Source organism: Polistes fuscatus, unplaced genomic scaffold (genome assembly GCF_010416935.1).
Source record: "Polistes fuscatus isolate 324 unplaced genomic scaffold, CU_Pfus_HIC Scaffold9, whole genome shotgun sequence".
In the NCBI taxonomy this organism is placed as follows: domain Eukaryota; kingdom Metazoa; phylum Arthropoda; class Insecta; order Hymenoptera; family Vespidae; genus Polistes; species Polistes fuscatus.
Window position 1 is genome coordinate 314,018 of NW_025113173.1, and position 144,179 is coordinate 458,196.

Consider the following 144,179-nt stretch of genomic DNA (forward strand, 5'->3'; position numbering starts at 1 on the left):
AGATGATATGGTATTACGCAATACAAAGAATTCTCCTTGAAGTAGTTCTCGCAAGTCTCAGCTAGATGAATCTCGAGCGATGAATCCAGAGTGACAACCGGCGCAAAAACGCGCTGGCTTTTATACCAAAAGGCGATGCAATGCTGCACCAATCACCGAAAAGTCCGAGCATAACGCGGCTGTCGATACATATGATTGGCGTGATAAATGTAGTGGGAGAACGCGAGCTAGAATAAAGAAAGAGCCCTTGCAGGCATCTTAGCGCTACCGTGGTTACCACTAAAAACAACGATATTGCTTTGTCGCACGCGTCTAACGTTTGGGCAGGGCCGTACGCGCCTAGGTGCTTCGCCCTACTCACTCGTTGCGTGGGATACGCAACAACGCCAATGACACACTACAAATTTGTCAAAACACTAATTGACCAATTGAAAGGCGATTTTCATATGTCAAGAACGCGCCCATCCACATCTTCTGCGGACAACAGATTAGATAATAAATTACATCTTCCAGATGTGGGACGAAGAAAACGAGACTGTATAGTATGTTCTAACAGGAAAACACCTGGTGGCAGGCGACAAACAAATTATTATTGTCAAACATGCACCAACCAGCCCGCAATGCATATTGGGGAGTGTTTTAAGATGTATCATACTCTGCAAAATTATAAACAATAAAATATTGATTTTTTTAAAAATAAACATTCCTCGATCTCAGCAAATTGATATCAGTCCAATATCATTATAATACGTTACTTAGTTCTAATATTATAATAAGTTATACGAGGGTTTGTAAATGTTTGTTTCTCCTGTAAAGTGGCGCTGAGTAGCTGATAGCCAACGTCCAAAATCGGGCGGAGTGCAAAGGGTTAACTCTAGAACTGGAATAGCGGAATACCATTCCTCGGCTATCGGTGGACACAAGGGGGTAATAAAAACTTATAACAGAATTAGGCAGAGTTATCATTAGCCAAATATGAAAAGGGATATACAGGAATTTATTAGAAATTGCGAAAGTTGTCAATTAAAGAAATTAGTCAGAATTAAGTCCAAGGAGCCAATGATACTAATCGATACGCCAGGGGCAGCATTTGACAAAATAGCCATGGATATTGTTGGACCACTTCCGGAAACAAAAATAGGTAGTAAATATATTCTTACAACACACACAAGATTCTTTAACCAAATTTTTCGTTGCAGTAGCTCTAAAGACAGCTGCAACGGATGATATTGCGGAAGGCATGGTCCATAATTTTTGTAATATATTCGGAGATCCACGCTCAATTCTGACTGATCAGGGAACAAATTTCACAGGCTCCCTACTAAGGATAATTGCGAAACAATACCATTGTAAGCAAATAAAAACAACTCCATTTCATCCGCAATCCAATGGATCGGTTGAACGTTCGCATATTGTCTTAATCGAATATCTGAAACACTTTATTAGTAAAAAGAGCGAGTGAGATAAATGGCTCACCCATGCTATGTTCGCATATAACACTAGCACACATGAGGGAACGAGGTTAGCACCTCATGAATTGGTATTTGGAAGACAAGCGAATGCTCCTTCGGGAGAAGTGCTTACTAACGTTGCTCTGTAAAACACCTATTTAGAATAATATTTAGACATAGTTCATAAAATTAGATCAGCCCAAGGAATAGCAAGACGGAACCTGGTGGGCGCGAAAATAAAATCAAAACTTTATTACGATCGAAATGCTCGCGGCCAAAAACTTGAGGTTGGAAATAAAGTTTATCTTTTGAAGCAACCGACGTCTAAGTTCGGAAAACAATACACTGGCCCCCACCAGATTCTAGAGATTCTGCCTAAAAATAACATCAAAATCAGTTATAAAAATAGAAGTAGGATTGTCCATCGAGACAAAGAGTAAAATTAGCTAAACATAAAAATTAGGACATTCTTTGCAAAACTATCATAAAAAGTTTCTATAAAAATCAGAAGAACCTCAAGCGGAACTAAATACGCCAGAAATAATAACTAAAAGCGACATACAAATTGAGTCCAGTGATGTAGAAACAGCTATTCGAAAATTAAAGAATAGGAAGAGCTCAGGGCAAGATGGCATCCCAAACGAATTACTAAAATATGGTGGCCAACGTCTCACACAACAATTAATATTCCTAATCCAAAAAATACTATGCCAACACAAAATACCTGATGAATGGCGAACTAGCACAACTATAGTTATGTTTAAAAAAGGAGACAAAAAACTACCTACAAATTACAGGGGAATAAATCTTTTAAACACTTCATTAAAACTAACAACAAAGATTATAACGAATAAAATTAGCAGCTTAACGAATCTAGAAGACGAACAACAGGGATTCAGATCAGGCAGATCGTGCACAGACGCGGTTTTCATCATAAGACAGATAACAGAAAAATCAATTGAATACAACAGACCAGCATATATGTGTTTCATTGATCTGGAAAAGGCATTCGACCGAGTGCAGTTAAAGGATGTTATACACCTCCTCTATAACCGGCAAATTCCGAATAATCTTATCAAGACCATAGAGGACATCTATAGAAACAATAAGATCCAAGCAAAGATAAATGGCGCCTTGACTGAACCGATTGATGCAGGTCGTGGTATCCGACAAGGGGATTCCCTAAGTCCCCTGCTTTTTAACATCATTATAGACGAAATAATAAGAAACGTAATAGTGCTAAAAGGATATAAAATGGGCAGCGAAGAAATAACCATCCTATGCTACGCTGATGACGTTGTATTAGTGGCCGAAAATGAGGATGATCTACAACGTCTACTACACCGATTTAACTGCATAGCCAAATCATTCAATATGAAGATATCGGCCCAGAAAACTAAATGCATGACAACGTCAAAGACACCGTTAAGGTGCAAACTGGAAATTGAAGGGAAGGTTATTCAGCAGGAAATGAGATTTAAGTACCTAGGAATAGAAATCTCAGGGTATGGTGATGTTGAAGCAGAGGTAAGAGAACAGACAATGAAGGCATTCAGAATAGCGGGCTGTTTGAATGACACAATATGGCGAAACAAAAACATGGACATAGAGACCAAAGCAAGAATCTACAAGGCAATGGTAAGACCTATTATGTCACATACCGCAGAAACTCGACCAGACACGGCGAAAACGAAACAGTTACTAGAGACAACCGAAATGAGAGTGCTTCGCAGAATAGTTGGAAAAACACTACTGGATCGAGAGAGAAGCGAAGATATAAGAAGAACATGCAAAGTGGAAAACATCAACGAGTGGATACTAAAAAGGAAAAAAGAATGGAACGAACACATCAATAGAATGGACAACAGAAGAATTGTCATAATTGCACGGGATAAGTCACCGGCAGGCCGCAGAAGCACGAGGCGCCCACGAAAACGATGGTGCGACAATTTAGCAGTGCAATAGGCAGAAAAACGTCGTTAAGGAACAGGCAATTTGCCTAAACTAAAGAAAGAAGAAGAAGAAGAAGTCTTTCGATCTTAATGTACATACTAAAGCACATCTACTATAATCATCTATAAACGTTAGAAAATATTTTGATCCGTCATACCCTATATTCTTATGAGGCCCATTTAAATCTGTGTGTACTAATTCTAATATTGCTTTGGCATGACTACTACGGTTATTTTGAAAAGGCACATTATGCATTTTACTTTGTATACACGTTCCACATTTTAAAGAAATATTCTCCAAATCTTCCGGCATTCCCTCTACTAATTTTTCCTTACACATTTTATTGCGACAATTTAACAGTGCAATAGGCAGAAAAACGTCGTTACAAAACAGGCAATTTGCCTAAACTAAAGAATGAAGAAGAAGAAGACATTTTATTGAAATAGTTAAAATTCACATGTCCTAAAATCCTATGAAATTTTTCTTTTTTTGTCATTTTCTCTACATTATTTGCACAACTTTCTAACTTTTCAATATAACTGTTCATTTTATATAACCCATTTTCTTTATACGCAATACCAATTAAATTATTATTTTTGTTATAAATTCTTGATACGTTTCTAATAGATACAATTTTATTTTCGTTTGTTACTTTTGCAAAACTAATAAAATTCTTATCCATCTCTTTTACATAAAACACATTATTCATTGTTATTTCTATTTTCTTATTGTTTACAAAAAAATCAGTTATAATTTTTCCAACTTTAGTGCATTTTAACTCCCTACCATCACCTACTTTAACATTGATTGGCTTATTTAGAATAATACTGTCTGAAAAATATGATTCGTCATTTACGATGTGGTCTGAACGTCCACTATCTAGAATCCACTCTATTTTACCTCTATCACACTTATATACTATGGTTTCTCTTACATCTTTATTATTTTTATTTATTATTTATTTATTCTTTACTCCGCCCCTTTCGGGTTTGGAGGGCTTCCCTTACAATCTCCCTTTTACAATATCTTACAATACTTTACCATTTAACCATAAACATATATATGTTGTAGGATTCCTTTCTCTTCTCATCAGTCTTTCTACGAATATCTGAATATTGAAGATCAGGAATACTGGTGTTAATAATAAATTGTTCTTAAAGATGAATAGACCGTTTCAATGTAAATGCAATTTAATCTGATACAATTCAATACAGTAATAGATGTTCGCTGCTTAAAGGCTAAACGATGACTAACTTAGATCTTTGTGCTTTTGTCCACTGTTTACCTGCATAGCAACGTACCGCTGCACGTCGCTACATCCCAACGGTCCTACCAACCATATCGTATTTTGTTTCGTAGTCCCTTTGCCTAATTTCCCTTTCCACATATATATATATATCATCCTAAATAAACTATATTACAAACATAACAACTTAATACTAACAAATTCAACTTAATAACTGACTTAATATAAAAACAAATAAAAATTATCTTAACACTCTTCTCTAAAACCCTCTCCGCTTCCCTTCTCTTTCCTATCACCCGTTTTAATATTTCTGCCCCCTTCGCATCCTGACTTAGTATCTCTTCTATTCCAACCTCACTCCTCGTTACTTTACATGTTCCCAGTATGTGCATGTAATATTCCTCTACTTCATTGCACAATCTACACCTCTTCTCCTTAACCCCTTTCCAAAACTCTCTGCTTTTGCATTATTTCCGCATCTGAATCTTGCTATTCTTTTCCTATACCTCGTTGACATATCCTTTTTCAAATATTCTGGTTCTTCCTCTACCCTTATATACATGTATGACTTCCGGTAGGAGCGCGAGAAAGAGTGGTCGTGTGTGGAAGAAATTTAGAGGATCTTCATAACAGATATCATACAGTAGGATCTATAATTGACGAAAAGAGAACATCCGCGGCTAACATCACGAACGATAGCAGCATAACTTCAAACCAGATTAGTACGACCGAACGGCAAATTAAATTAAAACAAATCGAGATACCTAGATTCGGTGGAAAATTAAAAGAATGGTTGGAATTTAAGAAAGGTTTTTTAACTCTGATAGACGCGCGGACCAACATATCCGATTTAGAAAAACACGCGTATCTTCGAGATTCATTGCATGGCCGCGCACTCGAAGTGATTAAACTATATTCAGCGGACGGGTTGAATTACAATATCGCGTGGGAGACATTATTAGAAATTATGATAGAAAACGCGTACTTCTGGCAAGACTTCTCGACGCGATTCTACATTTAACATATTCCGCGGACAATTCGGCAAGAGAGATTCAGAAACTTATAATAGATACGGAGACATATCTCAATATGATTGACTCATTTAACGCGCCTCATGCCCTACACGTGCGCATCGTCGAGCGCCGTTTACCTCCTAGCGTTCGAGAAGAATTGGATCGACAACTTAATTCGGACGATTACCCTACCCGTAAGGAACTTTACAAATTTTAAAAAGAGGTAGAACACCGTTACAGCGCATCAGAGAAGCTTTCAACGGCTATTAAGGACGAACCCCGCGAAAAACATAACGTACCGCGCTGGCAGTGTTACGACCGCGAAAACAACAAATTACTAGACCCACACGTACATTCCTAACAGATATAACACGGAAATGCACCCTTTGTAAAAGAACTTCTCACCCATTATTTCGTTGTAATCAATACGGACGCATGAAAACAATCTCAGAGCGATGAATTACATATATTGTAGTATCACAAACGAACAATCAGAATTTGTTAAAGGAGCAGATACAGCGTTAAAAATTATGAAAAAATTTGACGAGATGTATGTGAAAGAATCGACGGCGTTACAAATATGTATACGTAGTAAGATAGGCAGAATGAGATTGAAAGACTTTGATGAAGCAACGACATTCTTTTCGGAATTCGAAAAAGCCATTAATGAATTAAAAAGTGCCGGGGCAAAAGTAACTGAAAGAGAAAAATTAGACTACATGCTGAAAACGCTACCTGAATCATTAAGTTATGTCGGAGACTTAATAGATTCATTACAAGAAGAGGATCGCACATGTGAATTTCTAAAAAATAAAATTAAAATGTAGGAAACGAGAAGCCTAAATGAAAGCAGCAGAAAGATCCCAGGAAAAGAGTGATAAGTGGAAGATTAAAGGGTAAAGTAAAGGAAGAAGTTTAAGGGGTCTGTAAGGATTAAGAGAGTGTAGAGTGGAGGTAAAAGTGTAAAAGAGGGAGGACGCCTGATAGAGTGAGGTTAGGATAGAGGATAAAGCGTTGGTGGAAGAGTCGGTGAGGAAGATTTTTGACAGGTCAAGGAGAAATATTAAAATGAATGGTAAAGCGAGCGGAAATATGAAAACAAGGAGCAATGCAGACAAAAAGGAGATGGAACAGTCGAGGTTATGCTTCGAGAAGGAGAACCAGGACAGTAGAGAGATGAATGAGAAGTTGGGCAGAATGGAAAAGAAAATAGAAAGTTTAATTAGCATTTTAGAAAAAAGGGAAGAGGAATGGAAAGAGGAGAAGAAATTGTGGATGAGAGAAAGGCAACAATGGATGGAGGAAAAGAAATCACTGGAACAGAGAATATACAGGCTGGAATGGGATAAGGAAAGAGGTGAGAGAGAGAAGAGAAGGAATAATATTGTGATAAGGGGTACAAACATGGAGAAGGAAAATTTGGAAAAAAAGGTGGAGGAGTTTATCGAAAAGAATATTAAAGTAAAGGTTAAAGTGGAGAAAGCTACAGAAGTAAGAGTGAGTAAGGGGCAGAGGGAGAAAAAATTAGTGGTAGTAAAGCTGGAGAATAAGGAAATGAGGGATCAGGTAATGAGTAATAAGAAGTACTTAGAAAGAGGAGTGTATATAGATAGGGACATGACGATAAAGGAAAGGGAGATCCAGAGGATGATTTTAGCTAAGGCAAGAGAACAGAGGTATAAAGGAAAAAGAGCTAAAGTAGGTTATATGAAGATCTTAATAGAAGATAGATGGATGAGGTATGACGAGTGGAGGGGGGAGTTTGTGGAAGAGGGAAAGGAGAGAAGGAAGGATTGAGATGAACAGGAAGATAGAGAGGAGGGGGAGGAGAGTAAAAAAAGAATGAGTATGTATGTGTGGAATATAGCGGGGGTGTTAAGTAAGGACAGGGAAGTGTGGAAGAAGTATCTGAGTGATTTTGAGGTGATAATATTAGTAGAGACATGGTTGGAGAAAGATAAATGGACAGGGTTAAAAGGGAAGTTGCCAAGAAAGTTTGAGTGGAAATGTGTAGCAGCATCAAGAAATTATAGTAAAGGTAGAGCAAAAGGAGGAATAATAGTAGGAATTAGTAAAAGGGTGATGGGTAGGAAATTTGAGGTTTGGAGTGAGAATATAGTTATGCAGGAGATAAGGCAGGGAGGACAGATTTGGAAAATAGTAGGGGTGTACAGCCAAGATATAGTAAGGACAATGGAAATTATAAGAGAAAAGTAAAGTCAAAGGAAAAAGGATGTGTTTTGTTAGTGGGAGATTGGAATGCAAGAACCGGTAATGAGGGAGGATGGGTAGAAGAAACGGGTAGGGAAAGTAAGAGAGTTAAAGTAAGACAGTCAAAAGATGAGACAATAAATGAGGAAGGAAGAAGACTTGTAAAGGAAATAGCAGAGGAAGGATGGTGCATAGTAAATGGGCAGAAAGGAGAAGAAGGAGAGTTCACATATATTGGAAGCAGAGGGGAATCGGTGATAGATTATGCAATTGGGAATCAGGAGGCTTATGACCAGATAAAGGAAATGAGAATAGGGCATAGAACGGAGGCAGATCATATGCCATTAGAAGTATATTTAGAGGAAGAAGTAAAATTAAAGATAGAGGAAGAGAAGGTAGAAAAGGAGATAGAAAGAAGAATTTGGTCCAGGGAGGTGATTGAGCAGTATCATGAAAGGTGTAAAGGATGGTTGGGAAAAGAAGAGGAGATAGAGGGAAGGTGGGAAGAGATAAAGGAGGTAATAGAAAGCGCAGTACCTAAAATGAATAAGCGAGTCAAGGCATGGAAGTTGGGAGATAGAAAATGGTATGATAAGGAATGGAAAGGAAAAAAGAGGGAATTAAGGAAAATTCTGAAGTCATGGAGGAAAAAGGAAGTACAAAGGAATTTTTATTTAAGCAAAAAAGAGAGTACAGGAATTGGTGTGAGGCAAAAAGGAAAAGGTTTGAAAGTTTAGAGGAGGAGAAGTTAAAAAATGCAACAGGTGAAGGAGAGGTATGGAGGTATATTAATAGGTTCAGAAAGAAGCGGAAAGAAGAGATAAGCCAAAAGATCAAGATAGAACATTGGAGAAAACATTTCATGGAAAAGTTAGGAGGAAAGGAAAGAAGGGGAAGAGAACAGAGGGAATGGAGGAGGGAAGAGGTAGGGCAGCATATAGAGGAGCAAGAAGAATTGGACAAGGAAGAATTTTTGAGACAGGTCAATAAACTTAAGTTAGGAAAGGCACCGGGTGAGGATAAGTTAGAGAATGAACATTCTTCATTACAATTATTGCTTTCCTCTTCCTCTCCTCCATGTGCCTCTCATTCCTTCCATTCTTCTGTAATATATAACCTAGGTATCTTATTTCCTCCACTTCCTCTAATTCTCTATCACTCCACTTCCACAATCTATCCTTTCCTTTTCTTTTTTCAAATACCAGAATTTTTGTTTTTGCTTCGCTTAATATCATCTTCTTCCTTTCCAGATACTTCTTAAACCTTCCTAGCATACCTTTCAATTCTTCTTCTCTATCTGCTATCAATACAATATCGTCCGCATATGATACGCTCCACACCTTCTTGTTCCCAACTCTACATCCTCCTTCTTGCCCTTTTCTCATCTCCTCTTCTAAGTCCGCCATATACACATTAAACAGAGTTGGACTTAACGGGCATCCTTGCCTTACCCCCTTTTCTGTCAAGAATTCCTCCGCTTCTTCCTCTCCTACTTTGATTACATTTATTGTTTCTCTGTAAATGTCCATAATCCTCCTACTTAGCTTAAACCCCACCCCCATCTCCCTCAACCTCTCTTTTAATACTTCTCTGTCCACCCTGCCAAACGCTTCTTTTAAGGTCAACAAAACATGCAAAAACTTTTCCTTTCGGTTTACTTAGCTTATCATCTACTATATGTTTAATTGTATATATCGCTTCTACTACTCCTCTCTTCTCTCTAAAACCAAACTGGCTCTCCGCTAATTTACCCTCTATCTTCTTCTTCAACATTTCATTCAACATACTAGCATATATTTTATATGCTGTGCAAGTTAATGTTACTCCTTTGTAATTTACTATATCTTTATCCCCTTTTTTATAAATCATGCACATTGTCCCTCTTCTCCACTGTTCCGGTATTTCCCCCTCTTTCCCTATTTTCCTCAACAACTCCCACAGCGCTGTCTCCACCTCTTTTGGCATATATTTCCACACTTCATTCTAACTTATTCTCACCCGGTGCCTTTCCTAACTTAAGTTTATTGACCTGTCTCAAAAATTCTTCCTTGTCCAATTCTTCTTGCTCCTCTATATGCTGCCCTACCTCTTCCCTCCTCCATTCCCTCTGTTCTCTTCCCCTTCTTTCCTTTCCTCCTAACTTTTCCATGAAATGTTTTCTCCAATGTTCTATCTTGATCTTTTGGCTTATCTCTTCTTTCCGCTTCTTTCTGAACCTATTAATATACCTCCATACCTCTCCTTCACCTGTTGCATTTTTTAACTTCTCCTCCTCTAAACTTTCAAACCTTTTCCTTTTTGCCTCACACCAATTCCTGTACTCTCTTTTTTGCTTAAATAAAAATTCCTTTGTACTTCCTTTTTCCTCCATGACTTCAGAATTTTCCTTAATTCCCTCTTTTTTCCTTTCCATTCCTTATCATACCATTTTCTATCTCCCAACTTCCATGCCTTGACTCGCTTATTCATTTTAGGTACTGCGCTTTCTATTACCTCCTTTATCTCTTCCCACCTTCCCTCTATCTCCTCTTCTTTTCCCAACCATCCTTTACACCTTTCATGATACTGCTCAATCACCTCCCTGGACCAAATTCTTCTTTCTATCTCCTTTTCTACCTTCTCTTCCTCTATCTTTAATTTTACTTCTTCCTCTAAATATACTTCTAATGGCATATGATCTGCCTCCGTTCTATGCCCTATTCTCATTTCCTTTATCTGGTCATAAGCCTCCTGATTCCCAATTGCATAATCTATCACCGATTCCCCTCTGCTTCCAATATATGTGAACTCTCCTTCTTCTCCTTTCTGCCCATTTACTATGCACCATCCTTCCTCTGCTATTTCCTTTACAAGTCTTCTTCCTTCCTCATTTATTGTCTCATCTTTTGACTGTCTTACTTTAACTCTCTTACTTTCCCTACCCGTTTCTTCTACCCATCCTCCCTCATTACCGGTTCTTGCATTCCAATCTCCCACTAACAAAACACATCTTTTTTCCTTTGACTTTACTTTTCTCTTATAATTTCCATTGTCCTTACTATATCTTGGCTGTACACCCCTACTATTTTCCAAATCTGTCCTCCCTGCCTTATCTCCTGCATAACTATATTCTCACTCCAAACCTCAAATTTCCTACCCATCACCCTTTTACTAATTCCTACTATTATTCCTCCTTTTGCTCTACCTTTACTATAATTTCTTGATGCTGCTACACATTTCCACTCAAACTTTCTTGGCAACTTCCCTTTTAACCCTGTCCATTTGTCTTTCTCCAACCATGTCTCTACTAATATTATCACCTCAAAATCACTCAGATACTTCTTCCACACTTCCCTGTCCTTACTTAACACCCCCGCTATATTCCACACATACATACTCATTCTTTTTTTACTCTCCTCCCCCTCCTCTCTATCTTCCTGTTCATCTCAATCCTTCCTTCTCTCCTTTCCCTCTTCCACAAACTCCCCCCTCCACTCGTCATACCTCATCCATCTATCTTCTATTAAGATCTTCATATAACCTACTTTAGCTCTTTTTCCTTTATACCTCTGTTCTCTTGCCTTAGCTAAAATCATCCTCTGGATCTCCCTTTCCTTTATCGTCATGTCCCTATCTATATACACTCCTCTTTCTAAGTACTTCTTATTACTCATTACCTGATCCCTCATTTCCTTATTCTCCAGCTTTACTACCACTAATTTTTTCTCCCTCTGCCCCTTACTCACTCTTACTTCTGTAGCTTTCTCCACTTTAACCTTTACTTTAATATTCTTTTCGATAAACTCCTCCACCTTTTTTCCAAATTTTCCTTCTCCATGTTTGTACCCCTTATCACAATATTATTCCTTCTCTTCTCTCTCTCACCTCTTTCCTTATCCTATTCCAGCCTGTATATTCTCTGTTCCAGTGATTTCTTTTCCTCCATCCATTGTTGCCTTTCTCTCATCCACAATTTCTTCTCCTCTTTCCATTCCTCTTCCCTTTTTTCTAAAATGCTAATTAAACTTTCTATTTTCTTTTCCATTCTGCCCAACTTCTCATTCATCTCTCTACTGTCCTGGTTCTCCTTCTCGAAGCATAACCTCGACTGTTCCATCTCCTTTTTGTCTGCATTGCTCCTTGTTTTCATATTTCCGCTCGCTTTACCATTCATTTTAATATTTCTCCTTGACCTGTCAAAAATCTTCCTTACCGACTCTTCCACCAACGCTTTATCCTCTATCCTAACCTCACTCTATCAGGCGTCCTCCCTCTTTTACACTTTTACCTCCACTCTACACTCTCTTAATCCTTACAGACCCCTTAAACTTCTTCCTTTACTTTACCCTTCCTTCTCTATTCCAGTTGCTCTTCCTTTTACCCTTTAATCTTCCACTTATCACTCTTTTTCTGGGATCTTTCTGTTGCTTTCATTTAGGCTTCTCGTTTCCCACATTTTAATTTTATTTTTTAGAAATTCACATGTGCGATCCTCTTCTTGTAATGAATCTATTAAGTCTCCGACATAACTTAATGATTCAGGTAGCGTTTTCAGCATGTAGTCTAATTTTTCTCTTTCAGTTACTTTTGCCCCGGCACTTTTTAATTCATTAATGGCTTTTTCGAATTCCGAAAAGAATGTCGTTGCTTCATCAAAGTCTTTCAATCTCATTCTGCCTATCTTACTACGTATACATATTTGTAACGCCGTCGATTCTTTCACATACATCTCGTCAAATTTTTTTATAATTTTTAACGCTGTATCTTCTCCTTTAACAAATTCTAATTGTTCGTTTGTGATGCTACAATATATGTAATTCATCGCTCTGAGATTGTTTTCATGCGTCCGTATTGATTACAACGAAATAATGGGTGAGAAGTTCTTTTACAAAGGGTGCATTTCCGTGTTATATCTGTGAGGAATGTACGTGTGGGTCTAGTAATTTGTTGTTTTCGCGGTCGTAACACTGCCAGCGCGGTACGTTATGTTTTTCGCGGGGTTCGTCCTTAATAGCCGTTGAAAGCTTCTCTGATGCGCTGTAACGGTGTTCTACCTCTTTTTAAAATTTGTAAAGTTCCTTACGGGTAGGGTAATCGTCCGAATTAAGTTATCGATCCAATTCTTCTCGAACGCTAGGAGGTAAACGGCGCTCGACGATGCGCACGTGTAGGGCATGAGGCGCGTTAAATGAGTCAATCATATTGAGATATGTCTCCGTATCTATTATAAGTTTCTGAATCTCTCTTGCCGAATTGTCCGTGGAATATGTTAAATCTAGAATCGCGTCGAGAAGTCTTGCCAGAAGTACGCGTTTTCTATCATATTTTTCTAATAATGTCTCCCACGCGATATTGTAATTCAACCCGTCCGCTGAATATAGTTTAATCACTTCGAGTGCGCGGCCATGCAATGAATCTCGAAGATACGCGTGTTTTTCTAAATCGGATATGTTGGTCCGCGCGTCTATCAGAGTTAAAAAACCTTTCTTAAATTCCAACCATTCTTTTAATTTTCCACCGAATCTAGGTATCTCGATTTGTTTTAATTTAATTTGCCGTTCGGTCGTACTAATCTGGTTTGAAGTTATGCTGCTATCGTTCGTGATGTTAGCCGCGGATGTTCTCTTTTCGTCAATTATAGATCCTACTGTATGATATCTGTTATGAAGATCCTCTAAATTTCTTCCACACACGACCACTCTTTCTCGCGCTCCTACCGGAAGTCATACATGTATATAAGGGTAGAGGAAGAACCAGAATATTTGAAAAAGGATATGTCAACGAGGTATAGGAAAAGAATAGCAAGATTCAGATGCGGAAATAATGCAAAAGCAGAGAGTTTTGGAAAGGGGTTAAGGAGAAGAGGTGTAGATTGTGCAATGAAGTAGAGGAATATTACATGCACATACTGGGAACATGTAAAGTAACGAGGAGTGAGGTTGGAATAGAAGAGATACTAAGTCAGGATGCGAAGGGGGCAGAAATATTAAAACGGGTGATAGGAAAGAGAAGGGAAGCGGAGAGGGTTTTAGAGAAGAGTGTTAAGATAATTTTTATTTGTTTTTATATTAAGTCAGTTATTAAGTTGAATTTGTTAGTATTAAGTTGTTAACTCCGCCTGCATGATCGATGGGAGCATCGAAATCAGCGATCATGTTGCCGGTCCTAAGCCCGGGAAAAGGAGGAAGGTTGTTGGGTCAGGCTAGCTCCCTACCCAACGTAAAAAAAAGAAATTTGTTTAAAGTAAAAAATTTTTGCCTCGGAATAGGACGGATTCAAGGATGACGACCCATGCAAGAAAAAGGACAAAGAGATGGAAGAAAAAACATATAATGCGTCTGGCTACGTGGAACATAAAATCATTTAATAATAAAGACCAAGAAACCCTGAAGGAAATAAAGGACAACAACATCGATATTTGCGCCTTACAAGAAACCAAAAAGAAAGGCAAAGGGCAAATACAATACGACGACTACCTGGTGATCTATAGTGGAGTCGAAAAACAAATCAGGGCAAAAGAAGGGGTAGCCATCGCAGTATCGAAAAAATACCAGAATAACATAAGAGAATGCAACTACATATCTTCGCGTATCTTGCTTATAAAAATGGAAGCGGAAGACCAAAGATTAAATATAGTATCAATCTATGCACCCGAGGATAATAAACCGAAAGAAGAAAGAGAAGCCTTCTACGACCAACTACAAAATTTAGTCGGATCATTACCAAGTAACCAACAAATGATAATCCTTGGAGATTTCAACGCTTGCATCGGAAATGAAATAATACCTGGAATAAAACAAAGGTTCAACGAAAACGTGTTAAATGACAATGGAGAACTAATGACACAGCTATGCACATTTAATGAGCTAAGGATTAATAATACATTTTACAATCATAAGGAACAATATAAATTTACATACAGCAACACCAGAGGCTTCAGGTCTACAATTGATTACATTGTTACCAACAGATACGTCCAACCAAACCAAATATTAGATATTAGGACGTTAAACTCCGCGAATGTAGGAAGCGATCATAGCCTGCTATTAGCAAAAAAAAGAATGAAGTTTAAACCCCAAAGAAATCTTGCACGAGCAACTCAAGAATTGAAAATAAACATCGAGTCACTATGGAACTTATCAACCAAACAACTATACGAGAACAGGTTGAAAGAAAAAATCGAAAAGAACCCAATAAAAGAAGAAGATAACATAAACATAGCCAGGAAGAAACTAAGAACCAACATTTTAGAAGCTGCATATGAAGCCCTGGGAACACGAACTGTAAAAAACCGGGCTAGAATGATCAAAACTCCTTGGTTCCGCCCAGAGATTAAGGAAATATGCAAAAAAAGAAATTAGCATACCTTAACTATAGGACATTAAGAACGCCTGAGTCATACGAAATGTATAGACGAATCCGGAATCAAACAGGGACATTAGTAAGGCAAACAAAGCAAAATTATTGGGAGATTTTTTCGAAAAAATGGAGAGTGACTTCTATGGACTCCAAAAACAAATCTGGCGATTTATTAGAAACCAAAGAAAGGAGGTCAATGAAATGATAGAAACAAACCAGATCACAAAAGAAAATTGGATTAACTATCAAACAGAGCTCTATAAATCAAAAGAACCTCAAACGGAACTAAATACGCCAGAAATAATAACCAGAAGCGACATACAAATTGAGCCCAGTGATGTAGAAACAGCTATCCAAAGACTAAAGAATAGGAAGAGCTCAGGGCAAGATGGCATCCAAAACGAGTTAATAAAATATGGTGGCCAACGTCTCACATAACAACTAACATTCCTAATCCAAAAAATACTATGCCAACACAAAATACCTGATGAATGGCGAACTAGCACAACTATAGTTATGTTTAAAAAAGGAGACAAGCAGCTGCCTACAAACTACAGGGGAATAAACCTTTTAAACACTTCATTAAAACTAACAACAAAGATTATAACGAATAAAATTAACAGCTTAACAAATCTAGAAGACGAACAGCAAGGATTCAGATCAGGCAGATCGTGCACAGACGCGGTTTTCATCATAAGACAAATAACAGAAAAATCAATTGAATACAACAGGCCAGCATATATGTGTTTCATTGATTTGGAAAAGGCATTCGACCGAGTGCAGTTAAAGGATGTTATACACCTCCTTTATAACCGGCAAATTCCGAACAATATTATCAAGACCATAGAGGACATCTATAGAAACAATAAGATCCAAGCAAAGATAAATGGCGCCTTGACTGAACCGATTGATGCAGATCGTGGTATCCGACAAGGGGCTTCCCTAAGTCCCCTGCTTTTTAACATCATTGTGGACGAAATAATAAGAAACGTAAGACTGCTAAAAGGATATAAAATGGGCAACGAAGAAATAACCATCCTATGCTACGCTGATGACGCTGTATTAGTGGCCGAAAATGAGGATGATCTACAACGTCTACTACACCGATTTAACTGCATAGCCAAATCATTCAACATGAAAATATCGGCCCAGAAAACAAAATGCATGACAACATCAAAGACACCGTTAAGATGCAAACTGGAAATTGAAGGGAAGGTTATTCAGCAGGAAATGAGATTTAAGTACCTAGGAATAGAAATCTCAGGATATGGTGATGTTGAAGCAGAGGTAAGAGAACAGACGTTGAAGGCATCCAGAATAGCGGGATGTTTGAATGACACAATATGGCGAAACAAAAACATTGACATAGAGACCAAAGCAAGAATTTACAAGGCAATGGTAAGACCTATTATGTCACATACCGCAGAAACTCGACCAGACACGGCGAAAACGAAACAGTTACTAGAGACAACCGAAATGAGAGTGCTTCGCAGAATAGTTGGAAAAACACTACTGGATCGAGAGAGAAGCGAAGATATAAGAAGAACATGCAAAGTGGAAAACATCAACGAGTGGATACTAAAAAGGAAAAAAGAATGGAACGAACACATCAATAGAATGGACAACAGAAGAATTGCCAGAATTGCACGGGATAAGTCACCGGCAGGCCGCAGAAGCACGGGGCGCCCACGAAAACGATGGTGCGACAATTTAGCAGTGCAATAGGCAGAAAAACGTCGTTAAGGAACAGGCAATTTGCCTAAACTAAAGAAAGAAGAAGAAGAAGAAGAAGTTGTTATGTTTGTAATATAGTTTATTTAGGATGATATATATATGTGGAAAGGGAAATTAGGCAAAGGGACTACGAAACAAAATACGATATGGTTGGTAGGACCGTTGGGATGTAGCGACGTGCAGCGGTACGTTGCTATGCAGGTAAACAGTGGACAAAAGCACAAAGATCTAAGTTAGTCATCGTTTAGCCTTTAAGCAGCGAACATCTATTACTGTATTGAATTGTATCAGATTAAATTGCATTTACATTGAAACGGTCTATTCATCTTTAAGAACAATTTATTATTAACACCAGTATTCCTGATCTTCAATATTCAGATATTCGTAGAAAGACTGATGAGAAGAGAAAGGAATCCTACAACATATATATGTTTATGGTTAAATGGTAAAGTATTGTAAGATATTGTAAAAGGGAGATTGTAAGGGAAGCCCTCCAAACCCGAAAGGGGCGGAGTAAAGAATAAATAAATAATAAATAAAAATAATAAAGATGTAAGAGAAACCATAGTATATAAGTGTGATAGAGGTAAAATAGAGTGGATTCTAGATAGTGGACGTTCAGACCACATCGTAAATGACGAATCATATTTTTCAGACAGTATTATTCTAAATAAGCCAATCAATGTTAAAGTAGGTGATGGTAGGGAGTTAAAATGCACTAAAGTTGGAAAAATTATAACTGATTTTTTGTAAACAATAAGAAAATAGAAATAACAATGAATAATGTGTTTTATGTAAAAGAGATGGATAAGAATTTTATTAGTTTTGCAAAAGTAACAAACGAAAATAAAATTGTATCTATTAGAAACGTATCAAGAATTTATAACAAAAATAATAATTTAATTGGTATTGCGTATAAAGAAAATGGGTTATATAAAATGAACAGTTATATTGAAAAGTTAGAAAGTTGTGCAAATAATGTAGAGAAAATGACAAAAAAAGAAAAATTTCATAGGATTTTAGGACATGTGAATTTTAACTATTTCAATAAAATGTCTTCTTCTTCTTCATTCTTTAGTTTAGGCAAATTGCCTGTTTTGTAACGACGTTTTTCTGCCTATTGCACTGTTAAATTGTCGCACCATCGTTTTCGTGGGCGCCCCGTGCTTCTGCGGCCAACCGGTGACTTATCCCGTGCAATTCTGACAATTCTTCCGTTGTCCATTCTGTTGATATGTTCGTTCCATTCTTTTTTTCTTTTTAGTATCCATTCGTTAATGTTTTCCACTTTGCATGTTCTTCTTATATCTTCGCTTCTCTCTCGATCCAGTAGTGTTTTTCCAACTATTCTGCGAAGCACTCTCATTTCGGTTGTCTCTAGTAACTGTTTCGTTTTCGCCGTGTCTGGTCGAGTTTCTGCGGTATGTGACATAATAGGTCTTACCATTGCCTTGTAGATTCTTGCTTTGGTCTCTATGTCCATGTTTTTGTTTCGCCATATTGTGTCATTCAAACAGCCCGCTATTCTGAATGCCTTCATTGTCTGTTCTCTTACCTCTGCTTCAACATCACCATACCCTGAGATTTCTATTCCTAGGTACTTAAATCTCATTTCCTGCTGAATAACCTTCCCTTCAATTTCCAGTTTGCACCTTAACGGTGTCTTTGACGTTGTCATGCATTTAGTTTTCTGGGCCGATATCTTCATATTGAATGATTTGGCTATGCAGTTAAATCGGTGTAATAGACGTTGTAGATCATCCTCATTTTCGGCCACTAATACAGCGTCATCAGCGTAGCATAGGATGGTTATTTCTTCGTTGCCCATTTTATATCCTTTTAGTAGTCTTACATTTCTTATTATTTCGTCCATAATGATGTTAAAAAGCAGGGGACTTAGGGAATCCCCTTGTCGGATACCACGACCTGCATCAATCGGTTCAGTCAAGGCACCATTTATCTTTGCTTGGATCTTATTGTTTCTATAGATGTTTTCTATATATATCTCTATTTGAAATATTTATTGGAAAAAAGCCAAACATTAGTAACTTAAAATTATATGGAAGTAGAGTATTTGTTAGAGTACCTGAAATAAAAAGACATTCGAAATGGGACAGAAAAGCTGATATAGGTATACTAGTAGGTTATGAAAACGTTGGATACAGAGTTTTAGTAAATGATAAAATTATAATTACAAGACATGTAGATTTTATTGAAAATGAAAACTTAATTGGATTTCAAGGTGAAGATGAAAGTGATGATAAGTATTAAGGAAAACTCTGGATGCAATGAAATTGAAGAAAGTGTTGTAAATGAAAATAAGAAAGAAAATAAGCCAAGTAATAACATAAATGAAAATCGTAATGACCAAGAAATTGAACTGCGAAGGTCACAACGTGAAAGAAAGAAACCGGATAGATATGGTATATCCGATTCGTATTATATTTATGTAAATATTGTAAGCGCAGATAGTCCTAAAACTTATGAAGAATCTATACAAGGAAACGATTGTGATTTATGAAAAGAGGCTATGAATAGAGAAATGAGCTGCTTAAATAAAAATAAAACTTGGCAATTAGTAGATAAGCTGAAAGATAAGAAAATATTAGATTTAAAATGGGTATTTACAAATAAGTCTGATAATCAAAAAAAAGCAAGATTAGTTGTTCGAGGTTTTCAACAGAGTGAAGTACTGGAAGATCTATATTCTCCAGTAGCTAAGGTTTCAAACATTAAAGTTATTGTTATCATATTGTTGTGAAAATGGTCTAATGATTATACAGATGGATGTCGAAACTGCATTCCTAAATGGAAAAATAAAATCAGAAGTATTTGTAAAACAACCCTTAGGTTATAATGACAAAACCGAAAAAGTATATAAATTGGAAAAAGCGTTGTATGGATTGCGAGAAAGCCCTAGAGCTTGGTATGAATGTTTTGACGGTTATATTCAAAAACTAGGATTTAAAAGAAGCGTGAGTGACTATTGCTTATACACAAAATACGAAGATAACGAGTCTATTTACTTAATTCTACACGTAGATGATTTATTTATTTGCGGAAAAAGTCAATAAGAAGAATAAACGAGATTAAGAGCAAATTATCAAATAAATTTTCAGTAAAAGACTTAGGCGAGGTAAAGACTTACTTAAGAATAAATATTAACTATGATTATAAAGATTGTAAGATGACAATGGACCAAAGTAATTATATCGAGTCATTAGCTAGACAGTATAATATTCAGAATAGTAAACTATTTAGTACACCAATGGAACAGAATTTAAGTCTCGAATTCGCAGACAGCATCAAACGATATAAAGTATAAAAATCTTATAGGAGCACTATTATATATAAGCTCTGGAACAAGGTTGGATGTGAGCTATAGTGTAAACTACTTGAGTCGATTTCAAAATTGTTATAATGAAACCCATTATAAATATACGTTAAAAGTTCTAAAATATCTATATCTAAAATATCTATATCTAAGAGTTCTATAAAATATCTATATCTAAAATATCTATAATATATCTAAGAGTTCTATAAAATATCTATAAAATTCTATATAATAGAATTTTTATTCTTATTATTTATTCTTATTATTTATATCTTATTTCTTCCAGTATTCTATATAAATATAAATAAAATATCTATAAATAAATTCTAAAGATCTAAAGCTAACGTATAAAAGGAATGTAAATGCGGAGGTCATGGACTGCTTTGTGGATGCCGATTGGGCGGGGGATAGATCTGATAGGAAATCGACGACGGGTTTTTTGATAAGATTGTTTGGAAACGTGATATACTGGAAGGTCCGGAAGCAAGACAGTGTGACGAAATCGTCAACAGCTGCAGAATACGTGGCTTTATCGGAGGCGGTAAGCGATATCATAGTTGTTAAGGATGATTTGTCGGTACAATCGGAAACAAAAGTTAATGACATTTTCATCAAATCCATATCTCTTAATATCTATTGAAATAGATGATTTAAACCAACTATTTTTTTTTTATAATTGAAATTTTGATATAAAGTTTCTAAAAGAATGAAATTTAGTGATCATTTTAATAATATTAACATAAAAATCTCAATTTAAGTGAAAATTGTAAAATAACTTTTGTTTGTGACTGTACCGTGAATTTAACTTAAAAAAAATAAAAACTTTAATTTTTTTTTGTCACTGATCATCGACACAAATTTTTCCATAAATTAAAGTAAAAAATTAGGAGACAAATACATACATTCATAAATTTTCTATTTAATTGAATTTTATTCAATTTTAAAATAATTCAAGTAAAGATCTTATTAGTTTCATTTATATATAACAAGATTAAAAGTGTGTCTATCATAATTATATTAATGTTTATTTAAAAAATGTAAGCTCTTTAAAACTAGTAAAACATATGAATAAAGACAATAATAAAGATTAGCATATCATTTTTTAATTTATTAAAATTTTTTAAGATATTTCGTTTTTAGTAATTATCTATTTCTATTAAAATACTAATGATTTTTTATACAATCATAGGTTTGTGCAATTCTCACTGTAAACAGAAAAATTTCACCGAATTTTGTGTGTGTGTGTGTGTGAATCAATAAGGTGAAAAAAAAAAAAAATAGAATTGACATGTAATTCATTATTTTAAAAGTAAAGAATATAAATTACTCAACAGTATTTACATTCATTACGGCATAAAAACTATTTTTTTAGATCATAAATATTCCTAAAAAAATTGCATTAGTATGTTCTTTTCGTTAGGAAGTAGTTTAATAAGTGTTCATCAATAATTAAAAATGAAAATTATAGAACGAAATGTAATTTAATCAGCTATAAAAAAAAAGCTTTTGACTTTTTAAGTTCGATAAAAAATCATCTTTGTAGAGAATTTAATTTCCTACAAAACCATACCAAGGGTTTTTTTATATTTGGTATATTGAATTGTCTATAACCAAAAATAAGTGAAAAAAAACTTTTTTTGGCGAAAATTCTTATTTTAGCGAGCGCTAACTGAAAAATGAAGATAGAGGGCTCAAATTTTGACACAATTTTTTTTTCGTCACTCTCAACGAAATTTTGATATGGGACCAAAAAAAAAAATAGTCGATTTATTTGGCACAGTCTAATACACATGTATTAAGAATGACTGCTGCAGAAAGTGCAAGGGCAGGCATCATGAGTTGTTACATGTGAGAGAGGCCGTTGCAGAAGGTGCAGCGGCGGGCATCACGAATTTGTTGCGTTCGGACGGCGTCGGCGGTGCAGAATGCACATGTAGAGCTCCATCACTCGCAGGCACCCGCGCTGTTACTAACTGCAGTGGTGCATTTGCTGGATCGCGACGGCAGGCCGCACGAGTGTCGTGTGCTCCTGGATTCGGGTTCCGAAGCACATTTCTTAACGATCCGGTTCGCGAATCTTCTGCGAATAGCCAAACGGGACGTGAATGTACCCATTTCTGGCGTAAACCAAACGGAAACTAGAGTCAAACAGGCAATCTTAGCAACGTTGAAATCGCGAACAGAAAATTACGCGTTAAAATTACAATTCTTATTATTACCCACTGTAACGAATAGGTTGCCTTCGCAACGAATTCCGCAAGAAGAATTGACTATACCGGCAGGGATCCAATTGGCAGATCCCAAGTTTTATGAGCCCGCGAATATCGACGCGATTCTCGGTGTCGAGATTTTTGCTTCACTATGGCGCGCAGGTCAGAGCATTAGGTTGAATGAAAATTTAATGGCACAAGGAACTGTACTAGGATGGCTCGTTATGAGCACAGGAGCTACGCGCACTCCGCAGAGCGTTAATTGCCACACGGCCACGGTAGATTTGAACTCACAATTGGAAAAATTCTGGAAAATTGAGGAAGTAGCTGAGAGTAGTATTAGGTCGCACGAGGAAAATTTGTGCGAAGCACATTACAGAAGCAACACGCGACGGGATGATACTGGCAGATATATAGTGAGATTGCCCTTTAAGGAAGAAAATCAGTTAAGAGGTTCGTATACGAGCGCGTTACGAAGATTTCACGCATTAGAGCGATCATTATCGCGCAAGCCGAAAATTAGAGATGAATATATTAAATTCTTATCCGAATATGAAGAACTAGGGCACATGACAAGGATAGAAGGGGGACCCCACGAAGATAGATTCTATTTACCGCATCATGCTGTATTAAAGCATACTAGTATTACGACCAAATTGCGAGTAGTGTTCGACGCGTCGGCAAAAACCAGCAACGGGAAATCTTTGAATAACGTATTAATGGTTGGCCCAACCATACAGGAGGATCTATTTGCACTTTTAATAAGATTTAGATCACGTGCTATTGCTATTACCGCGGACATCGCGAAGATGTATCGGCAGATAATAATTGATCCGCGTGATCGCAAATATCAAACTATACTGTAGCGTCGACAGGAAAGTGATCACGTGAAAACATATAGATTAAATACAGTAACCTATGGAACTGCCTCCGTGTCGTTTTTAGCAACGCGTACGTTACATCAACTCGCGAGCGACGAATTTAACAGATTCCCGAGAGCTGCCATCGCGCTTAAAGAAGATTTCTATGTAGACGACTTATTAACCGGAGCGCGTACGGTTAAGGAAGCGAAGCAAGTCCGCGACGAGTTAATAAGTATAACCGCAGGGGCAGGCATGCATTTGCGGCAATGGGCGTCAAATTGCGCCGAGATTCTAAAGGACTTAGATACCGCAGATAATAACATCATAAATTTAGATTCGTCAGGAACGATAAAAACATTAGGTGTTAATTGGAACGCGGCCGAAGACAACATAAGCTATACGGTAAAGCGAGCAGCTGATCCATCGAAGGTTACTAAGCGTGTTATATTGTCCGAAATTTCTCAGTTATTCGACCCGCTAGGTTTATTAGGACCGGTAGTAATCAACGCGAAAATGATGATGCAACGGCTATGGCAATTAAAATCAACATGGGACGAAGATGTCCCCGCCGATATATATAAAATATGGCAGGAGTTCCGCCAAAATCTCCACACGCTCGAGGAGATAAGGTTCGCGCGCAACGTAGCAGGTGATGGAGAAGAAATGGAAATGCATGGTTTTTGTGACGCGAGCGAAAGGGCTTACGGCGCGTGCATTTATGTTAAAACGTTAGGAAAAAATCCCACTTTACGATTAGTCTGCGCCAAATCCAAGGTAGCGCCGCTTAAAACGCAATCGCTTCCGCGACTAGAACTTTGCGGCGCCTTAATACTCTCGCGTCTCTTTAAGGCCACTAAAAACGCTTTGCGTAGAAATGATTTCTGCCGTACAATATTTTGGGCGGACTCTACAGTAGTTTTGCATTGGCTCAACACTCCGCCTCACACGTTAAAAACCTACGTAGCACATCGCGTAGCTGAAATTCAAGAGAGCACAGCTCGCGAGCTGTGGCGTCATGTATCGTCCGAACATAACCCCGCGGATTTAATTTCTCGCGGCGTTACACCTGCCGAACTCCGTGAAAGTAAGCTCTGGAAGTCCGGTCCTGTATGGCTTATCCAGCCAGAATCAAATTGGCCGCATAGTAGATTAGAACCAATCGAAATCCCGGAAAAGAAAAGGATTGTAACTCACGCAAAGGTAGCTACTCCGTTCGAACTATTTAGACGGTACTCCTCGTTCGTCAAATTAAAGCGCATTATCGTGTATTGCGTTAGATTCGCACGTAACTCGCGCAATTTAAAAGAGAAAAAAATAATGGGTGAGTTAACCGTGGACGAATTGAAAGGCGCGGAAATAATCGCGATTAGATTGATACAGGAAGAAGCATTTCCCGAGATCATCAAATTAATCAAGTCCGGTAAAGAGGTTTGCGCATTATTCTCCGTACTTAGCCCGTTTGTAGACAATTTAGGAATATTAAGAGTTGGAGGTAGATTGGCAAGGAGCAACTTGCCATACGAGCAAAGGCATCCCGCATTATTGCCGAAAGACCATACAATTACAAACGCGATAATACACGAAAAGCACCATCAAATAGGGCACGGTGGTACGCAAGCCACTTTGAACGCACTTCGCGAATCGTTTTGGCCAATAAATGGGCGAAGTAGCGTTAAGCGCGTAATATAAATGCATTACTTGTCGACGTTTAAAACCTGCTACGCCGCAATATCCTATGAGTGATCTACCTGCCAGTCGTCTTCTACCGAATCGTCCGTTTATCCACACCGGCGTAGATTTCTGCGGTCCGTTATTCATCAAGGAAAAGCAACACCGGAACCGTGGTCGCGCGAAAATATATGTGGCGGTATTCGTCTGCTTTAGCACCAAGGCCGTTCATTTAGAACTCGTGAATGATCTAACGACTGAAGCATTTTTAGCAGCTTTACGTAGATTTATAGCACGCCGTGGAAAATGTTCGGACATATATTCCGACAACGCGACTAATTTCGTAGGTGCGGCGAACGAACTAGAAGCGCGCGTCTCGCGAAGTTTGGTAAATGAAGGAATCAAGTGGCATTTCATCCCACCCCGTTCCCCCCATTTTGGAGGTCTATGGGAGGCGGCCGTAAAATCATTTAAATATCATTTAGTTCGAATTATAGGCGAGACATTGCTATCTTACGAGGCATTGTTAACATACGTCCTCGATATAGAGGCGATTCTTAACCCTTCGTACCAGTTGCGTAGAGAGAATCTCTCACGCTCATTTTAAAACTTTTTTTTCTTTTTAATTTCAAATGGAATGACCATTTGAAAATTTTTTTACCTTCACAGAATTTTATGCTTTACAGGATAACCAAAAAAACTTTATTAAAAACTCAAAAGTATAAATAAAATAAAAATATTTATTAATAGCTGTGAGAATTTCTCTCATCACTTCAGTCAAGTCGTTGATAAAAAAAAACGCTATTCGGATGGCTTCGTTATACTTCGGTTATTTCCGTAGTTTTTAGTCGCCATCTTTGAAATTAGATATATATGTGTATAAATACTTCGTGTTTTTTATGCTGCTGTTGTTGTTATTGTTTTAATATTTTAAAAATATAAAAATGTGATAATTAATTATAATTGTAATTAATTTTAAGTGACACAATCTTCTTTAAGCATTAAATAAGTAAGTAAATTTAAAAATTTATTTTTTCACATGAATTAATTGATTACTTTGACATGTAAACATATGTAACCTAAAAACGTGTGTTGATGATTTTTTTATAAATAATAAGGATGTTTAAATATTTTAATGTACAAAAAATATCAAAAAATGTAATTATAGCACTTTAGAAATATAATTTATTGTTTTTTTCGCTTTTCATAAAAATCAAATCAAAATTTTTTTTATCTTTTATTCTTACATTTATTAATATAATTTATGTATTAAATTAAAAAAATTTATTTTTTCTTTTGACAGGTGCAAAGCTAAGAAACATGGGCCGATTCTCTTTTGATTCTGACGACGAACTGTCTGAAGAAGAAAATCTTTCTGATCTCGATATTATGTCTGATGGTGAGTCAGAACACAGTGAACATAATTCTGAAACAGAACAATCAGCAGCAGACTCCGATGATAACAGTGATACAGATACAGATACGAATAACAATAAGTCAGTAAAAAATAAAGCTGTCAATACCAAATATGTTCTCGGCAAGGATAAAAGTACTCGGTGGTTCAGTGATCCTCCTAATCCGAAGGTTCGGACTCAAAAACATAATATTGTCACTGGTTTGCCTGGACCTACAAAACTGACAAAAAATTCAAAAACACCAAAAGATTGTTGGAATTTATTTTTACCGGCTGAAACTATTGAACAAATTGTTGCTCATACCAACATTTTTTTGGAAAAACTACGCTCGTCGAAGAAAAATAAAACTGATATTCAACCAACGTCTTGTGTAGAAATTAATGCTATGATTGGATTGTTATATATGCTTGGTGTTCACAAAGATTCTCGTGTTAATTTGAAAGAGCTTTGGGCCACTGATGGGACGGCTCCTGATTGTTATCGTGCTGTAATGTCTATGTCTCGATTCTGCACTTTGTTATCAGTATTAAAATTTGATGATATCAATGACCGCGAGGAACGCAAAAAAGTGGACAATTTAGCACCAATTCGAGAATTTTCAGATAGTTTCATTGAGCGTTGCCAGCAGAATTATACTCCAGGTGAAACTTGACCATTGATGAGATGCTTCAAGCTTTCCGTGGTAGATGTAAATTTCGTCAATATATTGCGAATAAGCCTGCACGATATGGAATAAAAATTTATTCCATGGCTGACTCTAAACGATTCTACACGTACAACATGGAAATTTACTGTGGTAAACAGCTACCAGGTCCACATGTAAAATCTAACTCTGCGATTGATGTTGTCAAAAGACTAACTACTCCGATACTTAATACAGGAAGAAATATCACATGTGATAACTATTTTACCTCCGTACCTCTCGCTAATTATTTGTTGAAAAACAAAACAACTATTGTTGGAACGATTCGACGCAACAAGCGTGAACTCCCACGAGAATTGTTAGAAATTAAGAATCGGAGTATATGTAGCAGTAAATTTGTATTTACTGACAATAGCATGGTAGTTTCGTACATACCAAAAAAATCAAAAAATGTTTTGATGTATTCCACCATGCATAATTCAGCGAGCATTGACAATAGTACTGGAGAAAAAATGAAGCCAGAGATTATCACCTTTTATAATAAGACAAAAGCTGGCGTAGATGTTGTTGATCAGCTTCAAGGAGATTACAACGTTGCTCGTGACACGCGTCGATGGCCAATGGTTGTATTTTATGCAATCTTGAACATTGCTGGGATAAACTCAAGAATTATTTACGAAGAAAATGTGGGGAAGAAAATTATTCGAAGAGAATTTTTACGTCAACTGTTTTTTCAACTAGTGCAACCACAGTTAGTCCTTCGTAGTAAGTTGCCTAATTTGAAGTTAGAAGATCTGCTATTTTAAAAATTGGTAATATTAAACCAGAAAAACAAACGCATGTGTCTAGTCGTCGTTTGTGCTGTTATTGTCCACGCAGAGCTAATAGTTACACAACTAAAAGCTGCTCATCTTGCAATACACCACTGTGCAATCAACATACAGTGAGATATTGTACTGATTGTGATTTGAATCTGATTTCCAAGGATGACTTGTAATTTAGTTTTTAGGTAAAAATGCAATATTATATAAATCTGGTCACTTTTACCAAAAAATGATGCGTCATTACCAAAGAATATTGCTAAGTACTTAAAATGTAACAATGTTTAAAACATTGACCCTATTTTCTTACTTAAAATGTTGAAATTAAACTTTAATTAAAAGACAAAGTCTGATATTATTACGGTTATTAGTAGACAAATATAATTTAATTATAATTTATGAAGAAAAAATTTTATGTCAACTTAATTTCTATTTATGAAACGCAGTTTTCTTTAGAAAATTATTTGTTTGTTTATGTCATTAGAATTTTTTTTAAAGTTGACTTAAACTTTGTTATTTAAGCTAAAGAACTATACGTAATTATGAAAATATATTACTTAGTGCTTAATTAAAATGTTACAATTCTCAAAACATTGTGATTTACTTATGACTAAAGTTTGTTTACTGATTGTTGATAACATTTAGCGTAATTTTAAACTAAGAAACGTTAATTATTATTATTTATTAAAAAAAAAATTTATGTCCAATGTTTTCAAAAAAATCATTACTAATCTGTTGAGAATATGTTTCTTTCAATTTGTGTTAATACAATAAATTAATTGCATAATAAAAAAATTTTGTGATTATTATTTATTTACCCAAAATGATCATTTTTATTTAGAAAAATAAAATACTCTAGTAAAATATAATAGAATTATATCACTTCGAATTAGTTCATCAAGTTTAAAATTTCGCTCTTTGCGCCTGCGCAAATTTGAAATTTCGGTCTTGGCGCTTGCGCAATAGCGTGAGATTTTCTCTCATCACAACAGTAATGACTGTCATACGAAAGACAACCGGTACGAAGGGTTAAATGAACAACTGCAAACATCAACGTCCACTGATCTTGCTGATGACAACGTTCAATTAACTGATGAAAGCACTGATACTTTTATTGATGAAGAATTCCTCAGTACAGGGGATACTGCTTATTCCAACTCCGAAACTCAAGACAGTGAAGGTATTCATAAACAATTATCAGGCGTATAATTATCTTAATTATTATATATAGTATGTGACGGAGTTAATTAATTTTGTAATTGCATTTGTTCACATTTCAGCTTCTTTATACAGGTGGAGTACACCTTGTGTGTTGTTATTATTAGAGTTCTATAGGTCAATGGAAAAAGACTTTAATAGCGGAAAAATATCTCAAAAGAAAATTTGGGAAAAAGTTGCCGAAGAGTTAAAGGTAAAAGGACATAATGTGACTGGACCACAATGTTCTTCTAAGCTACGAAGCTCAAAAAAGTCTTACAAATCTATCAAAGATCATAATAGTAAATCGGGAAATGACAGAAGGACTTGGCAATTTTTTGACGTTTGTATAAATTCTATATTATTTTTCTTAACTTCAACATTAAGCGAATTTTTTTATAATAATATAGACAATATTTTTCTAAAATAATTGTAATGTATCATAAATTTTTATCAGATAATGGAAGAAATTTTTTCGAAAAAAGCTTGGTGTGATCCAGTGGCCATTGCATCTTCTACAGGTCTATCAAAAAAACAATTAGAAAACAATGATAGTATGGGAGGATCTGATAGCGGATGTTCAATAAGTAAGTTAAATCCGTCTGAAAACTTTATTTCACTAAAGTATCGTAAAAAATGGAATTTAATTTCAGAATCAAAGGAGAACACCAATTGCCACTTTACTAGGAAAGAGGCTCAAGCAAAAAGAAGAACATGAACTACAAAAAAGTAAAAGACATAAAGAGCGAATGGAGATGGATGAAAAACTCCTCAACGTTTTAGAAAAGTTAGCTAATAAATAGTGAAATATTTAAGTATTATTTAAAAATTAGTTTTGATAGTTTCAAATTTTATAAAAATGTTTTAAACTTTAAATAGTGAAATATTTAAATATTCTTTAAAAATAAGTTTTAATAATTTTAAATTTTATAGAAAACAGTGTTTAACTATTAAATTCTACGTACAAATTAGCTTATAATCTTTTTATAATAGTTTAGTATTTTTTTTAATAAACCAACAAGTGCATTTCATGTTTTTATAATTAATAAAGTTTAATTTTTAGGAATTTTGATTTTGTACAATTCTTGTAGTATATTATGTTTCGTTTCATGTTTCGTCGCATGGAAACCACTCGATGTTTCTCTTAAATAAATATATGAATATTCGAGAGGGACCGAGAAGTTTCTAGAACGATAAGAGAGTATAAAAGAGAAGCGTTTCAGTTCGGACCGGGTTCAGTGTAAGTCCAGCTACGGTATAGTCAAGTGTTAGTGTTATATTTTTGTCGACTTAATAAATTGTTACTTCTGATTACAATCACACTCCTCACTGTTTTTTTACCATATCCATATATAATTTAACACTAGGTTTACTGACGTTTCTGATATACCTATCTCTACGAACACGCGTCAATTTGACGCAGAGACGAATACATATACCAACACTTAGAAAATAATGTAATTATATACTATAAGAAACAAATGAAAATGTGAGATATATATTTATAGAAAGGTTTTATTATTCAATAGTTTTATTACAGATTATTTCAATATTTGACATTTATTTTGCACATTTTTGACACAAATACTCAATTTTGTTTGTACATTTTCCGCAAACAACCTTTTGACATATTTTACAGATGTTATTGCTTCTGTTTCTTTTGCAAAAGCCAATTTGGCAAGTCCTACGTTCTCCCGAAGTACTAGGTAATGGGTGATTATAATCTATGTTGTTGGATTTTTTCTTTTCTCCTTCTGTAAGTTCTTTGGCCAACTGAAATAGAAACTCCTTTCTGGATAGTTTTGACCCTGTACACTCTGTGTATAATATCCATGCGTTAATTGCCGCTAAATCTAAGATGTTAAAAAAGACCTGGAGAGGCCATCGAAAAGATGCTGATTTGCTGGTATATTTGCGAGCCATTTGATCCACTACGTCGACTCCGAACTTTGTCTTATTGTAATAAGCTATTGTTTCCGGTGTATGTTTTTTATTGTCTTTTATTTTTATAAAAGTGTGCTTAGTACTTAGTAACAGCACCTTTAGATTTGGCTTACTTTTATATATAGTAAGTATGCAGTTTCCTGATTTATAATGTTCTGAAGAATACAACTTCATTTTATCTTTCTTGATTTTTGCTGGCTTTGGAAGTTCTCTCTTGTTGGCTCGAATAGTTCCAACTAAACTGGTTCCTTTTGCAACTAATTTTTCAGCTAGAGGAAAACTGGTGAAAAAATTATCCGTAGTTATATTTGAAAGTATGCAAGCAGGGGACTCATCAGACATTGAAAAAGAAAATCATCAGAAATTTGGTCTTCGCAGAAAAAGAATGCGTATCCTATCCGATTCTGAATCCGAGAATGAGACAAGTATTAGAAGATCGTTCCAAAATTCGGGGGCAGTCTGTGATACAGAAATAGCTGTCAATGGAACAACTTGGACGAAATTGAAAGTGGGCGGATCTAATGGTCGCCATCCTTTCCACACAATCTTCAAAGACATCGCTGGGCCTACTGGCTACGCGAAACGCAATGTGATGGAAGGTAGCGTAAGCAGTGCTTTTCATTTGATTATAACCAAAAAGATGATAGAACATATAAAAAGTTGTACTGAAGAAGAAGCAGGTCGTGTTTTGAAAGGAGATTGGAAGATTTCAACCACAAAGTTGCTTGCTTTTATTGGGATTTTGTACGCTAGGGGAGCGTATGAAGCAAATTCGCTGAATGCTTTTTATTTGTGGTCCAAAGAATGGGGACCTGCTTTTTTTTCTAATACAATGTCCAGAGATGATTTCATGCAAATTCTTCGATTTGTCCGATTTGATAAAAAAACGGAACGATCTAGACGTTTACGCACCGACAAATTTGCAATGATATCGGAAATATGGAATCAATTTATATACAATAGCCAATGCTGTTATAAACCTCATGAAAATATTTCAATAGACGAGCAACTGTTCCCTACAAAAGCCCGCTGCAAATTCACTCAATACATGCCAAATAAGCCTCACAAATTTGGGATAAAATTTTGGTTGGCAGTAGATGTGCAATCTAAATACGTTATAAATGGGATTCCTTACCTAGGGAAGGATGAAACGCGGAATTCAACACCGTTGGGCGAATTTGTAGTTATGAAGTTAGCGGAACCATATCTTCATCACGGAAGAAATCTAACTACGGATAATTTTTTCACCAGTTTTCCTCTAGCTGAAAAATTAGTTGCAAAAGGAACCAGTTTAGTTGGAACTATTCGAGCCAACAAGAGAGAACTTCCAAAGCCAGCAAAAATCAAGAAAGATAAAATGAAGTTGTATTCTTCAGAACATTATAAATCAGGAAACTGCATACTTACTATATATAAAAGTAAGCCAAATCTAAAGGTGCTGTTACTAAGTACTAAGCACACTTTTATAAAAATAAAAGACAATAAAAAACATACACCGGAAACAATAGCTTATTACAATAAGACAAAGTTCGGAGTCGACGTAGTGGATCAAATGGCTCGCAAATATACCAGCAAATCAGCATCTTTTCGATGGCCTCTCCAGGTCTTTTTTAACATCTTAGATTTAGCGGCAATTAACGCATGGATATTATACACAGAGTGTACAGGGTCAAAACTATCCAGAAAGGAGTTTCTATTTCAGTTGGCCAAAGAACTTACAGAAGGAGAAAAGAAAAAATCCAACAACATAGATTATAATCACCCATTACCTAGTACTTCGGGAGAACGTAGGACTTGCCAAATTGGCTTTTGCAAAAGAAACAGAAGCAATAACATCTGTAAAATATGTCAAAAGGTTGTTTGCGGAAAATGTACAAACAAAATTGAGTATTTGTGTCAAAAATGTGCAAAATAAATGTCAAATATTGAAATAATCTGTAATAAAACTATTGAATAATAAAACCTTTCTATAAATATATATCTCACATTTTCATTTGTTTCTTATAGTATATAATTACATTATTTTCTAAGTGTTGGTATATGTATTCGTCTCTGCATCAAATTGACGCGTGTTCGTAGAGATAGGTATATCAGAAACGTCAGTAAACCTAGTGTTAAACATCCTACATATATGAGGATAACTCAGGAGCTATAGCCATAGCAAAATTTGGAAATATGACTAAACACTCGAAGTATATTGAAGTACACTATCACTTTGTAAATGAATGCTACGAAAAGAAAGAAATAGATATTGTGAAAGTAGAATCTGAAAACAATATTGCTGATATTTTGACAAAGGCTCTTGGAAGAAGTAAGTTTGAAAAATTTAGAATGCGTCTGAAAATTGTTTAGGGTATAAGTAGCATAAAATGAAGGAGGTGTGTCAAGAGAACGGTAATTTCTATGCTACTCATACTAAGTAATAAGTAATGTGTATTGAGTGTGTGTGTGGGAATGCGTGCGCAATAGTTGCAGCGATGGGAAGGAACAAAGAGAAAACGGAAGTTAGTATTAAGATGGCCGGGTATATAATATAAGTACATGTGCATTGTATCCCTAAATACAGATCTAATCAATAGTAATAAAGTATGAAATAAAGATAGAATAATACTTAAAAGAATCCTATAAGTGAATGGTAAAATATATTTATTACATTAAATCTCTCATTTCTTAACAAAATCAAACAAAGTATATTGAGTTATTAGCAATTAAATATCAATATCAAAATAGTAGACAATAAATGGAAACTAACATAAAAATCAAAAATGCTGAAGAATGCGAGTCAATTATCAAATATAGAAATTTAACTGGTGTATTATATATATAAGTTCTCTGATACGCGACCAGATATTAATTATAGCGTTAATTATTTAAGCTGATTTCAAAACTGTTATAACAAAACACATTGGAAGTATGGAATGCGAATATTAAAATACTTGTACTTAACTAAAGAACTAAGTTTACATTATGTGAGAAAAATGAAAATTGTGATTTGATTGATTTATATAACGTTGACGCAGATTGGGCTGGCGATAATGTTGATAGAAATTCTACATCTGTCTATGTAATTAGAGTTTTTGGTAATGTGGTTGTTGGAAATCTCGAAAACAATAATGTGTGACTAAGGTGTAGACGTATGCAGAGTATGTAGCATTGTCAGAAGCAGTAAGCAAATTAAATTACATACAAGAATTATTAAAAGTATTTGGAATAAATTTAACCAAACCAATAAAAGTTTACGAGGATAAATCCGGAGTATTATAAATAATAGCAAAGTTTGGAAATTTCACTAAAAAGAGAGAGAGAAGAGAAGAAACAATATTGTGAGGGTATAAATATATATAAATATGGAGAAAGAGAATTTGGAAAAAAGATTGAGGAATTTATCGAAAAGAATATTAAAGTAAAGGTTAAAGCGGAGAAAGCTAACAGAAGTAAGAGTGAGTAAGGGGCAGAGGGAGAAAAAGTTAGTGGTAGTAAAGCTGGAGAATAAAGAAATGAGGGAGCAGATAATGAGGAATAAGAAGTATTTAGAAAGAGGAGTGTATATTGATAGGGACATGACGATAAAGGAAAGGGAGATCCAGAGGATAATTATAGATAAGGCAAGAGAACAGAGGTATAAAGGAAAAAGAGCTAGAGTAAGTTATATGAAGGTCTTAATAGAAGATAGATGGATGAGGTGTGACGAGTGGAGAGGGGAGTTTGTGGAAGAGGGAAAGGAGAGAAGGAAGGATTGAGGTGAACAGAAAGATAGAGAGGAGGGGGAGGAGAGTAAAAAAAAATGAGTATGTGTGTGTGGAATATAGCGGGGGTGTTAAGTAAGGACAGGGAAGTGTGGAAGTATCTGAGTGATTTTGAGGTGGTATATAAGTAGAGACATGGTTGGAGAAAGATAAATGGACAGGGTTAGAAGGGAAGTTGCCAAGAAAGTTTGAGTGGAAATGTGTAGCAGCATCAAGAAATTATAGTAAAGATAGAGCAAAAGGAGTTATAATAGTAGGGATTAGTAAAAAGGTGATGAGTAGGAAATTTGAGGTTTGGAGTGAGAATATAGTTACGCAGGAGATCATGCAGGGAGGACAGATTTGGAAAATAGTAGGGGTGTATAACCAAGACATAGCAAGGACGATGGAAATTATAAAAGGAAAAGTAAAATCAAAGAAAAAAGGATGTGTATAAAAAAAAAAGTTATCGAAGAATTCAGCAAATACCAGGTGGCTATCACCTTTTAATTCCCCTACGCCGGGCGCATGTTAACCGTAAACATCACGTGCCGTGCAGCTGGGAGGATCGGAGAACGTGAGATCTAACAATGAGACTGAAAGATGCTGTTATACATTTTCAAAGTTTGTTAGTGGCAAATAATTTGATTGCTTCGGAATCTTCAGCTTCAATATCGCATGAAGCTATGTTGATTGGCGAAGAAATTTTTAATAAAACACATCCCAAGTGGAGCCTGTGAACGTTACAGTTGAACGGATGCATTTTCTTAAAAAATAGTAAGTATTTATCAAAATGGGAAAAAGAAATAAAAAAGGGAGGTGGTATATTAGGGGGTTAAGTATTAGTTAAGGGTTATATAAAGGGTTAAGTATAATACTATTAATTCTTGGACTTACGATCGTTTTGTTGAAGCTAAGAAAAATTGTCAACAGGTAACAACTAGGAATTTACAGCAATGGACCTTAGCAGCAGCAGGAAACAATTTCCGGATCTGGAATTCAAGGCTACGGAAAGCTGGGTGACGAAGTTTAAAAAAAACTATGGCATTCGTCAAAGAAAAATAACGAAATTTGTTTCAAAAATGGAAACAGCAACAATAGAAGATACCTTGGCATCTGCAGCAATATTTCAGAAACAAACACTGAAATTAATAACAAATTTCAATAAAGACTATATAATTAATACTGATCAAACAGGTACGTAAATGCACAAAAAATCTTAAAATTATCATTGATTTTAATTTTACACTTTCCTGTTCTGTATAACTTATGTCCATTCCTTTTTTCAGGATGCCAGTATCAATCTGGCAATACCAAGACTCTAGCTAAAAAAGAAAGCAAGCTTGTTTCTGTTATAAGAAATGATGTAAATAAAGTGGACGCATTCTTATACAGCGCAATATGCAATTACTTTATCTGGAAAAATTATATCCAAAGTATTTGTGTGTCTTCAAGAAATTACCGGACATTTTGGACCTAGAGTCCAAAAAGCAGTAGATTATTACACTTCAAAATATACAAATGTCGTTGTAACTTCGTCAAAGTCAGGAAAACTTACGACAATATTATATATTGACTTCCTTAAAGATTGCTTAAAATCTTACGTAGGAAATGAACAGTTTCTCCTGATCATAGATTCTTGGGGGAGGGCAAACAAAGCCCGAGTTGTATGATGATCAATCGGCAACCTGTACTATCAAGGTTATTCCGCCAAAGTCAAACGGGGTCTGAACAGAGATAAACGGGATCTGAACAAAGATAAACGGGATCTGAGCAGAGATAAAAGGGGTCTGAACAGAGTAAAAGGGTTTTGAACAGAGTAGAAGCAGGGATGCTCAAAATATTTACTACATATTTTGGAAGCTCAGTCGAGATTAGAATAGATTTAAAGCCGAAAAAGTTGAATAGAATAGATAGAGTGAGAAATTAGTAGTGAGAGTAAAGTGTACATCATTAGCCATACAATCATTAGTCGCGCACCCGAAGATTTCAAGGTAGAAGAGTTCAAGAATTTTAAAAGTTTAAGAGTTGTATATCAAGAGTTTTAAGTGTAAAGAGTCTAAGAGTTTTGTATGAATAGTTTTATATTAAGAGTAAAGAGTAAAGAGTAAAGAGTATTAACGAGTGTGTGAAAGAGTATCGACGAGTATCAGAGTCTAAGAGCATATTAAGAGTAAAGAGTATTAACGAATGTGTGAAAGAGTATCGACGAGTAAAATAAGAGTTAGAAGAATAGATTAAGAGTTAAAAGGATATAGTAAAAGATAATAAAGTAAGTCAGAGTATTTGTAGGGAGTAAAAATAATATTTCCTACATATTTTTGGCCTCTTGCTCAACCCTGCGAAGTTTGGAAGTACATGCTAAAGGAAGTGGGCGCAGCACTTTAGGAGTTATTGAGAAAAGTATGAGAAAAGTATGGGAAAAGGGAGAAATATTGGAGCAGTGGAGAAGAGGGATAATTTGCATGATTCATAAAAAAGGTGATAAAGATAATATAGAGAATTACAGAGGGGTTACATTAACATGCACAGCATATAAGATGTATGCAAGTATGTTAAATGAAATGCTAAAGAAGAAAGTGGAGAATAAGTTAGCAGAAAGTCAATTTGGATTTAGAGAGAGAAGAGGAGTAATCAAACCGATATATACACTTAAGCATATAGATTTTTTTTTTTATAAAACATACATCTTTACAATTTGTCCGTAATACCACACGTATCAAGAAAAAAACGAGAAGAGCTATAAAATCGTTATTCGAGGACTTCATCCCAAATCCAACATAGTTAAAATAACAAATGAATTAAACAAAATTGGCCACAAGGTAAGATCAATAACTAATATAATAAAATTCGATACCAAACAGCCGCTACCTTTATTTCTTATCGAACTGGCTCCTCAAGATAATAACAAAAATATATACGAGATTAAAACCCTGCTTAATACAACAATTAAAGTAGAACCACCAAGAACTAAAAGAGAAATACCTCAATGCACAAGATGCCAAGCCTATGGGCACACAAAAAATTACTGTAACAGAAATCCTGCATGTGTAAAATGTGCAAAAAATCACTTAACAGTACTCTGTCCTCAAGAGGGCAAAATAGAAAAAGTCATATGTGTAAACTGCAACGGTAATCACCCAGCAAATTACAAAGGATGTCAGACGAGAAAATTACTACAACAAAAACTGTATCCAACGCTGAGAAAAAAAGTATTGGAAAAACCTATTCTAGACGATCCTTACGAAGAAACATACTACAATAAACAAAACATAAATGCCAACAGGAATAATACACCGATAGTTGAACTCAGCGAATCAAGAAGAAACTAAGCATATAGTAGACGAAAAATTTAGTAAGCCAAAAGGGAAAATATTCGCGTGTTTTGTCGATCTAAAAGCATTTGACCGAGTTGATAGAGAAGTGCTAAAAAAAAGATTGAGGGAGATGGAGGAGGGGGTCAAATTAAGTAATAGGATTATGGATATATACAGAGAAACAAAAAATGTCATTAAAGTGGGAGAGGTTGAAGCAGAAGAATTTTGAACGGAAAAGGAAGTGAAACAAGGATGTCCTTTAAGCCCAACTCTATTTAATATACAAGTAACCCTCCTTCAACACGGCATCTTATAACACGGTTTCGCTATAACACGATTCGTAAATTGCGCGAACCCTCCTACAACACGGCATCCTATAACACGGTTTCGCTCTAACACGATAAGAAAATTGCAAAAACTTTTGTAAAGTACTGTAATTTTACAGCCGCGGCGAGGCTTGCCGTCTTAAAGATACAGTGTTGCCACTGAGATGTATACACATTTCTATCTCAGCGAGTGTTGCGGAAATTATTTCTTTTCATCTCCATGGCCTGAAAACAAAAGTGTCTCACGGATTTGATGGAAATGGCATCCGAAGCTGTAAATCAAATCGATTCTGAGGACACTAGCACTGATGAAGATTGTGCAGTTAATAATTTAACATTAAAAAAATTAAAAGAAGGCCTAAGCTTAGCTGAAAATCTCGAGTCATTTTTCTTGAATGCAGACCCTTCTACTGAAAGAAGCCGAAAATTCAAAAGGAAGTTGCAAAACTGTCTAGCTCCATACCGAGAAATTTACAATGACCTGGTAAGAACCAGCAACCAAAGTACAATTACAGATTTTTTTCAGAGGGAAGAAGATGCAAGAACTTTAAATGAAGAAAAAAGTTCTGAAAGTGAAGGCGATATCATTCCATCGAAAAAACGTTCTCGGTTGATTACACTGAGCAGTGACGATGAAGAAATTTATTAAATTAGAGTTGCGTTAAATTAAAATAATATATTTTGTTTTTTTTTTGTTTTGTGTTGAACATACATTTATATTTTTAATAAAAATTAAGTTGTTTATGTAGAATTAGAAGCAAAATTAACGTCTTTCGAAACAATTACAAATAAATAGAGAGACAAAGGAAGTTTGAAAAGTGTGATTCGAAAAGTTCGTTGGAAATAAAGATTGTACTGCTACACAAAGATTATTTGTATTCCCTGCCCTGTACCCTTTTTATAATATTTGTGACAAAGTCCTAAAATAAAAAGAGGAAGAAGAAGAATATTTTTTTTTGTAATATTCTTAATATATATAATAATATAATATATAAATAATATAATATAACAGTTGAATGACATAACGATAATTAAATAATGCAAAATATCATAAATGTACAGTTTATTATTGAATTATTTCGAAACAATTGTTATACTCATATTTTGCTTAAACTCACATATTTATTATTTAAAGAAATAAGAATTAAAAATATAAGAAGTAAGAATATAATTACAATTTCAATTTTTAAGAATATAATTACAATACAAATTTTTATTATTTAAAGAAATAAGAATTTAGAAATAAGAAGTAAGAATATAATTACAATTTCTTGTATGTTCGTTTGTTACGAGTAAAATCATTGTTGATACATTTTTCGAAAAATAAAGGAAATCATTATTTTACTTCTTCAAATATAATTAAGCGATTTCTAATGTTAGAAAGATATTAAAAAAGTATAGAGAAGTAATAATATCTTGTTTGACTTTTACAAAAAATAACATACAATCATTTCAACATCTTACTCTTTTTATTAAAAATGACCAAAATTGTTAACATCGATCAACGAAAAGTATCATATAATAAGCCTCCTGAAAATCAACGATTAATTTCATCCTTTTTGATTCGATTAACAAAATGTTCTCAAGATAGAATTGTTTCTTTGAATTTCACCTGTGAAAGTACTACGAGAAAGGCAAAGGTGGTGGTACGTTTTGTAACGGTTCACAAAGACATGGGAGAATTACTCTCTCATCGTCAGTGAATTTAATAATCATTAGAGACAGTATATTCACCTCCACCGTTTCCTTATCATCCATTTTTTACGAAGGAACGATTGTTAATTTGGAGTTGTCGACTACTGGGTAAACCAGTGTCATTTTATCATACACCTTACTCGTTAAGGAGCCAATTATTAATCCAATATTTCCGGTATTTTACCGAGTATGAACATGAAAATGACTGGTACCACCTGAATCTCAAATATAATTCCCTCTACGTCTTTTCTTTATTTTTTATATCAATTCAACTCTTGAGAAATTTCTACGAATAAATATTTGTAGGAATATTTAAAAACGTGACTTTTTTCGTCGGAATAATATATGATACAATACGAAGATCGATCATCGTTTGACAAATTTTTTTTTTTCAATTCCTTTAATGACACGATTTTTTTTTAATTTTTATTTTTATTTTTTTTTTTTTTTTATTATTATTTTCCTTATATTTCTTCTCTATAAAGTTTCTTTTTTTATAAATAATATTACAAATTTCCTTTACTTGTTTTCAACCCTTCGAGGACTGATAATAAATTATATAGTATTAACAATGATATAAATTTCCTATTATATAACATTTCATTTGATATATTAAAAACAAAACGACTTGTTACTTTCGATCTTCCACAAACAAATCTAACAGATTATGGGCCCAGATCGAAATTTGGAAATGAAACATTAAAATTTAGCGTAGCAACAAGAAGAAAAAGTGAGGTTAGCGTCATACGTTCAACACGTTTAAAATGGCAAGATAAATATCATGTAAAGTTGAAAATATTCAAAAATTAAGTAGCACTAATTATGAAACATGGAAATGGATTAGTAAAGATGAGAAAACAACAGATTCGATAAATATCAAATTTCAAAGTATCAATAAGATAAGTAAAAAATTTCAAGTATCAAATGGAGCAAATTTCATGTTATTTATTTCAATCGCACATAACCTCATTTAGACGACATTTCGGCATAATTTGTTTTTCGTGTTAAAAATACATCTGTTCCTTTTTCTACTCATATTTCAGTTTGAAAAAATTTGCTTCTTCTTTTTCTTATTATTATTAGGACTTCGTACTATTAAAAAAGTTTAAGGAGTCAATATTTGAGTGTTTTCTAAAATTCTATTAAGTTATAAAACTTACAGCAGAAGTTTTTTTCTTATTATTAGCATTATGTTAATACCATGGCCACAGGTAATAATGAGATGAGTGATGCGCCTGGAAATTTCAACAAGTCACGACGAAATACCGTTCGCATGGCGAAGTATATAGGGGATAAAGAATTTACTTGTCCTGGGGGTTGGGGGCTGATGATAAAGAAGGGGAATATCTTTCCCGCCCATATCCACCGACACAACAAAGATTGGAGAGGAATCGAAAGAAAGCAGAGAATTGGAGAAGTAAGAGAGCTGGGACCATCTAAGCCGGTTTCCGCTACGCCTGATTTATCTCAGTTCATGTCAACTAATAGCACTCCAACTAAGAATGATTACCGATTACTGTTTTCATTAATCGATATAACTCAATCAAAATTTATCCACATGATATTAATAATTCAAGTTTTAAATATCTAAACAGCATCATTGGAATATGTAATACATGCATGTTGAGAAATACACAAATATTATGAAGTATCGTACCTTAGGCCAGCAGTTTCTCTTGACCTTATATTTACCCCTATACAATTAAAATAACAAATGAATTAGACAAACTTGATCACAAGGTAAGATCAATAAATAATATAACAAAATACGACACCAAACAGCCGCTACCATTGTTCTTTATCGAATTCGCTCCTCAGGAAAATAACAAGGATATACAGTAAAACCTGTTTTGATAGTGACATTATCAATAGTTTGATAGATTATTAAAATGGACAAGAAAAACCGGAATCTATTACAACAGATAAATATATACAGGGATCCAGATTTCTAAAAAATTGGAAACGCATTTTCTTAAAATAGATACCAATGCGGAAAGACGCTTAAAATCTCCAAAAAGAACTAAGATCATGCATGTCTCATTATCGTGACGTTTACAAGCAATTGACCAGTCGACCATCGTCACACAAACTGGATCACTGACTTCATGGTACCAAAAAAGAAATCAATTGAAATCCTATCTTCAAGCGACGAAAGCGATTTTCAACCAATCCGTCACAAGAAGATGCGCGTTTTGGATTACGACGAGTAGGAGCAAACTATTTAATGTATAATTTGAAAACTTCTCCATGTATATGTACAATAAAGAATTACATATTTTTACAATTTCTTTAGGTCTAATTTAATTATTTAATTTAATTATTTAATTTAATTGAAAGCATTCTCTAATCTATTTCATAAATCATTGATGTATTTTCTAAGTCCGACTTTTTTTATGCGGTCCGTATCAATCGCATAAAAAAAATTTTAGGTAGTATTGTTTCTTACAAAGTTGTTTATTATATAGGAATTTATAAAAGTTCCGAATACTTTTTTGTACAATTTCTTTTATGCGATCCTTATCCACCGAACAAAAACAGGTTGTTTTACTGTACTTTGTCATGTTAAACGACGAAAACCTTAAAAACTTTCCATGAAATTTTCATTTTTCTCTTAACAAAAAGAATTTAATAAATTATTTATCCTAAAGTTATTTTTCCTTATTTCCATTAATTTATCCAAATATTTTAGTCTCCAGGTTAAATATCGTTGACATTTGGATTATGTAATTGTTCAAATTCGCGGATATACTTAATGTATCTATTTTATAACGGTTATTCTTTTTCTTTTTTAACACTAGAACTACCAGACCAGTCAAAATGACTGGTCGCGCAACTTCATTATTAAATTCCCACCTTACGTTACATTTTTTTCTCAAAATTATATGATGACTTTTCTAGATATAAGGAATGGTTTGTAAAAATAATTTTTATTTTTTTGTAACTTAAACAGAATTCGAATAAATTTTGGCATTTGCTACTTCTACCAATACCAGTCATTTTGACTGGTACTTCTTAAATTCGACATAAATCTGAAAATATCTGTTTTTTGAAATCAACACCGTCGATTAGATATTTAGACGAATGTATTATTCTTTGTTTTAATATTTTCTCTCATGTTACTGCTTATCTGGCGATAATACATAGTGATATAATCGTTGCCGTAGTGTATCGAAATAATAAATTCGATGTAGTTTTACGCGATCATTCTTTATTTCATAGTCGTGGGAATAGCATCTATTTTCTAGTTATATAGCGATTTTTTGTAATCCATAAAAAATGGCAAAACGTATAAAAACCTCTGATTTGCTGCGAAAAATAAACAATATTTCAATGGAAGCTTCTGATATCGAGGATGAAGAAAGTGACCAAGAAGATATTGAAACAGTTTAAAGTGGTAATAATGATGAGTTTGATGAGTTTGAAGTGCCACGCTTGTTGGCACTATATGTGGCAACAAAAGAGAATTGCCAAAAATTTGTAAAATAAAGAAGGATATTATGACTCGTTTTTCATCACTACTCTATAAATCAAATAATATTACCCTTACAATTTACAAAAGTAAACCGAAAAAGAAAGTTTTTATATTGAGTTCTAAACACAAATGTATCAAAATTGGTAAAAGTAATAAAAAGTTACCCGAGACGGTTGAATTTTATAATAAAACTAAATTTGGAGTGGACATTACAGACCAAATGGCAAAAAAATATAGCGTAAAATCCGGATCTAGAAGATGGCCGCTCCAAGTATTTTATAACATTTTAGATTTAGCTGGCATAAATTCCTGGATCTTATATAAGGAAACCACAGGTGAGAAAATATCTAGACAAGACTTCTTGTTTCAACTAGCAAATGAACTTGCCATTGAATATGTACAATCAAAAATCAAGCAACAAGAAACTACTGCTCCAAGTACATCAACGAGTTCACCTTCTTCACGTAAATGGTGTCAAATAGGGTTCTGCAATAATAAGACTACTGTCATTTGTAATTTATGTAAAAAATATGTTTGCAAACAATGAACTACAAAGATAAATTACTTTTGTAAGAAATGTGACGAATCAAAATCAGATAAATAACAATCATTTTAATATTTTATATTAACACTAGATTGCCTAAGCAAGTCATTTTGACTGCTTTTGTATTTCAATTAAAAAATAATTATTTAAATAATGACACAGCTTCTTATAATTTTGTGACTTTTTCTACAACATATAAATGGTTTAATTAATCATTGTTGTTGCCCCCTCCTCCTTCACTTCTGGTATATATGTGTGTTATACCTATATTGCCGAAAAGCAGTCATTTTGACTGCTTGGAAAAGACCAGTTCGTAACTGGTTCATAACTAAGTTTTTTATGGTCAGTCAAGTGGGGTCCCGAATTTTTCAGAAGAACTGTGTCCCGAGATAAGTTCAAGCAAATTCTACGATTTATTCGTTTTGACAAACGGACTGAAAGAAGTACACGCATCCGAACAAATAAATTTGCCTTGGTTTCAGAAATATGGGACAAGTTTATTGAAAACAGTCAAGCTTGCTATCAACCAGGGCAAAACATAACAGTTGACGAACAATTATCTCGAAAAAAAGCTAGGTGCAAGTTTATACAATATATGCCTTATAAACCGAATAAATTTGGCATCAAATTCTGGCTTGCATCAGACGTTACTAGCAAGTACGTGTTGAATTGTTTCGTTACTTGGGGAAAGATGAACAACGATCATCGTCAATTCTTCTAAGCGAATACGTTGTTCTGAAACTTGTCGAACCATATACAGGCTGTGGAAGAAGTGTCACGACCGACAACTTTTTTACGAGCATGTCACTAGCGACGAAATTATTGGACAAAAAAACTACATTAGTTGAAACTATTAGAGGAAATAAAAGAGAATTACCCAAAGCAGCCAAACAATCGAAGGATAACATGCCTCGTTTTTCCACTCTCCTATATAGATCAGAAAATTGTGTCCTTACAATATATAAAAGCAAACCGAACAAGAGTAGCTGTTCTAAGTTCCAGGCATAAATTTGTTAAAATTGATAAAGGTAATAGAAAAATGTTACCAGATTTTATTCAGTTTTATAATAAAACAAAATTTGGAGTTGATATGACAGATCAAATGGCCAGAAAATATACGGTGAAATCTAGTTCTTGTAGATGGCCCCTCCAAATATTTTTTAACATTTTAGATTTGGCTGCAATAAATGCTTGGATCCTTTATAAAGAAGTGACCGGAATACAAATAGAACGAAAACAGTTCCTGTTTCAATTAGCAGAACAGCTTTCCGCCGATTACATAACTGAAAGAGAGAAACATTCATCACAACAGGAAGACCCACAAGTATCAACTGCAACATCTTCAAATACAACAGATTCTACCAAACGAAAAATTTGTCAAATACGACTTTGCCACAATAACAAAACAAATAATATTTGTCAAAAATGTAAAAAGTATGTTTGCGGAAGATGTACATCCAAGAAGATTTGCACTTTTATTTGCTTAAAATGTCCAGATAATGAATAAATTATTTTTTTTCGAACTAAAATACATTTTTTTTATTGTTAATACTTATTAATAAGTTGTTATATGACTGTTAGTGATATAAAATATATTAAAAATTACTGTTAAACAAATTTCTTTGCGCATTAGTTATTTTTTCACAATGCAGTCATTTTGACTGCTTTCAGGCAATATAGGTATATACTAAGCTCCCGTCTTTCTAGTGTTAAAAATAATTAATAATAATTTTTTTTTCTATTTCAGATTCTATTACATTTTTAATAATAAAATACTTCTTATATTTACTTTATTGTATGTTTATTTTCTTCTTTTTGTTTCTAAAAGTTCTATTTATACTTGTTAGTATCATTAAAAATGTTGTTATTATAATTAAATTATTATATTTTAAAAATTGTCATCATATAGATGTATTTCCATACCCTTATATTCATTCTATATGATAATATAAAACAAAACAATAAAAAATTCTTTTGTTTTTACGATTATAAATGACCAGTCATTTTGACTGGTCTTGGTAGAAGTAGCATTGTTTTTTTTCCGGTAGTTCTAGTGTTAAATCAACCGCCAATGGCGTCTTTACGAAATCTCATCAAATTTTGATACACAAGCAGAGAATGTGAGAAAGAATTAAATAACGTAATATGATTAAAAAAAGGAAAGAATATTCCAGAGAAAAGAAAAGAAAATAAATAGAACGATCACTTACATCAATACGAGTTGAAGAAATTCCATCATAAATTGCAATTTGATTATTTTTCTCGTAGCTACTCGACGATTTCAATTCACACATGTGATCATAGTAGTTGTGTAGTCGTTGTTTTTAAATGTTTAAATATTTTAATATTTTATTTTAATTGTTTTAAATGTTTAAATATTTCAATATTTTATTTTACTTGTTTTAGAGTAAACGAGAAAAAAACAAAGATCATGATTTTCAGAAACGGAGGTAAGGTTAAGAAAGGGGAGGAATGGGAGATCAATAAGACAAAAGTGGAGGTAGTAAGGGAATTTAAATACCTGGGGTATTGGTTTACAAATAAAAATTCGGTTTGGGTGCATGGAAGGAAAATAGCTGGGAAAGCGCAAAAGGCGGCGAATATGGTATGGGGAATTTGGAAAAGGGCAGAGAGAAATATTATGGAGGATAGGCTATTCCTTTTGGATTCAATTGTGAAAGCGGGGGTTATGTATGGAGTAGAGATATGGGGGTTGGGAGATATAAAGATGTTCGAAAGGATACAGAGCAGATATTATAAAATGGCATTAGAAGTGAACAGGACAACGCCAAATTATAATATATATGGAGAAGAGAGCTGGGAATCCCAACTATGGATTACATGATAAGGGAAAGAGCGCTGCGTTATATCAAGGAGGTGCTGGAAATGGAGGATTCAAGGTGGCCAAAAATATGTGTGATAGAAGAAATAAGAGCCATAACGAACGGGAATCCCTCAAAATGGGGGGAGAATTCGGTCAGTGTGTTGAGGGAAATGGGTATCGGGGACTTGATAGAGATGATAAGGAAAAGAAGAGATGGGGGGAGGATAGGAGAGAAGATAAAAACGGGACTTGACGAATTGAAAAGGAGAAGCCTGAGGGAAGAAGAGGAAGAAATTAGGGAGTCAGAATACAATAGTTTGTACAAACATTTAATGGAAGGCGATGAAATACCATGGAAGTATTGGGCAGAAGAAGGAATAGGGGGAGGGGTAAAGGAGGTTTGGGCAAGGGTAAGATGTGGCAACTTAGGAAAGGCAGGAAAGAAAGGAGAAAAGGACTGGAAATGTAGGTTATGCAGAGAGCAGGTAGATACGTTGGAGCATCTGATAATCTGCGATAGAGGAAGGGAATTAGTTTCCGAGAAGGGAAGGAAAGAAGTAGAGGAGTTGATGGTTGGAGTAGAGGAAGGTGCAATAAGAGGGGAATTAATAAACATGTTAGGCGGTAAGATTCAGGTTGGTATGTGTGAATTTTTCAGGGAAGTAGAGAAGCTGTGTAAAAGGAAGAGGGTAGAGGAGGATAGGAGGGAAGGCGAAGACGAACTCGAGTGAGATCTGGGTAGTAATAACTTTTATGTAGTATAATTTTTAGATTGGTGATAATTAGTGGTATACGAGGGGTTTGTTAAGAGCAAGCCAAAAATGTGAGATAATTATAAGTAATATAATGATAAGACATTGTAAAAAACTTTGAAAGTTGTACAATAAAAACCTGATTATATATATATTTAATCATTTTATATTACTTCTTTTAAATGTTTAAATATTTAATTATTTTATTTTACTTATATTAAACGTTTAAATATTTTAATATTTTACTTTTTATTGTTTTAAATGTTTAAATATTTTAATATTTTACTTTTTATTGTTTTAAATGTTTAAATATTTTAATATTTTACTTTTATTGTTTTTAATGTTTAAATATTTTAATATTTTACTTTTTATTGTTTTAAATGGTTAAATATTTTAATATTTTACTTTTTATTGTTTTAAATGGTTAAATATTTTAATATTTTAATTTTTATTGTTTTAAATGTTTAAATATTTTAATATTTTATTTTAATTGTTTTAAATGTTTAAATATTTTAATATTTTACTTCTTATTGTTTTAAATGTTTAAATATTTTAATATTTTACTTTTATTGTTTTAAATGGTTAAATATTTTAATATTTTACTTCTTATTGTTTTAAATGTTTAAATATTTTAATATTTTACTTCTTATTGTTTTAAATGTTTAAATATTTTAATATTTACTTCTTATTGTTTTTAATTTTTAAATATTTTAATATTTTACTTTTTATTGTTTTAATGGTTAAATATTTTATATTTACTTTTTATTGTTTAAATGTTAAATATTTTAATATTTACTTCTTATTGTTTTAAATGTTTAAATATTTTAATATTTTACTTCTTATTGTTTTAAATGTTTAAATATTTTAATATTTTACTTCTATTGTTTTAAATGTTTAAATATTTTAATATTTACTTCTTGTTTTTAATTTTAAATATTTTAATATTTTAATTTTATTGTTTTAACTGTTTAAATTTTTAATATTTTATTTTAATTGTTTTCAATGTTTAAATATTTTAATATTTTACTTCTTATTGTTTTAACTGTTTAAATATTTTAATATTTTACTTTTTATTGTTTTAAATGGTTAAATATTTTAATATTTTATTTTAATTGTGTTAAATGTTTTAATATTTTAATATTTACTTTTATTGTTTTAAATGGTTAATATTTTAATATTTTATCTACTTGCTTTAAATGTTTAAAACTTTTAATTTTTCTTTTTATTGTTTTAATGGTTAAATATTCTAATATTTTACTTTTATTGTTTAAATGGTTAAATATTTATATTTAATATAAATAAATATTTTAATATTTTACTTTTTATTGTTTTAAATGGTTAATATTTTATATTTTATTCTACTTGTTTTAAATGTATAATATTTTAATATTTTACTTCTTATTGTTTTTAATTTTTAAATATTTTAATATTTTTCTTTTTATTGTTTTAAATGTTTAAATATTTTAGTATTTTATTTTAATTGTGTTAAATGTTTAAATCTTTTAATTGTGTTAAATGGTTAAATATTTTAATATTTTATTCTACTTGTTTTTAAATGTTTAAATATTTTAATATTTTAATATTTTACTTTTTATTGTTTTAAATGTTTAAATATTTTAATATTTTACTTTTATTGTTTTAATGTTTAAATCTTTTAACTATTTTTCTTTTTATTGTTTTAAATGGTTCTATTTTAATGTTATACTTTTTATTGTTTTAAAGGTTAAATATTTAATATTTTACTTTATATTGTTTTAAATGGTTAAATATTTTAATATTTTACTTTTTATTGTTTTAAATGGTTAAATATTTTAATATTTTATTCTACTTGTTTTAAATGTTTAAATATTTTAATATTTTACTTTTTATTGTTTTAAATGTTTAAATATTTTAGTATTTTATTTTAATTGTGTTAAATGTTTAAATATTTTAATATTTTACTTTTTATTGTTTTAAATGGTTAAATATTTTAATATTTTATTCTACTTGTTTTAAATGTTTAAATCTTTTAATATTTTTCTTTTTATTGTTTTAAATGTTTAAATATTTTAATTTTTTACTTCTTATTGTTTTAATTTTTAAATATTTTAATATTTTACTTTTCATTGTTTTAAATGTTTTAAATATTTTAGTATTTTACTTTTTATTGTTTTAAATGGTTAAATTTTTATATTTTACTTTCTATTGTTATAAATGTTTAAATATTTTAATATTTTACTTTTATTGTTTTAAATGTTTAAATATTTAATATTTTACTTTTATTGTTTTAAATGTTTAAATATTTTAATATTCTACTTTTTATTGTTTTAAATGGTTAAATATTTTAATATTTTATTCTACTGTTTTAACTGTTTAAATCTTTTAATATTTTTCTTTTTATTGTTTTAAATGTTTAAATATTTTAATATTTTACTTCTTATTGTTTTTAATTTTTAAATATTTTAATATTTTACTTTTCATTGTTTTAAATGTTTAAATATTTTAGTATTTTATTTTAATTGTGTTAAATGTTTAAATCTTTTAATTGTGTTAAATGGTTAAATATTTTAATATTTTATTCTACTTGTTTTAAATGTTTAAATCTTTTAATATTTTTCTTTTTATTGTTTTAAATATTTAAATATTTTAATATTTTACTTCTTATTGTTTTTAATTTTTAAATATTTTAATATTTTACTTTTTATTGTTTTAAATGGTTAAATATTTTAATATTTTATTCTACTTGTTTTAAATGTTTAAATATTTTAATATTTTATTCTACTTGTTTTAAATGTTTAAATATTTTAATCTTTTATTCTACTTGTTTTAAATGTTTAAATATTTTAATATTTTACTTTTTATTGATTTAAATGGTTAAATATTTTAATATTATACTTTTTATTGTTTTTAATGTTTAAATATTTTAATATTTTATTTTACTTGTTTCAAATGTTTAAATATTTTAGTTTATAGGTTAAATATCGTTGACATTTTGATTAGTATATTGTTCAAATTAGCGGATTTAATGTATCTATTTTGTAACGGTTATTCTTTTCCTTTTTTAAATCTACCGCCAATGGCGTCTTTATGAAATCTTATAGAATTTTGATACACAAGCAGAGAATGTGAGAAAGAATGGAATAACGACACGTAATATGATAAAAAAAAAGAAAGAATATTCCATAGAAAAGAAAAGAAAATAAATAGAACGATCACTTACTTCAATACGAGCTGAAGGAATTCCTTTATAAATTGCAATTTTGTTATTTTTCTCGCAGCTTCTCGATGATTCCAAACACACATGTTGTCATAGTAATTGTTTAGTTGTTTTTTCGCAACGGAAGTGTGAGTAGGGAAAAGAAAGTATTGTTCCTGTCCTCAACGTTGCATTCAAATGTTTCCTGGATGATATGCTATTTTTATTGTATAATTAATAATCTACATATGTAACGTACAAAAGAGCTTTTGAAAAAATAACAATGAACTGATATTTCGTAGTTTATAGCAAATTGCACTTTTGATGTAGACGATGTACTTTATTCTTTTCTAAAAATCAAAAATAATATAACTCTAGTAAGCCGGCAAATACAACAAAGAAAATGTCGCGTAAATTCTTTTCTAAAAATCGAAAATAATATAACTCTAATATGCCGGCAAATACGAAAAAGAAAATGTTGCGTAGATAAAATGACGGTTGAACAAAGCATCAACGGTCGAAACGCTACGATTTATCGAAATCAATCATAACTCGCGTGAATCGATTATTTTATAATAAATAAGCACAAAATATAATTTTCATTGTTGATTATTTGAGGTTATGTATTTTATAATCAATTATATTTCTACACGAATTTACTTATTTCTTGAATAACACCGATTGACCTTGAAAAACGATGATGAGAAAGAAAATGAGAAAGAGAATGAGAAGAGGAATGACCAAATGACAATAACAACTTACCCCAGCAACGGCACGCCGAGAACTGAACGGTTATCGTGACTGCGATGCACGTTAATTCTCATTATGCGCACTTCGCCAACGTTACGATGCGCGCGCATCACAATTCAAATTACGCTATTAGCGCACCACCTGCTTAAGGGGGGTGGGGGAAATACGTGTAGAGGCTTCAAAAAATTTAATTTTTTTTTTTTTATAAATTGCTTGTAAAATTATTAAAAAATATAGTCATAAAATTTCAAGTCAAAAATCCAAGTCGTTCAAAAGTTATAAACAATTAAGTGAGCGCCCGTTGTTCAATTGTCGGAACGCGTGGCATGAAATACGCAACGGTCGAGCTTTTTTCAAACGCGTTTTTCTCAAAACGACTTTTTTCGGATTTGCGTACACTCTAGCTTACAAAGTTTTTAACCAATCATTTTGAAATTTGGAATATAGTTTGTTTATATAATTACGCTCTATTTGAACCTGAATCATAAGCGATGTCTTTGTTTAAAGTATTTTTTTATAATGAACAATATATGAAAAAATAGTAAAAAATCATGCTTCATGTTCACACCCCTCTAAAAAATACAAATTTTCATTTTTTCTAGGGAAATGAGGTTCAAATAGAAGATACACATATAAAAAAAGTAATTTTTCTTTGTAATTGATTTCTAATAAAAAATGTGGCTTCCAAGATGTACGCAAACTGCTCAGTCGGATGGAAATCTAAAATGCGTGAAAGCTGATATCTCCGCTAGTTTTCGAGATAAATCTTTCAAAATTTCGGAATATGTTCTCAAATATATGTGTAAAATGTCCTTATAATATTAATAAATAACATAAATTTTTAATACGTTAAAAAAATTCATGAAAATCATAATAAGAACATCGTTTTACACGTATTTCCCCCCTTAATTATTTATTCGAAATAAGTTCAAGAACATTTAATATTTTTTACAATAAATCACATTTCATTTACAACAGACAACTTTAACACGTATATTTATAATATACCTTCCAAGGTAAAGGAAAGAAAACTTATAAATTTCATTTCAATTAAAATGTAATTTTGTTGTAAAAAAAAAAAATTCTATTTTATATATAATGTTTATTATTTTACTTTAATATTCTTTCCAATAATGTCTAATATGTTAAAAATTTGCAAAATTTATAAATATTCAATATTCTTTCTTCATAATATTAGTTAATTAGGAATAGATTGATCTTATGAATTACATATACGTATATTTACTTATATAAATAATCTCTCAAACAAATTTTATTCGTAAATTCAATTTTTATCAATATCTCAACAACAATTTATATTTTACATATAATATATTAACATTGACTTATATATACCATATACAAAAATATGAATTATCTCTTTCCTTATATGTTGTTACAGCTTAAAAATTAATTCGCACACGACAATTACTTCATTATAATATATCAACATTACACAAATAGCACGATAACTGCATATATATGCTATATATATTCTCTGAATAAAAAATCCTGTTCAAATATAATATCTTCAAAGATTTACATCGAGTTTCTTTGGTTTTAAATTATTATTACGAATAGGGGAACGAAAATCAAGTGACACTCTACTCGAAGCATTTTAAAAAACAATTGGAGAAAGTTCGGGTGGATTACAACAATAATGAAGTTTTTCTAAACGCCTTTGCAAAGCTGCTGATCTAATCGAGTAAGAATTTCGTGTATCCGAGCGTGGATTAGAGCCTATTGAATTAGATAAATTATTTGTGGTCAATGTCTCTTTGTTTGGGGTATTTTTATATAGTAATGTACGAAGGTGTTCTTAAATTTGTTTTCTTTTGTACTTCTAATGAGATATTTTCTGCACATTTGGCAGCATAACTCGCATAGGGTATCTAAAAAAAATATAAGAGAAGAATTATATTATTATTTTATCTACCAGATAAATAACAAAACAAGAAAATAAATATAAAAACAAAATAAAAAATATTATTTACCTTGATTAAATCTTTAATATTTTCAAAAGCTTGGCGAAGATGATTGTGCCGAGGATTACGCGTAAATACACTTCTATCTGTACAATATGCTATTGGTATATTCCAAGTAGTGGCACATCTCCATTCTAAATTGCTACAGGCTACAAGAGAACCTATAGTAAGAATTTCTGTATAACCAAATGTAGATACGCCTTGCCAAAATAAAATAGATAAATATGAAGATCCTGATGTATCGTTTTCTTCCGGATTTTCATGTGACAATGGACATGCTATATTTACAGCATCAAAATTTTTCATACCCTTAAAAAAAAAAAAGGAATATTATATCAATTAGATGTATCTTTAAACTAATTTAAAAATATAACAATAAATATACTTACATAAGGACAATTAATAATTGACGAAACGACCCCTACAGTATCGAATTCTCCATAAAGTGGATTAAACGAATGATCTGTTATACTCCGCAATGGAGTATAAATACGAGATTGAGGAAAATCTTTACATATTTCTTCTTTATTAAATATTGTACTTCGAGATGCTGTAAGTTGAAGATCACCGGATCTGTAAAATATTATTAAATATAATAAAATAAAAAAAAAGGAAACTATTTTTAATAAATACATACCGCTTGCCAGAAGCAATTACATTATGAATCGATATACGAGTTCCTTCTTTAAAAATATCGATGATATCTTCACTAGGAGCCCAAATTGTTAATATTGCACTTGTATTTTCTTCATTGATGCGAACTTTAAGAACCGATGAAACTTGACGAGGTGGTGGCATATTTTCACGTAACTTTGATTCTAATTCTTGCTTAAATTCCTCTACTACGCGACTTTGATTTATCATTTTTTTCTCTTGTCCATTCAAATCAATATCATCGGAATCAAAATTATCATTTCTAGTAGAATTAAATTTTTGTTCAGCTTCTGCATAAAACGCTTCTACTTTTAATCTATATTGTTCTTCGAAAGCGAGATTAGCTTTCTCTTCGCATCGACTGTTTCGAAAAACTGGAATAAGTTAATTTATATATATACATATATATTATTTAAGTATTAAGATTAATTGTTGCAAAAATATGAAATTCTATCATACTAGATTCTCCAGAAGGATTTTTTTCATGATATAACATTGGATATATTCTAGTAATCATAACTTTAAGTTTGCCAATTAAACCACCACTAGGGCACACATTTTTTAACTTAATTAGCATAGGTCCAGGACAATGTGTATACCCTAATTTAGTATCCCATTTAGTTGTTCTGGTTAAATTGGTATGAATTCTTAATGATACATCGTGTGGAATCTATATAATTGATAAGATATAATAATATTAAAATGATATCAATCATAAAAAAGAAAAATGTCATTAAATTTTGTAATCATACATACTCTCTTCTAAAGGAGAGCCTGATCAAGATTCAACAACTCTGCTCCAAATATCATTAATTTTGTACCTTCGCGTATTTTTCCAGATGTTACGTAACTCATCATGGTTGTATCAATAAAAGCAGGAATGCTATACCATCTATCTGTTAATATTATTTTCCAATAATTTATGTTTGATACTATTGGACTAGATTCTTTATTTTTGTCTTCTCTGGACTGTACGCAAAAATAAAAATACATTGACTAATTTTCTAAAGAAATATAATGAAATTTATTTTCTATTAATATATATTTACCTCAGTAATAGATGATACACATAAAACCATTCGTTTGGATGCACAATCATCTTTTTCCAATATCCTTCTTAAACATGACCTTTGCGATCTATCAATTTCACGATCGTAACGATATTTAAGTTGTAACATAATGTTAGATGGTGTCAATGACCTATATTATAAATAAAACTTTTAGCACACACATATAATTTATAATAATATATTAAAGTAATTAATTAAATATTTACCTAGGTATAATAATAAAATTAAATTTAATTCTATCCATAGATGCTAATTTCCAAATAATCCATTTGTAATGATTTTCAATCCAATCTCTAGGAATAAGACTCGGATCAACTCCTGGACTTGCTAGAAAGGATCGTTTAATCTCAAAAATTCCTATACAGTTATCCTTATCTGGTATAAGATAACCACCATCTTCCATCTCCAATCCACTTGAATTATTATAAATGATTTCTTCTCTATATGTAAAATATAAATAATTAGTATTATATAAAACGAGTTAAAAATAAGAAAATATTAAGAAGACTGTTCTTATGTTACCCATAAAAATCAATACAGCGAAATTTGAATGATAAAGCTGTAGTAGATGTGATTGTTAATATTTCTGATGATATACCTCGATCGATAAGCTGTAGACAACAAAATTGTTAAGCAATTAATTAAGAATAGATAAAATTTGTATTTATTTTATTAATACCTCCTCGGGAGTGCATAAACTTGGTACGTCATTGCCTACAAGTTTTTTCCAAGATAAACGAGAATTATGATTTTCTTCTTTGTATAATAACAATTTGCCTTTAATAGCTTTAGGTCTATCGAGCTTTTTCCTTTTAATTATATTTTCCTAGAACAATAAATATATATAATCATAATAAATAAATATTTAAAAATTCAAATCTTAATTTTTACATTATGTTACTAACTTGTTCTGAGATAGCTTCAAGATGCTTTTGCAAAATATCTGTAACATTATTGATTGGTGGATCAATATTAGGCTTTAAATTTATTTCTTGCATCGATATAAGTTCCTTCTCAGAAGTATTATTGCATTTAATATTTTCTTCATTTACATTACTGCTTATATCACCTTCGATCAATGGTTTCAACTTCTGCTTTATGCTATGCTGTAAACTCCTCTTTTTGCCCCTTTTTCGTGAAGTAGGTTGTCTTCCGATAATAGGACTAGACGGTACTTCCTTTTCACAATTATCTACTTGAGAAATCCATTCCATGGTTTGATCATTATCTCTTTCATCTGCTAAAAGCGCAGCTGTACTAGCCATTATTTCATTAGAAAAAATATTACTTTGGTTAATAGCTTCTGTATTATCATATAACTTTTGATTTTCTTTTTCTTCGGTAATATCTTTGTCAGACAGTCTTACTTTCTTTGTATTAAATAATAATTTATCCGCAGTATTATCACACATGTGTAAACTCTTTCGTTTATTTATTGATTTATTAAGCAAATTATTGCATTGATTAATATCGTAAGTATCATCTGAAAGAAAAATTTCGGCTCTGTTCAATGCTTCCTTAGAAACAATAACATCACACCCTGCTGCGGTTGTAAATCCAATTTTTAACACTTTGTTTTCTTTTAAGGAAGATTCATTTAAATTTGTATTAATATTTTCTAAATCCTCTAGTGGCTCAACTGGTTCTTTCAATTCATTTGTAACGTTCTTATTAATTTCAATGTCATCAAATTGTTCAAACAGGATTTTCTTTGCATTGGATAATGTTTTATTGCTAACATTCAATGATTGACAACCTACTGTTACTAAAGAAGATGATAGATTTTTTATTTTATGATTATTATGTAAATTACTTTCATTGTTTAATTGAATATTCGTTAAAGATGTAATATCATCTGTTTCAAGCAAAGATTTGGCTTTCGATATAGCAGACTCTGATACATTAATGTGTTTTCCACTTGCTGTAGAAAATCCCCTAGATGATATATCATCTGTTTCCAATAAAGATTTTGCTTTTAATACAGCAGACTTTGATACATTAATGTGTTTTCCACTTGCCGTAGAAAATCCCATAGATGATTTATCATCTTTTTCCAATAAAGATTTTGCTTTCAATACAGCAGATTCTGATACATTAATGTGTTTCCCACTTGCCGTAGAAAATCCTATAGATGGTATATCATCTTTTTCCAATAAAGATTTTGCTTTCAATACAGCAGACTCTGATACATTAATGTGTTTCCCACTTGCCGTAGAAAATCCCATAGATGATATATCATCTGTTTCCAATAAAGATTTTGCTTTCGATATAGCAGACTCTGATACATTGATGTGTTTTCCACTTGCCGTAGAAAATCCCATAGATGGTATATCATCTGTTTCAAGCAAACATTTTGCTTTTGATATAGCAGACTCTGATACATTAATGTGTTTTCCACTTGCTGTAGAAAATCCTATAGATGGTATATCATCTTTTTCCAATAAAGATTTTGCTTTCAATACAGCAGACTCTGATACATTAATGTGTTTCCCACTTGCCTTAGAAAATCCCATAGATGGTATATCATCTGTTTCAAGCAAAGATTTTGCTTTCAAAATAGCAGACTCTGATACATTAATGTGTTTCCCACTTGCCGTAGAAAATCCTATAGGTGGTATATCATCTGTTTCAAGCAAAGGAAGCATCGGAGAAAAAATCTTGTCCACTATTACTTTCCAAAAGAACATTTTTCTTCTCTATATCATCGCATGTATCCATAGCTACAATATCATTTTCACTATCTTGATTATTCAATGCAATTTTATCAACATTTACGTTAGGAGAAGTATTCTTAAAAATTGTCCTTTTAGTTCTTCGTCTCATTCTTGTATAATTTATCACAGGAGACGTCGACGTAGGTTCTTCAAATATATTCTTAAAATGTGAATTATTTGGAGTACATTCTTTTAAATAAACAGTTTGTTCGATCTAAAAAATAATCCATAATATTACATTATTGTACACGTATGTAACCAACACATAAAAAAATATACACTCTTATTAAATGAAATCAAATTAATTACACTTTCTGATGATTTTATAGGAAAATTTTTATTCATTTGAGGTGTTTCTAAATCAGATGTTCACTGCTCATTAATCTTTGATATAAATGGTAATAAACTTAACGGTGTACTTGGAATAACTGCTGGTTTTTCTTCACTTGGAGTCCTATTTCGAAAACAAACATATATACATACATATATACTTATACTATATGGTGCGTATATTTCTTAATTAATAAAATATATATATTAATATCTTTAGTTTATTGGTATCTAATAAAGACGTTTCGAAGTCTCAGTTTTTGAAACATTAGGTGTATAACATATAAATCATTTTCATTTATATTCTCATTCTCTCATATATAAATATATACATATACATGATTTAAAATATTATAATGATAAATAAATTAAGTTAACAAATATTACCTGAAAATAATTCACTCGAATTAGCCGTACAATTAGTGTCTTCTGATACATAGCCATTCGTTGTGTTTTCCGTAATATATCCTTCTCTATTTTTTATAGGAGTAGAATGTTCATAGGTAAATTCTTCTGTATTGACATCCATAATCAAATTTATGGTATTGAGATATCATTTATAATATATTTCATATATTGGATTCACTTGTATTACATATACCTTCTATATCTGTAAAAATAAAAATTATTAATTAATTAGAAATGATTTTAATTATTTTTAAATGATTCAAACGATGACTTAAAATATATCATTAAATCAGTTCAATTCTCACCTGAGATCTAACTAAAACGAAATAAAAATTTTAACGACGTTCATGTTAGCAATAGTATTCTTATAAATTTTCCTTTTAATTCTTCTTCTCATTTTTGTATAATTTATCACAGTAGACTTTAAAGTAAATTCATCAAATATATTCTTAAAATAAGAATTATTTCGAGTATATTCTTGGAAATAAACAGTTTGTTCGATCTAAAATATAATCAATAATATTACATTATTGTACACGTATGTAACCAACACATTAAAAAATATACATTCTTATTAAATGAAATCAAATTAATTACACTTTCTGATGATTTTGTAGGAAAACTTGTATTCATTTGAGGTGTTTCTAAATCAGATGTCCACTGCTCATTAATCTTTGATATAAATGGTAATAAACTTAACAGTGTACTTGGAATAACTGCTGGTTTTTCTTCACTTGGAGTCCTATTTCAAAAACAAATATATATACATACACATGCATATACTTATACTATATGGTGCATATATTTATTAAATAATAAAATATATAAATATTATATATCTTACCGGAATAGTTTATTGATATCTAATAAAGACGTTTCAGAGATATTCAAAAACGAAGTCTCAGTTTTTGAAACATTAGGTGTATAACATATCAAATCATTTTCATTTATATTCTCATTCTCATTATCTGAAAAAATATTACTCATATATAAATATATACATATATATGATTTAAAATATTATAATGATAAATGAATTAAGTTAACAAATATTACCTGAAAATAATTCACTCGAATTAGCCGTACAATTAGTGTCTTCTGATAAATAGCCATTTGTTGTGTTTTCTGTAATATTTCCTTCACTATTTTTTATAGGAGTAGAATGTTTATAGGTAAGTTTTTCCGTATTGACATCCATAATCAAATTTATGGTATTGAGATATCATTGCATTGCAATTTGATTGCAATTTAAACCGATATTATTTATTCTAAGAAACTAATATAAATGTAATTATATTTGCTTTTAAATAATATTTAATACTCTCACATAAGAAAAAAATGTCACTATGATTTGTAGGTTATGAAAACTGTCTTCATTCCGGATGTCACAATATTAATTCTAACTTCCGCTTAAGCAACAGACTTGTCCACAGAGCAGATATTATTTAAATTACAATAAAATATTATTTCTACACTGTGTCCAATTAACTTAACAGTATTATATTCATATAAACTAATCGTCTTTTTTTTGCGGTTCGTTTTTTTTTTTAATTTTTAGTATATTTTTGAACGTTGGCATAGAATAATCGTATATAGTGAGCGTAATTAAACTTATAATTTTGTGAAGTTTTATTTAATTTTTTTCTCTTTCTTATATGATTGATTCAATTTACAAATTTGAATTTCATTTTTAACAACATAAGAACAGCATACCTATAATATTTATAATAACATAATGTTGTTATAGATATAAAAAATATTATTTCTCAATTATATAAACAATTATTATTTTCTTTTATCAAATATGTATTTCGCTTTAAACAAATAAAAAATACAAATACAAATTTCAATTATATTATTTTTATCTTCATTATACTTTGGTACTTATTATTCTTTGTAGGTAAGATTTCGCTATATTCTCTTCTCTGATAAATTTATAAAACGTTACAAACGGTATAATTACATTGCAGAAGATTTGAAAAAATTATTTTTGCGTTTATTTTATTGTTATATTTTATGTTTTTTTGTGCTGAGGCTCTGTATATCCAGGAGCGATAATATAGAAACTTGGGATTAGAGTTTAGGATAAAATAATTTTTTGGGATCGTAATCGTAATATGCTGTTGATAGCTGTTAGAACGTTTCTTTATCACGAAACAATGTAACATAGACATGGTGAGACAAACTTTCTTTTTTTTACTCTTTCGTTGTCTTTTCTAAAGAATACTTCTTAGCAATTAATGTTCGAAAACCGTCACACTTTGATACAAGTATAATTAGTAACAGATAATTTTGTAAATTTTTTCTTGCTACCTTTTAATAAATACTATACCCCGTTACGGATGTGGGTGACTCAGAATTAGAAATTAGATTTATTGACGCGTTACTAGCTACACGTTTCAATTACTATGTAATAGATCTGTCTCATGTTTGCCATGTATCATGGGGTTATCCTTTCGTTTTCAGGTCCAATATTAGTTATTTTGTTAAAAATGATAAAAAATGTAATACTCATACTTCATACAACGTTTACATAAAACTATGATTAAACGATGATTGTTATTAGGTGCAAATATTGTTTGAAGAAGAGAAATTCGTTTCCATATTTTTCATCATGTTTAATATAAATGTTATTCTTATGATATTAAATAAATACTTAAATATTATTAACATTACTTTATATTCTTTCTTTAATTTGTAATATGCTGCACTTTGAATTTTCTAAATTTTATTTTTAGTTTAATTTTAATGAGCTTTTTCTCAATCCTTAGGAAATTGCATCAAAAAATTGAAAATTTTGCAATCTCCCAAGCTCCAAAGAAAGTCCTCCCACTGCAGCAGTGATTGCGACTTTCACAGTGTCTGTAATAAAAAAGAAGTACAAAGTTTATTAAACCAAAAGGTATTGTCTTCTTATTGCCAAGATATTAAAAAAAAAATTAAAATTTAACAAAATGGCGGAGTTTTTCAAAAAAATTACAAATTTTTTGCGAAAATTTGATGATTTTTAGCATGCAAAATTTACATTTTTACTTGATCGAAAAACTGAAGGGTCTTCGTATGGAAAAACATATATAAAAGAAGCTGCAACAGGAATTAAATCGATCGGATGATTCGTCTACGAGTTATAAATGCAGCAAATTTGAGAAATGTAGTTTCAAGAAAAACGCGTTTAAAGTTTAAGTTACTGATATCACGGTTATAAATCGAGTAATATCATACCTACTGCTAATCTGCTATTCCAAGCTCGTAAAATGCACCTTTCTCTTCTTCGAATAACACCTGTAGGGTTGCTAAAGCTTTTCCTCCTTCTGACGAACCCTCTTTCGAATTAGCAGCCCATTGACGATCATCTGCTTCTCGTAGCCTCTTATCATCCCTGTCAGCAATATAATCGCCTGCTACAGGTCCAATTACTATTCCCATCTTATCAAACATTTTTAAAATAGAAGAATAACCGTCATTGAGTATTGAAGTAGCTAGGTAACTGGATAATTCAATAGTTTGACGACCACTGCGGAGGTGTTGTGGAGCAAAGTGCCAAAGCAAGCCATTGTAAATATCAATATTATATGGAGTATTATTATCCTGGAACTCAAGTATTTCTACCGGAACATCATATGGATCGAAATTCACCAATTCTTTGCAAGTGGCACTATCGTCAATGTACCGAATATATTTCACCTCGTAATTATCAATTGAGCGATCAAACATAAATCGTACGTAGCAAGCTTTTTGGTATGTAGCTAATTCTTCGCTCATTATGTCGCAAATATCATGCTGTAAGAGCCATGTTTTGTAACGCGGAGGATCTTCGATCTTTTCTCTTTCCCATGACATACAATCCGAACAGCGAAGAGAACCGACATACGAGTCAATGATCTTATTACTATATATTCCTTCAAGAGTTACTACTCCAAAACGTTCACTATTAGGGCCACGTTTGTCTTCCCACGTGCAATATCCAGAAACCGCCAAATTTGTCTCAGAACCTTCTTCCTTCAATGTCAGCTTTTTCTCTTCTTCTACAGCTTTTTGCATACTAAATTTACAAATTGATTCTACTGCAGTCCAAAAATTCGACAAGCATTCAATGAAAATTTGACTATGGAATTTACGTATTAGGTCCATCAAACTGCAGAAAAAATCCACACCCCTTATTCCGATACCCAAGAGTCGCATAACAGCCACTATGCGTCTATTGATTTCGAACGCATTACCAATCATAGGTCCGGAATTGATGTACGAATTGCCGCATTCGCAGATTATCGCAATTTTAAATCCTAAGCCTTGTGGACTCGCTTGATTGAACGTAATATTTTTTCCACACGTTTTGCACATAACTAAATTACTTATTGCAGAAAAAACGGAATTAAACTGGAGAATACAATATCCATGTGTTGGATCAATCACAATTTCTTCGTCCTCATTTTTGGAAAGTTTGTCTTCCGATATACTGGTATTTACAATGGACTGTTCAAATGTACGTTGATTCTCCATAAAATTTCGTTTTCTAGAAGTTGATCTATTCCTGGGATTATCACGGGAAACTTTTTGTTTTAAATACTGAGAATTATCGCTTATTTTTAGTAAAGTTATTTACGATGTACTCACTGTAACGGTCACAGCAAAACTAAATGCGTCGTTTAACCCCACTTATTCACCTATTCAAACATACCTGTTTATCTACCGCTCCCGAGAATATAAGTATTTAAATAATAATTACGTTGAGATACAGTATAACGTACGTTAGGTCTACATCGCAGATACAAGGGTGAGCGACCAGTGTACTAGCGAGGTAACACTGCACCCACGTGGGTAACCGCGTGGTCAAGCCAATGGCAAAAAGTTTCGAACATAGAAAGTAACAATATCCCACCTTTTAAAATCATTAATAACGGCAACAGATTCATTATTCAAAATACCGAAATAGGCCAACCGTCGATGGAAACAAAACAATCCTCTAACCTTGCTCGTACAGAAAAGAGAATAATCAAAATAGATAATAGAAACTCGTGTATGGAAAGTGAGATGGATACAGACTCGGAAGATTCGCAAAACTGGATTCCTGCTAAATCAATTAAACTACAGGGTTCAAAAAAGCGCAATATGGGTGAACCAAAAAACAACAATAATAACTCCTCCGAACCATTAACAACAAAATGGCTTCAAGACTTACCCGTTAGCAACTTTTATGATCTACTTGACGATTCAACAGAAACTCAAAACATTACAGAAAAAGCAGTAGAAGAAAAAAAAGCAGTAAAGCCACCACCAATATACACCGACGCAGAAATCATCGACCCTTTGCTCGAGTTAACGGATGAAACAGATGGTAAAAACAATTATGTAATAAAATAACTTAAGGACAACCAAGTGAAAGTACAAACCACAACACCAGATACGTGCAGAAAGGTAACAAATGCATTAAAATCTAAAAACGCGGGATACCACACGTATAAAAAAAACGAGAAGAGCTATAAAATCGTTATTCGAGGACTTCATCCCAAATCCAACATAGTTAAAATAACAAATGAATTAAACAAAATTGGCCACAAGGTAAGATCAATAACTAATATAATAAAATTCGATACCAAACAGCCGCTAGCTTTATTTCTTATCGAACTGGCTCCTCGAGATAATAACAGAAATATATACGAGATTAAAACCCCGCTTAATACAATAATTAAAGTAGAATTACTAAGAACTAAAAGAGAAATACCTCAATGCACAAGATGCCAAGCCTATGGGCATACAAAAAATTACTGTAACAGAAATCCTGCATGTGTAAAATGTGCGAAAAATCACTTAACAGTACTCTGTCCTCAAGAGGGCAAAATAGAAAAAGTCATATGTGTAAACTGCAACGGTAACCTCCCAGCAAATTACAAAGGATGTAAGACGAGAAAATTACTACACATGTAAACCACACCACATAAGATTTCATAAAACCGTTACTTTTAATAGCGGATAATTCTTAATAATTGTAATAACCCGTTACCGTAAGATACATAAGAATCATAAGAAGGGTTTCATAAAAGAATTAAGAGGCGAGGTTTCGGTATCAGTATATATATATTTATTCTAAAGTCACTCTCGCGACGTAAGATTTCCCGAGCCAACCATTAACATAAACTAAGCCTCACTCATCACAACCAACATAAGAACCGACAAATACTGAACTAACTCACTCTCGCCGTATTGTCCGACTGCCCTTTTATACTTTTCCTTCGAACAACGGAGCATCGGCCCCCCTCCACGGGTGACGCATACAAGCTCGCATACTAGCTCGCTCGCGTGTAAAACGCGACGGAGGGATAAGCTTGCTTTCTCCCATTCTTACAATTTTGTTCCCATCTTCAATCCAATTTTATTCGCTTATTTTTGAAAATACGAAGATAACTCCTAGAACATTTTTTATGTATATTTTAATTCTCTACAACTTTTGTTTGAAACTTTTTTCGATTAAATGCCTAGATTCTAAGATAAGGCTATATTTTACCCTTTCTTACCCTTTTTCCCCAAGATGCCGGTTGCTGATTTTATTATAATTAGCACCATTCGATTCAGCGTCGTCAACTTACCCTTAGGTCAAATTTTGAAGCTGTCAGCTAAAAAGGTCAGTTTTTGGCCCGCGTTGACTGGCCTAATTACATAGTTAGCATATTCACTGGTAATTAGTGCTATTAATAACGATTCCTTCTATCAAATCAAATCTACACAACAGTTCGAACTATTTACATTTATTCCGATTGGTCTACAATCGCAACAAATTACGACCAGACTGATATATTATAATCAACGTTAAACATTCATATTCATATGTTCTTAGTGTTAATTAGTGAAGGTGAAACAAAGGACAAAAAATAAATTCTAACAAGTTATCGAATCTCCTTTTATAAAAATACAGAAACCTTAGTTGTTATTTAAACAATAAACGCAATGGAATCAATGGAAAATATGGAAGCAACTGAAACAACGGAAACAATGGAAACAACTGAAACAATAGAAATGGGATATTCATCGGATTCAAGGGAAACAACGGAAACATCGGAAACAACGAAAACAATGGAAACAACTGAAACAATAGAAATGGCATATTTATCGGAAAAAATGGAAACAACGGATTCAACGGAAACAATGGAAACAACTGAAACAATAGAAATGGCATATTTATCGGATTCAAGGGAAACAACGGAAACATCGGAAACAACGGATTCATCGGAAACAACGGATTTATCGGAAGTAACGGAAGAAATGGCAGATATAATGTCTGATGGACTCAATTATCTGATTAAATATGATCCAGACATTATGGACTTTTTTTCATGGCTAAATGCATTTGAGTATATAGTCGAGTTTCTTCAAATAAAATATGAGAGAATAGTTGATTTTTTTTTGTGTATGATGGAAAGTTCTGTTCTTGTGAAGTTACGTGAAGAGGTTTCAGTGTCTATGCGTGTATTGAAGTGTATTGAATACGAAGTTCTTATATCAAAGGTAGCAAATGTGATCGGATATACTAATGAAAAATTGGTTGCTGAATCTCGTTTCAGGAATCGAGATCAGTTTATCGGCGAACATCCGCAACAATATATGAACGCATTAAAAAAGTTAATTTCTAAATGCGATAGTAGCATTAATACACCTGATAACTTGAAGAATCGATTTTTGCAAGGACTAATAAAAAAAAAAATAATTAATAGATATGAAGGTATAGGAAATTTAAGTCTCGATAAAGTAGTAGAACTTGCCACAAAAATTGAATTTGATGACGCTTGGTCTATAATTCATGAATTTGTTTAGAAAAAGAATCTAATTGGATTAACATATTACTAGAATATAATTAAACACAGGGCAAATAAATTTGTATTTTATTATTTTATTCTTTACTCCGCCCCTTTCGGGTTTGGAATGCTTCCCTTACAATCTTCCTTTTACAATATCTTACAATACTTTACCATTTTTTTTTATTTTTTTTTTTTTAAGTAAATTTTTTTTTTAGTGAAATATGGCCAAAATGCCTTAATTTTATGCATACTGGGGCAAACTTGATATAAGGGTAATTTGACGACGCTGAATCGAATGGTGCTATTTTGTTTTGCAATTTGACTTCAGCGTCATAAAAAAAAACGTAAAAAATAGCCTTATCTTAGAATCTAGGCATTTAATCGAAAAAAGTTTCAAACAAAAGTTGTAGAGAATTGAAAAATACTAAAAAAATGTTCTAAAGTTTATCTTCGTATTTGCAAAAATAGGCGAGAAAGAGTAGTAAAAGTAATTGTAAGAGTGGGGAAGCAAGTCCCGCCTCTCAGTCGGCTTTTACACGCGAGCGGGCTAGTGTGCGTGCGAGCGTCCGTGTGTACTAATACATAAACGAAGGATTTTCGGCAATCTTCGGGACTCTCGGTCTTGAATGCAAGTGCGAGTGAGAGAAGAAACAGATATTTCCCTTTTCTATTTGATTAGGCGATAACGAGTATTTTTTATCCTGGCCATCGACAGTTGAGCGTTCTGTATACGAGTGCGAGTGAGACAAGAAACCGATATTTCTCTTTTTATATTTTTTCTTTCGGTAGCGAGAATTTTTCGTTTTGGCCATCGAGTGTCGACCGTTCTGTATATCTATATATATATCGGCGTATAAGCGCGGCGTTTTTAAATCGAATCTTGATGCTTATGGCACGCCGTTTCTTTATTTATTGTCAAAAATAATGAACCTTGAGTAAAAAAAAAATAATTCATTTTAACAGTAACTATTATTATTTAGTTGAGAGTAAAAATAATGAATTAATTTTGTGCCTCGCCATAAAATTAATTAGAATAATTAATTGATATAAATTCTTTGCCTCACAAAAATTTATTCGTATATCAAATTGAATACGTATTTTCTTTAAGACGAAATTTAAAATTTAAATATTTTTCCTATTAAATTATGTATTTTATAAAATTTTAAATTGCTGACTTTTTGTCTCGTAAAAATTTAATAGTTTATCAAATTAAATACATATTTGAAAAACAAGAATTTTATATCCACACATAAAATTAATTCAAGATATATATGAAAGGATATTCTAAAAACGTTGAATTTATTTTTTGTCTATACATAATTTTAATTCATTTTTATTATGTTATAAGAAAACAGTAATGCATTCTGATTCATCTTCGAAGTCTTAAGAATTGTACGAAATAAATTGAGCTATTATCAAGTGGTGCGTTAGCGTAAGTAGTAACGTCTTCGCTTCTCGCGCTGGATATTAACGTTCAATTCTTCGTGGGGGAATTCGTCGTCTATTTACCCTTATATCAAGTTTCCACCTTCTTTCCTGAGATCGCAGCAAACGGCCCTCGTTGACTGGACTATATAGGTAAAGATTCACACAAAGTATATACACACACACACATACAAACACATATATAAATATTATATACTTGTACGTATATTGTTGGCATAATCGTGGTACGTTTTGTAACAATTCACAAAGACATAGAAAATTAGTCTCTCATCGTCCGTGCATTTAATAATCGTTAGAGACAGTGGATCCACCTCCACCTCCTCTTCCTCCTCCTCCTCCACCTCCTCCTTCACCCCTTCACCACCTCATCAACCTTTTTTCTTTTTTACAAAGGACCGATCATTATTCCAGAGTCGTGGACAACTGGGTAACCACTGTTGTTGCTGTTGTTGTTGTTAATGAGTCAACTATTAATCAAATATTTCGGTATCGTATCGAGAGTTTATGAAAATGACTGGTACCAACTGAATATCAAATGAAATATATTTATTTCTTTACTATTTTTATTTTCTTATTTTTTCGAATGGAATCAACTATTGAGAATATTTCTACGAATCAAATATATTTTGTATGAAAATTTGAAACGTTTGTATTATATTTTTCGTTGATAAACGATATTTGATATATTAATTGTATCGAGTAATATATCAGATAATTTTAGGATTAATTATCGACTATACGAGATCGATCATTAATTTGATAAATTTTTTTTTTATTTTCTTCTTTTTCTTTTTTGTTTTTTTTTTCTTCTAATCTTTCATTAATGGAGAATATTATTTTTATTTTTATTATATTTTTTATTTTTTATATATACCTACTACTCTATAAAAATTTGTTCTAATAAATAATATATTGCAAAATTTCTTCTATTTTTTTCCAATTTTGTCGAGGATTTGAAATAAATTATTTAATATAATTTAATTAAATTGTATTAATTATTAATATATATTATTTAATAAATTGTTAATATAATTTAGTTAAAGATTATATAATTATTATTAATATATTATTATTTAATAAATTATTTAACAATTGTATTATTAATTATTCAACAATGATATAAATTTCCTATTATTCTATAATATTTTATTTGATAAATTAAAAACAAAAATATGAATTTATATTCTAATTGAATGATAATTAATGTTTTGAAATAATTCATCAATGATAAACCAACTGCCTATCCAAGTATACGTACAATTGAATGGTAAAATAAGCATAGAAAATTCCTGAGTTTCGTCTGAAAAAGCTATACGTGTTCCGTGCCAGGTCTGACTATACCAGGCTTGTTACTACTGTGAAAGCGTCTCGCCTTTTCAAACAGCGTCTCAAGAGAGCTAGTTTCACGTTTGCAAGAAAATACAAAAGAAAAGAAAAGAAAAAAAAGAAAACCGTAAAACATACATAGATTCACACATACATAAATATATATATGAATAGAAAAAGTACATAAGTACGATAGGAAAATCGAAGATCCTTTTTGAATGGGGAAAACTTCTTCAATGAAACGTACTTTGATCAAACGGGGATAAAAAAAAAAGAAAAAGAAGAAAAAGAATACAAAACGAATCGAAAATTTCTACACAATGTGTACAATTAATTACACACCTTTTTCAAATACCTTTTAACATAAATTGTTTTTGTTTAAATTGTTAAAAGAAAAATAGTTATTAAAAAAAAAAATAATAATTTTTAAATATCACTTATACGATTAGAAAAATTCTTTCGTGTATATAAATGCAGCCAAGGTTTTTTTTCTAATCTTTAGACAAAGGAATAAAGATATACGATGAGTTGAATGATTTCAAAGTTACGCTTTGTAATTACAATTATTGTATTTGCCAAAATTCCTCCAACATGGAGTCCTCCGGCGATTGGATTAAGCGTTAATTGCCGCCTCTACGTCTCTCTATCGTATTTATAATATCTGTAAGATACATTCGCTTAACAGATAAACTCCTTGTCTTTCTATGCTCCTCTCGCTCCTTGCCTCCGATTAATTTGTCTCCAATTGTCCTCGTAGGCGTCCAGCGGTGGACTAGAATGCGTGTCTTTCGTATTGTGCCCTGCAGGGTGCCCTCACTCGACGGTCGAGTGGTGGGGGTTATAGATGCTAGTTACTAGTAACTCTCTATCGATTTAGTGGGCGCATAGTAAATCTCGTATTTTAGTTACAATCGATTTTCGGCTATGATCGATTCCGATCGTACAATTATCTAGTATCTTTAGCACTTTATTTTCTAATCTATTGTACATATCCTTGATAGATAAATATATAATATTTTATTAATATATATATATTATATAATAATAATTATTATTATAAATATTAGATTAATAAATAAAATAATAAATATTAATAAAATATTAGAATACACACACACACTTCGTTTATATATAACTCAACTATCCAACAAATTACATAGCATTGTAAATGATCTAAAATTTAGTAAATACGCATACATACATAAATACATACATGATGTATTTTGCAAGCATATTCGTATTGCATTATATCCTTTGAAAATTACAACTGTACGAACACACGATAACTAATACAAAACTCAATGAAAGTTCCTATATATTCTATACGTGCACATTCTATACGCAATGTATAGAATCAGCTAATTGCAATCGAGCAAATACACGTTAATTAACAAGCCTCGTTAATTAATTACTTACTAAATGTATGTAGGTATGTGTGTGTGTTTATTTGTTCACATGAAAGAGACACACATACACACACAGTACTCTTTTAGAAATCAATTGAAATTACATTGTTTCTTTTTATTACTATTGTGTACATACTTATATATATATATATATATTTATATATTTACAAATACATATATACAATAAGTGTTTTATGGTTCCCTACTTTCTCTTTTTGTTAAAGGATAACAATGAAAGAGAAGAAAACTCGAAATTTTTCTTTGTATAAAATAACATTAAAAAGAGTTCTTTATACAACACGTATCACCCGAATAAAAATGTTCTTTTCAAACGAATAAATAATTAGAAATATATCGTTTCGAATAAATCAATAATTTAATTATACATAAGAGACACATACTTGATTCAAAATTAAGAATATTGTTTACCCCATTATTGCACGTTGGAAACGATAAATTAATGTTCTTTTCTTTTTAAATAAATAAATAAATAAATAATTATCATATTCGTGATAAAATATATATTTTATATAAATTATCTCATTATACCTGGATTACAAGTAAATTGAAAAGGAAAATGTAACTTTAAAAAAAAAAAAAATATTACACGAATTTATCGTCTCAACACCTTTCGATATAACACGGTGTTTCGTAAATAAAACAAAAAGAAGAAGAAAAAAGAAAAAGAAAAGAAAAGAAAAGAAATAAGAGATAACATTACGCCGATTTCTTATTACAGAAACAAAAAAAAAAGAAAAAAAAAAGAAGAAAAAAGCTTTATCGTATCTCAGTCATGACTCGTAGCCCATCGTAAACATTACCTGTCTCCACCAAATAAAATATATGTATACAGTATCTGTATGTATGCATGTACGTTATCTAATATGTATGTGTTTCGTAGTCCCTTCACGAATTTACAACTTATTTTTCGATCTTATCTTTAACAAGCTACTCCTCGATCCTTATAAAACAATTCCGTGGGAAGTCTACTACTTTCTACAGTTCCTTTCAAAATTCTTCAATAAATATTCTCTTTCTTATTTGTTAACTAAAAAATATATATATATATGTTACGTCTAACGTCTGATGAGTTCAAATATATTTATATTTTTTATTTTATATATTTTATTTTATATATTTTATTTTATTTTATATATTTTATATTTGCTTATTAAATTATATTTTAATCAAAGTTTTTCTATTTTTGTTTTTTTTCTCTCTCTCTTCTCAAAACCAATCAGTATAATAATATATGCTCGTTAATATGAAAATTGAATAAATATAAATAAAATAAAACATTTCAAAATAAGATTTCTATTGCTTCGTCGTTTCTTCTTTTAATTCGTCACACATTCTTCTTTCCTATTATTATTTAAATATTTCTTATGCCAACTTTTTTATTTTGTTTCTTTATTTAATTGTAAATTTTCTTTCTTCTATCATTTTAATATCTCTTAATTTTTCTATCCTTCTGTAGATTGTTTGTTTGTTTTTCTTTACAATATTTTCAAAAGAGTCTAAGGTTTTATTTTATACTATTTAAAAGTATCTCAAACATGAAATGTAATTAACCGCTAATTAAATGTCATTCGTAACGCATTATAAAAGTAAATTATAACGTTTAGAACGTGCGCGAATTCATTTAACGTTTATCTCGAATCGGTTTTCTTTTCTATTCGAGAGAAACGAAATCGAGTTTTCTTACATTTATTATATTTTATCGATGATTAATTATTCGTGACCATTTTTAATTTAAGTAGCCATATAAGGAGTGGCATTTCTTTTTGTTTATTCTTTTTATTTCAAGACAAACATGATATATACTTCCTGTATCTTTAATTATGCAGCAAACACACGAGTATGATTTTTATTATTTTAAATACTTATGGTTTTATTTTCATCTGTGTGTGCCTGTGTGTGTGATATGGTATAATTTTTGATTAACTATTTACATAATTATATGCTTAATTATTTATTATTACGATTGTTATTGCACGTGGTTACTTAAAAAAGAATTTCATTTTTAAATACAACTTTTCTAAATTATTTTTTATTAAATACACTTACGTGTATACATTTTAATTAAGTAATGTGAAATTATCAGTTCACTTTTCAAAGTATATTTAATTATAAATTTGAAATGTTTCCAATTTACTTGTTATTAAGATAAAAACACATTAAATTTTGTTTTAATAATAAATATAAATTAAAACAGGTAACAAGTATGTTAATATTTTATTCGATTTAATAATTGGCCATATATCAAACATAACTGTTACTATTAATTGTAAGTAATATTGATCATGCTTGGTACTGTGTTTATTTCAATTTTTTCTTAATTTTATTCCTTTATTTTCTTTAAAATTGCCAAATAATTGCTGAATGATTGTTCGAACTTTAATATCGAATTAAAATGATGAATATTGTTATTAGCACCTTTTTTATTATCATTCATGTATTTAACTTCATGTATTAATTTTATTCATTTTCCTAATCATTGTTACGTATTTCTGAGACATGTTAGTAGCAACAAAATAATTTTTTTAACGGAAGATATCTTATTAGATAGTGGTTTTGCTTTTTCGTATTCATTTCAAACGTTAGTTCAATCATTATTTTCCATGTATCATAATAATCATCTTAAAGATCTTTAATTCAATTTTTCGCATTGCATGATGAACATTGTACTTAATTCCAGTTATTATTATAATTGGATTAGGATCTTTCTCTTAGATTAGATGATATTTTTATTCAAGTTATAGTATTACTTTCCACATTTGTAATTGTTTAATATTTTTATAACTTTATTCTTAATTTAATTGGTTTTTATCTTGTTCAGAAAATAAAATTCTTAAAATAGGTGTCTTAGGAAATTTGGACGGATTAGAAATTAGAAAACGTTCAAAAAGAATTTCTAACCCGTCCAAATTTCCTAAGACACCTATTTTAAGAATTTTATTCTTGATAAATCCATATAAATAATATTAATATCTATAATCACATTGTTATTAATAAAATATTTTCTACGTATAATTAATAACAATTTGCATTAACAAATTTTAACGACAATAACATTTTTTTGAAATAATTATAAATATAATTATTATTATATATGATACGATAATTATACCATTCGTGTAAAAAAAAAATAAATAAAAATTAATAAATAAAGTTAAAAAACTTTGTATAGAAATAATTTTCAAAAATTCATATTTCAAAAGCTCGAATAAAATGTATAAACGAGGTAGGTATGAGAAAAGCTTTTAAGATTACTGAAAAAAAAAAATAAACAAAAAAAAATGAAAAAAGTAACAGAATTAATTTTTTTTTCGTTTTTTTTTTTTTAAATTCTTTTAATATCTTAACTTCCAACATGATTTACGATGTTTACGAATCTCCGAGCGAAAGTACTGAAAAGAAACGTCGAGGGCTTCTCCCGCGAACATGGGAAAGATTAATTTCTCTTTCTTCGCGATAAAGTTATTTTCTGATTCTCTTAGAGCTAACTCGAGCGAGTAACAGACAGTTTAAAAAGAAAACTAACGAGAACCTTTAAAAATTCCTTCTCGAACAAAATTACCCTTGCGATATTTTGAAATTTGCTTGAACAAAAAAAAGAAAAAAAAAAAAGAAAAAAAATATTAAAAAAAAACATCACGAACGTAATTTTATCTCTTTTCAAATTACTTCAAAACAATCGTTCGTCGACGTTCTAAGAAATTAAAACTAAAAGATAAAAAAAAAAATAAAAAATAAAATTAGATTTAATCGAAAATGTTATATCAGCGAAGTTTCAAAACTTTTTAACTCAACCCACGTATCATAATCTTTGAAAATAAATATAAATTTAATAAAAATATCTAAAAAGAAAAAAAAATACCAAACACAGTCTTCTCTATCACAAATTTTAATCATAAATTATTTTTGTTTGACTTTGTAATAATTTATTGGGATGAACGACTTATTTTTTTCTGTGTAATATTGATCAATTTTTAAATAATATAAGATGGCTTTTTAATAAACGTTTGAAGAAAATAATGAAATACAGAATAATGCATCCCATAATAGAAAAATTCACATAGAAAATTCACGTATCAATTGTGCCCATAATAATGAAAATGGTATATTTCTTGTTTCGAGATATTTAAAGGATTACACTTGAACATTAAATGAATTCTATATAATATTAAAATAACAAACACTATCTAACGTTTTATTTTTGACAATATCGTGAAAATTACATTGAATTAATTTAGTTTAAAATAATGTGGTGTGAAATAACTAATAAATTCATTTTTTTTTTAATTTTGATTTAGACCACTTTCATAATTATGGGCACAATCAATCTACAAATAATATTGATATCTATAATCATTGTTACAAATGAGAAATATTTTCTACGTTTAAATTAATATCAACTTTCATTAACAACGTAAAATTATGTCGACGTAAAATAATTTCAACAAAACATGCATCCTATAATAAAAAATTCGTGTAAAGTGCCATAGGAAAATCACGTGAAATGTGGGAAGCAGTCAACGTACACATTCGAATACTAGGAATTTTGAAAAGAATTTTTTCAATTTTATAATCAATCCAAATTTGATATACACACTTAAAAACGTGGATTGAACAATTTGTATTCTAAATTTTCTAAGATTGTGTAGAAAAATAAAACATGCATCCTATAATAAAAAATATGTGTAGGGTGTCACAGGAAAATCACGTGAATTGCGTGCAGCAATCAACGTGTAAATTCGACTACCAGGAATTTTGAAAAGAATTTTTTCAATTTTATAATCAATCCAAATTTGATTGACTCCGCCTGCATGATCGATGGGAGCATCGAAATCAGCGATCATGTTGCCGGTCCTAAGCCCGGGAAAGGAGGAAGGTTGTTGGATCAGGCTAGCTCCCTACCCAACGTAAAAAAAGAAATTTGCTCATAGAAACGAGATTTTGCCTCGGAGCAGGACGGATTCAAAGATGACGACCCAAGCAAAAAAAAGGACAAAGAGTTGGAAAAAAGAACACATAATGCGTCTGGCTACCTGGAACATCAAGTCATTAATAATAAAGACCAAGAAACCCTAAAAGAATTGAAAGACAATAAAATTGATATATGCGCCTTACAAGAAACCAAAAAGAAAGGCAAAGGACAAATACAATATGACGACTACTTAGTTATCTATAGTGGTGTGGAAAAACAATTCAGGGCAAAAGAAGGGGTAGCCATCGCAGTATCCAAAAAATATAAAAACAACATAAAAGAATGTGATTACATATCTTCAAGAATATTATGACATATACCGCAGAAACTCGACCAGACACAGCGAAAACGAAACAGTTACTAGAGACAACCGAAATGAGAGTTCTTCGCAGAATAGTTGGAAAAACACTACTGGATCGAGAGAGAAGTGAAGATATAAGAAGAACATGCAAAGTGGAGAACGTTAACGAATGGATACTAAAAAAAAAAAAGAATGGAACGAACATATTAACAGAATGGACAACGGAAGAATCGTCAGAATTGCACGGGATAAGTCACCGGTTGGCCGCAGAAGCACGGGACGCCCACGAAAACGATGGTGCGACAATTTAACAGTGCAATAGGCAGAAAAACGTCGTTACGAAACAGGCAACTTGCCTAAACTAAAGAATGAAGAAGAAGAAGATATATATATTTATTAAAAATTGAATAAATTTCTAAAAGCTCTATAAAAAAAATTAAAATAAACAAGAATAAAAATGAAACACGAAACGATATCGTATCCATTAAACGTTTTAATAAATAAAACAAATCGTAACGTAAGTTTTTTCTCAGGTGTAAATTTTCGATATTCATCAAAATTTTCATAGAAACGTATTAATAAAATAAAAACAAAAAAAAAAATATAAAAACATCCTATATCTGTACGAGCAAAATGAAATCATAAAAATAAAATCATTTGTAGAAATATTTTCGTAGTATCATAGACATAGCAATTCTCTTCTGTAAGAACCATAATTTCTCGACATTGTCGAAAAAAGTAATATAAGACCATTACCGTCCGTTCCAGGTAACACAAGAGAAAAATAAAAGGAATTCGTGAAAGAAGAATCTAATCCGAGTATCCGGATTACTCGCTACGAAAATTACATTTCTTAAACTAGTAGCTTCTCTCTGTTTGGTATAACCTTTAAAGGGGGGTTGGGGCGGGGTACAACCTTTTGATAACACATTATTTCAATATACCTTTTTGTATCGAAGAAAAATGAGATATTTGAAAAAAAAATATTTTTTACAACACGTCTTTTTCTTCCTCCACAAAATTCGAATATTATAATATGATATTCGAATTATTTACTAAAACAAAAAAACGAAAAGAAATAAAACAACACTCACTTTTCGAAGTCTTTCTAATTCCTTGATATTCACGTTGGACTGGTCCGACTATAAAAAAAAAAAAAAGAGAAAAGAAAGGAGAAATTAAATATTTTCAGGTTACATGGTAAAATATCGTAGACATTTTGATTAGTAAATATTGTTTATACAGATACATTATTTACATTATTTACATAATAGATTTAATTATGTTATTATTTTAATTATTTTTTATTATTTAGTGTATTAGACATAATTATTTACATAATTAGATACATTATAAATAGCTGTTTATAATGTATCTATTTTTTAATAATTATTCTTTTTGTTTTCTTTTTATTTTAAATCAACTGTCATGGCGTCTTTATGCAATTCTAACCTAATCTTGATACAAAAGCAAAAGATACGAGAAAGAATTCGATAACGATACGTAATGTTATAAAAAAAAGAAAAAAAGAAAGAAAAAAGGCTATTAAAAGAGAAATAAAAAAGGAAAAATAACGCGATAACTTACTTCGATAGGAACTGATGCATCACAAATTGCGATTTGGTTATTTTTCTCGGCACTAGTTCGATTATTCGAATTCGTATTGGTGGTCGTCATAGTTGTTGTTGTTGCCTTCGTGTGGTCGTAGTTTTTTCACAACGAAAGTCTAGTAAGGAAAAAAATTATTGTTCCTATCGTCCACGTTGCATTCAGACGTTTCCTCGATGATGGTATTGTTGTTGTGTAATTCATAATCCAGGGATTTGCAATCACGAACTTTTTTGACGAGTGAACGCGCAAATGAGCTTTTGAAAAATGACAATGAGCCGATACTTCGTACCTATTGCGAATTGCACTTTTGACGAGGACGATGCACTTTCCACAGCCATATTATTTTTTTCCATTCTACCTCTCCCTTGTTTCTTTTTCTATAGATCGAAAATAATTAAACTCTGGTATGCCGGGACAATATAAAAAAAATGTTGCAAAGACAAACGACGATTCAAAAATCGAGTTTCTTTGGTTTTAAATTATTATTACGAATAGGGGAACGAAAATCAAGTAACACTCTACTCGAAGCATTTTAAAAAACAATTGGAGAAAGTTCGGGTGGATTACAACAATAATGAAGTTTTTCTAAACGCCTTTGCAAAGCTGCTGATCTAATCGAGTAAGAATTTCGTGTATCCGAGCGTGGATTAGAGCCTATTGAATTAGATAAATTATTTGTGGTCAATGTCTCTTTGTTTGGGGTATTTTTATATAGTAATGTACGAAGGTGTTCTTAAATTTGTTTTCTTTTGTACTTCTAATGAGATATTTTCTGCACATTTGGCAGCATAACTCGCATAGGGTATCTAAAAAAAATATAAGAGAAGAATTATATTATTATTTTATCTACCAGATAAATAACAAAACAAGAAAATAAATATAAAAACAAAATAAAAAATATTATTTACCTTGATTAAATCTTTAATATTTTCAAAAGCTTGGCGAAGATGATTGTGCCGAGGATTACGCGTAAATACACTTCTATCTGTACAATATGCTATTGGTATATTCCAAGTAGTGGCACATCTCCATTCTAAATTGCTACAGGCTACAAGAGAACCTATAGTAAGAATTTCTGTATAACCAAATGTAGATACGCCTTGCCAAAATAAAATAGATAAATATGAAGATCCTGATGTATCGTTTTCTTCCGGATTTTCATGTGACAATGGACATGCTATATTTACAGCATCAAAATTTTTCATACCCTTAAAAAAAAAAAGGAATATTATATCAATTAGATGTATCTTTAAACTAATTTAAAAATATAACAATAAATATACTTACATAAGGACAATTAATAATTGACGAAACGACCCCTACAGTATCGAATTCTCCATAAAGTGGATTAAACGAATGATCTGTTATACTCCGCAATGGAGTATAAATACAAGATTGAGGAAAATCTTTACATATTTCTTCTTTATTAAATATTGTACTTCGAGATGCTGTAAGTTGAAGATCACCGGATCTATAAAATATTATTAAATATAATAAAATAAAAAAAAAGGAAACTATGTTTAATAAATACATACCGCTTGCCAGAAGCAATTACATTATGAATCGATATACGAGTTCCTTCTTTAAAAATATCGATAATATCTTCACTAGGAGCCCAAATTGTTAATATTGCACTTGTATTTTCTTCATTGATGCGAACTTTAAGAACCGATGAAACTTGACGAGGTGGTGGCATATTTTCACGTAACTTTGATTCTAATTTTGCTTAAATTCCTCTACTACGCGACTTTGATTTATCATTTTTTTCTCTTGTCCATTCAAATCAATATCATCGGAATCAAAATTATCATTTCTAGCAAAATCCAAATTTTGTTTGGCTTTTGCATAAAACGCTCCTAATTTCAATCTATACTGTTCTTCGAAAGCGAGATTAGCTTTCTCTTTAACTGTTCGAAAAACTGGAAAAAGTTAATTTATATATATATATAAACATATATATTATTTAAGTATTAAAATTATTGTACGAAAATGAAATTCTATTATAATAGATTCTCCAGAAGGATTTTTTTCATGATATAACATTGAATATGTTCTAGTAATCATAACTTTAAGTTTTCCAACTAAACCACCACTAGGGCATACATTTTTTAATTTAATTAGCATAGGTCCAAGACAATGTGTATACCCTAATTTAGTATCCCATTTAGTTGTTCTGGTTAAATTGGTATGAATTCTTAATGATACATCGTGTGGAATCTAATTGATAAGATATAATAATATTAAAATGATATCAATCATAAAAAAGAAAAATGTCATTAAATTTTGTAATCATACATACTCTCTTCTAAAGGAGAGCCTGATCAAGATTCAACAACTCTGCTCCAAATATCATTAATTTTGTACCTTCGCGTATTTTTCCAGATGTTACGTAACTCATCATGGTTGTATCAATAAAAGCAGGAATGCTATACCATCCATCTGTTAATATTATTTTCCAATAATTTATGTTTGATACTATTGTACTAGATTCTTTATTTTTGTCATCTCTGGACTGTACGTAAAAATGAAAATACATTGACTAATTTTTTAAAGAAATATAATGAAATTTATTTTTTATTAATATATATTTACCTCAGTAATAGATGATACACATAAAACCATTCGTTTGGATGCACAATCATCTTTTTCCAATATCCTTCTTAAACATGACCTTTGCGATTTATCAATTTTACAATCGTAACGATATTTAAGTTGTATCATAACATTAGCTAGTGTCAATAGACCCATATTATAATAATAATACAATAATACTATTTACCTAGATATGCAAATAAAATTAAATTTAAATCCATGGTACTAGTTTCCAAATAATCCATTTGTAATTTTCAATCCAATTTCTAGGAATAAGACTCAGATAAATTTCTGGATTTGCAAGAAAGGATCATTTAATTTTAGAGATTCCTATACAATTATCTTTATCTGATATAAGATATCCACCATCTTCTATCACCAAACCACTTGAATTATAGTAAATGATTTCTTCTCTATAGAAAATATAAATAATTAGTATTACATAAAATGAGTTAAATAGGAAAATACTAAGAAGACTGTTTGTACTTTACCTATAAAAATCAATACAACGAAATTTTAATGATAAAGTTGTAGTAAATGTGATTGTTAATATTTCTTATGATATACCTCAATCGATAAGCTATAGAAAAAAAAAGTGTTAATTTAAATTGTGAATTTAAAAAATCAAATGTTAATATACATTACGTTACTAACTTGTTCTGAAATAGCTTCAAGACACTTTCGCAATATATCTGTCACATTATCATCATTTTCCACAGCGAAGCGCTAGCACAAACTTAATCTATGCTAGCAAACAAGCATCAGAGAAAACAGCGCACCGCTATTAATTTTCAGAAGAATATTTTTCTTCTCTTATCCCTATATGTATCCATAGCTACAATATCATTTTCACTATCTTGATTATTCAATCCAATTTTAACAACGTTCATGTTAGCAAAAGTATTCTTAAAATTCTCCTTTAGTTCTTCATCTCATTCTTGTATAATTTATTACAGGAGACGTCGATGTAGGTTCTTCAAATATATTCTTAAAATGTGAATTATTTGGAATACATTCTTTTAAATAAACAGTTTGTTCGATCTAAAATATAATCAATAATATTACATTATTATACACGTATGTAACTAACACATACAAAAATATACATTCTTATTAAATGAAATCAAATTAATTACACTTTCTGATGATTTTATAGGAAAACTTTTATTCATTTGAGGTGTTTCTAAATCAGATGTCCACTGCTCATTAATCTTTGATATAAATGGTAATAAACTTAACGGTGTACTTGGAATAACTGCTGGTTTCTCTACACTTGGAGTCCTATTTCGAAAACAATATATATACATACATATATATACTTATACTATATGATACGTATTTTTATTAAATAATAAAATATGTAAATATTATATCTTACTGGAATAGTTTATTGGTATCTAATAAAAACGTTTCAGAGATATTCAAAAACGAAGTCTCAGTTTTTGAAACATTAGGTGTATAACATATTAAATCATTTTCATTTGTATTCTCATTCTCATTATCTGAAAAATATTATTCATATATAAATATATACATATATATGATTTAAAATATTGTAATGATAAATGAATTAAGTTAACAAATATTACCTGAAAATAATTCACTCGAATTAGCCGTACAATTAGTGTCTTCTGATACATAGCCATTTGTTGTGTTTTCTGTAATATTTCCTTCACTATTTTTTATAGGAGTAGAATATTCATAAGTAAGTTCTTCTGTATTGACATCCATAATCAAATTTATGGTATTGAGATATCATTTATAATATATTTCATATATTGGATTCACTTGAATTACATATACTTTCTATATCTGTAAAAATACAAATTATTAATTAATTAGAAATTATTTTAATTATTTTTAAATGATTCAAACGATGACCTAAAATATATCATTAAATCAGTTCAATTCTCACCTGAGATCTAAAACCAAATAAAAAAATATCATCATCAATGAATATAAAATATTTTGCAGATACAATATATATATATATATTAATTATAAGCAATATTAATAATAATTCAAACTATATACAATTAATATATGTGAATTAATTTATGCAATATTAATTTTTTAAACAATTATTTTCAATCCAATAATTTAACATTCAAATGCCGGAAATCATAGATGAATTTTTACCTAGATACTATTAGTATTATCAATGATTTTCATATAGATACAAAATTTTGTAAATCTATTATTTTAGAATATTTTTTTATAATATATAAATATCTAATATACGTATATATATATTAAGTTGTGTTTTATAATTCAAACAAATTGATAATAAATAAGAAATACATTATACAATGTTACTATGTGAGGTTAGGAATATTTAGTTTTTATAGTTAGACTTACCGATCAATATTTACTTTAAACGAAATTGTTAATTGATTGCAATTCTCAATCTGGGAATCTAATATGAATATAATAGTATTTACATTTAAATAATAATATTTAATACTCTTACTTAAGAAAAGTAATATAAGAAAAAAAATGTCACTATGGTATGCACGCGACATGCAAACTAACCTTATTCTGGATGCAACAAAATAATTTCTAACTTCCGGTATAACAACATACTTGTCCACTGCAGATATTCTTTAGTTTCCAATGAAGTATTGTTTCTGTGTTGAATAAACGTGACGTAATGATAAACAATAATTAATACAAACATCAGAAACATAGGTTGCTGATAGTTTATACTCCAATTCTCAATTTTTGTTTTTCATTGATTCTGGAAACTGTATTTAAGTGTTTTTTAGAAATAAAATGAAGTTTAATTCATATACTGGTATAACCTGGTCTTTATTAGAATTAGAAGGTCTTTTAGAAGATGAAAATTCACAAGTACATTATGAACGTATGAATAAACATCTTGGATTACATCCATTTCATTTGAATGATCTTAGTGCAGCATTAAATGAAATATTGAGTTCTGGTTTGAACACATATGATACAGAGTATGTATATCAATATTACTAATACTTATAACTATAACTTATAACTATTACTTATTATATAGTATAATATATTTATATTACTTATTATATAGTATAGTATATTTATATTACTTATTATTAAATACTTATAACTTATAACTATATTTATATATAATTTGTTTTAGGTTACAAGGTTTTCTTTTAGCTTATAAAAATCCCAAATTACTGACTACTTATGGAGACTTATTTTATGACTCATATTATATTCATGTCAATATTGAAGCAGACTTTTATGTATTTAGACCGCAAGTTGGGAATTTGTTAAAAGGTTATCTAACACAAAGATAGTTAATAAGTAGCATGCTTGTTTATGTAAAACTAACCTTAGCGTTCAATCAAATTTCATAGAAAGCATGGGTTATTCAATACAATCATAAATTCTTGAAGTCGGTGTAAGACTGAATAGAATTATTAATATAGGAAAAAGATCATAACCAATTTCATCATATTTTAATCATGTTAATCAAATCTTATTTATTATCCCTGATCTAATATGTTTTTTATTTTTGAGGTTATTTGAAGATTTTTCTTCTATCGTAATCTCCAATTTTTGTTTAGGTATTGTTCATAAAAAGGGAGTTAACTACATCGGTGTGCTTATGCACAAAACTTTTAACGTATCTATTCTCAGACCGGAAAATGCTGAAAAATGGCCAGGCAATATGGTAAATATAGGTCAAGAAGTTAGATTTACAGTTACGCATTTGGATTTTAATAGTAGATTACCATTCATTCGAGGGGTATTCAATCAAGCGTAAGTTAATGATCAACTTACTCTTTCCTTTAAAACATTATGTGTGTTTAATTATTAAAATATAGACTATATTTTCATTTTTTTATTCTTGCTTATACAGCGACTATCTACAAGGTTGTAAATTACCTTTGCACAAAACTTCTAACGGATCATTTTATGAAGCTAATGAAAGCGATGATACAGATAGTTCGAGTGTAGTAAAACGTAAATCTTTGAATAAGAAAAAGAGAAAGTCGAAAGAAATAAATAAACAAGTATTTTCGGAAGAACATGTTACAAATTTGAAAAGAAGTTTTAGCAGCGAAGATACAACAAATGAATATAATGAAAAGCGTTCTAAGAAAAAGTTGAAAAAATCTGAAGAATCAACGAATGAAACAGAAAAGGAGAAAAAACATTTTGATATTTCTTACCACGATGCTGATTATTTAAATGATGATGAAACGTCTATTAAGAAAAAGAAAAAACGTGATAAAAGTTTGAAAAGAAAATCTGCAGAAGTGGTATCCGAGATAGCGGATTCAGAGTTTGATTATAGTAACGTTAAAGTTAAATTAGAAAAGAATATTTCCAATTCTGAAAGTGAATCAAATGTTCATGTGAAAAAATCTAAAAAGCATTCTAAAAAGTCTAAATATGCTATTGATGAAAGCCTAAATGGAAGCGTATATTCCGAAGTACAAGAATTAGAAAATGAAAATCATTATGATAATGAATTTAGTACACCAATTAAATCAGAGAAATTGCCCAAGTTAAATAATATCAAAGAAGAATCTACAAATCATAAACGAAAATCATCTAATAAACGAATAAAAAAATCTTTATCAAATTCTGAATCTGAATTTAGTGATAATGTTACAATTAAAATGGAAAAATCTAGCAAGTCAGAAAACACTCAAGGAAGTAGTAGTAAAGAACAAAAAATCAAGGTTAAATCAGAAAAATCTACGTTTAATAACGAAACTGACGGTAAAATAAGTTCAAAGAAGAAACATAAAAGAAAACGTGCTACAACTCCAGAAGTAGAAGACTATGAACTTGTCCCAATAAAAAAAGAAAAATTAGGTAATTATGAAGTATCACCAAGCAAGAAATCTTCGAAAAAAAAGAATTTTAATAATGATAATTATGATAGCTTCAATGAGGAATCTGAAATAAAGCATGAAAATATTACTAAGAAATCGCACAAAAAATCTAAAGTAAATGATTCATCCATAGAACTAGGAGAAACACAGATAAAAACAGAAAAGCATAGGATAAAAAATGAATTTATTAAACAAGATGTAGAATATTTATTTTCAAATGAACCAACCCACAGTAAGTCTCGCAAGAAACGTTCTAAACATGAAGTTAACAATGAAGATGTAAAACCTTTTAAAAACAGTGAATTAGATAATTCTATATCATATGAAAATGATATTTATTCATCTCCTAAAAACTGTTCGAAAAAATTTCAAGAAGAAAATTTCGTATTTTCACCTAGCAATGTAAGAATTAAAATTGAAAGATCGTCGTCCTTTGAAGATTAGAAAGTATGTATGTGTGTATGTATATAAGTATGAATTTGTATATAATATTACAATAACTATATATATAACAATATAACTGGACCATTTTAATTGTACATTCAAACTATATATATCCTATATATATATATATTAAGGTAGCCTCTATTTTGGGTATTTTTCAATTTTTATGTGCTCAGAGACTCCTATAATATGAAATTAATAAAAAAAAAATATCCCTCAAGTTTCAAGACCCTATCTCAATTTTAACCTTTGACGCACAGTGATATAAGTTTTCCGTCTAAATAACATGTGCTTTTCGGCATCGAATGATCAATTTTTTATTCAAGGTAAAGTAATTGTTACAAAAATTTAAAACTCTGTTAATTTGCTCCTTATAATTGTTGCTATAACTCAGAATTTTTACAGATTTTTAACTATTATAATTGGAAGCTTGATGAAAGATTATGAAAGAAACTTTCTATTTAACGTTACAATAAAATTAAATTTAAAAGTGTGATTTTACATTATAAAATATAATAATTAAGAAATAAGAAAAGTCCAAATATTGCGAGTTACTAATAACAATAAAGTCTATTTAATATTATAAGAGAATTTAAAATTGAATTTAAAATTATATACAAAAAAAAACCTGGTGTGTGTCCTTATGTACACACGTAAGAAGTTATACTTCTTTTACGTAACAAAACATTTTTTTTCACAGCCTATATGCTTTACAACGTTCCGCGTTTGTTTGTGATGGATACTTTCTTTTAAATACATTTTTCTAACAATAGTAATAGACATTACACTTCTTTGCAGAAACAGAAATTTAAATGTATACTGATACTGTTCAAAAAGTTACAAGAGATAATAGTTTAATAAGAATTATTGTAGAAAATAATTGATAAATAATTAGAATGCATTTATTTTTCAATTTTTTTGATAGAATATTAATGTATATGGTTTTTTCCCAGTGTGAATAAAAAGAAGACAGTGTTTTCTAAAATTTTTGATGATTTCAGTATCATTTGTTTCTTCTTATCTTTGTTGAAAATAATATTCTTCCAGTAAAATGATTGATCATCTATGTGGAGAGAATAAGTTTTCTAATGCTTAAAATAAATATTTTTCAATAGAATTATATTATTTATTTTTTTTCTGAAACAAGATTATTATTTTTATCTTTTAACAAATTCATGTTTTGCTTATTTCATGTAACTACGGTGGGATTCTATTTGCATAATAATTTATATGAAATCTCTACGAAGGAAACATTAGTTAAAAGAAATCTTTATATCCTTAACCATTGGAAAATGAAATTTATATGCATAGATCCGATGCTTTAATCGAATTTTTTTCTTGGACATGTTACAATCTTTGATTGGAATAAAAAATGTAAAGCTGCATACTTAGCTAAACCTAATTAAAAAAGTAGTTTATGTATGAAATATAAAAAATATAAAAAGAGAAGCAGAGTCTCATAAATTGAATTAAAAAATAATATAATACATATTTTTTACTCGATTAAATATTTTAACTAAACAGAATATTGCTATTCTATATTCACTAATGTCTGTAATAATATCAGGATAAAGAGAATAATTGTAATTTATCGGTATTCTTAGATTTAAATCTGAAAATTGTCATCGTATGGTTAAGGCATAAAAAATCACATAGCATGTAATCTAGTTTCTTCATTTTTAACTTAAATTGGTGTTCACTATAGAGAGGAAATGAAACAAATTAAAACTAAAAAATAATAATACATACCTCAGTGGACTCTTGAGCTACAGGTGTCTTTCGAAGAAGAGGAAGGTTCATTGTATGAGCCTAGAATAGCAGATTAGCAGTAGGTATGATATTTATCGATTTATAATCGTGATATCAGTAACTTAAACTTTAAACGCGTTTTTCTCGAAAGTATATTTTCCAAATTTTCTGCAGTTATAACTCGAAGACGAATCATACGATCGATTTGATTCTTGTTGCAACTTCTTTTATATATGTTGTTCCATACCATGAACCTCCAGTTTTCGGATCGAATAAAAAATGTAATTTTGGCAGGCCAAAAATCATCAAATTTTCACGTAAAATTTGAAACTTTTTTAAAAATTCTGCCATTTTGTTAAATTTCAATTTCTTTTTCAATACTTTGGCAATACAAAGGCAATGCCTTCTAATTTAATAAACTTTTTAGTTTTTTTTAATTTCAGGCACTGTGAAGGTCGCTATCATTGCAGCAGTGAAAATAAAATCTTTGTTGCTCAGTTTCGCGTTAAATACTAAAGTTTGTTACTTAACAATATTTTTTTCAATTTTCCAGCTTATTTTCATTATATCTGTATTAATTACAATCTTTAATGATACTCTCTCTAATAAATAAATTTTGATTAATATGTCTTCATATACATTGTATTTTGTATTCAATTTGATTCTCGTCAAACAGAAAACACATATATATGTATATTCATACATTTGAGTAACTTGTAACAACTATCCTATATTTGATTTTATTTATATTATACTAATAGAGAGAGTGAGAAAAAGACAGAAAAAGAAAGAGAACGAGACTGTGATAGTGGGAGGATAAGAAGAAAAAGCAAGACAGAGAGAAAGAATAAAAATACAAAACATTTCACGTACAACAATTATTTAGGTGTGTATGAATATTTCTAGGAAATTCTCGAGCCGAGAGTAAATCAAAAACACAGCTGAACATTCGACACTCTCAAGTATAAACAGAGAAAGATTTCCATTCCCCTTCTGTCTTTCAAACGTTAAGCCATTCAAAAGTGACGTATTAAATAATTAAATAATTTTATTTATAACATTATGATTACATTATTTAATAAATTAATAAAAATTAAATAAAAATTAAAATAAAAATTAATAAAAATTAAAATAAAATTTAAACATTATAAACATTATTTAATATTATAAAAAGTTTTTCGTTGCATAGAATGGTATAAAGAATGATTTACTTATAATATTACTCTTCACTGAGTGTGTTGTTACAATTATTATTTTATTTAAACAACTGTAAAAATTTTATTTAACAATTCTTATTAACATTACATACTTTGTATGTTATTTTATACAAGTGATGACACTTAGGCAATTCATATTGCTTTAGTTTGTATATTGAAATATAATTAAACCATTCAAAAGTGACGTATTAAATAATTAAATAATTTTATTTATAACATTATGAGACAATATATTTAATATTATAAAAAGTTTTTCATTACATAGAATGGTATAAAAAATGATTTACTTATAACATTACTCTTCACTGAGTGTGTTGTTACAATTATTGTTTTATTTAAACAACTGTAAAAATTTTATTTAACAATTCTTATTAACATTACGTACTTTTTATATTATTTTATACAAGTGATGACACTTAGGTAATTCATATTGCTTTAGTTTGTATATTGAAATATAAAGCAAGCATTGTCAAGCAAATAGTTGCATACTTTGATACATTTCACAAATATTTGATAATTTTTAATTTTAATTATGTCGATTCTGATAGTTTATTACACTTTCTTTTTATATTTACTATTGAATCTTTATGATAAAATGTCTTTTAATTTTAGAAATGATTATTATTTTAATTATTTAAAAATGAATTAAATTATAAATGATATATATTTTAATTATATTATTAAATGTCTTTTATATTGCCTTTAGAAATGATTATTTACAGGATATATTGTTCTATAAACTTTAGTATATTTGAGCTTTTCAAGTTTTATTTTTTGTAATCAGTTTTTGTTTTTCATATTCATCGTCATCCTAAGGGAAGGATACTCATCCTGCATTTATCAATGAAAAATAAACGTAAATCAATTTAAATATTAAAACATTTCCGAATAATAATAGTAATTTCTTTCTTATAAAAGTGATATTTATAATTTAGTTTTTATTTCTGTTACATTACGCTGAATCGTGCAGCTCATCGCATAAGAAAACTATTCTTATAATAATCAATAATAATATGTAAATAAAGATTTCAAAAGGTGTTGACAATTTGAAATAAATATATAATTCTTTCTCGATCTCAGTTTACAGGAGATAGAAATAATCTAAGAGATTAGGTTCTCCTCAAGAGGAAAGGTCTGGTGTTTGTCCCTTTTTTGTTTACACGTGCAGGTTTGGACGGAAAAATTCCGAGAACGGTACGGTTAAAAGAAAGACCTGTTGATAACCAATAGGAAATCCGTGATTTAATAAGAAACGTCCTGTAGGATAAAGAGAGCCCTTCCCCTTCCACTGTATACGGACTATGAAGACAAACACCGGACCAGAGTGCATGAGTCCATTTGAAAAAGTAAAATATATGAGTTTTCTTGTTTTAAGTACATTGGGATGGAGTTTGTATTTTTGTATTTTCTTGTTTATTGTTAAAATATAAGATTCATATTTGTACTACGTCGTTACAACTATTATTCATCTCAACTTTTAATCGAACAATTTCTGTTTAAGATAATCGTTGAAAAAAGTGAAGCGCAGAGAGAATGTTCATTAAAGATTTCTTTACGTTTTAGAAATATAATTTATTTTGAAATTCGTTTAAATTTAATTAATTCTGTGACGTCCCGCCACGATTATAATATTTCAACTTTATTTTATCCTTTGAAATGTTCAATCTTTCTCAGTATTTTTCCATGACGTGGTACATCAGAAACCTCCTCCTTTCCCCTCGTTACCTATTCGTCCTTTTCGACGAATTTTTTCTACGCAGTACACGCGCCACCCCAAAACTGCAACCTAAGCGCAATCCGGGACGTTTGACTGCTACGCGTTGGAATAAGAAGGAGGGATGAATGAGAGAAATAAAATTGAAACGTATCAGCAGAAACTAAATACTTGCGACAGAATAAAATTAAAAACCATAGGCGCTTGAGCGACCTTAAATGAAATACAAAACTACATTAACAATTGCTGCTGTGCACAAGGTGAATTCAGCCTCCGCTTATGCGATTTCTTGGAACACCCGTGATAACGATTAGCACAGCGGAATGCATGGGATGAATAGGTCCAAGAAAACCTCCACCATTGGATAATTTCTAGTCTATATAAGAAGGGCTACTTCGGTTCCGCGCGTTTTATTATTGACTCATCAGTATTATATTATTGGTCTTACATAATTAACGCATTATTGTTCTTATTGTATTGTCGTATTGAATTATTAAATTCATCGCTATTCACCGATTTTTATCAATTACTAATTATCCAATCACGAATTTCGAATATTAACAAGTGTTGTGTCAGTGCGGGAAAATCATTAAGAAGTGTATTATTACTAGCTAGTAATATTTACTAGAGTAATATTATCGCAGGCTAAGGATTATTAAACCACCACGAGAACCATTGTAATTCTGAGCAAAGCGTGAGCATTTAATTAAATCTAACGGTGTACATTTGTTATCAACACTGTAAGTAATCTAATTTTTTTGTTAAACAATTTAAAAACCAGAGTTTCGGTGAACAGTCGTTAATAGTCATTAACGTACACCTCTCAAATTCCTCAATTCTTCCTCATCTCTCGGTTTCTTTCTGGATTCTCCTATCAAGCAGATTCAAACAGATTTAGCAATTAAATTCTAATATATTCGTCGATTAGGACGTAACAATTTCGAACAAAGCAATAATTGTATTAGAGTTTGATCGACTAACTTCCTAACCTACAATTTACGTTCTAAAAATGTGGGCCATGTTCTTCAATAGTGATTCTGCTATGTCGATCCTATAGTCAACGTAATTTGGTTTTTTTCCCGTTATTTATTTTGCTGAATAATATGTACGAATTAAAAAAGCTAATATCGAATAGATAAAAAAGAATTTTCATTGTATGTCGAACTATGCCCGTGATATTTACGTTTGGTCTGATCATCGTATTACGGGCTATGCCCGTAGTTGTAAGTTAAGAGGTTAAAATAATATTTTTATCTTTAAACGTTTCCATTTAAGTACGTGTAACTTTGTTATAACTAAAAAATGTTATAAACTTTTAAACGACATTGCAAAAAAATCCCAAATTTTTTTAGAAGCTTCAGTAGATTTTTCAGAATAATCTATAATTTTTTCAAAGTATTCTCATAATTTTCAATATTCTTACAAAACATTCTAAACTAATGCGATCCGTTAAAGTGCCGAAAATTTTGTCATTTCTCGAATTTTCTATGTAATCTGCAAATTACCGAGATAATCTGCACATTATATATTAGGTACTCGTTAAGGTAAAAATAAAATATTTACTGGAACAACAACAACGTTTCTGTAAGCTTAAATTAAGATAATGTTACTTATATATATTATTATATATTGTTACGTCGTCACGTAACTATTTATCTGAATCCGGTCGCAATAGTCAGATTTATTCAGTTCGTGGAACCGATCATGTAAGAAAATAATCCGATAGGATTGTACGTGCTTCAAGTCCAAAAACTCGACAGATTGTAAAGAATACTTTTCTTGATAAATCGGTAACCGGAGCTAGAATGATGCCGGATTGTCGGGACGGCTATCAGAGAAAAGTCAGCGCATTCCTTCTCAAGGCTAAGGGTCACGTTGGGTAAAATCTGGTAGAAGTACTTTACCCGGAATCTGGGCTGGAAGTGGAATTTAACATATTTAGTTTCGATTAGAATATAGCAAAATTCGGACTTATGGTTTATATGCAATATTCGAAATTAGTCGTTACTGAGACGTGACACCTTCCCCCCTTTAAGAGAAGCACGTGGAAATTGATTTTCTAGTGCTTCGTAAAGTGCGAAGTTTTTGAAGGATTTCCACGTCCGGTTGATACCGCAGTCGCCTACCAGATGATTCTTCAGTTTGTGAGCTGCTTGTAGCCCTAGTTGGTTGAGTGTTATCGGCTATACTGCTTGTTGTTTCTGGCTGCTTCGTGCAAATTTCCTGGAGTTCGGTTTCCTCCGCTGACCTTGACGCAGTTCGGCTATCCTTGCCGTTCTTAAGTTGGAGGAGTAGGCTCGTTATCGAGCCTCAAATAGCACCCAATAGATGAATGCTCCACCCATACACCGTGTGTAAGGCGTAGCCACACAAAATAGAATCGACGACCATTTTTATTAATTTGAATATGAATATGACTCCTAATATTGCCGCACTGACTGACCCGAATTTCAAAAGTCCGTTCCAAACTCTCGAAGTAACACTTTCCGCAAATTTGTCTATTTCGTGTTCACTCACAAAGTTCATAAAGTTTAGGAATTCTATTTGCACTTTCTGGCCGGCTGCCCCCCTGGCAATACTGTTCAGTATTGAAGGTTGTTCTATAGGGAACATTACGTGGTCCCTAAGGTTGTCCAGATCTGCTTGTGAGTAAATAACACTTGTTGCCAAAGATCCCGCGTCGGTATACTTCCACAACACTTCCGTGTCTGGTTCCAAAATTTGCGGATCCTTTACGTAAGTCGGCTTGGGCAGCAGCTGGTACCAAACTCCTTTGACCAGATATTCCTGCGATAGTAGTGCATTGCAAGATTCTTCAGTATTCTTACTGACCAAAATTCTGGATCTCGGCTTTAGGTACATGCTGGTGTTCTGATATGTTACCGGGAGTTCACGGTAACATTCATCCGCGCGTCTAACCTTCACCGGAACCGGGGGGCACTTGAAAATATGTACAACTTCACCGCCTATCACTGCCATGTATCCTGGTTTCTTCATTATCGTATACGCAAAGACGTCAGGGAGGATTGCCGCAAGAGCTAACGCATTTCTAATAACTTGCTGTTCTAGATTGTACCTTTGTTGTAGTTATAAATATAAAATTTATTATAAATAATTTTAATAAACGATATCTCGAATAAATTTCTATATACAATTAATAAATATATCACTACGCTGAAGTTGATTAGATTGTTTAAGATAAATTTTTGTACTAAATAATAAATTGCTAAATGATAATAAATTACAAACGATTAGTTTGAGTATATTATATTATTTACTTCTTCTTCTTCTTCTTTACCGGAAATAATTTTTCTCAACGATATTCTATTTATATTTTTTAACTGTAAGATAAATAATATATAGTTAAGTTTTATATATTAAGTTAAGTTAATATATATAAATTTTTTCCAAAAGAAATTAAATTTCTCATATTTTTATGTTTTCTTCTGTTTTCCAAAAAGTATGTTTAAGAAAAAAATTTTTTAAAATCGTCTCGATAAGTCAATTTTTGAAAAAGTTAAGGCTATTTGAAAAAAAAGCCATTTTTTTTGAAAATCCATAAGTTTTTTCTGGGTAGAGTAAAAGAAAAAATTTAAAATAATTCGAAAACGAGTTCTTATATTTCTAGTTTTCATATATCATAACCGGTTGTCGTGGATAGCTAGGTCTTTCAAATTCCTAGCCCTAAGGGCAACATAACCCCAGTGGCGCGAGATCGAGTCCAGTGAGTCTCGTAATCATAAGTTTCTCCGCCTCTTAGAGTTGGTTTCCTTGTTGTTTGTGTCTTTGCAGATGAACACTACATTTGAAATTCCATATTTATATAAGGGGATGTGCGAAAAACCGCTGTGGTCGCCTTCTCCGATATAAAAAAAACTGCGCAAAAATAAAAAAAAATAAAATAAAAAAAGATAGCACTTTAAACGGTGCTATTTTTTTTTTTCGTATTCTTAAAATAAAGCAAGAAATCCACAACAAAAATTTATTTTTGGAAGTTATAGTTTTTGTGTGCTACAATTGAAAGTGATATTCATCATCCCTCCTTTTTTTAGGGGGAGAAGCCGAAATTTCTTTCTAATTCTTTTTCCTAATTTGAAAATTTTTTTTTTTATTTTTTCGCAAAATAATTTTGTTTTTATACTAAAATAAACCCATGTAAATATATACAAATATTTTTAAATTTATTTAATGACCTTAGTTTAATTATATACTATCGAAAATTATTATTACAAAAAAGTTGCAATGCACTATTGGTCAATTTTTCAAGTTAATATAATTAACAATTAATTTAGATTTCCTTGGTCGCTTAAATAATTTACAAATAGTATATTGTTCTCAACTAGAATAATTGCAGGACGCCGTATTGTATAGTCCAAGAGCCCGTGAGTGCCAGACCATCGGATTTTCATAAAAGCTGAAAATTTTTCTATGTGTGTCCCTAATACAGGTAAAAATGATCCCCACCCATGAAGCTGAGGCAGCGGTGGCTTTGGCAGGTAACAGGTAACAAAGGTGTATAAAATTCCATCTCAAATTTATCATAAAATAAAACTGAATTTTTTTATATTTGATTCATAATAATATCAGAACTCGCGTTGCTCATTGCCAGACAGTTAGTATGGTTGCAACTCTCTGCCGGACACCCTTAAACTATTATAATTTATAATTATACTTACGTTATATTATAAAATCTCAATTTTATATATAATTTTTTGGGGGCCTATTAATCTATGTTTACATAATAGCCGGACAGTTTCGACGGTTCTATCATCTTGCTAGACGCATTCAAAGTGAGCAGTAGTTCGGGAAGCAAGGAACGTATACAGTAACTAGTGCGAGTGAGACAGAGCGCTTGGTCTATTGCGGCCCTTCACTGCGCATCAGCTGTTGTTTATTGTAACTATCTGGTGAACGGCTATGCTCATAATAAATGTATTATTTTTCTATGCAGTTTATAAAATAAATGTGATCAGTTGTAATAAAGTGCTATCATGAGTGACGAAAAAATAGTTTGCTTTGTTTGCAGGAAAAGTAATGAACATATAATATTATTTTCTGAAGAAACTTTAAAAAAATGCCAGACTATTCTTAAATTACGAAAAATACATAAGCTAAAATACAAAGACATTATCTTACCTAGTGAATACACCGAAAGTGGTTATCATAGAGTATGTTACAAGGTATTTACAGGTCTTATGAAAAAATATTTCACCTCTCAATTATTAAGTGCTGAAAAACAAAAAGGAAAAAGCAAAGGAGTTGTGTAATTACAAGCAACTCATCTTCAACCTTGTCGTCGATACGAGATTTGAGTTCCGAACTACCTGATCCACAATCTTCGTCAACAGAATCTTCATCTCAACTAATTTTACTATCCCAGTCCACAGAAACACAACCTTGACATCTGAAAATGAATCTGATTTACAGCTTGTACCCTCAGAATCTCCCACGACATCTCAGCCAGCTCCAATTTGTGAATCAATAGGTCTACAATCTGCAACTCTTCAAGATATTTCTGACGTTTTTGAACCAGAAGTTAGTGATAATAATTTTGTAACTCAAGATGTTAATATTTCGACTAATAATATTGCTGGTAAAAATGATAACGAAGTTGCTTGTATATTTTGTAATAAAAAGAAGAAAAAAGTGCGATCGAGAATGCTTCTGCTTCATGCAGCTGATGTTCAGCAATTTAAAGATAGTGTCAAACCTAATATTGAAAGTCATGAAGAGTTTACAGATTTTTCTAATAAATTGGATAATTTTTCTGGCTCAAAAATCTATTATCATACTGAATGCCGAGTTGATTTTAATAATAAGTTATCTTCACTAAAAGCAACGCCTAGCAAAACGGAGTGGCATTATCACCGGGAGTATCATCAAACAGTTTTTAATGAAATTAGTACAATCATTAAAGAAGACGTGATTAAAAAAGGGCGGTGTTTTTTATTAGTGTATTTACATGAATCATATATCGATTTATTAGAAAAAATTTTTCAAGAAAATTCTATTCAAATGACAGCTACTTTCACAGCACACCATCTTGAAGAAAAAATTTTAAAAGTATTCTCTAAGGATATAAAATTCTTTACTGTTCGTAAAAAAAAATACTAGCTCCAAAATATCTAGAAGCCATCGATGATTCAGTACTGGATAATTTACAACAAGAAAACATTTTACAAAAATCTGCATTGATTCTGAGAAAAATAATACTCCAAATAGAAAAAAAAAAATTATCAACAAAAAATATAACATCACAGCATTTAATATCCGGAGAAGTTTCAATACCAGAAGAATTATCAAACTTTTATTCTACCCTTCTTGGTGGATGTAACCAAAAACGAAAGACTGGCCAAAAATGTTCTCGTCTAGTTCGTTCTTATTGTCAAGATGTTATTTTCGGAGTTCATGATGGTCGAGTTAAAACGTCGAAGCATATCATGTTAGGTTTGACTCTAAAAAGCTTAACAAGCAGCAGAAAAATAATTGACATTATAAACAGATATGGACACTGTATTAGTTATCAAGGCGTTGAAGAATTAGAAACTGAAACTACATTTACATCAATGAAAAAGTCTAGCTTATGTCCAGAAACAATAAAAAAAAAACCAGAGCTTTTTACTGGTGTGGCATACGATAATTTTGATCGTTTTGTTGAAACTTTTAGTGGTAAGGATACTTTACACGACACAGTCGGAATAATATACCAAAATATCGATGCAGATACAGCTGACGAGCCTGAAATGTCCGAAGTTTCAAGTGAAAATACTTCGCCGAATAAAAAAGAAGAAGAAGAACATTTGATGAAATAAATATAGATGAAATGCCATACCCTAACAAACCCAAAATGACAAGTGAGTTACAATTATCAGTCGATGATATAGAATGTATAGACTCTCAAATAAACACGGAAATTGACAACATATGGATGATTAGTCACGCTTTAGAATTACCTGACGTACCTATGTGGGTTGGTTTCAATAGTCGGATTGATGATCAGGATAGTCCACAACAACATATATCTTACTTGACGCCGATAAATGCATCTCCAACCAGTACATCAATCGTATTAGAAACTATGAAACAAAGCCAAAAAATAGCTGAAGATTTACAGCAACCCTACATACAGGTAACCTACGATCTAGCTATAGCTAAAGTAGCGTTACAAATACAAGCTACAGAAAAACCAACATTTGATAATTTATTCATTATTTAGGACCATTTCATATAATGATGGCTTACTTCAAAGCTATCGGTAAAGTAATTAGTGATTGTGGGTTGACTACTGTAATGGTTGAGAGTAATTTGCTGGCAAACGGTTCAGTTAATGGGTTTTTAGATGGAAAACACTTTAATCGCTGAAAAGATTGTTCCTTTAGTAGCATTAGGACTAGAAATACTACATTTTAAATCATTTTTACAAAATGATAATATTACCTTAACTGAGGATATTATAGATGAAGTTAAAAGACTCCAAAATTGTAAAATTTCTTTGTTTGAAATTGAAAATGATGGCCTTAAAGAGCTGATAAATAACTACGGTATCTACAAACAACAAACCCTTAACGGGGAGCATGGTAAAACGTCACAATTTTATCTAATTTATATAAATCTTATACATCATTACTTGGACTTATCTCGAAGTATTCGTGCTGGAAATTTTCAACTCTTTAAATCAGTGTTACCTAAAATTACAAGCATTTTTTTTATATTGAATCAACAAAACTATGCTAGGTGGAGCGTCAAATATTATGATAATCTACTGCAAGTTGACAAAACTCATCCTGATTTGTATGAAGGATTCCTAAAAGGCTTTTTGAATTAAAAGAACTACCAAGCCATTTTCAAGACAACCTATTGACCTAGTTCTAGAGCAAACTATAAATGCAGAAGCTGCAAGAAGGCTGACAGGTGTTATACACTTCACTAACTCAATTTCGGCGCGACAACGGTGGGCTCGAAACCATGATGTGAGATCTACAATTATAAGTCAAGTTTATCTTGAACTTGGACTACAAAAACATCAAGATATTTAGCAGATTTGAATCCCCATAATATCAGGAAAAACGCCAAACAATTACAACAATTTGTCGCAACTTTCGATCAATTTATCAATCCTTTCAGTTTAGAAGTTCCCAAAGACCAATTAGTAAATATTTCATCAGGAAAGTCCGCATCACTGCCAGTAGAAGAATTTCTATTAAATTTAGAAGCTAACGGCGATAGCCTCCGAAAAACATTCATTTCTGAATGCCAATCTGATATTACGCGATTTGAAAAAGCAATTAAAAAACATCTATTAATAATTTTTCTAAAGATTATGAAAAAAAAAAATTAAAGTCGGTGGAAAAATTCAAGAAGTTAAAATTCAAAGGGATTTATTTGGACGTATGCTGGGAATCTCAATGGATTACAGCATTGACATTTCAAAAATCTTATCCTACCCGATTACTTCAGTACCGTTGTCAATGTGTCATTTGGATGGGACCATTTGCAAGACCGATAAATCTGCTTTGATGAAATGTTTAGAGAAAGAGGCCGAGCATGAAGAGCCATCTCAAATTGATATTCTAATAATTGACGGTTTTTTTTTGTTACATACTATGAAAAATGTTCCTAGAAAATTTGGAGGCATTTCTAAAAAAATGTTGCAGATGGTAACTCAATTAAAAGCGTCAAGAATTGATGTCGTTTTCGACCAGTATTTTACCCCATCGATAAAAGGATACGAACGTTCTCTGCGATTTGAATCTGCACAATTGGAGTATACTATTGCTGGGCCTGAACAAGTCCGTCCTAGTGACTTTGTCAAAGAATTAAAAAATTCTAATTTTAAAGAAGCTCTAGTTGATTTTTTTATTTTACACTGGGCTTCTGACGAAATGGCGCCGTTTATTGGCAATAAAATGATACATATAAATTTCAGAAAATGTCATTCGTTTACTGTTAATGAGGCCAACAAAGTGATGTCAAGTATAAATGAGGAATTGTCTTGCCCAGAGCATGAAGAAGCAGACACCAAAATAGTGTACCACGCGTGTAAAATTAACCATGAAGCAAACATTGTGATTCGAACTGTTGACACCGATGTTGCTGCTATAATGCTAAGTCATATGCATCGTCTTAATGATGGATCACATGTTTGGATGCTTACAGGAGCTGGAAATAATTTAAGATATGTAGACCTTACTCAAATACACGCCAAATTAGGAGAATCTATTTGCAGAAGCTTACCTGGACTACACGCTTTCACAGGATGTGATTACAATCCTGCATTTTACAGAAAAGCAAAATTGAAACCGTTAAATTGTTAAAAAAATATGTAGAATTTCAACAAGCATTCATGAAGTTTGGTGACAGCAAAATCATCGAAAATAACAATGAACAAGTATTAATCTTCGATATAATTCAAAGTTTTATATGCTATCTATACAATATGAATGATATTGTATGATGTTGATGCTGCTAGGCTACAAATGTTTATTAATTCGTATACAGTATCTGATGTGAACGAAGCTTTTAATCGAAAAAAGTTGCAAAATTTCGATGCTAGCTTTTTACAACCTTGCAAAAGTGAGCTATGGCAGCAATTTTTGCGAGCGAATTACATATGTAGCATATGGAACAACGCTCACTTACAAAAGCCAACAGCATATAAACCAGTAAATAATGGTTGGATACTGGAAAATGACCACTACTATTTTAAATGGTTTGAGGGAGATCAATTACCGAATTATGTCAGCGAATCTCTAAAAACAGTTCCAGGTATTTGATAATTATGTTAAATTATTATACATTAATTTTGGACTATTTGTAATTAAATTAACTTGGTTTTTTTACTATTGCAGAAAACAATGAAGAAGGCGATATTGAAGACGATCAATCCACAGAATGGAATAATAGTGACGAGGAGTATGGATGTATTGACGACGACGATGAAAATGATGAAAATGTTTGAAGATTTTATTAAAATAAATGTATTTTTCTGTAACATTTTTATTTTAAAAAAAATTTGCCTTTTGATATAATAAACAATAAAATTTGATTTACTTTAATTCATTGGCTTTACAATTTTGATAGAATTGAAAATATAAACTTCTTAAAAATGAAAAATAATATAAATAAAATTATTAGAGTCTCGATATGATTGAAGTTGTATTAGAACAATTTTACTGAGTACTGTTTTAAATATTTGTTATTCTAACTGTAAAAATTTATATTATGAAATTTCTTGACTTAGAAAAAAATAAGCTGCACAATTTGAACTTGATAACAGTGGATGCGCAGTGAAGGGCCGCAATAGACCAAGCGCTCTGTCTCACTCGCACTAGTTACTGTATACGTTCCTTGCTTCCCGAACTACTGCTCACTTTGAATGCGTCTAGCAAGATGATAGAACCGTCGAAACTGTCCGGCTATTATGTAAACATAGATTAATAGGCCCCCAAAAAGTTATATATAAAATTGAGATTTTATAATATAACGTAAGTATAATTATAAATTATAATAGTTTAAGGGTGTCCGGCAGAGAGTTGCAACCATACTAACTGTCTGGCAATGAGCAACGCGAGTTTTGATATTATTATGAATCAAATATAAAAAAATTTAGTTTTATTTTATGATAAATTTGAGATGGAATTTTATACACCTTTGTTACCTATTACCTGCCAAAGCCACCGCTGCCTCAGCTTCATGGGTGGGGATCATTTTTACCTGTATTAGGGACACACATAGAAAAATTTTCAGCTTTTATGAAAATCCGATGGTCTGGCACTCACGGGCTCTTGCTCTAGTACTTATTAATTTATATTTATTGTTAATTACCTTTTAATATAACTTACAATTAGATGAGCATTAAAAACTTGGCATAAAACCTCAAAAGCTGAAAAAAATGAATAAGTGCATCTAATTGCTAGCTATTTGCTAATTGAAAATATGAAAACTTTTCTTTTATTTCTAAATAAAGCAACGTAGTTTGCAACAGCAGAAAAAAATAAATAAGTACGCTACATTGCTAACAAAATGCTTATTTAAAATCCATAATTGCTAACTTTATTAATTAATTTTTTAATTAGTTATTAATAATTACAAATGTTGAAACGTCATGAGTGGATGATTTTTTTCAAAGTGCGCTTGCGCCTTAAATTTGTGGTTGCGCATGCGTATAACATATTTTTTTCAACTGTTGAGGCTCTATGCCAACTTTTTAATGCTAATTAGATGACTAATTTTGTTATTTCTTATATTTGTTGAACTTATTTCTTAATTCAAATATAAATTTGTTTATAAATATTAATTTTAACGTTAATTTAACACACAATGAGATAAACTTATTAATTTTATATTCAAAATAAAATTATATTCATTCAATTCAATTGTATTTTGTTAAAAACAAAATTGATTATACTTACATGTAATTAAATGTATATTCAAAATATAAGAAGATAAAAACTAAACTTTTGCAAAAGTTGAATAACGAATGATATCAAACATTTGAAAAAAAGAAAAATACGATAAAAAAAACCGTTACAATTTAAATTTCAAATAGGGTAACCTTTATTAATTCCCCCACTACTTCTTTATGTCATCTTTATAGGCCTAACCACGACATATCCCTACCCCCACTGCTAAAATATTTTTCACGTCACGATTTCTCAGTACTTCATCTTTCCTTTCTGTTTAGTATAAAATATTAAAAATACTCTACAAGTTCTCATCGCGAATATCTATTATAGTTCAGTTTCAATAATACACACACATACACTTACACATATATACTTATATCTTATACAGTTAAACTCAATTGCGTTTATGTATAAGAAAAAGTAAATACAATAATAATAATAACCGTAATAAAAAAAAAAAACAGACTTAAATTTACGTGAACCGTAACCCAACACACGTACTCGCGAAAATATAAACGGGGAATACGAACATTTCTATAGAAAATAAAAGCAAATTCAAATTCGATCACAAATTTTCATAACAAAATCGTTGAAAAAAATGATGCCCAATAGAAAAAATTTCATCTATTATCTACCAGTGAGACTTCCGTTGATAAGTGTACCAAATAATTCTTTATATCCTTTTCACCGAAGTTTAGATGACGAACTTCGACGATTATTTCCAAATAGTTTTATGCATTTTCGTTACAATCCTCAAATTTACGGTAAGCAAATATTAAAGTGTTGATCAACGAAGGAAAGGATTTAACTATTTCGATGATTAATTATAACTAGATATATGTACAAGTGAGCTGCTTTTTTTTTTTGAATATCGAGTTTATTCTCTCTCTCACAACGTCAAATCGTCGTACGTTTCTCATATACAAACTCGAGTAGAGAGCTGTATATGTATGCTGTATATGTATGTGTTGTTAGTATGCGTAATAGAAATGTACTTGTATATTCTAACACGCCTCTTTACATTTATATTACACATTTGACTTTACACAATATACTTATTAATTATTTATATAATTATTATATATTAAATAATTATTTATATAATTTATTATATTTTATAATTTTTTATATATTTATAATTTTATTATATTTTATTAATTTATATAATTTATATAATTAATTATAATTATTTATATAATAAATTTTTTATAATTATTATATATTATTAATTTGCGAAATTTATATATATAATTATATATTATATATTTATATAATATTTTATATAATTATATATTTAATATATATGTACAGGGGGGTAACCCTCCTATAACACGGTAGTAGGTAGGTTCCTAGAAAATGCCGTGTTGTGTGAAACCGTGGTGTATGAGACCCAGAGCCAGTTCAAAAACGGAGGTTATGTTCCAAAAACTTATTAAAAACCAATTTTTTTTTTATTCTACATAAACAACTTAATTTTTATTAAAAATATAAATGTATGTTCAACACAAAACAAAAAAAAAGAAACAAAATATATTATTTCAATTTAACGCAACTCTAATTTAATAAATTTCTTCGTCGTCACTGCTCAGTATAATCAACCGAGAACGTTTTTTCGGTGGAATGATATCGCCTTCGCTTTCAGAACTTTTTTCTTCATTTAAAGTTCTTGCATCTTCTTCGCTCTTAAAAAAATCTGTAATTGTACTTTGGTTGCTGGTTCTTAACAGGTCATTGTAAATTTCTCGGTATGGAGCTAGACAGTTTTGCAGCTCCCTTTTGAATTTTCGGCTTCTTTCAGTAGAAGGGTCTGCGTTCAAGAAAAATGACTCGAGTTTTTTAGCTAACAAGGGGACCTTACACTTAGTCCGACACGGATTTTAACGAGCTTTGGTATATTAGTAGTATACTTTGAGGTTGTTATCGTGGTAAGGTATTTTGTCCTAACGCTCAACCATTTTTGAGAAAAAAGCTTTTGAAGTCTTGGTTTTTGTTTTATACATACTTATATTATCTTAAATTCGACAGTCTTTCAAGTGGCGCGCTAGCGTATCTAGTAGCGTTCTCGCTTTTCGTGCCGCTAGTTAGTGTTCGATCCTTCACGGAGGAAGTTTTTTTAATAATTTTTTTCTGTCTGTTTTCAAATTATTTTTTCATATTTTTTAATTTTTAAATATATACAGGAAAATTATTTATTATAAAAAAATTAAAAATAATAAATTTTTTCACATCTTGCGAAAATAATAAAGAAAAAGTTTATCCTTGAATTACAGTTAATATTTTATTTCTTAACAGGTATATAAGAATAGATAAATCTTCAATATACTAACAAATAACAATCGTATATATTCTAATTATTAACAATTTCATGTATAATTTTTTTATATCTATGTGTTTTAACGTTTATTGTACATTTATTATTATTTATTAAACGCAGGTTCCAGAGTGATAGTTCTCGTAAAAGCATTCAAAACAATTAATTTTTTCACATCTCGCGCAATTAATAAAAGATGACTTGTTACATGAACAACGATTTTTTAAAAGATTTGTTGAAAAACAAACCTGATTAACGTTTAAAAATATTTCTCTTTCATTTGGTTTTAATAATTTCAAAGCATACCATGCATATCGAATCATTTTATGAAAAATTTTTGATGACAATTGATGATGGACTATTGATTGTATCTTGATACAATCTTTACGAGAGATAAATCTTCATTTATCTATTTTCATATACCTGTTAAAAAATAAAATGTTAATTGTAATTCAAGAATTAAATTTTCCTTTATTATTATCGCAAGATGTGAAAAAATTTATTATTTCTAATTTTTTTGTAATAAATAATTTTCCTGTATATATTTAAAAATTAAAAAATATAAAAAATAATTTGAAAACAGACAGAAAAAAATTATTAAAAAAACTTCCTCCGTGAAGGATCGAACACTAACTAGCGGCACGAAAAGCGAGAACGCTACTAGATACGCTAGCGCGCCACTTGAAAGACTGTCGAATTTAAGATAATATAAGCATGTATAAAACAAAAACCAAAACTTCAAAAGCTTTTTTCTCAAAAATGGTTGAGCGTTAGGACAAAATACCTTACCACGATAACAACCTCAAAGTATACTACTAATATACCAAAGCTCGTTAAAATCCGTGTCGGACTAAGTGTAAGGTCCCCTTGTCAGTGGCAACGCTGTATCTTTAAGACGGCAAGCCTCGCCGCGGCTGTAGAAGTACAGTACTTTACAAAAGTTTTTGCAATTTTCTTATCGTGTTAGAGAGAAAACGTGTTACAGGATGCCGTGTTGTAGGAGGGTTCGCGCAATTTACGAATTGTGTTATAGCGAAACCGTGTTATAAGATGCCGTGTTGAAGGAGGGCTACCTGTATATTAAAATCAATTTTTGTTCTCTCAACTCTCAATTTGCATTATATTACACATTTCAATTTACATAATAATTAATTGCAAAATTATATATAAATAATTATATATATAATATTTAAAATTTGTAATTTTATATTATAATTAATTAATATATAAATATAAAATTAAAATCAATTTAATAATTCAATTATTTATTAATCTTGTGCACAAACTGATTATGAATTTCTATGAATGTCTTGAGAGTTCTTTGTAAAATTTCCATAATAACGTAAATCTAGTAGTAGTAGATCTAGCTTTAATCTATTATCCGATTTTCTCGAGTATATCCACTTGAAGTCTAGGATTTGTTTACCTTTCACTTGATCAACTTATTTCCAAGTATTATTTCTATTTATACATTCTATCTCTTTATCCATAGCCTTTTTCAATTTACACTATTTTTACTAGTCTCGTCTCCTCAAATATACAAGCTTAACAATAATATTATATTTTATATTTATTTATATTATATAATTATTTATATTATATTTTTATATTTATTTATATTATATATATATTTATTTATATTTATAATAATATTATAACAATATTACTCTACTGTAATTAACATAAACATTATAATTTTCATTTCCAAATATCTTACTGGATTTTTCTTTTAACGAGTGAATTTACGAGGAACATTAAAATTTTCTTTACCTGCATTTTCAATTTTAATTCTACTTTCTATTTTATTTTCTAAGGCATTATTTTCATCGTCAAAAATATTATCATTAAAGTTATTATCAAAAACAGTTTCTTTTCCTCTATTTGATTTAAGAGTAAAATGAGATAAATATTTAGATTCACCTTCTTCAAAGCCTATACATTTTACATTATTTTCTATTATATCTATATGTCTTGTAATTATTATTTTATTATTCATAAAAACTTTATAATAAACATTATTATATCCTAAAATAATTCCCCCCATATTTGCTTTTTTATCTCATTTAAAAAATCTTTTTTGTTTCGGAATTCTTACAAAAACTTGACTTCTTCCGCATTGTTGAACGCAATTTGTGATGAACGCAAATTGTCAACTTTCGAATCTTTTACCAACAAATATTTCACATGGTGTCTTTTTCTCAATTGTATTCGTTAAAGTTCGATTTCTAAAATACGTAACAGCGCAAATTATTTCGAACCAAAACTGTTTGTGTACATTTGCTTTAACTAGTAAACAAGGCGCTGTATTCATCATTGTTCTATGAAACCTTTCTGCTTTACCATTTCATTCGTGAACATAAGCTGGCCAATTTTATTTATACTTTTGTATAAATTTAATTTAAATTTAATTTTTAATTAATTAAAAAATTAAATAAAATGAAATTTAAATTTGTATAAGATTTCCTTTTTTTTTGCGAACGTGTAAAATCGATTGTGTAAATATTTTTTCCCTATTTTATTTTTACTTTCCTTCCTGTTCAATTTTCAAATTTATTAACAAATTAAACTAAGCAATCAAAAACTTGATTTTTCGTTTTAATATAAATATATTTTATATAAATACATTTTAACGATTTTACTGTAATTATCAATGAAAAACACAAAATACCTTTCCCCATTTTAAGCCTGCTGTTTTAAAACTTTCACATATATCAGTATGAATAATTTCTAAAATATCATTCATTTTAGTTCTATTATTGTTGGAAGATAAATTACTCATTTTGTTTTCGATACATAATTTAAACTTCATATGTTCTGTTTCAAGATCATTTGGAATAGCAACATTTAGCAACTGTTGTTTACATAGTGTATTCAGATAACTGAAGGTTACGTGACCTAACCTATTCTATGCTATCTTTCTTTTTGACTCGTATCATTGTTACTATTTTGTTCGACACGGTTTAAAAAGCTAGCTTTACTTTCAATTTTACTTTTCAATGGATAAGTTCTATTTTCTTTCACTCACAAAGTTACTGCTATTAATTTATTATTTTTATCAATAATCATTGTTATGTTTTCTTTAGAAATAATAGTGTTTTTATCCATTAATTTTCAATAACTAATCAAATTTACTTTTATTTATTCAGCGAAAAACACGTTACTCATATTAACTTTAAAAATATATATATATTTATAATTATTATAATTATATTTTTTTAAATATATTTTATAATTTTTTTAAATATATTTTAAATATTATAATTATATTCTTTTAAAATATATAAATTTCAATACTAACAAATAACAATCACACATACTTTAATAATTAACAATTTCATGTATATAATATTAATATTTTTTATATTATTATTTCTTTTAATTTATTATAGCTACATTAATACTTGCACCCTGAAAAAAGTAAAGGACATGAGTTATTAGAGACATTGAAATTTTATATTTTTTATATACCTGTTAAAAAATAAAATGTTAATTCTAATTCAAGTAATCAATCTTCCTTTATTATTTACGCAAGATGTTAACAAAGTTTTTTGTGTGTGTGTTGTTTCTAAGTTTTTTGTAATTTTAATTATCTTTCTGTATATAATTAAAATTAAGAACTGTGAAAAAAACAAATGTTTAAAATTATAGATAGAAAAAACTTATAAAATAAAATTTCCTCCAAAAAGAATCGAACACTAAACCACAGACACGAAAAACGAGAACGCTACTATTTACTTTTTTTTTTTTTTAAAGTTCTTTATTGTTTAAGTTAATATTTACATTATTTACATCGGAGAGGTACACTGAACAATAAAATCTCTTATTTATTTTACATTTTTTTTAATAATATTTTCTATTTAGATTACATGCGTAATACTCGTAGCTGAAAAATTATTTGTGGTTTCGGTTTTTTGTTGATTTACAATGTTTGTTTTAGGTGCAATATTTTACATTGTTGATAGTACAAGCATAAAAAATTAAAAAAAAAAAAAATGCTTCAATTGGCTTTAGAAAAAAAAAGAAAAAAATGTGATATATTAATACAATTTTGTAGATTTTTTAATATTTACACACAGTGCTAGTTTTTGTTTAACTTTAAACTATCTTTTGGTTTTGATTTTGCACTTTGGATTTTTTATTTAAAATTCAACGCTACTATTTACGTCACTTGACAGATTTAACCACGTGTTGGGTGTTGTCATTTTCCGTCGCTGTATTTTGCTTGGCCGCCATCTTGTCCGATTTTGCCATACTTTAAGCAATTTTCTTTTCTCAATGACAAAAGCATTCGATTTTCTTTCTTCATAATCATTTTGGTTCTTCATTTCAGTTAATTTGATTTTATTTTTTACGTTTTCTCTCTCATTTTAATCTGTTAGCAAAAAAGGGATGTGTACATTTCTCTTAATTTTGTAAGTTAATGAATCTTCGATCCAGTTGTAAATCAACATTAACTCTCCCAACTATCACTCAAAATATATATTCAGGTTTCATATTCTCAATGCTATTATCTACCCTGCAGTTACAAAATATTAATAGTATATTGTTGAGAAAAATTAGAATATTTCTGAAAAAAAAGAAGAAGAAGAAGTAAATAATACAATGTACTCAAACTAATCGTTTGTATTTATTAACATTTAGCAATTTATTATTTAGTACAAAAATTTATCTTAAACAATCTAATCAACTTCAGCGTAGTGATATATTTATTAATTGTATAGAGAAATTTATTCGATATCGTTTATTAAATTATTTATAATAAATTTTATATTTATAAAATTTATATTATATATATTATTTAATAATATTTTATTTTAGTTATATATAATTATTTAATTTATTTTATATATAAATTTTTATTGAAATTTATTCGATCATTTATTAAAATTATTTAATAAATTTTATATATTATATATAATATTTTATTTGAGTTATTATATAATTATTTTATTTATTTTTATATAAATTTTTATTGAAATTTATTCGATCGTTTATTAAAATTATTTAATAAATTTTTTATATATTATTTGATAATATTTTATTTGAGTTATTATATAATTATTTTATTTATTTTATATATAAATTTTTATTGAAATTTATTCGATCGTTTATTAAAATTATTTAATAAATTTTATATATTATTTAATAATTTTATACTTTTTTAGTTGTATTTATTTTAATTATAATATTTTGTTATTTCTTTCAAGTTACAAATGCTATACTTGCAACCGTCCGACTGACCATTTGCGGTCTATACATTGTCCTGCATGTCAACATAACAGACAAACCGGTATATAATTCTAGTTATATTATATATTATATTCTGTACACAGTAATTGACACGTTTTTTCGTTTAATTTGTTATAAAGTTCCGTTTATTAATCTTTCAAACGTATCTTGAATTTTTCTTATCGACTTCTATTTTATATTTGTACTTACGTTATATTATTATTCTTAAACGTTTGAATCACATTCGCGAAACAAATCCAAAAAAAAGTAAATGTTTTGAAAGATTTTTTTCCCCCTTTTTTATTGAAAAAATACTTTAAAACATTTTTCTTTAGATCTTTTCTTAGAAACGACTAATTTCTTATACAGTAATTTCGAATATTCGTTGTCTACAAAATCTGTAACATTTTATACGTGTAAAAATTCTTTAACGTTTTCTTGTGTATTTGTCAGCACGAATTAATATCACACATTGCTGGTGTAGTTAAAATAATACTAATTTATTCATCATCGCAGTGATATAATTGACAAAAACAAAATCATAATGAGATTCAGAATGACAACAACGCCATCTAGTGAAATACGTGGTACTAAACGTAAAAATTATTTTTTATTGTTTTAGAATTTGATATATGATTTATTTTATAATATTAGTTTTAGAAACAGTCATAAAAAAAGAACTAATATCGCATTTTTACATGCACATTTAATTCGTATACCAACGCGTCTTAAATTATGTTTTATATCCTATTGGACATATTTCTATCCTACGTGTTTGTTCTCTCTCATTAAAATCAAACATTAAATCTTAATATGATTAACTGTATAATCTTATTACCATACTAAAATTGCAACAAATTATTAACAAGAATATATGCTGAGAAATAAAAAAAACGAATTTTAATGTCAGATTATGTAAATTGATTGTTTGTTTTTTATACGCAGAGATTATAATGGTAGAATTCCGTCGTAATGGGGTTGACTTTGACCCTGAATCAGAGGCGAAAAAGGTAAATACGCTATCACCAATATCAAATATTTATCTTCGACTACTTTGGCTTCAATTAAAAAAGTTAAAGAAATTGAAAAGAGATGTATATGTATTTTGTAAGAAGAATAGTGTACATGAATTTTTGTATAAATTTTATGTACTTAAATACTTCAATAGCCGCATACAATGCTCTATTTTAAAAAAACCACTGATTTACTATCATTTTATTCAGTATTATGTTGTTATACTAACACATTGTTAGCAATAACTAACCCATCGAATCTTATTAGATTAATAAAATATAACAGCAATAAGAAGTTGGCTTAGAATCTCAACAGCTGAAAAAAATAATTAAGGGCATTTAATTGCTAGTTATTTGCTAATACAAAATCCGTAATTGCCAACTTTTTAATTAATTATTTATTTAGTTAATAATAATTACAAATGTGGAAACATCATGAGTGGGAGATTTGTTATACGCATACGCAACCACAAATTTAAGGCGCATGCGCACTTTGAAAAAAATCTCCCATTCATGACGTTTCCACATTTTTAGTTATTAACAACTAATTAAATAATTAATTAATAATGTTAGCAATTATGGATTTTAAATAAGCATTTTGTTATCAATTTAGCACACTTATTTATTTTTTCTGCTGTTACAAATTACGTTGCTTTACTTAGAAATAAAAAGAAGTTTGCACATTTTTAATTATCAATAATTAATTAAATAATTCATTCAAAAAGTTAGCAATTATTTTTGAATTAGCAATTAGCTAGCAATTAAATGCACTTATTCATACTTTTTAGCTATTGAGGTTCTATGCCAACTTTTTTATGCTTAAAACGTTTATAGCGATAGATTTCCATCTTTTTCCTTTTTTCACATCGGTCGGTAAGAAAGATTCCTACGTTATTATATTTAATTTTTTTTATATTATACTTTTACATTAGTTTGCATCACAAACGCGTGCGCAATTTTGATGATAAGAGGGTTACAGGAATTTCTTTTTATTTTTTATTTTTCTTAAAAAAGAAAACAATAAAACAAGGGGGAAAGGGGTAGAAATTGACAAAAAATATTATATTTTGGAATTTCTTTTCCTTTTCTTTAATTTACAAATCCTCGGTTGGTATTAACAATTAATATAATAACCATATAGTGATTTTATCTTTTTGCATTTGCATGTTTTATATTTGTTAATATTTAAATTAAACATATTTCATTATTTTGTTTCTTCTCTAGTCTTCCAAATAAAAAAGGTACACGTACCTGATTGATGACGCAATTGGAAACAAAGAACACGCTACAGGTCATTGTCAACTAAAAATAAGAACAAATATAATGAAGGAAAAGAAAAACGAAAAAAATGAAGCAAATGAATTTATGGAGGAATTCGAAAGAAGGATGAATTTTTTTAACATAATTTTATAATAATTTGACCATATAATGATTGATTTTAACCTGAAATTATATTGAAGTATTGTAATATATAGTATATTTAATTAAATATATATATTTTGTTCATGTTGTGAAAATATTGAAGAAAAAAAAAGAGAAACTTTGTATTTTAGAGTGTTCACGAATAAATTAAACTTTTTATTCATATAATTATGAATTAATAATTCCTTCAATTAGAATTCAATCCTGATACCTTTTAAATTTCTTTTCTTTTTTTTGCGATATATATATATATATATATATACATACATGTAGGATATTTTTTCTAACCTCTAGATATTTTTTTTAACTCTTTTACTCTGATACTCTGATACTCTTTACTCTTCACTCTTCACTCTTCACACTGTGACTTCTCTTCTACGACTAACTTATATCTGATATTATTCTCCGCTTCTCGTATCCCCTCACAACCACGCTAAACACACACATGTACTCATACTCTCTCATTCTTCACACCATAACAACAGAGGACAACATTTCTTATAGCTCTACCTACCAGAAAAACAACTTTACTTTTATTCTCGAAATATTAACGTATACATTTAATAATGATCATTCACGAACATTCATATCGTAACGTTTCTTGCCTTTACATTTATATTCACTCTTTTAGTTATGAATATTTTCTTCATTCTGCACACACATTCGTCCTCGAATGTCTCTCTCCTTTTCTTTTATAGTCCACTTAAATGGATCCAATTTCTGAATTTCAGGTGTAATCCAGATTCTTTGATCTAAGGGTAAGTCGACGACGCTGAATCGAATGGTGCTAATTCTTTTGCAATAAAATGTGCCGTTTTTGAGAAAAAGGGTTAAAAAGGGAAAAATGGCCTTATCTTAGAATCTAGGCATTTAATCGAAAAAAGTTTCAAACAAAAGTTGTAGAGATTTCAAAAATACATAAAAAATGTTGTATGGTTTATCTTCGTATTTGCAAAAATAAGCGAATAAAATTGGATTGAAGATGGGAAAATAATTGTAAGAGTGGGGAAGCAAGTCCCGCCTCTCAATCGGCTTTTACACGCGAGCGGGCTAGCGTACGTGCGAGCGTCCGTGTGCACTAAAGCACAAACGAAGGATCTTCGGCAATCTTCGGGACTCTCGGTCTTGAATGAAAGTGCGAGTGAGAGAACAAACCAATATTTCTCTCTTTTTATTTATCATGCGATAACGAGTATTTTTGTTTTGGCCATCGATTGTTGAGCGTTCTCTATACGAGTGCGAGTGAGAAAAAAAAACCGATATTTCTCTCTTTCTATTTTTTCACTCGGTAGACAGAATTTTACGTCTTGGCCATCGAGCGTCGAGCGTTCTGTATATCAATATATATCGGCACATAAGCGCGGCACTTTTAAATCGAATCTTGATGCTTATGGCACGCCGTTTCTTTATTTATTGTCAAAAATAATGAACCTTGAATAAAAGAAAAACAATAATTCTTTCTTAATAAAATTTATATTAAAATTTTTTCTTTCTTTTTAATTTTTTTAACTCTAAAACTCTCTCTCTCTCAAAAACTCTACTCTGCTCTCTAAGAATTTACATTTTCCCCAATTTATCAAAAACCCTGCTTCACTCGCAACTCTTAGTATCTCTTTTAATTTATCTAACCCGCTCACTAAATCTTCTGACGGTACTATAAGATCGTTCATATATATGCTAATACTATTTTATTATTTATTAACTACCTGAAAATTGCGTTAATATATCTCTGAAATACAGCAGGTTAGTTACACAAACTAAAGGGAACTCGTAAAAACTCGTAATGCCCATCAGGTACTATAAAAGCTGTAAATTTCCTAGAATCTATTGGAATTCTATCACAGTGAAGGTAAATATGATTAAGAATTAACAGCTAAAATGCATTCTACACAATTACGAATTACTCTTTCCACTTTCGATTGTAACCCTGGAATCCAGTATTCTTTTTCCAGGAACACTCCGGTTTTGTTCGCGGCGAAATGACCAATCTCATGGTATTTTTCAATAATTTAGGTTTTAACACATTAAACGCGGTTCTTACCTCTTCAGCAAAATTAAACTCTGTGTTTTTTCTAAGTAGGTTCGTTAACGGTCGAATAATTTCCGAATATTTTGAAATAAACCGTTAGTCCTAAGAAACTCTGAATTTGTCGAGCTGTATCTGGTTCCGGAAAATCGCGTACTGATTTTGTTTTTCATTTTGACGGAAAGACGTAGCCGTCTTCTATAACATAATCCAAAAACTCTACTCTGCTCTCTAAGAATTTACATTTTCCCTAATTAATCAAAAGCCCTGCTTCACTCGCAACTTTTAGTACCTCTTTTAATTTATCTAACCCGCTCACTAAATCTTCTGACGGTACTATAAGATCGTTCATATATATAAGCTAATACTATTTTATTATTTATTAACTCCCTAAAAATTGCGTTAATATATCTCTGAAATACAGCAGGTTAGTTACACAAACCAAAGGGAACTCGTAAAAACTCGTAATGCCCATCAGGTATTATAAAAGCTGTAAATTTCCTAGAATCTATTGGAATTCTATCACAGTGAAGGTAAATATGATTAAGAATTAAAATAAGATGCTTACCATTTCTGCTGCTGCTGCTGCTGGGATAGACGTCTGGCTCTGCTTTGATCAACACAAATTAAATATTTCTAGTCGCGGTTAATAATAATATTTTATCTTCACATTTATTTATCTTCAAATTTATTTATCTTCAAATTTATTTATCTTCAAATTTATTTATCTTTAAATTTATTCTTTTAACGTTACAGATCAATCTTATAAATGTTCGCTGATTTTACATATCAAAATACGGACTTATTAATTATTACTGGATACAGATTTATAAACAAAAACAGAAATCGAACTTATTATTGAAACTGTGACTCATTACTTAAACTGAATGCAGATTTAATATCAAAAATTGGATACATACTTACCGACTAATACAGACTTATTAATTAATACAGACTTATTAACTAATACAGACTTACTGGCTATAACTTTTTATGTAATTAATATTTCAGTATTAAATTTTAAAGAAGGGAGCGTAGGACTTGTTTATACAAAAAAATGAGGCATTGCAATTATATACTTTTACATATTTTTATTATTTATTACAATTATCAAAATATTTGTCAATAATTTTCAAATTTCATTTTCTATATGTATATTGTAATAATAATATTAGGATTAAAAACGATACATTATATCACTAATTTTGAAATTACAAATTACAAAAGTTGACATTTTTTTTGTATGGTATGCTTGAAAACATTTTCGAATATGAAAAGGAACTTAACAGTTCCTACAGATATATGAAATCTATAGCAAAATCTGACAATGAATCTTCATATGTCTCCGAAAGAAATTCTTCCTCCATTTTGAGGATTTTTAGAAAAATATGACACTTCATTTTAATTATTCACAAATAGGAAATTATTGAATAGATTTCTATAAATTGTACTTTTTAGACGGAATCTGTTCTTATATCGTTAGAAGTTTCGAAAAAAATGTTTCGGTTTCAGTAGAAAAGCAGATACTGAGTAATATTCCATCCCAAAATTTTCTAAAAAATCTTAGTTAAATATTTTTTGAATAAATAAAAAAGGGAATATATTTAGAAGATAGATTTTCTTTTGTAGAGCGATAATCGAACAATATACAGAGTTATACAATATACAGTCAAGACAATATACAGAGAGCTTAATTTACGGAGCTCAGATGATGCTGGTTTTAATAAGTATTGGCAAAACAATGAATAAGTATAAATACATTTATAAATATAATATAATAATTATATAATATATAATATAATAAATATAATATTTCTAATAGAAACATCTAATTATTTTCGGAGATATAACTGTTTTGGTGACCCGGCATCTAAACCGGCTCGGCTGGAACGAATCGGACAAAAGACATAGGGGGACTATTCGTCTACCTATGATCGTTTCCTCGTAAAACCTTTTGTGCCTTTATATATATATTGAAATACAATAATCGTAGGTAACCTTTATAAAAATCCTTTATAAAAATATGATCATTTTAACACTAAACCTACCATTTCATGAATACCTATTAATTTCATGTATACTAAAAAAAAATTTCATGTATACCTACAGCCAGTCAAATGGAGCGGTTCAAAAAAACATATATATCTTAATATAGAAAGTAAATAACTTAATAAATAAATTCAAAACTTTTATAAACCAGGAGCATATCTTGCTATAGATGAACAATTGTTTCCTACAAAAGTACGTTGTAGATTTACTCAATACATGCCCAACAAACCGGATAAATTTTGCATAAAATTCTGATTAGCTTCCAATGTAAGTAGTAAGTATATAGTAATCGGTTTTCTATACTTGGGAAAAAATGAAGGGAGTTTTAATTTAATAGTATCCAAAACCTCTAAAATTTCTACGCAGTTAGAAACCCATTGTCTTAGGTGCATACCTGCTCTTTTAGTTATTTGTATTAATTCATCGGCTAGGGGCACGAAATATGAATATTGATCTTTGATTATGATCGATTCCGATCATACATAGTCCCCCCCCGTTGAGAGGGGGGGATCAATAACATTCTTAGTCTATGTAAGTGCGGCGTGATGGCTTACGCTAAAGTTTACAAGGTTTGGTCGTAGATTGTTTAACATAATCTTGTCTTGTAAGTTTTGTATGTACAAGCTTAAATATCGCAAGTTTAAGTTATGTATGAATAGACATGCGTTTAAGAATGTTAACGGAAAATATGGGCGAGACAAGGGACTCCCTGCATTTAAGGAGCGACAACTTATTAGTTTTTACGGATCTTAGCGGTACACCGTGTGACGAGGGCGCCAAACTTTTGGATAAAGCCAAACAGTTCCCGAAATCGGGAAAATTAGTGTTAGCTCGTGCTAGGGTAATGAACATTGGAAAATATAAATTAATAATAATACCTATAAAAGAACAAGCTGCTATAAAGAACAAGCAATTGGCGCTTTACTTTCTGTTACACGTGAATTAGGTCTTAAATCGGTAAACATTGCTAAAACATATAGTATCGATGGCATACCATAGTCGCACGTCCAAAAGAAACTTTGTAATACATTCGAATCCGAAACTTGTAAAATTATAATTTGCTATAATGAAGTTTTAACTCTAGAACTGGAATAGCGGAATACCATTCCTCGGCTATCGGTGGACACAAGGGGGTAATAAAAACTTATAACAGAATTAGGCAGAGTTATCATTAGCCAAATATGAAAAGGGACATACAGGAATTCATTAGAAATTGCGAAAGTTGTCAACTAAAGAAATTAGTCAGAATTAAGTCCAAGGAGCCAATGATACTAATCGATACGCCAGGGGCAGCATTTGACAAAATAGCCATGGATATTGTTGGACCACTTCCGGAAACAAAAATAGGTAGTAAATATATTCTTACAATACAAGATTCTTTAACCAAATTTTTCGTTGCAGTAGCTCTAAAGACAGCTGCAACGGATGATATTGCGGAAGGCATGGTCTATAATTTTTGTAATATATTCGGAGATCCACGCTCAATTCTGACTGATCAGGGAACAAATTTCACAGGCTCCCTACTAAGGGCAATTGCTAAACAATACCATTGTAAACAAATAAAAACAACGGCATTTCATCCGCAATCCAATGGATCGGTTGAACGTTCGCATATTGTCTTAATCGAATATCTGAAACACTTTATTAGTAAAAAGAGCGAATGAGATAAATGGCTCACCCATGCTATGTTCGCATATAACACTAGCACACATGAGGGAACGAGGTTAGCACCTCATGAATTGGTATTTGGAAGACAAGCGAATGTTCCTTCGGGAAAAGTGCTTACTAACTTTGCTCTAGAAAACACCTATTTAGAATACTATTTAGACTTAGTTCATAAAATTAGGTCAGCCCAAGGAATAGTAAGACGGAACCTGGTGGGCGCGAAAATAAAATCAAAACTTTATTACGATCGAAATGCTCGCGGCCAAAAACTTGAGGTTGGAAATAACTTTTATCTTTTGAAACAACCGACGTCTAAGTTCAGAAATCAATACACTGGCCCCCACCAGATTCTAGAGATTCTGCCTAAAAATAACATCAAAATCAGTTATAAAAATAGAAGTAGGAACAAAGTGAAATTAGCAAAATATAAAAATTAGGACACTATTTGCAAAACTATCATAAAAAAAGTTTCTATAAAAACCTGTACATCTGTAACAGAAAGGATGCATTCCGAACTGTGCTGCATCATCATCTGTTACGTTACCATAGCTACAGCATTTTTGGGATACGATTGCGGTGGGACAGCTTAGTCCAGTCAACGCGGGCCGTTTCCTCCATGTCTCAGGAAAGAGGGTAAGAACTTGATATAAGGGTAAATAGACGACGCTGAATCGAATGGTGCTAATTTTTTTGCGGTAAAAGGTGCCGTTTTTAAGAAAAAGGGTAAAAAAGGATAAAAATTGGTAAAAAATGGCTTTATCTTAGAATCTAGGCATTTAATCGAAAAAAGTTTCAAACAAAAGTTGTAGAGAATTAAAATATACATAAAAAATGTTGTATGGTTTATCTTCGTATTTGCAAAAATAAGCGAATAAAATTGGATTGAAGATGGGAAGAGTTAATTGTAAGAGTGGGGAAGCAAGTCCCGCCTCTCAGTCGGCTTTTACACGCGAGCGGGCTAGTGTGCGTGCGAGCGTCCGTGTGCACTAATCACAAACGAAGGATCTTCGGCAATCTTCGGGACTCTCGGTCTTGAATGAAAGTGCGAGTGAGAGAACAAACCAATATTTCTCTCTTTTTATTTATCATGCGATAACGAGTATTTTTGTTTTGGCCATCGATTGTTGAGCGTTCTGATATTTCTCTTTTTATATTTTTTCTTTCGGTAGCAAGAATTTTACGTCTTGGCCATCGAGCGTCGAGCGTTTTGTATACGAGTGCGAGTGAGAAAGAAAACCGATATTTCTCTCTTTCTATTTTTTCACTCGGTAGCCAGAATTTTACGTCTTGGCCATCGAGTGTCGAGCGTTCTGTATACGATTGCGAGTGAGAAAGAAAACCAATATTTCTCTCTTTCTATTTTTTCACTCGGTAGCCAGAATTTTACGTTTTGGCCATCGAGCGTCGAGCGTTTTGTATATCTATATATATCGGCGTATAAGCGCGGCATTTTTAAATCGAATCTTGATGCTTATGGCACGCCGTTTCTTTATTTATTGCGAAAAATAATGAACCTTGAATAAAAAAAAAATAATTCATTTTAGCAGAAACTATTATTATTTAGTGGAGAGTAAAAATAATGAATTAATTTTGTGCCTCGCCATAAAATAAATTAGAATAATTAATTGATATAAATTCTTTGCCTCACAAAAATTTATTTCTATATCAAATTGAATACGTATTCTCTTTAAGACGAAATTTAAAATTTAGATATTTTTCCTATTAAATTATGTATTTTATAAAATTTTAAATTACTGACTTTTTGTCTCGTAAAAATTTATTTGTATATTTTTGTATAATATAGTGAAAGCAAAGTTAGTCGCGAACGGTGTAAATAGCAATTAATTTTGATATTTCTGAAATTGTAAAGAAATTAAATGGTTTTATTTTTACAAGTGTACTAAGTCACTTTTTTTTAAAATGAAAACTATGTTTCACTCAAGAATGGGCCGAACATTTAACGAAAATAAGATGAGACGGAGTTTTTATGAAACACAAAATCTATTTATTTATATACATCGCTTCAAAGAGTATTCGATTTTTATTCATCGTATTCCTGCTCATTTTCGTGAAACTCTTCGTAATTATAAACCTCGGGAGGGTCTTCTACTTTTGTGTATTATCAAGAAATTCATTTCTTGACATATCTTCGTCATCATCGTCTTTTTCTTCTCCTGGAATCTCTGCCGTATTTTCGACTGTCTTGTCTGAAATGTTGGAGGGAGCATGATTCTCCTCCACAATATTTACAAAATTGGGTGCAAAGTAGCCCACTTTTTCGGCAGCTGCGCAAAGATTTGCAGTCTCCCGTGCACGCACATTGTACCTAGACATATACATGTAGTAAACATTTAAGGAAAATGATTAAGAATTTGCGTGCGCAGAGAATGTATATGATTTTTTGTATAGTTCGTTCAAAATTCGCGAAACATTAGTCGAACGGTATAGATTTTAAAAATTCGTGAATTTTTTGAAAAATCATTGAGTCGTGCAAATTTTTGCAAAATTCCAAATATCGTACTAATTTTTGTTTTCTTCTTCGAATCAAGTATAAAAAAGGTAACGTTGGTATTCAATTTACAAGAGTAACGCTATATGGTTCAAATTTTACTAAATTATGGGATTTTTAATTTTCAAGAATTAACTTATTCGACTTGTTTCACCATTAAATTATTTAATCTATTCAAATTTTTTTTTGAGAACCTACCATTTTCAATAAATTTTCAGGCGCTGAACCCTTGGTATTCATGACTGGAATCATGATTGTAGCAGTTCGCTTCCAGCCCCAATCCTGTGCGTCTAGTTTATTTCCCAACCAAGATTGGATTTGGTAAAACGTTCGTTTCACGTGTTCTCGCAGGACGGGTTGCGTTGGAGGTAAAGTCGCCAAGCGAATTTCCACGCTGGTGTGCACGGCCAGCGATGCAAATTTTTCGTATCGAGCATCACTGAGCGACTGCTTTGAATTTTTGAAGTTGTATAAATGTGCAATTATTTGTTCTGCACATTCACACAGACTCTCTATTGTACTTGTAGCGTTGTAGAATATTCTTACTGCATTTTGCAGATTGCTATTCTTTTGCAGAATTGAAATGACGTTTTTCTTTCCTTTGCCGTACATGGCACTTGTCGTGTCACATCCAGCGAATGCGTGTGCAAACAAAATATACGGCTTCATATGTGCGTGGTCTTCTGTATAATAAAAAGTATTTTTCTTACTACCTGGCGATATTTTGTAAAAATACAGAGGACTGGCATCTGATAGGCCTATTAACAGAACTAGCAGGTCGGTGTCTGTTCCAACAACTGCAATATTGCGGTCCGTACTTTGTTTAATCTCTATCGCTGTCTTTACTATTAGCGCGTCCGCATCTTCTTCCGCGTTTTTGATGTTGAGACCTTTCATTCGAAAATAGTCTGACAGCATCCTCACAAGTCCCATTTTGTTTTTTAAATTTGAAAGAAATTTTTTTTGATTCAAAGTTATAATGGTGGTCTCTTTCAACTCGACATCCGGTGCCATTTTCCGCTGTCGTCGGCGGTATCTCTCGTACGATTTTATTCCCAAGTATTCTTCGGTATATCCGTCAAAGACGACCGAAGAATTTTCTCCATAGTTCTCGATAATATTAGAGTAGTACAATTCACATATCATTTTTAAAGATACTCCGTGAGGCCAGCAGATGTTGTGCAGAAGGAATCCGCCATCTATGACAAAAGTCATATTACGTATCAAAGATTGTTCTTGCAAAATGTATGGCTTCATAACTTTATACAATTCGGATTTCGATGTTTCCTCATGAGACCAAACTCGTCGAATAAAGATAACGGATATGGTGGAAGCTCAAACTCAAACGCTTTTCGTGTTTCTTCTTCATCACCATGGAACAGAATCAAAATTCGTTTGAAGAGTACAGACGAATCTACTAAATACGTATCGTCATTTACATGTGTCTGTATTTGGGCCGCCGTCAGATTTTTAACTTTACTAGTTACTGCAGATAATGAAATTTCAGCTGCAGTTTTCCCCACCATGGATTCCATACTTCTTTTCCCTTTCTCGAATGCTAGGTGACAATCTGTAGTAACCACACCGACAATCCCTGTAGACAAGGAACACAAAATAGTTCGAGGTTCAAACGGACGGTGTTCCTCTAACCAAAAAATGAACTTTTGTAGGTCATCATCATCTCGTTTCAGTCGATGGTTGGCGAGATCTTTATGTTGTTCGCTCGTAGATGATACGACGCCACAATAATCTTCCAGACATTCAATAATTGAGAACGACGATGGCATCACCGATAAATATCTCGCGATAACACTAGGTGTAACACCTCTCCCATGTTTGAGATCTGTACCGAAGAACCTGTTTAAACTTTGCTCAATCGTCATGTCTGTCCAGACACCGCACCAAGCTTTGTCAGACCTTCGCACCGTAAAATACCCCTCCGTTGTGAACCTTCGGTATTCATCGTCGGTCATTGTTAGCTCTATGTTGACCATATCTTGAAGATATATTTGAGCGCTTTTAGCGTAGTTGAAATGGCCTGCTGCATGGAAAATTGGCAACATTTTACGAATACTTTGAAGGTGTAATTGCCAGTTGCCTGAGCGATCGGCCTCCATAAACTGCAACGCAATTACGACGCACTCAAAGTATTGCACCCATAGTTGTGCCGTAGGCCCTCGATTTTTTAAAATAGCCAATTGTGCAATCAAGTCCATAGTCATCGAAGTAATCGAAGTTTTCGCTTGACAATCGCCGATAGTCGGAGGTTCTGTACCCCAACTTTGGAAAAAAGCTTTAATGTCTTTATCGTATTGTTTACGTATTTCACCTTCGATTTCTCGGATCATCATTACTCCCAAAGCGGTAAATGTCAAGATATGAGCACGCATCGCACGAGCATAAGCATGCCCCGTCAACATCTTTTTCACTGATGCTGGAGCGTATGTTACTGCCCAGATGTCTTCAAGTCCGCTGCCATTCATAATGTGACCGATTGAGCCCAAGTAGGACATGAGCAAGTGGAACCCACCTAAGCGAACTACAACGTCTTTTAGTGTATCCTGTGATGCAGCAACAATCGCACGAGCTTTATAGTACAATGGTTGGTCGAATGTAACAAAACACGTTTTCTGATTAATTTTACGAGCCTCAACTAGAGCGGTGCGTAAGCTGTGTTGATAGTGCTCATATTGGAAGGAGGCTGATTGATGAAAGGCAGACAAACAACTTTGGAAACATCATAAGTGTTATCAGTCGTTAAAACCTCCATATAACCTCTCCAACTCGGTACATTTTCTATGTTGCAGTGCTTTGCCCATAGATACGTCGAGTATGCGGCCGGCAATACGGGCGAATCTATGGAAAAGAGTTTCCTTGTGTCAGCGTACTGGATATTTTCCAATCCGTTTGAATGTCCTGTCCGTGGTATGGTTCTCACTATGGTCTTTGAAGCTATCGCTGCTGCTGATATTTTTGTGGCTCTTGTCAATTTTTTCGTCCGACCTTCATAGCTTATTTTCTCCTCCGGCGTGTAGACAGCTATTCCACCTAAGCTGTGGAAAGTATGATGACCATCTAAAGTTACTACATTGTGATCGGTATTATCAAAGACATGCTGCACACAAACATCGTCCTCAAGTTGGAATTTTGGTGGATCCATGATGCCTCGTATTGTTGCAATTGATAATATGACACGCAGTAGCCTAATTTATTAAGGATGTCGATAATCAACTTTGATCCGCATTTGCGATGAATGTAAATTCCGAGTGCCAGCTGTAGATGCGATATGAAATCGGAACGTCGTATGAGAGCTATAATAGAATGGGCTATTGCACTTCGTTGCACGAAATGTCGGTCTTCATCGTCGTCGACATTTTTCTGTGAATTCGATATAACAAGTCGATCAATAAGTACACGAAGAAGTGGAGGAATGTCTCGTTGAACTGAATTGAGAAATTTTCCAGCTGGCTGATAAGAATTGGTCTCGTAATCGTTATTCTCGACATCTTCTCGGACGATCTGTGCTGCCATGCTTACAATTGCTTCTCGCTGTTTGAAAGTGAGGGAATGCGGATTACGATACCAGTCTTCACAAAACTTGGCTGCACTGAAGCATTTATAAAAGATCATTGTTTCACGGCCTTTGAGCCGATCGATGTAGATATCTTCTCCGAAAAATTCCGCCAATTTTCGATATAAAACATCACTTGAAAAACATCTGCTGCCCTGAAGATTGAGTAATTCATTCGCTGTGAATTTTCCTTTTTGCGAATTTTGTATGTATTCCGCAATGTATTGAAAATCAGACTCTATTTTTTCAAATCTTAAATTAAATTTCGGCGTGTCGGTTGTTATTTTCGCAAACAGCAAGTAACATTTTAAGTGATATCGTGCGCCTACAGCTACTAGAGAATCGACATCTTTCAATCGATGTTGCACATCAATGCTCATGTCATCGTCTCGCTGTTCAGCTATACTGAGAATCTTTTCCTTCATAAAGTCGTTCAGTATCACGGAGCCTTGTTTGCCCTTTGTTTTCCATGGACGTGCGCATATTAAGCACAAGTCACGGAAATTGAATTCATTTTCCGTGGGAGCCGATTCAGAAAGACTCGCTGACGTACTAGGTGTTTCCGCAGAAGATGTCGATGAAGCTTTCAATTTTGCTACTCTTGCGATCACACTTTTGATTGTCGCCTGTGAGTACCATTTGCGGCACGAATTATGCATGAGAACCGAAGTACGACTGGTCCAAATCTCCCATTTTCTATCACCAAGTTTTTTGCTTTTCGCAATTAATGTCTTCAGACCCTTTTCTCCAATGGTGACGACTTGCAATGCAGCACACTCCAGTGCTTCATTGCATATGTCGCATACCTTGTCCGTATCCATGAACAGCTTTCTAGTCAACAATTTATTTTATTATTTAAGTCTTGACGACTATGATACAATTATTTTAATACTTGATTTGGGCTGCATAAATGTTCGAAAGAGAATATTTTAATGTTTAATGTTTACTGTTCGAATGCTAAAAGACCACAAACTGTGCTTAGTGTAGGACTATATGAGAAAGTTGTTGTTATAAATTTATAAATTTAATTTAATAAAGCGGTTAATTTTTCAAAGAAGAAACAAAGAGACGTTAGGGCATTACAGGTAAATAGAGACACAAAGGAAGTTCGAAAAGTGTGATTCGAAAAGTTCGTTGGAAATAAACAATGTACCGCTACACAAAGAGTATTTCTATTCCCTTTGTGCCCTGTATCATTTTTATAACAGTATTATTATTAACAGTACTATTATAATTGTATTATAAAAATTTGTGAATATTAAACTTACCTCTATATATATAATATAATTCACTATATAATATTATATAATATAATTATATATTGATGCTTTCTCTATAAAATAAGAGATTATAATCTAATCAATATTAATATTTACAAGACCTACTATATTACTATTTACAATCCTTAAAAATTATATTCTACCTTTTAAAATAAGAGAAACGACAATTAAAGTCGGTTATCTTTCAGAACACTGAAAGTCACTCGTACGGTTAAATAAATATATCACACGGTACAAATATATCACACTTTGTAGATCATACTTATATATATAATACAGAAAGAAAACTCAAGACAGTAGAAATTAGAACAATCATCGGCGACTGAAATGCAACTGTGTTTTCAATAGTAAGTAACGCGCGTAGACTCCGCTATATATAGATATACAGAACATGACGATTGAGCAAACTTTAAACAGGTTCTTCGGTACAGATCTCAAACATGGGAGAGGTGTTACACCTAGTGTTATCGCGAGATATTTATCGGTGATGCCATCGTCGTTCTCAATTATTGAATGTCTGGAAGATTATTGTGGCGTCGTATCATCTACGAGCGAACAACATAAAGATCTCGCCAACCATCGACTGAAACGAGATGATGATGACCTACAAAAGTTCATTTTTTGGTTAGAGGAACACCGTCCGTTTGAACCTCGAACTATTTTGTGTTCCTTGTCTACAGGGATTGTCGGTGTGGTTACTACAGATTGTCATCTAGCATTCGAGAAAGGGAAAAGAAGTATGGAATCCATGGTGGGGAAAACTGCAGCTGAAATTTCATTATCTGCAGTAACTAGTAAAGTTAAAAATCTGACGGCGGCCCAAATACAGACACATGTAAATGACGATACGTATTTAGTCGATTCGTCTGTACTCTTCAAACGAATTTTGATTCTGTTCCATGGTGATGAAGAAGAAACACGAAAAGCGTTTGAGTTTGAGCTTTCACCATATCCGTTATCTTTATTCGACGAGTTTGGTCTCATGAGGAAGACATCGAAATCAGAATTGTATAAAGTTATGAAGCCATACATTTTGCAAGAACAATCTTTGATACGTAATATGACTTTTGTCATAGATGGCGGATTCCTTCTGCACAACATCTGCTGGCCTCACGGAGTATCTTTAAAAATGATATGTGAATTGTACTACTCTAATATTATCGAGAACTATGGAGAAAATTCTTCGGTCGTCTTTGACGGATATACCGAAGAATACTTGGGAATAAAATCGTACGAGAGATACCGCCGACGACAGCGGAAAATGGCACCGGATGTCGAGTTGAAAGAGACCACCATTATAACTTTGAATCAAAAAAAATTTCTTTCAAATTTAAAAAACAAAATGGGACTTGTGAGGATGCTGTCAGACTATTTTCGAATGAAAGGTCTCAACATCAAAAATGCGGAAGAAGATGCGGACGCGCTAATAGTAAAGACAGCGATAGAGATTAAACAAAGTACGGGCCGCAATATTGCAGTTGTTGGAACAGACACCGACCTGCTAGTTCTGTTAATAGGCCTATCAGATGCCAGTCCTCTGTATTTTTACAAAATATCGCCAGGTAGTAAGAAAAATACTTTTTATTATACAGAAGACCACGCACATATGAAGCCGTATATTTTGTTTGCACACGCATTCGCTGGATGTGACACGACGAGTGCCATGTACGGCAAAGGAAAGAAAAACGTCATTTCAATTCTGCAAAAGAATAGCAATCTGCAAAATGCAGTAAGAATATTCTACAACGCTACAAGTACAATAGAGAGTCTGTGTGAATGTGCAGAACAAATAATTGCACATTTATACAACTTCAAAAATTCAAAGCAGTCGCTCAGTGATGCTCGATACGAAAAATTTGCATCGCTGGCCGTGCACACCAGCGTGGAAATTCGCTTGGCGACTTTACCTCCAACGCAACCCGTCCTGCGAGAACACGTGAAACGAACGTTTTACCAAATCCAATCTTGGTTGGGAAATAAACTAGACGCACAGGATTGGGGCTGGAAGCGAACTGCTACAATCATGATTCCAGTCATGAATACCAAGGGTTCAGCGCCTGAAAATTTATTGAAAATGGTAGGTTCTCAAAAAAAAATTTGAATAGATTAAATAATTTAATGGTGAAACAAGTCGAATAAGTTAATTCTTGAAAATTAAAAATCCCATAATTTTGTAAAATGTGAACCATATAGCGTTACTCTTGTAAATTGAATACCAACGTTACCTTTTTTATACTTGATTCGAAGAAGAAAACAAAAATTAGTACGATATTTGGAATTTTGCAAAAATTTGCACGACTCAATGATTTTTCAAAAAATTCACGAATTTTTAAAATCTATACCGTTCGACTAATGTTTCGCGAATTTTGAACGAACTATACAAAAAATCATATACATTCTCTGCGCACGCAAATTCTTAATCTTTTCCTTACATGTTTCCTACATGTCTATGTTTAGGTACAATGTGCCTGTTTAGGTAATTGCAGAACCTTAAGGTGCAGCTGCCGAAAAAGTGGGCTACTTTGCACCCAATTTTGTAAATATTGTGGAGGAGAATCATGCTCCAACATTTCAGACAAGACAGTCGAAAATACGGCAGAGATTCCAGGAGAAGAAAAAGACGATGATGACGAAGATATGTCAAGAAATGAATTTCTTGATAATACACAAAAAGTAGAAGACCCTCCCGAGGTTTATAATTACGAAGAGTTTCACGAAAATGAGCAGGAATACGATGAATAAAAATCGAATACTCTTTGAAGCGATGTATATAAATAAACAGATTTTGTGTTTCATAAAAACTCCGTCTCATCTTATTTTCGTTAAATGTTCGGCCCATTCTTGAGTGAAACATAGTTTTCATTTTAAAAAAAAGTGACTTAGTACACTTGTAAAAATAAAACCATTTAATTTCTTTACAATTTCAGAAATATCAAAATTAATTGCTATTTACACCGTTCGCGACTAACTTTGCTTTCACTATATTATACAAAAATATACAAATAATTTTTTACGAGACAAAAAGTCAGTAATTTAAAATTTTATAAAATACATAATTTAATAGGAAAAATATTTAAATTTTAAATTTCGTCTTAAAGAGAATACGTATTCAATTTGATATAGAAATAAATTTTTGTGAGGCAAAGAATTTATATCAATTAATTATTCTAATTTATTTTATGGCGAGGCACAAAATTAATTCATTATTTTTACTCTCCACTAAATAATAATAGTTTCTGCTAAAATGAATTATTTTTTTTTATTCAAGGTTCATTATTTTTCGCAATAAATAAAGAAACGGCGTGCCATAAGCATCAAGATTCGATTTAAAAATGCCGCGCTTATACGCCGATATATATAGATATACAAAACGCTCGACGCTCGATGGCCAAAACGTAAAATTCTGGCTACCGAGTGAAAAAATAGAAAGAGAGAAATATTGGTTTTCTTTCTCACTCGCACTCGTATACAGAACGCTCGACACTCGATGGCCAAGACGTAAAATTCTGGCTACCGAGTGAAAAAATAGAAAGAGAGAAATATCAGAACGCTCAACAATCGATGGCCAAAACAAAAATACTCGTTATCGCATGATAATTAAAAAGAGAGAAATATTGGTTTGTTCTCTCACTCGCACTTTCATTCAAGACCGAGAGTCCCGAAGATTGCCGAAGATCCTTCGTTTGTGCATTAGTGCACACGGACGCTCGCACGCACACTAGCCTGCTCGCGTGTAAAAGCCGACTGAGAGGCGGGACTTGCTTCCCCACTCTTACAATTATTTTCCCATCTTCAATCCAATTTTATTCGCTTATTTTTGAAAATACGAAGATAACTCATAGAACATTTTTTATGTATATTTTAATTCTCTACAACTTTTGTTTGAAACTTTTTTCGATTAAATGCCTAGATTCTAAGATAAAGCCATTTTTTACCAATTTTTATCCTTTTTTACCCTTTTCTCAAAAACGGCACCTCTTACCGCAAAAAAATTAGCACCATTCGATTCAGCGTGGTCTATTTACCCTTATATCAAGTTCTTACCCTCTTTCCTGAGACATGGAGGAAACGGCCCGCGTTGACTGGACTAGCTGCGTATGTAACATCTGTCTCACTGCCGGAGACGGGAGACTGCAATCTCCCCATCACAACGCCCAACAAAACGAAGATGTACATATAGCTGTTGCAGCTGACTGACTACAGGACAACACTGGTATACCAGTGTCGGATTGAAGTTGACCGTACCATTTACTACTGCGGCATGAGCTCACACATATCAGCTGTTCATAACGGGCGCCGCGTATATCTGATGGACGTGTCTGCCGACGTTTGCAGATCAACCATTAATACCGGTATACTTTCCTTAAATTCGTTCACTCGCTTGTGCCTTTTGGACAATAATTCCTAAATCGGCGTACAACTTTGAGCAATACACAGCCTTATACGAAGGCATAGCAACGAAAATAGTTTCACCTGTCACCATTTCACTATTGTAAACAATGTATACGGTGACAGAGGGAGATACGACTTTCGCATTGATTGGCAAAGAAGAACACCATCTCTGTGGGTATAGTTTGATCACGACGGAACATCCGAAGATATTTATTTTGGAGACGCAGTGAGTAAGAACGTTCACGACAAAGGCGAAAATAACACCAAACAATATGGATTTGTTCGCCTACGTGAACTCGAAATTTGTGTACGTGGAAAAGCATCATCGTGACCGTTTGGAGACACTATACCACAGTGTACTACAACAAAGGTACAATCTAGAACAGCAAGTTATTAGAAATGCGTTAGCTCTTGCGGCAATCCTCCCTGACGTCTTTGCGTATACGATAATGAAGAAACCAGGATACATGGCAGTGATAGGCGGTGAAGTTGTACATATTTTCAAGTGCCCCCCGGTTCCGGTGAAGGTTAGACGCGCGGATGAATGTTACCGTGAACTCCCGGTAACATATCAGAACACCAGCATGTACCTAAAGCCGAGATCCAGAATTTTGGTCAGTAAGAATACTGAAGAATCTTGCAATGCACTACTATCGCAGGAATATCTGGTCAAAGGAGTTTGGTACCAGCTGCTGCCCAAGCCGACTTACGTAAAGGATCCGCAAATTTTGGAACCAGACACGGAAGTGTTGTGGAAGTATACCGACGCGGGATCTTTGGCAACAAGTGTTATTTACTCACAAGCAGATCTGGACAACCTTAGGGACCACGTAATGTTCCCTATAGAACAACCTTCAATACTGAACAGTATTGCCAGGGGGGCAGCCGGCCAGAAAGTGCAAACAGAATTCCTAAACTTTATGAACTTTGTGAGTGAACACGAAATAGACAAATTTGCGGAAAGTGTTACTTCGAGAGTTTGGAACGGACTTTTGAAATTCGGGTCAGTCAGTGCGGCAATATTAGGAGTCATATTCATATTCAAATTAATAAAAATGGTCGTCGATTCTATTTTGCGTGGCTACGCCTTACACACGGTGTATGGGTGGAGCATTCATCTATTGGGTGCTATTTGAGGCTCGATAACGAGCCTACTCCTCCAACTTAAGAACGGCAAGGATAGCCGAACTGCGTCAAGGTCAGCGGAGGAAACCGAACTCCAGGAAATTTGCACGAAGCAGCCAGAAACAACAAGCAGTATAGCCGATAACACTCAACCAACTAGGGCTACAAGCAGCTCACAAACTGAAGAATCATCTGGTAGGCGACTGCGGTATTAACCGGACGTGGAAATCCTTCAAAAACTTCGCACTTTACGAAGCACTAGAAAATCAATTTCCACGTGCTTCTCTTAAAGGAGGGAAGGTGTCACGTCTCAGTAACGACTAATTTCGAATATTGCATATAAACCATAAGTCCGAATTTTGCTATATTCTAATCGAAACTAAATATGTTAAATTCCACTTCCAGCCCAGATCCCGGGTAAAGTACTGGCTCTACAGGCGGACCCAAAATAGGGCATTCATTCTCTTTCGCGTAGAGTTGACCGAAGAAATCCACTCCAGTAAGGGAAAACGCGATGGTTTCTTGGACTAGAGATCTCGGTAGATCGCCCATTTTGTACTGCATACCGAACGCACGGAATCGAGTACAGCGTACGCAATTACGTACGATTTTCCGCACTTGATTCTTGCCGTCTAAAAGCCAAAATCGTTGTCGCATGGCGTAGACGGTGGTTTGTATGCCGGCGTGAAAATTTTGTTCATGAAATTTTCGAATGAGGAGATCGGTCACGTGGTGATGAGATGGTAATAATATTGGGCATTTCTCCTGGAAAGGTAAGTTCGTGTTCTTTAATCGGCCTCCTACTCGAATCAAGCCTATTTCGTAGATGATCGGGTTTAACGAGGCGAGTCTTGTACTTTTAACTCCCCCCCCCCCCACTGAATCAGTCAATTTTTCTTTTTCGGCGCGAAATTGTTCGTCTTGGATGAGTTTGAGTACGTGTCATTCCGTGTCATTTCCGCGGTCAAGATTTCTCCTCGATATGAGTTAGTTTTAATTATCTTCTGCACCGTGCTATGATTTTCAGTAGTCGCGTGTAGTTGTAATCGCTGAAATATGCTCTCCGGCTCGATCCGCGTCAATTCCGGGATTCCTTTAACGTCATCCAATTTGTTTGTCTCTTTTTCGGTCTGAGTTGGCCATTCGGATTCCGATCGGCGAAGCCAGTAAGGGCCGTGAAACCACGAATCGTTTTTTATAAATTCACCTATTCAGTCACACCGATAGATCTTTGCGCAAAACTATCGCATGTGTATGTTGCCGACTTGATCTCGCGATCTCACGTACACAAACTACCACCGTAACCTGCTTGATTCGCATCGCAAAATCCGCGAATCTGTATTTCGTTGTGATCACCGACGGTCAGACGTCTTTTAATTGTTAAGTTATCAATTAATTCTAATTGTTCCGCGAACCTTGTCCAGGAGGAATGCAATGCACTAGGTACCGACTCGTCCCAGTCGACCTTGGTTTTTCAGCAATCTTGTATCAAAATTTTGGCTGTTAACACGATGGGTCCTAATAATCCGAGTGGATCATAGATTTTCGCGATCTCCGACAGAATCCGACGTTTCATAGTTCTTGTTAATTCGTTGTTGTTGTTCGATGTTAATTGTCTTGTTCTTCGGAAGCGGATTAATAAAAATTATGTTAAATGTGAAGATTCCAATATATAAATTTTATTATACTGCGTCGGGTTTCCGATCACGCGGTTACGGGCCTGAGCTATGATTCGGTCAAAGGGGATGTAGTATTTACCGAACGTGAAGTCCCTTATCTATCGTTCCTGCTGACGTCACGATTTCTTTGATGCCTAGTCTTAAGCTTTGAAGTGTATCGTTGCTAAGCGGTGTAACCGTCGAAAACTGTTATCGCCCTTTGTCCGGAGACAAAGCGGTTTTAAAATTCTACTAATATACGTTACTTTGGTTAATTTTTCAAATGGAATCGAATAAGTCGCTTATGATTTTAATATAACAATTTAATGGGAAAGACGAGAGAAAAGAATGAAGGTTATATTAGAAATTGCGAATTTCTACGGGGTTCGAAGACGCAATTTCATATAGAATATTTAATAATGTTTAAAAGTGGATACGCATAAGCGTACGCACAAATGATGCAATCTACTTATCTCCTATACGAATCTTTTGTGATGACTAGCTCGACCTGGCAGCGTGTATATTCAGGAACTAAACTTTTTTAGTGACGATTCCGAATACGCAGTTTCACTCAAATCAGGAATCAGAAATTTACACCTCACAGGAGGCACCAAAATGTATTCGGTAAAACGACTCAGACGGGAACGAAAGATTTTGAAGGGTCGATTAACTTTTTTAGAAAACTTAGTCGGGGAAGGGAAATCAAAGATTAACGAACTAGTAAATCGCTACGAACGCCTTACTAAATTAATAGACGAATACGAACGATCGTATCGAGAGTGTGTAGATATTAGCCCTGAAGAGGAGGAGGAATTCAACAATTTAGAGGATCTTCATACAGTAGGATCTATAATTGACGAAAAGAGAACATCCGCGGCTAACATCACGAACGATAGCAGCATAACTTCAAACCAGATTAGTACGACCGAACGGCAGATTAAATTAAAACAAATCGAGATACCTAGATTCGGTGGAAAATTAAAAGAATGGTTGGAATTTAAGAAAGGTTTTTTAACTCTGATAGACGCGCGGACCAACATATCCGATTTAGAAAAACACGCGTATCTTCGAGATTCATTGCATGGCCGCGCACTCGAAGTGATTAAACTATATTCAGCGGACGGGTTGAATTACAATATCGCGTGGGAGACATTAGTAGAAAAATATGATAGAAAACGTGTACTTCTGGCAAGACTTCTCGACGCGATTCTAGATTTAACATATTCCGCGGACAATTCGGCAAGAGAGATTCAGAAACTTATAATAGATACGGAGACATATCTCAATATGATTGACTCATTTAACGCGCCTCATGCCCTACACGTGCGCATCGTCGAGCGCCGTTTACCTCCTAGCGTTCGAGAAGAATGGGATCGACAACTTAATTCGGACGATTACCCTACCCGTAAGGAACTTTACAAATTTTAAAAAGAGGTAGAACACCGTTACAGCGCATCAGAGAAGCTTCCAACCGCTATTAAGGACGAAACGCGCGAAAAACGTAAACGTACCGCGCTGGCAGTATTACGACCGCGAAAACAACAAATTACTAGACCCACACGTACATTCCTCACAGATATAACACGGAAATGCACTCTTTGCAAAAGAACTTCTCACCCATTATTTCGTTGTAATCAATACGGACGCATGAAAACAATCGAGAGATGGATGGTAGAAAATCCCGGAAGTAATGTATAGATTGTTTAACAAGACATGAAGGGAGCTGTGTCAAGGTTCACGTTGTCGGATTTGGCGTAAACCGCACCATACATCATTACATCGGCTTAATACGAATAATCACGCGGAAAAATAAGAAATCCCGTCTCCAAAGAAGGAAGCTATATAAAAATACTGGAATACTGATTAAGGCATCGATCGTTTAACAGTCTTTTTGCAACTTGTTCTTTTGGTATAAAATATAATGTAAACGTCTTATGCAGGTTCGTGTACGTTGACGTCTGCACTAGTGTGAGTGCGTGCGGATGTTTGTTTAGGATATCGATATTCTTAAGATTAAGTGTGAAGAACATAGGCTGTATGCGTCACCCGTGGAGGAAGGCCGATGCTCCGTTGTTCGATGGAAAAGTATAAATAAGCAGTCGGACAATAAGGCGGGGGTCAGTTCAGTATTTGTCGGTTCTTATGTTAGTTATATGATGAGTAAGGCTTAGTTTATGTTAATGGTTGGCTCGGGAAATCTTACGTCGAGAGAGTGACTTTAGAATAAATATATATATACTGATACCAAAACCTCGCCTCTTAATTCTCTTATGAAACCCTTCTTATGATTCTTATGTATCTTACGGTAACGGGTTATTACAATTATTAAGAATTATCCGCTATTAAAAGTAACGGTTTTATGAAATCTTATGTGGTGTGGTTTACAAATATCAGAAGTGGGATTCAAACTCGCTAAATTAGAAATTCACGATTCGCGCGAGTTATGTTACAGTGTACGAGGTATGAATTCACACACGTAAGTAATAACGAATGATTTATTTTGTTCAGGTAAGTGAGTAAATAATCAAACTAAAAGAAGTTGGTTAAAATGCTTTTACTGATTAATACGTCGTTACAGATTGAATGCCCGACAGAGAGTGATTCGTCGCCGGTACGAGAGAAGTGATGGTAAGCACTCTCCTCGTGCCTCTTATCGCATTCCAATTGCACGGCCCTTTATCTCAAGCCGCCTTGCTCGGGCATCGAGGATGTTTAGTCCACCTATGATGATAAGGACGTTGGCCGCTCGGCAACCAGATGCCTAGAGACCGAATCATATAACTCGCGTGTGTTATGAAAAGTGGGATTGAATCTATTAAGTTATTAGTGAAGTTATTGGTGAACTTACGTGTTTGAGTGACTTAACATTTGAAATCTAAAAAATTTAGAAAACGTTTGCATTGAAAGTGTCTACGAAAATTAAGAAACATGGCAACAACCTGCAAACTTACAGTAACCGAGCTAAGAGAAAAGTTAAGCGCTCGAGGCTTGGCGACGTACGGCACGAAAGCCGAGCTCTTATGGCAAGATTAGATTTAGCTGAACCTCATTGGAGGGATGAAGCCATCTTAGATACAACTTACGACGACGGAGCGACCTCCTTAGAAACACCGGCCACCGAAGACAGCGAAAGGGTTGACACTCGTCTGTTGGTAGTACCGGATACTACAATGGTGAACTCCGTTATTTTGGGTCGCGACGCATTACAAAAATGTGGATTAGGTTTAAGCAGAAAAGATAGGCGCTCCGAAGAAGAGGTAGTGATAGATCAGATTATGAATATAGAAATAAATGATTCCACCGATAATCAAACTACCGAATCGAACATTAATCCCGAAATCGCGGTTGAAAAACAAAATGAATTAAAGGGAATCTTAAAGGTAAATTACTTAAATGCACCTCGTCCGGAAAAGCCTAGAATAAGCATGGAGCTGAAATTAACATTACAAGAGCATCAGCCATTTAATTTCTCTCCCCGTCGCTTATCGTTTGTCGAGAAAAACCAAGTTCGGGAAATAATATGAGATTTGCAAGAAAGAGGAATAATTCGACCGAGCGAATCGGATTACGCGTCTCCTATTGTATTAGTCAAAAAGAAAAACGGTAAGAATAGGACGTGCGTCGATTACCGCGCGTTAAATAAAGTTACAATAAGCGATCGCTATCCTTTGCCTCTAATCGAAGATCAATTAGATGTATTAAACGGGAAAAAATATTTTAGCCTACTGGATTTAAGAGACGGTTTCCACCAAATTAGAATGGCCCAGGAGTCGATTAAATATACGTCATTTGTCACACCTCAAGGGCAGTATGAGTATGTGCGCATGCCTTTCGGTTTAAAAACAGCCCCATTAAAGTTCCAAAAATTTGTTAACGCGATATTAGATGACTTAATTAGAACGGGAGACGTCGTCGCGTACATGGATGACTTTTTGATTGCGACTACAAATTTAGATCATCACTTCAAAATTTTAAAACACGCTTAAATTACTAGTAGAAAATAAACTAGAATTACGGTTAGATAAATGCAAGTTTTTATTTACAACGATCGAGTATTTAGGATATCAGATTACGGAAAGAGGAATCAAGCCGACTGTCAGTGGCGTAGCGGCTATTGAAAATTTCCCGATACCACTTAATGTCAGGGACGTACAAAGATTTTTAGGATTATGTGCCTATTTTAGAAAATTTGTGGCAGGATTCGCCCTTACGGCGAAACCACTTTATGACTTACTTAAAAAGGATGTGACCTTCGCTTTCGGCAAGGAACACCTGCGAGCAATGGAAGAGTTAAAAGATAAATTAGTTAACGCGCCAGTGTTGGCCATCTACAACCCAAACGACGAGACAGAATTACACTGTGACGCGAGTTCCGTAGGTTTCGGTGCAATTTTAATGCAGAAAAAGCCAGATTTGAAATTCCATCCTATCTTTTATTTTTCGAAACGGACCACGAGTGCAGAAAGTCGCTATCACAGTTTCGAATTAGAGACCCTTGCAATAATTTATGCGTTAAAAAGATTCAGGATTTACCTGCAAGGGATCAAGTTTAAGATAATTACAGACTGCAATTCGCTCAAGCTCACTTTAGATAAAAAAGATATCAATCCTAGAATCGCCCGCTGGGCGTTAGAATTGCAAAGTTACGATTACACCGTCGAACATAGGGCGGGCACGCGTATGGCGCACGTAGATGCTCTTAGTCGGTCAGCTTACGTTATGGTTGTGGAAGACAACACTCTCGAATTTAACTTGTCGGTGTGCCAGAACCAAGACCCCGAGATTAGAAAATTACGCAGTCGGTTAGAAAAAACCGAAGATAAGTTTTACGAAATGAGGAATGGCTTGGTATATCGGAAAAAGGGCGATGAACTTTTATTTTACGTACCGTCGGCGATGGAAGGAACTATTGTTCATAAATATCATGACGAAATGGGCCACTTAGGAGTAGACAAAACTCACGACATTATCTTGCAGAACTACTGGTTTCCAAATTTAAAGGAGAAGGTATCGGTCCACATTCGAAATTGTCTTAAATGTATATCTTACAGTCCGAGTTCGGGTAAATCGACGGGCAGCTTACATAACATACCAAAGGGGAACGTTTCTTTTCACATGATACACATCGACCATTTTGGCCCTATAGACAAGCAAAGGTCAACGAAAGCGTATATATTTTTGGTTATAGACGCATTTACGAAGTTTTTGAAATTGTACGCCACTAAAACCACTACTAGCAAAGAAGCGATTAAACACCTGACAGATTATTTCCACAACTACAGTAAACCTGTGAATATTATATCGGACAGGGGAACATGCTTTACCTCGAAAGAATTTTCAGATTTTATGTTAAGTTCAAATGTGAATCACATAAAGATCGCCACGGGTTCACCTCAGGCAAACGGGCAAGTCGAAAGGTATAACAGGACCATAGCGCCAAAGTTAGCCAAATTAAATGACAAATTATCGGGAAAAAATTGGCATCAATTTTTAACGGATATTGAATATGCTTTAAATAACAGTCCGAATGCATCAACCGGGGAATCTCCTAGTAAGTTATTATTCGGTGTAACCCAGAGGGGTGACATTGTCGATAATGTCCGTAGTCATATAGAAAACACCATCGCGAATAGCGAACGCGATTTAACCGTTTGAATCCCAAGCAGCGCGATCGCGCTGTTCAGATTTTATGTCGAGAAAACCCAGCTCATTTCGAGCATTGTGGACAACTGACGGTGCGTTACGTATTGTCGAAGTCGAGCGCTCAGACTTACTGACGCAAGTAGATCACAGTTCCTTTTAACGTAAATAGTACATTTTACAATAGGTGAAATAGTACTATAATAATGCAATAATATATTACAAAATAAAAATTTTTATTTTGGTGCAGTTTTTTCTATAATTTCTGTCGAACAAACTTGAAATATTTAGTAATAAACAATTTAAATACATTATGATTTGTAACATTGGTGTTTATTAAAACATACTGGATGAATTCCTTTTTTACATTGCGCGCAAATTAAATGCGATCTTTTTATTACATTTTTGGTGCTACAGACGACGCATTGTCGCAAATTACGGCCTGGCAACTTTTCTAATCCAAATTTTTTTTCTGTTATAAAACTATGTGATTGTTTTTCATTCATCCACTGACGCTCAATTTCAAAAATAATATTTGACATAAAGTCTAACCGAGATATGGCTTTACTCTTAATTGTTTCTTTGTAAATGATGTATGCATTTAAAACCATGCGGTTGATTATATTAAAAGCTACCTTTTTCCAATATTTAACCGATCTTCGTTCATCGAGGTAGGAATATAGCATTTTGTCCAATTCATCGACACCACCCATGAAGGTATTATAAGATTGAACTATAGCGGGTTTTGTGGAACGTATTTCTCTGCCATGTCGATTTTTCGTTATCGTCACATCTTGCTCTTCTGCTTTTGTCGAAATTAATAATACAGGTTTTTTTATAGTCTTTTTTTCGCGAAACGCGCAGAACAATACTTCATCGTTTCGAAAGTATTTTACCTCGTTTACATTTGTTTGTTGCAAGTCATCGGGAATAGATTTTTTATTTCTTCTAATTGTTCCAGTCAAAAAGGTGTCCTTAGAATATAAATACCGAGCTAATTCTACGCTAGTAAAAAAGTTGTCCACAAAAATGTGATGCCCCTTATTCAAACAATTACTATCTTTCAGTAAATTTACCACGACATCGTACCCAAGTCCAAACTTTTTTCTATCGCTAGAAATTGTTTCTTTTGCACCTTTATAGCAAGAGAACGCCAAACAATACTTCGAAACGGAGTCACACAGCATCCAGAATTTGATTCTCCAACGATGATGCTTTTTATTTGGTAAATATTGCGTTATGCTAGAATGGCACAGCGTTCCAACTAACGACTCATCAATTGATAATTGTATGTGCGGTTTATAATGTAATTTAAATACCTTATTAGCGTGGTCAACAACCAGTGGTTTAAATTTTGCACAGGGATCATATTTTGTGTGACCAGGTGGAAAACATAACGAATTATCAACTAAATGAAAATATTTTAAAATATGTTGGAATCTATTTCGAGAAAACATTCTTCGAAACCACGGTATGTTACGGGAATTTTCAGACCAATATGAACGAATATTAGGTTTTCTCGTAATTCCCATTTCTAATAGTACTGCTATAAATGCTTTCATTTCTAACACGGTAACGGGTGTCCAAATCTCTGTTTCAAAGGATTCTAATTCTCTAGGTGAATGTCTTGAATACTCGGCATATTTATTCGTTTCTTGAACTATTAATTCCCACAGTGTCGAATCAAAGAATAGTTCGAAAAATTCAATCGGTTTACTCTGACTGGAGAAATTAGATCGCGAATCAAATTCTTCGCTAGGCTCCAGAGAATCATGTTGATTCGAAACGTCTTCAGCAACTGGTAGACTGAACTTGAATGAACTTTGATGCGATAAATCAGTATCGCTATCCTCTGAACTACTCAGAATTCGTTGTCTTATGCGCTTTACCGGAACAACGCAGTCGTCATCGTCGACGATAATATTATCGTTTGTGATCATATGATCACATGGATTTGTGTTTGTGCTTACAGATTTTCTTTTTCGATTCATTATACCTATTTAGGGATGCACCAAATTTAGAAAAGTTAAATAGTAAATCGAGATTAATTTTTTACTTACTTTGTGCATTGCTTCGTCTAATCATTTTAAAACACACAATTATTAATAATTAAAAGAATTATTAACTGAAGAATACGGAATAATACGTCCGATCACTTCGCAAACTGCAATAAAAGTGACGGAGCGATGAAAAAAACACGAGAATCACGTTACCTATCACACACAAGAAGCGCTATTGCGTCGCTTGGTATTTTTCGACATAAAATTAAACAAGCGCTATCGCGCTGCTTGGGTATTTTCGTACATATATAGGGAAAGCGCGATCGCGCCGTTTGGGATTCTTCGACAGTGTTTCTTCAATACCGTCTGGGACTCAAACGGTTAAAAGCAATTAGAAATAAGGCCGAAGATAGAATGGCTGAGAAGCAAAATTATAACAAAAGGTATTACGATAAACGCCATCATAAGATACGGTCAGAATTTAATGTCGGTGATTATGTGATGGTAAGGAATTTTGATAGCACTCCAGGGGTTGGAAAGAAACTGATACCAAAATTTAGGGGTCCGTACGAAGTTATAAAAAAATTACGAAACGATAGATATGTAGTTGCCGATATAGGGGGCTTCCAAATATCTCAAATACCGTATCGGGGAATATGGGAATATTGTAACATGCGTCCCTGGCGAGGAACGGAACAGGCCAAAGGATAGAGAGAGAAGAGAACAATCTCAAGCTCAAATTTAGTATATTTTATCCTTATGATTAAAACTCAATTGTATTGTTTCATTTCATTTCCTTTTTAAGATTATCACCGATATCGCATCTCGCTTCATGTTTGTAAGAATGAATATTATTTTAGTTATTGATTAGATCAAAAAAAAAAAAAAAGAGAGGAAAAAGGAGAGAGAAATATTGTATCAGAGTGATTTTATTTCTTATGTATGCGTTTATTTAATCTTTAGACCCTTTTATATCAGCATTTTTAGGACCTTTTATATTAGCCTTACGTTTGTATTTATTTTGTAATTGTATTTCTTATGTATGGATTATCTTATATTTTTATTCTTTCAGATTATTACTTTTATTTATGTGTTAATTTTTGATTGTATTCTTATGTTTGTATTCATGTACTTCTTATGTATGTATTAACCTTATGTTCATGTTCATTTTACGTTGCATCTTTATGTATGTGTGATGGTCTAGTGACCGAGGGCGGTCACCGTCAAGACTGGCCGATTGTAAACGTCTTATGCAGGTTCGTGCACGTTGGCGCCTGCACTAGTGTGAGTGCGTGCGAATGTTTGTTTAGGATAACGATATTCTTAAGATTAAGTGTGAAGAACATAGGCTGTATGCGTAGAAGAAGTGTATGCGAAGAGAGAAGCGCCGATGCTCCGTTGATCGATGGAGAAGTATAAAAGGGCAGTCGGACAATACGGAGAGAGGTTCAGTTCAGTATTTGTCGGTTCTTATGTTAGTTATATGATGAGTGAGGCTTAGTTTATGTTAATGGTTGGCTCGGGAAATTTTACGTTGCGAGAGTGACTTTAGAATAAATATATATATACTGATACCAAAACCTCGCCTCTTAACACTAATCATACCAAGACTTAATGTATACCTATCTCTACCATAGCGGGTCAAATTTTTTTTTTTTTTTTTTTATTCATTACAGAACATACAATCAATTCTCGACGAGAATTATAAGTACTTTAGGCTGGCGTGATGTAATAACATGAAATGTAAATAAATAAGATTTACAATGGTGAGTGTAGATATAATACATTAGACTCAAATAATATTACTATGTTTTAAATCATTCAAATCTTGTTTTAAGGTCAGAAGGGTAGAACCTTTTTAGTCTTCGTACTAGTTCATTTGTTTCCAGTAAATTTTTTGCTAAAGGGTTGGGATGTTTGGCTAAACGGGAGTTGTAGCGTTCACTGAAGCTAACAATTTCTTCTTTTATTGTAGATATTCTTAAATCTTGATGAATTCTTTTGTTTGTAACGTACCATGGGGCATTGCAGATGTTTCGTAGAGTTTTTGATTGGAACCTCTGTAAAATCTCTATATTGGAGTTACTCGCAGTTCCCCATAGTTGAATTCCGTAAGTCCATATGGGTTTTAGAATAGCTTTATAGATAGCGAGCTTTTTTTCCAAATCTAACTTAGACGATCTACCAAACAGCCAATAAATTTTTCTTACTCGTTCTTTGAGGTGTTTTACTTTGGTTTGTATATGTTGCTTCCATGTCAGCCTTTTGTCTAGGATAATACCTAAATATTTGATCGAGTCTCTAACAGGAATATTTACCCCATTAATGACCACAGGGGGACACGTGCCTCTGCGCAATGTGAAGGTTATATGAGCTGATTTACTTTCGTTGATATTGATTCGCCATTTCTGACACCATTTTTCTAGTAAGTGCAGATGACGTTGGAGAATATCAGTCGCGTTTCGTGGATCACTCTCAGATGCTAGCAGAGCTGTATCGTCTGCAAATGTAGCAGTAGTTATCCCTTCCGAGGTAGGTAGATCTGCCGTGAAAATTGTGTACAGTATGGGCCCAAGTACGCTGCCTTGTGGAACACCGGACAAGATTGGATAAGCTGAAGTAAATTGGTTTTGATATTTAACCATGAATTTTCTATCTGTAAGGTAGGATTTAAGGATCAGGAAAAAGGATATGGAAATATTTTCTTAAGTTTATAAAGTAGTCCGGTGTGCCAGACTTTGTCGAAAGCTTGCCTTATGTCCAGGAATACTGCGGAGCAGTATTTTTTCTTTTCAAGATCTTGCGATAGTTGACGAGTTATTCTATGGACCTGTTCAATTGTTGAATGGTATTTCCGAAACCCGAACTGATGGTCGGGAAGAGTAGGAACATCCAAGACATTTAGTAGGCGATTAGTGAACATTTTTTCAAATAGCTTAGATAAAGAGGATAAGAGACTGATTGGTCGGTATACGTAACGTCGTGAGGTGGTTTACCTGGCTTGTGAATGAGTGTAATCACTGCTACTTTCCATGAAGTAGGATAGTAGCCTAGGCGTAAAACGGCGTTGAATAGTGAGGTAATATACGCTATTCCTTTTTTTGTAATTCTTTGATCATCTTTCCGTTGATTAAGTCGAGGCCAGGTGCTTTTTTTTCGGATTAACGTGTGATGCAATTGTTGCTTGACTTCCATTGAGGTAAACGGTTCTATTTGTGGAGATAATTGGAAAGGTGAGTGCATAAATGTCCAGACGTCTTCATCTTCTGCAGGTACTGAAGGTGAAGATGGTTTGAATACATCTGCCAGGTAGGAGGCGAAGAGATTGGCTTTATCTATTGGTTTTCTTGCCCATTCACCCTGGGACTGACGGATAGGGGACGGATAGGTGGAATGTCTTGAATTGGACGAGTAAAACGCCTTGTTGCTTTCCAGAGTGAATAGTTAGAGTCTGCAGTAGGAGTTAAGTTCTGAAGGTAACTTTGAAGACCTTCATTTTTAAAGTTCTGCAGTATTTTTTTAACACTTTGGTAGCTTTATTAAGTTTACGTTTGTCCTCAGGAGATCTACTATTGTGCCAATTTCTACGCAACTTACGTTTTTTACAATTTTATTTAAAATATGCAGGATAGTCATGACCAGAAATTACTCCAGAGAAGGTGTAGAGGCTCGAACTGCATTATATATTGTGCGTTAAATGGTTTACTGCGTGGTCATTCACCCTGGGACTGACGGATCGGTGGAATGTCTTGAATTGGACGGTAAAACGCCTTGTTGCTTTCCAGAGTGAATAGTTAGAGTCTGCAGTAGGAGTTAAGTTCTGAAGGTAACTTTGAAGACCTTCATTTTTAAAGTTCTGCAGTATTTTTTTTTAACACTTTGGTAGCTTTATTAAGTTTACGTTTGTCCTCAGGAGATCTACTATTGTGCCAATTTCTACGCAACTACGTTTATTTACACTTTTATTTAAAATATATGCAGGATAGTCATGACCAGAACTATACTCCAGAGAAGGTGTAGAGGCTCGAACTGCATTTATTATATTGTGCGTTAAATGGTTTACTGCGTGGTCCACATCATCAGTTGTTTTCAATGGTAAAGTGGTATCAACAGTATTATTGAATTTTCGCGGAAGAAATCCCATTGTTAGTCTATTGTATAAGAGATTGGTGGCTTTTTGTCGATAATAGTTGTATTTATTGTTGCTATGATTGGAGTGTGATCGGAAGAAAGGTCAAATGAAGAGCAGACCTGTATATATCGAGGAGATAGATTTTTAGCGATAAAAAATCAAGCAAGTCAGGGATTTTATTTACATCAGTTGGCCAGTAGGTAGGCTCACCTGAACTAATGCAACATAATCTATTAGTTTCGATGCTTTTTGAGAGTGCTTTACCTCTTGGTGTTATAATTCTACTACCCCAGATGTTATGTTTGGCATTAAAGTCACCTCCGGCTAAGAATCTAGAGCCTAGACTTTCGAAGAAATTATCAAAATCTTCTTTTTTGATAGTATGTCTAGGACTGTACACTGCCGAGAAGCTATTGGGCAATGCCAGTCATATATCATGACACTTGTTGCCTGAAGATGATCTTGTTTATATGGCGCAAGCTCGTAATGTCTTATGTTAGATTTAACTAGAATCACAGTACCACCATGTGCCCTTCCACTTGG

General features: G+C 31.9%; 11 protein-coding genes, 3 long non-coding RNA genes and 1 pseudogene across 22 annotated transcripts; 6 read left to right on the top strand and 9 right to left on the bottom strand.

Moving 5' to 3' along the window:
• Positions 1-7,067: 7,067 nt before the first annotated feature.
• Positions 7,068-25,042, top strand: LOC122525681. Its single transcript, XM_043648602.1, has 8 exons — positions 7,068-7,229; positions 18,981-19,118; positions 19,189-19,456; positions 19,601-19,668; positions 19,730-19,921; positions 20,621-20,857; positions 22,205-23,301; positions 23,392-25,042. The coding sequence occupies exons 1-8, from the start codon at positions 7,068-7,070 to the stop codon at positions 25,040-25,042; spliced, it is 3,813 nt and encodes a 1,270-aa protein (XP_043504537.1).
• Positions 25,043-27,099: 2,057 nt separating this feature from the next.
• On the top strand, positions 27,100-29,917 carry LOC122525682. The gene is made up of 6 exons (XM_043648603.1): positions 27,100-27,844; positions 27,907-28,072; positions 28,893-29,080; positions 29,181-29,440; positions 29,555-29,684; positions 29,751-29,917. The coding sequence occupies exons 1-6, from the start codon at positions 27,100-27,102 to the stop codon at positions 29,813-29,815; spliced, it is 1,554 nt and encodes a 517-aa protein (XP_043504538.1). The 3' UTR covers positions 29,816-29,917.
• A 690-nt stretch (positions 29,918-30,607) lies between these two features.
• LOC122525683 (piggyBac transposable element-derived protein 1-like) lies at positions 30,608-31,347 on the bottom strand (the record flags this gene model as incomplete). The annotated part of the gene is made up of 1 exon (XM_043648604.1): positions 30,608-31,347. A coding segment is annotated over one exon (690 nt), but the record flags the coding sequence as incomplete, so codon positions are not given.
• A 10-nt stretch (positions 31,348-31,357) lies between these two features.
• Positions 31,358-32,988, top strand: LOC122525684 (piggyBac transposable element-derived protein 4-like). The gene has a single exon (XM_043648606.1). The coding sequence runs from the start codon at positions 31,358-31,360 to the stop codon at positions 32,954-32,956; it is 1,599 nt and encodes a 532-aa protein (XP_043504541.1). The 3' UTR covers positions 32,957-32,988.
• A 2,352-nt stretch (positions 32,989-35,340) lies between these two features.
• Positions 35,341-37,733, top strand: LOC122525663 (annotated as a pseudogene).
• A 15,609-nt stretch (positions 37,734-53,342) lies between these two features.
• On the bottom strand, positions 53,343-54,924 carry LOC122525655 (breast cancer type 2 susceptibility protein homolog). The gene is made up of 5 exons (XM_043648578.1): positions 54,720-54,924; positions 54,244-54,634; positions 53,996-54,179; positions 53,616-53,915; positions 53,343-53,513 (listed from the first exon to the last, which is right to left on the bottom strand). The coding sequence occupies exons 1-5, from the start codon at positions 54,835-54,837 to the stop codon at positions 53,415-53,417; spliced, it is 1,092 nt and encodes a 363-aa protein (XP_043504513.1). The 5' UTR covers positions 54,838-54,924; the 3' UTR covers positions 53,343-53,414.
• On the bottom strand, positions 54,840-58,494 carry LOC122525647 (breast cancer type 2 susceptibility protein-like). 2 transcript variants are annotated; one of them, XM_043648566.1, is made up of 8 exons: positions 58,354-58,494; positions 56,236-58,258; positions 56,010-56,156; positions 55,853-55,941; positions 55,537-55,770; positions 55,310-55,460; positions 55,082-55,229; positions 54,840-54,930 (listed from the first exon to the last, which is right to left on the bottom strand). In XM_043648566.1, exons 2-8 carry the CDS (start codon positions 58,015-58,017, stop codon positions 54,878-54,880), a joined length of 2,604 nt encoding a protein of 867 aa, XP_043504501.1. In that variant the 5' UTR covers positions 58,018-58,258; positions 58,354-58,494; the 3' UTR covers positions 54,840-54,877. The 2 variants fall into 2 exon arrangements, with proteins under 2 accessions (XP_043504501.1, XP_043504500.1); XM_043648565.1 differs by having other exon boundaries at positions 55,017-55,229.
• A 327-nt stretch (positions 58,495-58,821) lies between these two features.
• Positions 58,822-60,264, bottom strand: LOC122525664. Of its 2 annotated transcripts, none has more exons than XM_043648589.1 (6): positions 60,110-60,264; positions 59,839-60,050; positions 59,627-59,750; positions 59,380-59,524; positions 59,088-59,284; positions 58,822-58,984 (listed from the first exon to the last, which is right to left on the bottom strand). In XM_043648589.1, exons 2-5 carry the CDS (start codon positions 59,978-59,980, stop codon positions 59,099-59,101), a joined length of 597 nt encoding a protein of 198 aa, XP_043504524.1. In that variant the 5' UTR covers positions 59,981-60,050; positions 60,110-60,264; the 3' UTR covers positions 58,822-58,984; positions 59,088-59,098. The 2 variants fall into 2 exon arrangements, with proteins under 2 accessions (XP_043504524.1, XP_043504523.1); XM_043648588.1 differs by having other exon boundaries at positions 59,839-60,058.
• Positions 60,265-61,469: 1,205 nt separating this feature from the next.
• On the bottom strand, positions 61,470-77,172 carry LOC122525653. Of its 4 annotated transcripts, XM_043648575.1 has the most exons (4): positions 63,531-63,775; positions 63,397-63,446; positions 62,005-63,313; positions 61,470-61,644 (listed from the first exon to the last, which is right to left on the bottom strand). In XM_043648575.1, the coding sequence occupies exon 3, from the start codon at positions 63,280-63,282 to the stop codon at positions 62,011-62,013; it is 1,272 nt and encodes a 423-aa protein (XP_043504510.1). In that variant the 5' UTR covers positions 63,283-63,313; positions 63,397-63,446; positions 63,531-63,775; the 3' UTR covers positions 61,470-61,644; positions 62,005-62,010. The 4 variants fall into 4 exon arrangements, with proteins under 4 accessions (XP_043504510.1, XP_043504511.1, XP_043504512.1 ...); XM_043648576.1 differs by lacking the exons at positions 63,397-63,446; positions 63,531-63,775 and adding an exon at positions 77,136-77,172; XM_043648577.1 differs by lacking the exon at positions 63,531-63,775 and adding an exon at positions 64,505-65,036 and having other exon boundaries at positions 62,009-63,446.
• A 943-nt stretch (positions 77,173-78,115) lies between these two features.
• LOC122525660 (breast cancer type 2 susceptibility protein homolog) lies at positions 78,116-79,376 on the bottom strand. The gene is made up of 4 exons (XM_043648584.1): positions 79,188-79,376; positions 78,940-79,123; positions 78,561-78,860; positions 78,116-78,458 (listed from the first exon to the last, which is right to left on the bottom strand). The coding sequence occupies exons 1-4, from the start codon at positions 79,346-79,348 to the stop codon at positions 78,360-78,362; spliced, it is 744 nt and encodes a 247-aa protein (XP_043504519.1). The 5' UTR covers positions 79,349-79,376; the 3' UTR covers positions 78,116-78,359.
• A 325-nt stretch (positions 79,377-79,701) lies between these two features.
• On the bottom strand, positions 79,702-81,009 carry LOC122525668. The gene is made up of 6 exons (XR_006305853.1): positions 80,899-81,009; positions 80,736-80,824; positions 80,432-80,657; positions 80,245-80,323; positions 79,952-80,164; positions 79,702-79,869 (listed from the first exon to the last, which is right to left on the bottom strand). It is a non-coding gene; the product is annotated as an uncharacterized LOC122525668 (long non-coding RNA).
• Positions 81,010-81,060: 51 nt separating this feature from the next.
• On the bottom strand, positions 81,061-82,796 carry LOC122525666. 2 transcript variants are annotated; one of them, XM_043648594.1, is made up of 5 exons: positions 82,777-82,796; positions 81,834-82,056; positions 81,623-81,746; positions 81,381-81,525; positions 81,061-81,285 (listed from the first exon to the last, which is right to left on the bottom strand). In XM_043648594.1, exons 2-5 carry the CDS (start codon positions 81,973-81,975, stop codon positions 81,172-81,174), a joined length of 525 nt encoding a protein of 174 aa, XP_043504529.1. In that variant the 5' UTR covers positions 81,976-82,056; positions 82,777-82,796; the 3' UTR covers positions 81,061-81,171. The 2 variants fall into 2 exon arrangements, with proteins under 2 accessions (XP_043504529.1, XP_043504528.1); XM_043648593.1 differs by lacking the exon at positions 82,777-82,796 and adding an exon at positions 82,603-82,770.
• Positions 82,777-86,301, top strand: LOC122525649 (DNA-directed RNA polymerase I subunit RPA43). 3 transcript variants are annotated; one of them, XR_006305851.1, is made up of 5 exons: positions 82,777-83,207; positions 83,372-83,514; positions 83,805-84,000; positions 84,101-85,855; positions 85,935-86,301. XR_006305851.1 is itself a non-coding variant. In XM_043648568.1 (5 exons), exons 2-5 carry the CDS (start codon positions 83,017-83,019, stop codon positions 85,527-85,529), a joined length of 1,959 nt encoding a protein of 652 aa, XP_043504503.1. In that variant the 5' UTR covers positions 82,777-82,932; positions 83,010-83,016; the 3' UTR covers positions 85,530-86,301. The 3 variants fall into 3 exon arrangements, 2 of the variants coding, with proteins under 2 accessions (XP_043504503.1, XP_043504502.1); XM_043648568.1 differs by having other exon boundaries at positions 82,777-82,932; positions 83,010-83,207; positions 84,101-86,301; XM_043648567.1 differs by having other exon boundaries at positions 84,101-86,301.
• A 13,623-nt stretch (positions 86,302-99,924) lies between these two features.
• On the top strand, positions 99,925-100,151 carry LOC122525673. Its single transcript, XR_006305861.1, has 2 exons — positions 99,925-99,974; positions 100,058-100,151. It is a non-coding gene; the product is annotated as an uncharacterized LOC122525673 (long non-coding RNA).
• A 39,255-nt stretch (positions 100,152-139,406) lies between these two features.
• On the bottom strand, positions 139,407-139,601 carry LOC122525674. Its single transcript, XR_006305862.1, has 2 exons — positions 139,565-139,601; positions 139,407-139,500 (listed from the first exon to the last, which is right to left on the bottom strand). It is a non-coding gene; the product is annotated as an uncharacterized LOC122525674 (long non-coding RNA).
• Between the last annotated feature and the right edge of the window lie 4,578 nt (positions 139,602-144,179).

What these genes read in the sequence shown, in the direction of transcription:
- LOC122525681 (XM_043648602.1), top strand. Translation starts at nt 7,068, where the DNA reads ATGGAGAAGGAAAATTTGGAAAAAAAGGTGGAGGAGTTTATCGAAAAG. An exon ending in TTGTTAAGGATGATTTGTCG is followed by an intron (nt 20,858 to 22,204) that starts GTACAATCGGAA and finishes TCGGCGGTGCAG; the next exon opens with AATGCACATGTAGAGCTCCA. An exon ending in ACCGCGGACATCGCGAAGAT is followed by an intron (nt 23,302 to 23,391) that starts GTATCGGCAGAT and finishes GAAAACATATAG; the next exon opens with ATTAAATACAGTAACCTATG.
- LOC122525682 (XM_043648603.1), top strand. Translation starts at nt 27,100, where the DNA reads ATGCTTCAAGCTTTCCGTGGTAGATGTAAATTTCGTCAATATATTGCG. An exon ending in ACCACAGTTAGTCCTTCGTA is followed by an intron (nt 27,845 to 27,906) that starts GTAAGTTGCCTA and finishes ATATTAAACCAG; the next exon opens with AAAAACAAACGCATGTGTCT. An exon ending in TGATAGCGGATGTTCAATAA is followed by an intron (nt 29,685 to 29,750) that starts GTAAGTTAAATC and finishes ATTTAATTTCAG; the next exon opens with AATCAAAGGAGAACACCAAT.
- LOC122525684 (XM_043648606.1), top strand. Translation starts at nt 31,358, where the DNA reads ATGCAAGCAGGGGACTCATCAGACATTGAAAAAGAAAATCATCAGAAA.
- LOC122525655 (XM_043648578.1), bottom strand. Translation starts at nt 54,837, where the DNA reads ATGCTAATTAAGTTAAAAAATGTGTGCCCTAGTGGTGGTTTAATTGGC. An exon ending in GTAATTGCTTCTGGCAAGCG is followed by an intron (nt 54,180 to 54,243) that starts GTATGTATTTAT and finishes AATATTTTACAG; the next exon opens with ATCCGGTGATCTTCAACTTA. An exon ending in ATATTAAAGATTTAATCAAG is followed by an intron (nt 53,514 to 53,615) that starts GTAAATAATATT and finishes TATTTTTTTTAG; the next exon opens with ATACCCTATGCGAGTTATGC.
- LOC122525647 (XM_043648565.1), bottom strand. Translation starts at nt 58,017, where the DNA reads ATGTTCTTTTGGAAAGTAATAGTGGACAAGATTTTTTCTCCGATGCTT. An exon ending in TTGAAGCTATCTCAGAACAA is followed by an intron (nt 56,157 to 56,235) that starts GTTAGTAACATA and finishes TTATTGTTCTAG; the next exon opens with GAAAATATAATTAAAAGGAA. An exon ending in GTGTATCATCTATTACTGAG is followed by an intron (nt 55,230 to 55,309) that starts GTAAATATATAT and finishes TTTTGCGTACAG; the next exon opens with TCCAGAGAAGACAAAAATAA.
- LOC122525664 (XM_043648589.1), bottom strand. Translation starts at nt 59,980, where the DNA reads ATGGATGTCAATACGGAAAAACTTACCTATAAACATTCTACTCCTATA. An exon ending in TTCGAGTGAATTATTTTCAG is followed by an intron (nt 59,751 to 59,838) that starts GTAATATTTGTT and finishes ATATTTTTTCAG; the next exon opens with ATAATGAGAATGAGAATATA. An exon ending in CTACAAAATCATCAGAAAGT is followed by an intron (nt 59,285 to 59,379) that starts GTAATTAATTTG and finishes ATTATATTTTAG; the next exon opens with ATCGAACAAACTGTTTATTT.
- LOC122525653 (XM_043648576.1), bottom strand. Translation starts at nt 63,282, where the DNA reads ATGGAGAATCAACGTACATTTGAACAGTCCATTGTAAATACCAGTATA.
- LOC122525660 (XM_043648584.1), bottom strand. Translation starts at nt 79,348, where the DNA reads ATGCCACCACCTCGTCAAGTTTCATCGGTTCTTAAAGTTCGCATCAAT. An exon ending in GTAATTGCTTCTGGCAAGCG is followed by an intron (nt 79,124 to 79,187) that starts GTATGTATTTAT and finishes AATATTTTATAG; the next exon opens with ATCCGGTGATCTTCAACTTA. An exon ending in ATATTAAAGATTTAATCAAG is followed by an intron (nt 78,459 to 78,560) that starts GTAAATAATATT and finishes TATTTTTTTTAG; the next exon opens with ATACCCTATGCGAGTTATGC.
- LOC122525666 (XM_043648594.1), bottom strand. Translation starts at nt 81,975, where the DNA reads ATGGATGTCAATACAGAAGAACTTACTTATGAATATTCTACTCCTATA. An exon ending in TTCGAGTGAATTATTTTCAG is followed by an intron (nt 81,747 to 81,833) that starts GTAATATTTGTT and finishes AATATTTTTCAG; the next exon opens with ATAATGAGAATGAGAATACA. An exon ending in CTATAAAATCATCAGAAAGT is followed by an intron (nt 81,286 to 81,380) that starts GTAATTAATTTG and finishes ATTATATTTTAG; the next exon opens with ATCGAACAAACTGTTTATTT.
- LOC122525649 (XM_043648567.1), top strand. Translation starts at nt 83,017, where the DNA reads ATGAAGTTTAATTCATATACTGGTATAACCTGGTCTTTATTAGAATTA. An exon ending in TTGAACACATATGATACAGA is followed by an intron (nt 83,208 to 83,371) that starts GTATGTATATCA and finishes AATTTGTTTTAG; the next exon opens with GTTACAAGGTTTTCTTTTAG. An exon ending in AGTTGGGAATTTGTTAAAAG is followed by an intron (nt 83,515 to 83,804) that starts GTTATCTAACAC and finishes ATTTTTGTTTAG; the next exon opens with GTATTGTTCATAAAAAGGGA.